This window comes from Labrus mixtus, chromosome 13 (genome assembly GCF_963584025.1).
Source record: "Labrus mixtus chromosome 13, fLabMix1.1, whole genome shotgun sequence".
In the NCBI taxonomy this organism is placed as follows: domain Eukaryota; kingdom Metazoa; phylum Chordata; class Actinopteri; order Labriformes; family Labridae; genus Labrus; species Labrus mixtus.
The window spans coordinates 25,151,752-25,295,930 of record NC_083624.1 but is presented as its reverse complement, the minus strand read 5'-3'; the positions used below and the strand labels follow the sequence as shown (position 1 = coordinate 25,295,930).

The 144,179-nt window shown below is 39.8% G+C and overlaps 6 protein-coding genes across 12 annotated transcripts; 4 read left to right on the top strand and 2 right to left on the bottom strand.

Annotated features, from left to right (window-relative positions):
- The first annotated feature begins 27,607 nt into the window (after positions 1-27,607).
- LOC132987356 (potassium voltage-gated channel subfamily H member 7) lies at positions 27,608-70,425 on the top strand. The gene is made up of 16 exons (XM_061054373.1): positions 27,608-28,021; positions 28,329-28,559; positions 40,293-40,448; positions 45,050-45,490; positions 47,484-47,695; positions 50,270-50,695; positions 54,301-54,700; positions 54,897-55,096; positions 55,244-55,246; positions 56,555-56,807; positions 59,483-59,688; positions 59,779-59,866; positions 60,015-60,176; positions 61,645-61,801; positions 64,417-64,597; positions 67,881-70,425. The coding sequence occupies exons 1-16, from the start codon at positions 27,946-27,948 to the stop codon at positions 68,175-68,177; spliced, it is 3,489 nt and encodes a 1,162-aa protein (XP_060910356.1). The 5' UTR covers positions 27,608-27,945; the 3' UTR covers positions 68,178-70,425.
- Positions 70,426-71,471: 1,046 nt separating this feature from the next.
- On the top strand, positions 71,472-84,508 carry ifih1 (interferon induced with helicase C domain 1). Of its 3 annotated transcripts, none has more exons than XM_061054365.1 (16): positions 71,472-71,981; positions 72,217-72,388; positions 72,536-72,676; positions 73,690-73,755; positions 75,688-75,914; positions 76,594-76,804; positions 77,680-77,897; positions 78,860-78,961; positions 79,089-79,212; positions 79,328-79,540; positions 80,767-81,023; positions 81,128-81,277; positions 81,372-81,533; positions 81,635-81,828; positions 81,934-82,027; positions 83,773-84,508. In XM_061054365.1, exons 1-16 carry the CDS (start codon positions 71,550-71,552, stop codon positions 83,965-83,967), a joined length of 2,958 nt encoding a protein of 985 aa, XP_060910348.1. In that variant the 5' UTR covers positions 71,472-71,549; the 3' UTR covers positions 83,968-84,508. The 3 variants fall into 3 exon arrangements, with proteins under 3 accessions (XP_060910348.1, XP_060910347.1, XP_060910349.1); XM_061054364.1 differs by having other exon boundaries at positions 72,217-72,400; XM_061054366.1 differs by lacking the exon at positions 72,217-72,388 and having other exon boundaries at positions 71,802-71,981.
- A 306-nt stretch (positions 84,509-84,814) lies between these two features.
- Positions 84,815-93,948, top strand: fap (fibroblast activation protein, alpha). 3 transcript variants are annotated; one of them, XM_061054369.1, is made up of 26 exons: positions 84,815-85,121; positions 85,303-85,384; positions 85,704-85,829; positions 85,939-86,033; positions 86,132-86,206; positions 86,352-86,404; positions 86,605-86,677; positions 86,952-87,072; positions 87,166-87,320; positions 88,018-88,115; positions 88,212-88,341; positions 88,430-88,468; positions 88,564-88,662; positions 88,758-88,828; positions 88,935-88,988; positions 89,118-89,242; positions 89,394-89,444; positions 89,882-89,980; positions 90,516-90,585; positions 90,674-90,868; positions 91,019-91,073; positions 91,171-91,270; positions 92,898-92,956; positions 93,050-93,122; positions 93,301-93,374; positions 93,581-93,948. In XM_061054369.1, exons 1-26 carry the CDS (start codon positions 85,119-85,121, stop codon positions 93,680-93,682), a joined length of 2,277 nt encoding a protein of 758 aa, XP_060910352.1. In that variant the 5' UTR covers positions 84,815-85,118; the 3' UTR covers positions 93,683-93,948. The 3 variants fall into 3 exon arrangements, with proteins under 3 accessions (XP_060910352.1, XP_060910351.1, XP_060910353.1); XM_061054368.1 differs by having other exon boundaries at positions 85,689-85,829; XM_061054370.1 differs by having other exon boundaries at positions 84,816-85,121; positions 85,740-85,829.
- Positions 93,949-94,335: 387 nt separating this feature from the next.
- gcgb (glucagon b) lies at positions 94,336-95,876 on the top strand. Of its 2 annotated transcripts, none has more exons than XM_061054371.1 (4): positions 94,336-94,486; positions 94,595-94,700; positions 95,275-95,430; positions 95,637-95,876. In XM_061054371.1, the coding sequence occupies exons 2-4, from the start codon at positions 94,606-94,608 to the stop codon at positions 95,755-95,757; spliced, it is 372 nt and encodes a 123-aa protein (XP_060910354.1). In that variant the 5' UTR covers positions 94,336-94,486; positions 94,595-94,605; the 3' UTR covers positions 95,758-95,876. The 2 variants fall into 2 exon arrangements, with proteins under 2 accessions (XP_060910354.1, XP_060910355.1); XM_061054372.1 differs by having other exon boundaries at positions 94,344-94,486; positions 94,598-94,700.
- Positions 95,877-101,594: 5,718 nt separating this feature from the next.
- slc4a10b (solute carrier family 4 member 10b) lies at positions 101,595-126,973 on the bottom strand. 2 transcript variants are annotated; one of them, XM_061054361.1, is made up of 26 exons: positions 126,593-126,973; positions 125,521-125,562; positions 118,100-118,181; positions 115,943-116,095; positions 115,715-115,853; positions 115,084-115,244; positions 113,729-113,914; positions 112,514-112,593; positions 110,505-110,662; positions 110,313-110,400; positions 109,567-109,713; positions 109,354-109,457; positions 108,219-108,393; positions 107,924-108,057; positions 107,408-107,653; positions 107,150-107,255; positions 106,561-106,722; positions 106,196-106,309; positions 105,939-106,100; positions 105,578-105,829; positions 104,566-104,634; positions 103,212-103,385; positions 102,938-103,057; positions 102,768-102,832; positions 102,557-102,658; positions 101,595-102,125 (listed from the first exon to the last, which is right to left on the bottom strand). In XM_061054361.1, the coding sequence occupies exons 1-25, from the start codon at positions 126,680-126,682 to the stop codon at positions 102,583-102,585; spliced, it is 3,285 nt and encodes a 1,094-aa protein (XP_060910344.1). In that variant the 5' UTR covers positions 126,683-126,973; the 3' UTR covers positions 101,595-102,125; positions 102,557-102,582. The 2 variants fall into 2 exon arrangements, with proteins under 2 accessions (XP_060910344.1, XP_060910345.1); XM_061054362.1 differs by lacking the exons at positions 125,521-125,562; positions 126,593-126,973 and adding an exon at positions 124,994-125,175.
- A 2,632-nt stretch (positions 126,974-129,605) lies between these two features.
- On the bottom strand, positions 129,606-133,372 carry tbr1b (T-box brain transcription factor 1b). Its single transcript, XM_061054363.1, has 6 exons — positions 132,566-133,372; positions 132,270-132,424; positions 131,952-132,073; positions 131,475-131,633; positions 131,109-131,170; positions 129,606-130,525 (listed from the first exon to the last, which is right to left on the bottom strand). The coding sequence occupies exons 1-6, from the start codon at positions 133,249-133,251 to the stop codon at positions 129,682-129,684; spliced, it is 2,028 nt and encodes a 675-aa protein (XP_060910346.1). The 5' UTR covers positions 133,252-133,372; the 3' UTR covers positions 129,606-129,681.
- Between the last annotated feature and the right edge of the window lie 10,807 nt (positions 133,373-144,179).

Here is a 144,179-nt window from a genome sequence, read left to right as displayed (position 1 = left end):
TGTACCACAGGAGATCAACCAGAGGTCTGCTATTGCAGGTCATTTGATTTAACTGCTAATCAAGTTGTATTGCAGGTGCTTTCCTTATTTAAGTGACTTCCCACCTCTGTGCTCCTAAAGAAATTTCATCTAAGAGTGGGAAAGAAAACAATTTCACTTTGGGTTGTGTGTGTATTCTCTCTGCATTTAAAGGAATGTGCTCCGATAGGCGCACGAGTAGACGTAACAAAAGGATTAAAAGAAAATCACATTGCATGAAGCAGGGGACAATAAGGACAACATCGCTCATGTGGAAGAACTTAATTACCTCAAAGGGAAACAAATTAATGCATCCTCTTTAATTGTCTGCTGATAGCGGAGGGAGGGGGATCAGTGTACATCTTGTTCGACAGCAGCAGCATGATACAGCATGTGTAGGAGGACTGAGGCATTATGCACAGAGCACACAGTGTTGTGTATCTTTAGCGTGCTTTCATTAAAAGCTCAACATCCCACCTATGAGCAGACATATTCTGACATTCACTCACAATACAGGCACCTTCACCTATAAAAGCTGCTGCAGCTAGCTTTTGTGCCCTTATTATATATTTAACATCACCAGTTATTCTAGTGTCAAGTGAAGATCTTTCAGTAGAAGCATCCTGCATTATGTGCAGTATTCTCTGGGGGGAGGGGCACATTCTCATGGACCGGGATGTACATCTTCCTTCACTTTGTTAGCTTGATGCTAATGTATAATGGTAATTGCCTTTAACGGGTCAAACAGAATTAGCATTATGATTGCGTTAATTTTAACTTGAGAAGCTCTGTTTCACTAAAGTAAAATAGTTTCTCAGCATCTTTAAACGGTCTATAACGCTACATTTGTGTCATTGCTCATTCAGTTGGCTAAACGGCGGGAGTGTTGTGCATCTGTAGTCATAGTAACGGCAGTGTTAATAGAGTTAAAAGTTTATTGGGAAAAAAAATGTGAATATGACAGACAGCCTCAGTTGTCCAATCACATTAAAGGAAAAAACATAAGAATGCCAATTCGCTGCAAATGAAAGCGAGAGAGTCAGGGGCGCCCTTTGAGAAATTTGAGACTAACCAATGAGAGAGCAGCCTCAGGTCACATGTTTGGAAAAAGTTGGATGATACCTATATGCCTCTATTTGGCCGGCGACTCTCAACCAGGAAGTAAATATTCACACAGAGATTAACCAGTATGATTTCTAACCTATTTTTTTAATGAATGCTAACAGGAGCTGACAGATTACCAGGTGCAGGTACACATTACATATTTTAATTTATGTTGAAGATGTTTCGGTAGATGTTTGGAGGGGGCAGGCCCCCTTATTAACAACAAACCACCCCTCATTTACTGCCCGGTATAGATTGTGATACCTCACCTTCAGCTGACCGAGTACCTCTCCTATACAAGAAAAAAAGAAAAACAAATATTGTTGGAGTAAGAAATATTGATTCCTAACATGTTATGTTTGATCCAACACTAAAAGTAACTACACGATACTATGAGGTTTTTTATTATTAAAAGTTTAATCAAGTATAAATAAAAATATGTCACCGACAGTAAGAAACAAAGATGTTTTCTTAAACAATTAGGGGAAGAGCCAGCTGTCATTGAGTCTAATACATGACGTTACATTATCCTCTGTGTGTCTTTACACTGACTGTGTGGCTTATTAGGCTCTCTAGTTCAGCAAACAGTGCACACTCCGCACAGCAGCGTGGCGAAGATGGATGAGCAACACTCCTCGGTTACTACAGACACATTTATTTAGAAAACAGTGGGGAGAGTTTTTGGAGGTGAGGAATAATTCCAGCCAGCGGTTGGTGCCCAGTTTGAGAAAGAGGAGGAGGACCACCACGGGGCACCTGACAGTGATGAAGAGCACGGGCACATGCTGGCAGATTCATCTTGAGCCACAGAGAGAGCGAGAGAAAGAGGGAGAGAGATAGAGCTCAGGAGGAGGGAGGGCAGACAATGGCAGAACACAGGTTTAACAATAAAAACAGCACAGTGTTGTTTTTAAGGTTTTTCCTGCTGCAGCAACTCTTTTTTCAAAACTGAAAAAAAAAAGTAGAAAAAAGAAAAAGATTTAATGTGACTTTAAAATTACACAGCGTATTCAGAACATTACCTGCGACTTTGGCTTGCTGTTGTCAATTACCTGTCACTCCAGTATTCTTTTATTCCCCATACTTCCTGCACCGTGCCCCCTGGGTTTTATTGTGAAAGGGATGATGTTGATCACACACAGTCCCTGGCTCTCTGTGGTCCAGCCGGCTGTCAGACAGGATCTGAGCGCTGAGCCGGGTGGGAGACACGGAGATGTAAAACGAGTGGCGGGGCCTTTGATGACAGAGAAATGCAAACCCTGTCTGGTTTGTATTTATGCATTCAAGCTGCCCTCTGCTGTTCGCATTCCCAATGACAGGACACTCAAGTTTAACATCAAATCAAAACCACTGCACCCCAAAGTCCAATTTATTCATTCATGGTCATTTTTCTTTAAAAATCCTCGTTGGAATCCAATTCTGCTGTTAAGCTTCTTTCTTTATGTTTTAATGGTAACCTGGGTATTTATAGAGCCATCAAAGGACACAAGTGAAGGGTTATTATCACTTATTTTTCTTACACACAAGCGACACCAAGGATGTAGATACAATAGGAGTGATAATGGGGGGTGGGCAGAGAGTTGAAGATAGTAGTATATATTTAGACTGATTAGAAACATGTGGATAAAGCAGATGGATGTGTAACGAGATACTAGCTTCTTCTTTGACACATGCAGAGGTGTTTAAAAACATTAAGACTTTAACGTGTTTATTGCACATTCAAGCAAAAGATGATTCAGAAGTTTGTATTTCAAGTCTGTCTTTTTCTCCTCATTCACATGTTTTCAATTTATAAATAATTCCATCTTCCATTATTTCTTTTTTGACCAAATTGTCTTTGACCTCAATCTCTATAAATGTGTTTTTTTTAACCAACCTGAAAAATTAGATTATCACTGTAATTTTCACAAACGTGCAGGATGAGTGATAATGCAGTGGGAAATGCAAGTGGCCCATATGCTAACTAGGGCAACATATTTCCCCTCCACATTAACATATCATCTGAATTCAGTTACCTGACACAATTGCAAAGATCAACACAGTTGATGTGTCAGCTGCATGTATGTGTTGGCTTGTAAAATCAGGCTGCACTCAAAGTCAAGTGGATGTTAATGCCCCACGGACCCGTCCGCCTGATTTCCCTCATAAAGCTGCAGCGCATTTGTGCAATAGCTCTCCTTACATCTTTTAAGAGAAAATTGTGGAGTTTAACCTCCCAATATTATCTCTCCTTTTCTCTTTGTGCAGGGAACAGGCGGATATCCACAAGGAATTTGGCACAGTCCACACAGTCAAGACGCTGATAATCCCAAGTCTTTGACTGCTGATAAGACGGCCAATTTAACATAATTATAAACCAGTAGTATGAATAGTGACGATTCATTAATTCAGCACATAGAGGGAGATGATAATTCCAAATCGAGCATTTACTCACAATTATCACACATGATAATGATTTCATTAAATCCTGCTCGGTTTTCTGACATTATAAACATAATTGTCACACAGTAAAAAACAGTTTAACATAATAAAATTGTGGTGTGTAAATTCAAGGATGTGTGAGCTGTATTAGAGGGGTGAGCCTGACAACCCCCCCTCTCTCAAATCAAACGCTGTTGACCAACACTATTATTACCTCCACACTTAATTACTTTTTGCTTTTTGGTTTAATTGCCTCAATAAAAATAATCTATAACGCTTTTTTAATTACACTTTCCAAGTGACCTATGTAAAGAGAATTTTATTATGTTTGTGCAGTAATTACCCTGTCACAGTCCAGTTAGGGGCTATTGTCTGGCTCTCCTTTGCTTTGCTGCTACTGGCATGACCAGCATGCCTAACTACCTCTTCACTGAGAACACAACTTTTCTAAACAATATGAACAATGTGCAATACAACTAACACAGCCAAAGACATGTTTGAATGAATTATAAGAATAAAACCAATAATGTGATAGTATATGTTAGTGTGGGGGAGGTGTATCTGAAATATAAAGCTGCTTTAATTAAAAGGCAGAGACTATTGTGCAAATGTATGTTGCTAATGAGTTGCTAACACACATACACAATCATTGAGATGTTTCGTCAATCTAAGAAATGGCATGCTTACCTAAATGTTATTGTGGTTCATAATTGCTTTTAGTTCCATGTGGTTGATCATGCAGTGAGAAAGCAGCACACACGCTGGAACAGATTTCCAACATCTTTTGACTACTGCCTCGTCAGGTTCAGTGCCACACAACGCTCAGCTCCATGCTGAAAATATTAATACATTATGTATTTAGTGCATGATGCACTAAGATGAACACCTCATGAGAAGTGAAGCTGCATAGATAATGTTAAATTATAAGTAACAAGGTCACATAAATTTAGATAATATAAAAGGAAACATATTGACAGAATAAAAAAAACAAGTGGCCAAGTATTAAGTGTTATTATTGTTTTGGCTGTACTTGTTCAATCGCCTTCCCTCCCCCCATTGATGCTCACCCTTTCTTTGTATGGGTGGCCTTGTCAGTCCTCATCCAGCTCCCAGCAGCCAAGGCCTCACTAATATACCTCAAGCTCTCGCTCAACAGCCGCTCCTCTTCCAACAAGCAACTAAAAGACATTTATGAAATATTCACTGTCTGTCTTTTCCTCTTCTGTACATCATTTAAAGAAGGATTGCTAACTAATATGATGCAACAACAAGACAACTTCTAGATTCATCATCTTCTGAACAAGGATCTGTCTCCTGCCTGTTACACTGTACACATAGAGGCCACTATGGGAAAATGTGTTATACTACAATCCAGGTCAGCCATAGTTTCATCCTTGATTAGTTGGTTGTAATTTGTTAAAGATCAGTTGTGTCTTATCCATCTTATGATAAATCTATTTTCTACTCTTTTTAATGATGAATTATTTCTTGGAAATCAAAGATCACACAGGCTAAAATATATTTGTGAAACAATTAAAATATACATCTACTATTTGTATCTGTTAAAAAAAACAAGATTATTATCAGGCTGACTTACCTGTCAAGCCATAATGTACATTTAGCTGAGGCCTGTGACCCCACAGGTTAACAGCATGAGGTGTGAGACAGAAAGACTGAACTAAACTCAGAACACATTCAACCTTTTATCATATGAGCAGTTCAGAGTATGACCCTGCAACACAAGCACTGACCATGTTGAAAGGAATTTCTTATTTCCAGCTTCACTATAGAATACGTGGAGCCTCAAAGCAGATATATATCGTCCTCAGTATCTGTGAGTGAGGGGCTGAGTGGGGAGCAGTGGGACAGCAGCCTTGGGACCGGGGGCCTTCTTCATGCTGGCTTGCCAGAGAGCTGCCCAAAGCATGGACAATTAGAGGGGGTCCCTGGTGCCTCTTTGCTCTCTGTGCGCCTGGTGGGCTGCTCTGTAAGGCACCGGGGGGGGCTTGAGGAGAAACTGACTGGGCCGGCCTGAGCTGCCTGGGCCAGAGGCATAGAGCTGGGGGAGGCCTGATCTCAATAATCCCTTTGCCCCCAAGAGGCTGTCACAGCACTCACACTGCTGGAAGCTAGAATGGAAATGGACCGAGGGCTTTCTGAAGCTTTTACCTGCTGGAGGAGCTCATCATTGAGAGACAGAGACGGACCGGGGTCTCACCGGGGTTCAAACACAGAGACAAGTTCTCTTTATACAACTGAACTTAAGACTTTGATCTGACAGACACTACAAAAACACCAGTTTCTTTGTATGTTATGTAAATAGATTTCCTGCTTAAGTAGTAGTAACTGAATACCAAATACATCAGTAGTATATTACACTCTCATAAATCTTCACCTCTCATGAGATCTGAGGCTTTTTTAGTTAAAAGGCGAAAAAGGAAAAGAGCAATAACCCTGTCGCATTTCTCCTCCGCAGCCATTCTCTGTTTTTTATTAATGCACAATTTTGTGTAGAAATTCCCCAGACTGCGGCATAATCTATTGGCCTGGTGGAGTATATAGGATGTAGAATCACCCTGTTGTACGACTTAAAGTGAGCCGTCCCATATGAATACGGCCGCAGTCAAAACCATTGGCCCTAATTAGACCGACATGCCTCCGAATGTGAGGGGAAACTTAGCGCAAATGGATAAAGGTCTTCCAGCACTCCGTCTCAGTCCCTTAATGTATTACCACCTGCACCCAGCAAATCAGCGCAGGAACATTTAAATGACCACGATTCAGAGGAGACCGAGCTGCAAACTGGCGGCAAAACGCACGAGAGGTGATTTAAGATATTGGCTGTAATGAAGCTGACCGTTGGCAGGTCTGCTCTGAATGTGATGGTGGAAATTAGGGGCGGGAAACAGGTCAGAGACGGACGTATACCGGGGGGGGGGGAACGGGCGGGCGAAATGAAATGCAGAGTAGAAGTCTTCAGACGGAAAACACTGTTTACTTTGGTGTCAGGTAAACATGAAACGGCGGTGAGCTTCGGGTTGTCTGTAAAGATGATATAATCAATGTTTTGTGTTTGTTTTCCAGATGCTAGAGTATATTGCGGTGATCTTTCCTTCACCTCTGACTGCGCACTTCCAAGACATCAGCCTTCTTTTTCGACAGACAATCAGACACAAACAGCCTCCCTAGAGGTAAAAAAAAAACACATTTTCTTTAAAGTTTTTAAAGCTGATGGAATATATTTTAAAGCATTTAATTGAGACAGAATAAAACAATAAAAAGCTTGTGAACTTTGGAGTGTAAAAAGGTAGAAATCTCAGACACAAAGTGATAGATAGAAAAAGAAAAAAAAGGTAGCCTATGGGGGTAAAAGATGAGGATTGGAAGACAGGCAACATCTGGGTATGGCTCCTCCGACTGATGGCTGCTAACTGATCCTTGTGATTGTGATTGACAGGTGCTGACCACCACTCCACTGGCCCCGGCTTCTCCACACTGCTGAGCACAGCAGGTAGTGTGAAGGCTCGCTGAGATTCCCAATAAAATGGACATTACAGGGAAAAACAACAGCCGGCTTTCTCTGAGGTGAATGTTGGGCACGTAGCACTCCTCCATCACACAATGTACCAGGGTTCACTGCCTCTGCACCGTTTCCACAATTGCAGATATATAGAGGTACACTCAGGCAAACATCTTATTGAAAAAGCTCAAATGGCCGGCAGTTTCTCGAGATGTACTCTCAGGTCGAACAAGAGGAGTTAGACTAAGAGACTGCAGCAGAAGTGGTTAATAATGCTAAAGATGATGGAGAAATACGGCTAAATAAAGCAGAGAAGGCCTACCTGTTTCTCTTTTTTTTTTGACAGAATCAGCCATTAAAAGCACACTTTAAATAAGTCTTTAGTGTTTGTCCTTGAAAATACTCAAGCATTATTCATGCTAAAATTAAAGTGTACATATAATGTAGGTTACATAAGTGTCATCTTTATCCACTAAATATTCCCACGAGCAATGAAAATAACGGCTCAAATCCATTTACATTCCTAATTTTCACATCCATTAAAGAGATGGATGCTTTGATAACGCTGCGGTGTTTATCTGCTCTCTCTGGGGATTCATTAAAGTGAACACTCCTTTTCAAAATATAATCTATTGCTTAATTAAACTTCCCAAATATGAGATTTGAACCCACATATCAGCAGTGAGAAGTTACTGCTTTTGTTGTGTCCCTCATTTACTCTGTATTTTAATGAACAAGTTGCTAAGATGTATCGCCATTTGCATGTAAATAAACCTTTTTTTTTTCTCAAGCACTTAACAGCTTTGATTTGTGTAATATGTGTGCGGTGTATTTTTTTTATTTTTGCGCTCCCAAGAATAAGGATTCAAGCCTGCTCACTGCTTAGTAAATTTCACAGCTTCTGACTCTGAAGCACATCATTACAATGTGTGAAATTTTAATCAGAGATGTTGTGAAGAAACAGCGATCGGCCGACGAACATAATTAATGTCCTCTGTCATAGAGATTATGATGGCAAATTTGAATGTGCAAGTGTTTTAAAGAGCAAGAGGGAAATGCATTAACCAAATTACATAGCATGACGTGAATGAGCCATCATTGCCTTTCTGTCACTTGATGTATGCACAGATCTCCTTTTATTATATAGGATGCCATTACTTCCCTCTTAATTGAACAGCGTTTTGTTTAGCACGGGCCTACTGAACTTTGCATCAGCCATGCATAAATTTCATGCATGACGTCCTCATATGTGTCAGAATCAAAGCAGATTTGTAAAGTGTGGGATGCGACACATGACTTGGCATGTATTGAATACACAGTAAACAAGATGAAACAGCCCCCTTTTCATCCACTATCTAGAAACATTTTAAATAAACCTTAAATGCATCCTTGGTGTTAACAATGGAGTTGTTATGATAACTACGCTACAAATGTGTTTATTCAATATTTAATTGCTGTATCCAACCCGCAGCTTTATTTTTAAAGAGGCTAGTTTTGCCGGGACAATTTGTTTTATAACACTCACTCGCTCATTAAAATGCAAATTGTGCATATGCTTTCATTTTCCACTACAGTAATCCACACTCTCAGACTGTTTATCCAATCATCAACTTCACTATAAAGACAAGCCGGGGGTTTACAGGGTGCTGCTGCTGCTGAGACCAGGCGTATGCACGGACACATGCACCCACTTACCCTTACACACACACGCACAAACGCAGTCAATATAACCATGCTCACACATATAGAGAGATTAATATCGTTTGAACATGAGGCCAAAAGAACTCAAAGTACTTCAGAACTATGCTTGACTGAAGTATAATTCACGACTCATTGTCAAGGACCAAGTTTAATGCAAATCAAGGAATATTTCAGCAACATCTAAAAAAAATAAGTTTTTTTTTTTTTTTTTTTTTTTTTAAATAAAAGGTTTTAAATTTGGAGAACCCTGGTTAGAGGATTCTAAAGGAAAGCAGGAAAGCTGGTTCAATCACATGCATAGAGATAATAATGCTGCTAAGTTATCCCAGTGGTCACACTGTGGGTGTCGTTAATGTGTCGCTAATGTGTGTATGAGACAGAGAAAAGAGAGAGAGAGAGAGAGAGAGAGAGATGCTGCAGGGAGAGACTGTACACCTGGCAGTGTGCCAGCAGTTCCCAGGGCCGCACTCGTTTCTGTCACCAGAGTTTGTTTCACAAGCCTCCTAATCAATTGGAATGCGTCCCCCCTGAAATAGAAACTTGGCACCGTGCTAGACTCCTTCTATTGTGCCTGCTGGTCAACACTCGGAGAATACCGCCCGTCACTCATGTCACTTTCCAAGTTTCCCCTGTTAACAGGATAAGCAGGGCGGACATTAAACAAATCCTACATTAGTGGCCTGCCAGCTTGTAAGAGGATGATTCCTACTGTACAATACTTTACTCAGGAGTTTGTTTCTACGCGAGCACTGCCAGGTGTGTGTTCTCCTCTGTGTGCCGTTTGACAAGCGATCCTAATGAAATCAGAGCCGATGGCAGAGAGAATAAAGAGGAGCGTTTACATTCATTCTAATTTACTTAAGACAGCACTGAGTGGGATCAGCGGTCATTAGTTCATTTGCTACACTGTCAGGTGTTGACTTCTCCAACAAACAGCTGATAAACAACGCCCCCAGCAGGAAACCTGAAAGACAAATAGCCACTGCCTCTGTGACATGCCATCGCATCAGCCTCTGCATGTCGCCGTGTGTTCCCCGACTAATCAAGGGAGGCTCGCTTTCTCTCCATCTCCCTCTTGGCCTGCCAACAGATTCATCACCGGCTGGGTTAAACTGGAATAAAAACACATTAGTGTCATGGTGGACTGATAGAGAGAAGTGCCTGTTCCAGTGCTCCACAATGGTATAAGTCGGACTGCGTATTGATTTGTGCTACATAAATCTTGTTTTCTGTCTGCGCTGTAGTGAATCAGTCGTGACCCCCGAGGTTAACAAACATTGTCGAGGCTTTTCAGCTGCCGCGTGAGCCAACAACGCCCATGCATCGCAATAGCTGTGCCCCATCTTGTCATTTCTCAGCCTTCCCTGGCTTTTTTACTAATTGCTGGCAATCAACAGACAATATGACGGGGCTGGAAGAGGTGGTGGGTTTCTTGCGGGGTTTTTTTGGCTCTAACAAGGAGGGGTTTCCGAGGCTCCTGCAGCCAAAAGCTATCAACAATGGATGTGAATCGGTCAGCAGGAGTCTGTGAGTTACAACCTGGATTAATTGGCATAAGGGGATCCAGCATGGCCAGCGCCAGATCACATTAAGCTGATGAGATTTGACTCAGTAAACTTTCACAAAGGCAAATCCCTCGTTACAGGGGATGAATGACACTATAGCATACTTTATCTGTAAATCCAGCAGTGAAAAGGCTCTTAAATACAAATGTTATTGCTTCTAAACTGTTTACATCTCCCGTGAAAACTTGGACAAAACAGTTGCCACCATTAGCCGTAGCTGTGGAGAATATATGAAGGCAACAAGTACACAATATGTAGGTTGAACAAGATAATGACCGCAATATTTTTGCAGGTCCCCGATGGCCACTTTTTGTTTTGTTTTAATAAGTCATGGAGACATCAGGTGTTAAATTGTTTAATGTTTCAGTAGTATATGAAATCCATTTGTTTGTGGGCTTCTAGGACGATTACCATCGAGAAAGTAATTACATTATTACAGGTGCCATCATCATCATTTATCTTTGTGACATTTAAAGACGCACTAAATGCCAAACTGATCCTCAGAGACGGAGGCTTGATCCGGTGTGATGATCAAACACTTTTAATTGCAGGATCTTTAAATTCTAATAGTGTCCATCTGAAAATCTCCAGTCAGACCAGAGGATTGTGAAATCACATGTGAATAGTCTTGCGTACATATTTAATATGCTGCAAATCAGAAAAGTGTTTGTCTGAAGAAGTGATCAAGTTTATTCCGTGATTCTGGACACAAATGGGTCCTTTTGCAAGTGCTTATAAAGCCATGAATGTTCATGAGTGTGACTGGCTAACATGTATCAGAGCGCCTGCTGAGAGGGGTCTGTGTGTGTGTGTGTGTGTGTGTGTGTGTGTGTGTGTTTGTGTGTCAGTGAAAGAGGAGGGAGAATAGAGTAAGTTAAAGAGAGAGAGAGAGAGAGAGAGAGGATAACAGAATTAAGCAGCTAGATATAGAAAAAGGGGAGGAGGGGGGTGTCTCTGGAGGCCTCCACACCAATGCTCACCCTGCTGCCAGGCACGCTACGCACACCAGAGACCTTATTTACCCAGCAGCCCCCGAAGAGGCCTGGGCCCCCAGATCTTATTTACTCTGAGCCTAGGCAACCATCAGGTGCTGAGGGGGATCTGGCCAGCAGCAAAAGCAAATACCCCAGATCAAAACCAAGCATGGAGGAAGAAAGGGGCGCTCAGCCAAAGTCCTGGTCAAGCGCTAATGTTTACTCTTTGGTTTGAAGGGCTGTGGATGGAGTCCATTTGAAGAAATTGACACCCCCACCCTATATCCTTATAAAGAGGGGAAAAAAGAAGAAAATGCATCTGATGGCTACCAATGTCTCATATCCATATGTCTGGAGTACCTGCGGTAATGTGGATTTCTTCTCTCTCCGTCTTTTAAAACAGCACTGCCACCGGTCTTCAGGATCAGACACGGTGTCGGGGGGAAAGAGAGATGAAGACAGGAAAAAAAAAAGCCCAGCTAATGACTAGCTCTTATGCATCAGTGCACTTACTAATGAGCTTCCAGGGAGAGGCTGGCAAGAGCCGGAGCGAAGGCTGAGCCGGGGATGTGAGAGGCCTGGGCCATCACTTCCCCGCTGTGATCCCTGCCTTCCCACTCACAAGGAGCCCCGGCTCCCAGCCACTAATGAGTGTTAGAGGGAGAGTCCAAGCTCGCGTCCACCTGCCAGCCTTCAGAGCCCAGCCTGCTGCAAGACAGTAGGGGTCAGACGCATTCCTGAGCTCTTAATAATTTACATCATATTGATTTCCTCACTGTTAGACACTCTCACCTGCACGGGGCTCCTGCTCGCTCTCCCCTCTCTGTGAAATAAGCACATTCCACCAGAGAGAGGAGAAAGAATGATACAAAAGAGTGTAACTTTGCCCTGGCTCCAAACCAGTTAAATACAACATTCAATTTAATAGACCATGGACAAATGTCTGTGTCAGTAGGGACAGTAGAGGCACTCTGAGGATGTCAACCTGCTGCAGAAAATGGAAAACTAATATTTCTTAAAAAATAAAACAAAATAAAAAAGATCTGCTGCATGTAAAACATTCTGCGCAAAGAAATTACATCTTTAACTTTCTTCTGCAAGCTTAAAACAAATGACACCAATTATCCCTCATTTGCATGCCGCAACTACCTTACCATGTTTCAGTTTTAAAAAAGGGAAAAGACCTTTGCACAAAGAAGTTATCCAAAAAAATAAATAAAGAAGTGGAGTAAAATCAAAAGGTACAAAAATGCAAGAATGGAAATAAATTATGCAGTTTGCATTCTGCTTAACCTCTAATCAGACTCAGAGAAGAGGACATTAGTATTCTCCCTTTGTCAATATGATGATCTGTATACTCAACGCCTTAAATATTCATCAGCTCTGAACATAGACTTCTCCTTACTCTGATTCATAATTCAAATGATATGAATGTTACATAGGTATGGCACCGTTTCCCCTCGTCGCTAGAACAACTTTCTATCATCAGAGCGGCACTTAAGAATGACTTTTAACACCGTCCACCTTTCTTCATTGGAGAGGCAACTTCAAAGTATACTTAGTCTGTGCTTGAATAAAGATTTCCTACCAAGAATTCACCCAACTATGAAGGTTTTACATGACATTAACACATTTATTCACAAGGTTTTGCACAGGAAGACGCATATTCAAAGTTTCTCCTTTTAGTATGTATCTTTCCATTTATCCATCTATATGCACCTATTTAACATCTTATGTCTCTTGCCATCTCTGTACTTCTCACCCTCCCTCTGGCATGCCCAGACAGCTGTATAACCTGCCTGTGTTGATTCCCAGTGTGGAAATCCAGCTCATACTGTGCTATGTGTTTGGTCCTTCCAGTCAGGTCAGTCTGAGAGCATCGGTCCAAGGCTTTAACAACCTAAAGTTATAGAAGACTGCATACCTGTGTCATGATCTACTGCCTATTTTTATGAGTAAGTTATGTGGGCAACAATAAAGAAACATATACATCTTTGTAAGAAATCACACATCTAAAATATTATCTCCAGCTTTTCCAAAACAGATCCATGTAGAATGTCAAACAATCAAGCATTTCAACCACAATAAAACAAAAAGTGTTTGACCAGTTTAAGTCATTTTCTTTGACTTATTCTACCTTGATCAACACTGCCCTCTACTGTTCACAATGAGATGGTACTATTTGTATGTAACAGATGTGCTGTTCTTTTTAAAGCAACCAAAATTTCCTCCAGAGGAGTTTTTTGCAGTGACATGCAAACCCAGATATTATAGTTGACTACCACAAAAAGATTCAACAACAACACAACTCAATACAGCAGAAAGAATTGTTCTTTAGTTAAATGTACTTTTTTAGTAAGTAACACAGTTGTATGTTTTATTGCCTTATTTGTCTACTTTGCTTCCTCCCCTCTTTATATTTGAGTGTCTTAACAATCAGCAGTTGAGATGTGCACTGATATAGTTACAGTTACAGTGGGCATATTTATAATATAATTTCACTGTTTGGTTATTCATTCATTATATTCAATATGTATTTCTTCTGTTATGGGGGTAGTTATATGCACATCACACAGGTGCAGGGCACAAACAGCCGACAGAGGAGCCTGTTCACTTGCTCAAATTCCACAAATATTTTTTTTCTAGGCTATACAAATCACAATTCTGGAGGTCTTCTTCATGAGATCATTTTCTTCTATTATAAACAGTCTTTTAAATTACTTCCTAACAATACTGAATATTGAGTATGGAAGTAAAAAATCATTTTTTAGTGTTTACATTCAGTGTCGTTTTGTTAAAATAAAACATTCATTTCAATTCATTTCTACATTCTGATACATCAGTGTCAATCATCCCTGCTTCTTGATTCTGATTGGCTCGAGTGGTGTGTGGTTTTTATTTTTTATGAATCTGAAATAAACACAGAATTGTGTCCTAATGGAAGGATGAACATTAAGTAAAGACAACACCTCCACCTAAAAATGCTCATATGCCCTACTAATAAGTTACATAACAACCCAAACAGAAATGCCACCTTCAACAGACCCATGCTCCGTATGCCGATAACTACATATGTCACGGGTCATCCACAAAGTAGGTACCACCCCAAGGACGGCAGCCTTGTTACAGTCTGTGGTACAGTTGTGCACGCTCCTAGCAGCTTAAACTGCCACCCCTCACTCATGTTAAATATTAGAGTTAATTGACAGCCAAAATACTGTCTCTAGCTGTGCATTAAGATTTGTGGGTATGCACAGTATGCAGACACAGGTAGTTATGATTGAGGTCACTTACAAATACATCTTTGAATTGTGTGTGTATGTGTTTTTTAGGTGAATAAGAGGGAAAATTCATGTCACATAGAGCTTGTAGTTTTTCTGGCCCATGCAGCAGGCATACGCCAAAGGAGGTAAGGGTGAGCCAGCATGTCCTGTTCTTCACCCAACCAGAGTGTCACACAATTCTGAAAGTATTATAATATTCAGAGGAAGAGCAAGGATAAGCTAGGTGTCATCAAGAACACCTCCATTTGAACAAATGCCCTCCAAACAACAAGACCAAAGCACCATTGACTTTAACACCAGGCCTTATAGTATGGAGAATGGTCCATACGCTTACTGCTGCCTTAAGATAGAAAATGTGCCAACATTGTGCTCAACCACATCTCTTTGTAGGACACTGCACAAATGGGCTCAAAGTATGGAAACCATGCAAAAGCGGCTCCCATAGCCATACACGGTAATCAATAGTAAGCCTATAGGCTACATAATTTAAGAGGGACATTGAAGATGTTAAAGCAAGCATATGATGTTTAAAACACAGCATCAGCTTAATGCACTGAATAACACAAAGCTGAAGTTTACCATATGAAAAATAATTATTTTGCAATAGTGATGGCATTGCAATCCCAATCCTCAAAGATGTGCAACATAACAGGTGAAGACATAGTCTACATTAATGCAGCTGACACAGCAGAGTTGGTGACGGCGCACCTTGACACAAAAGAAAACCCCACCTTGACCAGTCTGAAAACAACTAATGATAAGACAATGATCAAACATTATCGGTGACGGCACTCCCGCACATTAACAACATGTTTAGTCTGCGCATGTCAGAGACTTTTATAAACACAAAAGGCGAAGTGTGTACATGTTGACATTGGTCGAAAAGATAATTAATTAAATACAACTTACATGGCAGGCGCACTTTTCGGGCTTTTCGCTGAGAATGAATCTTCTTTTGCTCCTTGAACCAGCATGTTTGTATGTTGTAGTCCAGTCACTGTTTACAAACTCCACGTTCATTCTCCCGTGTGGATTTTGCGTCATTGTAGTAGTCCTACGCATGTCCGAGCCACTTTTTTCCACTTCTTTGGTGTGTTTACTTATGGAGCTATACTAGCTAAATAAGCAGAGAATCACCTCATATTGTCACATATTTGGGGTAAGTTGTATGAATTGTTCTTTTGAGCAAATGACTGTCTTGATTGGTGATTTTTAACTATTTGAAACTGGGGTATAGGTAACTTTGGAGACAGAACAACAAAGCAGGATTAATTGGGCTAGTTACCCAATTTAGTCTGTTTAGCCTAAAGCCAGAGTTTAAAAGCTGACACTGAAGTGTCAGGAAGCTGGCTATCTTCTAACCTGGTTGGAAAAATGTTGTTTATTAACTTTCCTTGAAAATGTGTTGTGCAAAGGTTAAAGTAGGCTATAGGCTAAAGGGACTGTTGATAAAATACAGGGCTAGTGTATCATCATGTTGCTTTGAAAACATGTCAGACTGGGATATCTGCCCAATAGAGATTAGCTTTGATGCTTTATGGATTTGCCTGATGCTGACTATAAGCATTTCTTGAAGATTAATTTTTGTGGCTTTTTGTGCCTCTATTGTAGAGATAGGACAGTGGACAGAGCTGGAAATCAGGGAGAGAGAGAGAGAGAGAGAGTAGGGAACGACATGCGGGAAAGGAGCCACAGGCCGGACTCGACTGAAGTTAACAATTTGATAACAAAGGGTGCAGATGAAGAGGAACAAGAGGTTTGCAAACCCAAAGTTATCAGTGCAGTCTAACCACGTATAGTTCATTACCTGAGAAATGAGCTCGTTGATCATCATATTTCCCACATAATAAGTTTGTATATGTGGTGGCTTCAGCTCAGTGGTAAAATGACAGGTCTCTCAGTCTCAATCCAAAGGTTGGCAGTTTGATCTGGGCCTCCTGTTGTGTTGACCTCTATGCTTGTTGACAAAGTGTCCTTGGACATTGCCAAATAGCCTCCTGCATAGCCATCAGTGTATGAATATATGTTATCGTGATTTATTAATACTGATTGGGACTTTGCAAAGCAGCCTATACCATCAGTGTGTGACTGTGAATGAAAGGGTAACAGTAACATGCAGAGTAAAAGTGCTTTGATCTAAGTGCAGCCCATACATTTATCAGACCAGAGAAGCTAAGAGAGTTTGGAAAACAGAGCAGATTCCTCACTCAGATGGTCGGTGGGAGAATGAGAAGCAATTAAAAAACTCAACAAAGCAAATGTGTCCTCACTGGATATCGTCATTTAAGTCAATGGAGCTGATTTAAAAAGTTAAACCCTTTTGTCTAAAGAACTTGGCTTTCAATATGTACTTTAATTAACACAATTCATTATGCACCTATCGTTTAAAAATACAAATATCATACAGTGTTTCTTCCAACTTTCTTATTATCTATGTGGTGAGTCTTTTACTTTCAGTGTTACTAATGGCAGTGATTTTCTCCTCTCAACGCAAATGCATGCCCTCTGATTGATTTTCACTACTAAGTATGCCTTACAAAAATATTACAGAATATGCATTACATAATTTTAGATCATTTTAAAATCAGTCTCTTTAATGTACCTTCTTCCACCCTTTACACTTTAATGAGAGATCACAGATGGTTGTGTCTCGTGTTGTTGATTGTTTTTAGGGTTAGAACAGATCAATGTAAAAGAAGTAAGATTTCAAACATCAGATGTAACTTGCAGAAGCAACCACAAGATGTCAGCACATTTCCATTTATTCTTCTTACACAAGCTTTGAGTTTTATAGTTATTTATTTATTTAGAATGAAAGCACAAATATGACTTTGATTTCCATTTGACAAAAACATAAAATGTCACAGGTGTATTATGTGAAACTAAGAATGTGATTGACAATATTATCATATTGATAATAAATCCAGTTTATCATGTAAAGAGTTTATTTGGGAAGGTAGTCTCATAATCCAAAGGTCTTATTCTAAAGGGAGACCTGATCAAGACGACGACAACAAAATAAGACAGACAGACTGAGACTGCACATTCCATTTCGTCCTCAGTTGTATTCAACTCATTCCTTCTTCAAGTAAAACTGCAAGTAAAAGGTTCCACAGCAATTTATTTGTTGTTATTCCTTGTGATATTTTGCATTCATGGGATGAAGAAGGGGCCCCAAACCAGGACAGGTTCTCATCAGGCCCCCAGCATATTCAACCTTCAGCCTTTATGTTAACAGTATGTCAACTCGATACCTCTGTGACAGTTGTGGTTAGATTTAAACTATAACTACTACTATATTTAAACTTGTACCATTCAAATACTGCAGTATAAAACCTGCTTCACAACTGAATCCTCTGATTTACTGGTGCAATTTGGAATACAATACCAAATGAAAAGAACTATTATTTGGATTTGCTGCTAATTGTCCTCTTCAGGCTGCAATTGAAGATAGAGAATTTACAGGCAAGACGGAAGATATAACAAAAGAAGAAGACAAACCTGGATCAGTAGATGGTCCATTTATGTGGAATTCATATGTTAGCAGAATTGAAAGGAATCATTTTTCCCATGAACACTTCTTTTCATTGCATCGTACTGAACACGTGCTCTTTTAATCATTAAAAGATATTCTGCTGTGCAACTAATGCAATGAGAACAATGAAAACATGTGCACCATGCCTCTTCTAAAGCATTTATGCTGAGGTCGACATAAGCATGACTTCATATTTTCTTTCGACATCAAAAATAACAAAACTCTGTTTTATCTTTAGTCTTTACAGATAATTGCATGTGCATCACGGATACCACAGTATGGTAGTGAAGATCAGAGAGAGGTACAGTATAACACATGGGAGTACTCATTAAAAAAAATCTAAAATAGGCTGTAATGCTATTTAAAAACAAACCTTTTTCCTTTGAGGAAATAAAAAAAAAAGCTTTAAAGACGCATGCCCACTTTTTTCATCCTCAATGGGTTTTTACTGTATCATGTGAAACGTATTTCTAGTGTGGTAGCTGCATGTAACTGTAGCTGAAAAGCAGGATCTGTATGCAGCTGTGGATCTTAATTATTTATAGTTGAAAATTCACTTGAAGTATCTCTGAAATGTGTAGATGATTGCACAGTGGTGCAGTGGTTGTTGTTACAGCACTGTGCCTCACAGCATGAAGGTTCAAATCTCAAGTTGGACAGAAGCCGTAATCTTGGGGCGTTTAATGACTTTATGTAGAGATGTAGTGGATAGTCAGAAATCGGAGAGAGAGTAGGGACTGATATACAGGAAATGAGCCACAAGTTGGGCCGCCCACCTGGAGACCTCAAGCCTCAATACATGGGAAGCACAAACTGACCACCAGGCTATGGTGCCCCCTGTATAAAGTTGGTATGTTATCCCCGTGTATGCATGGTGTTTTCCGGGTACTCCAGCTTCATCCCACAGTCCATGCATATTTTGCTGATTTGTGACTTGGTGTGGGTGTATCCTGCAACCTGCCTCTCGCCCAGTGAGAGTGCAGATTGCCTCCAAAATGTTTGCATCAACTTTTACCAGGATGTCTATGGTTGGTGGCTAAATAGCTACATTGGAGAGGCTAATTTATTTCATGCTCATTGCGATAGGTGTCTAAATATTCCAAACTTGTAAAGCTCATTTGAAGAGACAACTTTTAGCACAAGATGGATTCATTTATATTTTTGTATGCAGACCTGAGACAACTTGAGTAAGATGACTTTTTACTCCCAGTAAAGCTGCTAACCATGAGATATCTCTTATGAATAACGTCTGCAGTGATTTATACTCTGCCGTCAGATTGTTGCTTTCCCATTTTTGCCGTAAGAGAGATCATAATAATGTTTGCTGGGCAACACTGTCACCAGTTTGCAACGGTAAGAAAGACACATAGCCAGCTTGGTGTCCACTTGCAGCCTACTTTTTCACAAAGCTCTCACTAACATGTAAAAGCCTGTACAGTATTTGCCCTGGTCCGGCTCTTTGCTCTTTTCTCTTCTTAGCTTCCTCCTTCACCATCCTCTTCCGTGTCAGTCATTGTTTCAAACGGAACCAAGATGGACTAACTGGCTGCTTTTTAGCTTAAGGCTGCTGTGTGAACTTGTGTAATCTAGTCCCGCTGCGTAAGTTACGGGGCGCCCTGTGGATTCAGCGCTGTTCTCCCTGATGAAAGTTATTGTACCATTAATTCGACCTTTGAACTGATATATTCAGGTGGAAAAGTTACAGTTGTTTTTTTTTAATAATATGGAGCAGATTAATGCCGCCAAATTACATCCAAAATTTGCTGTTGGAATGAATTTTACACATTTTCAGAACCAATTGGGAATCATCATCTTGACTGATCCACGATATACAGATGTGCGTTTCTCAGGAATTCCGGTGAAGCCAGCAGTTAGTGTTAAACGACTTCCAGGCAAGACTTGTTTTTCCGTGCAGCGTTATCTGCACCGTAAACACTGTCAATTTTTGGTCCATAACATCCCGGAGTAATACCCGTTCATCTGTTGAGTCTCAGTGCAACAATAGACTTGCAACAATAATAATAATTACCCAGCAGCTTCAATGGGGCTCACCTCGGCAGTATAAGCCCCAAAAAGAAACCACATTACTGTCAATTAACTGGAAATACATTTGTCTAAATTATAACATCACTATGCAGTTTTGTGAAGAGTCAAATGTGAAGTGTTCTGTCCCCGAGAGGAGAAGAACACTGTTTAATGAGCTTGTTTGTTGAATGAAAGTTGAAATCGATAACTTCTGATGCATTTCAGTCAGGGAATCTGCCTGTTTGTTTTTTCTTTTGCTGTCCACCTGGACCTTTATTTCCTGCATTTACCAAAGCTTGCCAATACATAATTGGTCAATACAGCTTGGACTACACAGAAACAGATTCTACATGTCCACTTAAGTAAATTATTATTTAAGTATCTGCTCTTTTACTTGAGTCGAATGTTTGTGTACTCTTTCCACCCCTGGAGTAAAACTGAACATTTAAAGCTCTGAAGCAGCTCAACCTGTTGCTGAAATATTAACTTCATTCACAAGCAGGGCTCAGTTAGGAAGAGGTGATTAATATCGTATAAAAAGAAGACTAGGCTGCTGGGGGGCAAATGGGCACATGCAACTCTACAGGGGCACATCCGTTTCTATGGAAACCTGTGATCGCAGAAGGGGGGTGAGTGAAGTGAGGTAATCACTCCATTGAGCCCTGACAGCAGTTTGACAACAGTGTTAAGATGCCTCCACCTGAAACCTTCCAAGAGGACAGCAACAGCTTTGTTTACAATAGTCTCATTAAATCACAACGCAAGTCACTTTGTCCTCTAGTGATTTAGTACTTGTAAGAATGTATGAAGTTTTGAGAGCTGTCATTTTCTGATCAGAGACCAGTTTGTCTTTTTTAATGAACGCATTGCAGGAAACAAAATGAGAGGAGACATGCACTGTTTTTCAACAAGCTGCTGAGTTGGTGTCGTTGCTGTATCTTCTGCCAAGACAAGTGCCGTTAATATCAGCGTATCTGTGCAGCTAGATTTTCTGAAATATTGATGGTTGTAGACTCTTCATGTTCACTCAGAAGGAGCTGTTTCTGTAGTTGTGCTGCTGTAGCAGAAGTATTGTAACAGTTGCTGGTGCTTTCCTCTATCTGCAGTGGGATCAGCAGGTCATCAAAGGAATCTTCGATAATATTCTTTCAGCCAGCGCCTGATTTTAAATGGGGGCATTTTAATCATCCATAAAGGTAAATTGATACTTGGTGAGTTCAGTGATGGTGCCCTTGACATGCAATCAGCTATTACACTGCCCCTGAATAAATGATGTTTAATGATGTTTCGCTGTTGTGTTGAAGAACCTTTTCTGCTAGAGACAAAAGGATACTGATGATCTCAGTGGGAAAATCCTATACTGTTAGGTCATTGACAGAATGACTGTTACCTCTGTTGTTTACATGCAATCTAATCACTCCAAAGTGTGAGAAATGAGTATTGATTCAATCTGAGAGACATTATCCAACTAATTCCTTTTTGTTTATTGACTTTTCACTCCAATCCCAAATCTATATAATCTGTAAGTATATGTTTCCTTTAGCAGGATTTGTGTAAGCTTCATTTATCAGGACTAATTCTCCATGCTCTGACAGTCTGATAAACAACAATGGATGGCTGACCTGCAGAAGACTCCAGGCTTTGTGATGAATCAGCAGTAGTCAAAGCCTGGACAAAGTGAGCTAACACAGACGGGGCCGTTTCACCGTCGGATGACTCTGTAGCCTATTTGTGGGTGGCAACATATGGTGCCTGTGCCTGGAGTCTGCAGCTGCATTCACACAGGGGCCTCGCACTAGCTACAGTCACGATGGTGACACAGGGGACAGATGCTGCAGTGTCTCTGACCCTTTCTGCAAAACTCATGGAAACGTGATACGGGCTGGTTCTGAATAATCTCTCAGCCCCCCCAAGGCATCACGAGGGAATGACCTTAAATGCTTTAATTTAACGTTTTCTTTTCCATATTTACATGTGATTTTTGAGTAAGCCTCTCTCAGAGTCCACCCTGTGTGATAGGTCTAACATTTTCAATAGGGCCTAAAGGCACAAAGCACTGACCTCTGGTAGATTAAATGATATTGTGAAGTCACTTGCTCCATTTTTTTCCCCCATTCAGGGCAGATGGCTGAGAATGTGTGCAGTGGCATATGGGGTAAGGCACAGCAGCAAAAGCAGCAATAGCACTCTGGTGTTTTGCTGTAGTGGATTATTATCTCAGAGACAGAGACATAATGGTTTATATGGACAATGAATAAACCCTGCATGGCTGTATGTGTATGAAGGGAGAGAGAGAGAGACAGAGAGAGGGCTGTACTGCCGTGAGACCTGGATTAGGCCCTGGACGTTGAATGCTGCGGAGGGTTGCAGCTGTTTTTCAAATTGCTCTAAACTCTCAGAGATTATGCCGAATGAATGAATGACCAAATAAATGAATGGCCGCGTGATTTATAAAATCACCACAAAGTGTCCTGAAGGCTTTAGTGCTGGAATCCTTTGAAGCTTTACATCTCACTGTAGAAAAAAAACAACAACAACAACAGATATCCCGTGTAGTGTAATGGAGCCAAATGTATTTCTAACACTTTGGCAACCAGACTTCATTCACTACTAGAACGGCCCTTACAGTCATTCTGACTACGTATAACTTATTTTTAATATAATTTCAGTGACCAACATAAACTCTCAGAATACCCTAAATGGACGTGTTAAATTAGGATTGCATTACTCTGAGGATATATAAGGAATGCCCTTTCAGTGTAAAAGCCTCTGAAAAGCATTTTACAAACACAAACAATATTATTAAATCAGAAACCATGAAAAAAGATGCTAAACTTAAGAAAAACTAACTGATTAAGACATAAATATTTGTTTTTGTAAGCATAAGCATACTTAACAAACATTGTGAAAATATGGTACTGATATGTTACATAACAGTTACTGTATTATTCTCAAAGTGGGCTTTCTTTAAAAGGCATCAGGTTTCACAAATAAAAACAATGCTATGTTTTCAGCTCTGCACATGCATAAAAAAAAATCTCTGTCTTTCTTCTCGCATGGAATCACATACAGCTGAAACTATTATTACTGGGCAGACCGATCTCCAGTCCTGCAGGGATATGAATGACTTCATCTTATTCAGTTACAGACAATACATTTGTGGATCTTATTTGACATGAACCATTTGACGGTAAAATATCCGGAACCACAGCATTAGAGTTAATGCTCTTTTTTTTTTACATGAGACCTGTGAGATAAGGGTTTGAGGTTTCACTCACTTGATTTCATTACTTTTGGTTGAGTGGAGTCTGTTTCCATATCAGACTGCTGATTCCAACTCCTATCTTTTTGTATGTCCATTTCACAACTTCCTGTTTAAATGTAGCATTTATATGTGTGTCAGTGGAGGACTAATCAAATTATGCAGAATACTGGGCTCACAACTACTCGTAAATTCAGCACTTTGAATGCTTACTTTAAAGTAACAGCTTACTTAAAGTAGTTAAGGAATTAAGTCAAACCAATACTCTTTGTAAACCTTTCTGGCAGAATCAGAATCGTTTTTATTGCCGAGTACATTTACACATACAAAAATAATTTGTCTTGGTTTATTGGTGCAATAACAGTTAACAAAGGAAATAAAGCAAAATATCAAGAACTTAAATAAAATAAAATATAAGAATTAATTACAAATATATAAAATAGAGTATAGGATATATAAAAATACAAAACATGACACAAATGTCAAGTGTAATCCTCGTGGTGCAGATGCATTGTGAGATAATTATGCATGCACTACAGTTTGCCTTTACCCAGAGGCACACAGCTCTCTGTGGGATACTGTTTCCCCATGTGTGCAGCTCTCACTTTGCATCCTCCCTCACCGACCCACTCATATACCCTTTGCTTTTACCAGTCAGCGTATATGCTCGTATTAATTAAGTGTGTTGACCAGAAGTGAGGTGCATACAAAAACGATATTTCTCACATTAGTTACTATCTAACTGTAAGAAAATTAAAAGCTAAACAAACAACAGACAAAACAAGTCGTGGTTTTCTAACTTCATTTTCGGTGAGTAATGGCTGTCCTCTGCATGGTTCAACTGTACTGTATACTAGCTGTGTTGTGAGTAATGGATATGCTCTGCAAATTGGTCTAATGCTGCAGTGATCTGATCAAATACAACACACAAAGCACTGTGGCCTGGGGAGTTCTGTGTTTATGGATGCACAGGTACAGGAAGAACAACTCTCCAAGTTTATATTGACTTTCAGTTTGAAAAGTCAGAATCGCTACAAACGCTGACTACAGAAAACAATTTACCAAGAGCTGTGCAAAACAAGAACAACACTACAAGTTACACATTTTTTTTGTGCCCTGGTCCAAATGTAGGCAGATAAAATTAAAGAAATACAAGGGGAACCGCCAACGTATTTCTTTTCATCCCAAGACACAAACTTGAGCGTGGTTCTGATTAAGTACAAGTTTTATATTTTCCACCAAAACAGCTTATTATTGCAGCCTTCTAAGCTGTGTCTGTCTTTTTTTGCAACCAAATAAAAAATAAAAAAATCACATAACAGTATAAAAATATTTGAAAAGAAAGTTTGGTGTGTTTCTCTAAGCAGGGAATTGAATATCAGCTTTTTCCCAGATCTCGTAGGAATCAGTGGTACTGAATATGCAGGACCATGGACAGCGCCCAATTCAACTTACCTCATGCTGACTTCACAGGAAAATTGTTCAAAACCTTAACACCAACAGATTGGATTCCCAAGGTAAAAAAAAAAAAAAACTGTCAAAGTAATACGATTAACGTCATGTAGAAGTGTGAATACATCTATGATATAAACATTTTACTCAGGAACAAATCCTTAGTGTCTCCTGAGTGGATGCTTTTTATATGTTCAAATGCAGTGTGCTTGAGTTGTGGAAAACTTGAATGATATTTCACATTTAAAATATTCTGTTACTGTATTCTTTACACACCCTATTCACAGGGAATAAACAGAGATCCCAAAACTTGGTTTCCTGCAGTGTGCTGCTTACAGCTGAGCAAATCATCCAGTAAAATGACTAAGTGAATGTCTAAAAACCAGTGTTACAATAAAACTGTCAGTGTCCTACACTTATAATTGTTACAAAGCACCTACAATACAAAATAAAAAATGTATCTAGCACCGATGATAAGCTGTAGTTTAGAAGTTCTGCTAGCCCTAATGCTGTCACTGTCTTGAGAGAAGTCTGCCTAGACTCATCATCCCCTTCAGCACCGTGGACAGCTACTTTAAGGAGCCTTCTGCTGTCACTTGTCTGAACAGAGGCTTTTAAAGACCAAGCAGACTGAAACAAGTTATATTGGCAGTATGAACCTCTGCTTGGGGGACAGCTGGGTTAAACTATACTTAGAACAATATGAGATCATCAGATAGTCTGATTGTCAAGGTGTGATTTTGTTATTTCTGAGCCACCTCACAGGTGTGACAAAAATGTTGGAAGGGTCAAGGAGATGACAATCAAGTACAGTCAGCATGCATCCACACAGTCCTGATAAAAGGCTCTCTGTTAAATCAATAGTTACACTGGCTGAATGTATATATCATATATCGGTTGTATAAGTACATGTTGGGTTTTCAATTGAGTTGCTTTATTTTTTGTAACAAATGGAATCAGAATCAGCTTTATTGGCCTTACACACACATGAGAAATTTGACTTCCAGAAACTGTGCTCTCTACTGTCTGTACTGGAAGTATGACATTAAATATCAACAATAAACCCAAAAGAAGCAAAGACTAATATGTACAAGACTGAATAAGACAATAGTGCAGTGGTGAGTAGTGCAAACATGCTGAGATAACATGATATTACAATATGTAATTATGTAACAGATGGGTTAATATATGTACATGATGTAGAGAGGGTTTTTTTTACAGTATACATTAAGAGTGTCCATATATTGATATCAGAGGAGGATTATAATAATACAGTATTTACATGATTAAGTTATTGACCCTAAAATGAGTTTAAATAATTGTATGTACATTCACAGTGTGTGTGTGTGTGTGTGTGTGTGTGTGTGTGTGTGTGTGTGTGTGTGTGTGTGTGTGTATGTGTGTGTGTGTGTGTGTGTGTGTGTGTGTGTGATTCAGGGTTATCTGTATCTCACAGTGGTTACAGTTCTGACTTTCTGTGACTGTTTAGCGTTCATCAGAGTGACAGCCTGGGGGGGAGAAACTGTTCTTGTGTCTGGAAAACAGATGTTTTCTTGACCACCATTAAATGTTAATTTACGAAACTTAAACTGATATATTTTACATCAACCAACAAACTGAAGGAATGTTTAAAATAATGATTAAATCTTTGATGATCAAATGATTAATTCACGAGTTCAACCTGATGGTAGAGTCATTATTTCAACAGTGGAAGTCTGACACAAGCATCAAGGGGCAATAGCATTTGGATAACCTACTAGTGCCTTCAAAATAAAATACAATATTGCTATTTCCCATCACTAAAGCTCTATCAATATCATGTGTATAACATGAATATATAACTTGATGGATATTGTGTCTTCATTAAATGAGGTTATTGCTTGGACGTTGTTGGGAATATTGTTTGAGCTTTTGTTGAGAGCTGATGCAAAGCTAACACAAAAGATAGCTTGGCTTAGCATAAGAGATAAGAAGCCAGCCTTGCTCTGCCTATGTGAAACAACATCTGCATGCCAACCCCTCTACAGCAGTTATAACAATGAAAAGAAATCCCCAAACCCGTCCAAGAAATAGCCCACATAAACAATATATATACTGTACATAACTGCCACTTACATTTTGAATAAAAGGTGAATTAGTCAATGAATGAGCAAGAGAACAAATAAGCATATCACCTTAACTGTAACACGATTACTTAACGAATAACCTGCTTGTTAATTCATTGTTTACTAAGAGGCATAGGAATATTCTTACGTTTATCAGTGTAGTGCTTGAGCACATACTTCTCAAAGCACTAACTATGCTAAATATAGAAATTAGGCAGCAGAACAAGTCACTGCATAGTTCCAGTAATATAGTATAGCTATTTATAGACGCAAGTTAAAATGCGTGAAAATATCAGGTACAAACTGGTGATACATGAAATTACTGTCTTTTTTTATTAAAATGCAAAAGTCAGTTTTATGATAGGCTATACAATTTCGATCATTTGCAACTTGACATTATCAGTGAGCTTACTCTAGTCTAGCCTTTTTTTTATCACTCCTCACTTACTGGCTGACAATAGCGGGGAATTAACAAAATGTTTTTTAAAACAATTCAGCATATTTTTGTGCTTACAATTCAAAATGAGAGAATATTCCGGTAATGTCCGTCTTTGTGAGCATGAGGCTTGGACTGATCCTTACCGGAGGTGGAGGGAGCTAAGCCCCCTGGGAGCAACGTCACTCCCCTTGGCATATCAACCACTGCCCGCTGCACGCTCCCCACACAGCGCCACAGAGGACGTCAGGATCGAGCCCATCATCAACGCGAAATGCTTTGCGAACTGAACCTATCTCAAGCAATCCTCCCCGATTCCCTGCGTTTCGGCGAGGAGGCATTCACACGTTCAGGCATACAAGCGGGCTAAAAGAAGTGGGAAGTGGGAAGTGGGGAAGGTCATCGAAAGTGGAAAGACTGCTCGCGTCGTCGACTATGGTCTGTGGTACAGGAACCAGCACAACGAGCCAACATCTGTAACTTCGGGATTTACTTGTTAAAGGAGCTTTCCGTGGATATCGTGGGGATAGTCCGTGTCCAAACATGCCTGTCAGAAGAGGTCACGTTGCGCCACAAAACACATTCCTTGGAATTATCATACGGAAATTCGAGGGTCAGAGTAAGTATGTTCTTGATGTACTCTATAGCTTCTGACAGACAGAGAAGAGTGCACAGTAAACGTGGTGACACATTTACTTTAAAATAGAAATTATACATTTTCAAGTTGAGAAAAATGTTTGTTTCCATGAAAATACTTTCTTTGATTAAAAAGTCTGATTTTCTTGAAATGACAATAACATTGTTAGATTTCACAGTTTGTTTGTTTTTTCTGATTGTTTTTATTGGATGTTTTTGTGGTGAAGGCTGTGAGGTCAGATGTACCACAGTATGCAGTACACAGTTCATACTCTTACTTTTCTTTACAGATCGGAAATTTGTCATAGCAAATGCCAGGGTAGAGAACTGTGCAATCATATATTGCAACGACGGCTTCTGTGAGATGACCGGTTTCTCCAGACCGGACATCATGCAGAAGCCGTGCACCTGCGACTTCCTCTACGGCGAGCTGACGGACAAAGAGGCCATCAGCCAGGTGTCCCAGGCCGTGCTCGGTTCTGAGGAGCGCAAGGTGGAGATCACCTACCACCGCAAGGATGGTAAGTCAGTGACCTGGCATGAGAGTGAGGCTGTCATGGTATGCCTGTAAGCTGAGAGGGCTCTTTTTGTGATGCGATGCTCCTTGAGAAAGCACCTACTGAAAGTCCTTATACTGTGTCCACTCTGTGATGTGTGGCCTGTCAGTCTGTTTCTACCCACCCGGCATCAGTTACAAGATACACAGTCAGAAACAATAAGGGCAGTCAGCTCTGAAACAAGTCCTTTGTGTAAGTTTGTGCTTGAAATATTCCAGCATCTAGTGAGAGTGAGGTAGAAGCAGATAACCTTGATCATATTCATTTCTCGGGGCTAAGGGAGAGAAATCTCAATATAGTCCTTGAACGACACATACTATATATTCAATAAAGCCTTTTAATGTTATCCTTGTAAATAATGTTTTTCAAAATAAACCCTTACAGGAAAAAAAAAGTGAATTGCCGGTAAGATTTCAACATGTTATCTCATGTGCAAAACATGGAGAAAATAGAAATTCAAACTGGCAACAGACATACTGAAAATGTCAACAAACGACATTGTTTGTGTGCAAAGTGCCTGTATCACATTTGAGAGCAGGTGTTCCACATTACTACAGTACATGTGGATGTGCGTGAACACTTTTGAGGTTTTCCACGTCTCACAATAACACTTTAAGATGATTCATGGTGGTGTGAATTGAAAAAGTATTACATTGATGTTATTGTTATTATTGTAACATTCAGTGTGCAAAGAACGGTCAAAAGCTCTGTGTGAGAACATATTTCTCCACACATTCCTCAATTCAAAGAATTGTGTCCTGGGTGACAAAGATGTGTATTAAAAGAAGCTTAATAAATAGATCTAATGAGGAAATAGAAACTGCTTGTGAAAGTAGGGGCTAAATGGTTGCATGATAAATGCTGTGTGTGTTTTCATATGCTTTTACACTTCAAATATTTCCCACAATGTGTATTTGTAGATCTGAGAATGATCTTTGCCATGTTGTAAGGTCCAGTAAAGGTGTACAGCAGATTTGATAATCAGTGGATCAATTTAGTTTTCTGTATACAGAAAATCTCCATTGCAGCTCCCACCCTCTGGAACTCACTCCCAAAAAACATCCGAGACTCCCTCACACCCACCTCCTTCAAGAAATCCCTCAAAACTCACCTCTTCATCACTGCCTACAAACACTAACCCCCCCCCCCCCCCCCCCCACATTACTTCTTCGTTGTACTGTCCTCGTCGTTTTTTTGTTTTGTTTTATTGTTTTATGTTTTTGTCAAAGCGTCTTTGAGTTTTCAGAAAAGCGCTATATAAAACTAATGCATTATTATTATTATTATTATTATTATTATTATTATTATTATTATTATAACATTTCTGTACATGTTGAAGGCGACAGCTCTCCACCAACATGCTCTCCTTTTTAATGCTACACTTTGGTTTGTCATTCATTTTTTGTCTGCTCCCAGTCCTGGTATGAATGATTCATTGCAGGGACAGCAATCCTGAGTCAGAGGGAATTAATATGATGTTACCGCTCAGTGGTATAAATCCCCCAGATTGACGGACTCCTGCCATGCTCTCACATGAGCTTTTTTATGGTCAACATGACATAGCTGTACAGGATCAGACCAAAAGTGCTCCTCTTATAGCGCATGCTTTTATTTTGTGAAAGAGATTGCTCAAACGAGGCCAACACTTTGTGATGTTGTTGCTTTGAGCTCATTCTATATTCTCAGATAACTTCAGATTCCATGCAAACAGCAACATATGATGAGGAGGGAACGCTGGGATATATGAAATCTAATATTTTATTAATGATAGGGAGCCGCAGCTTTAATTTTTAACTGTGAGTTTGATTAGATTCTAGGTCATGGATACATTTTTAATCTTCCATCAGCAACCATCAGAGACGGCTTCATGTTTTGTTTAGTTTTTTTTAACTAATCAAGAAGAAATCAAGAGGCAGCTGCTACAACACTTAAACAGATTGCTGCAGAAATTCAAAGACAATTACACGAAACACTCTAGGGTCTTTTTCTGTGGGAGTGAGTGCAGCTTGGGTTTTTTTTGACATGTGAGATTTACAAAGCAACTTCTTTCAGCTCGTCATCCTCCTAGTTATGCACGTGTGTGCCTGTAATTTTCTTTTTTTAAAGAAGCCTTCCAACCATCACCGCGGCTCTCAGTCTCTTCACAATCCTCCCCTGGTGTGAATCGCGGCTCCAAGACACAACTCCTAATACTTCTCAGAGGAATTTTACAGTGAGCGTGTGTGCTCATGAATAAAGATGTCAAGGCTGACAGTGCAGTGACTGGGAATGAGCAGCTTACAGAGTAAATGCATTAAACTAGTATGGAGGACACTATCTCCACACATTCCCTCTCTGCTATGGGGGGGGGGGGGGGGATGAAAGATTCATGGCGTCCTTGAGAGTGATGACTGTATTGATTTGAGTTGCTCTGCAAATTGAAGCTGATGGGTGGAAAGTGAATGTATTCCATGTGTCCTCTGCTAACTGTATTTCAAGTTATCAGCCTTCATGCAAATCAGTTAATCCTTTGTATTACACCCCCCCCCTTCTGATTATCCTAACCCCTTATGATTTCTCCTTGTTTTTCCACACAAGAGATGCAGTCAATCAAACTTGTGCTTGACTCATGATCTTGAGTAATTGCAACGTGACATAATGCAGTTTCTATTTCCTTTCTCATCTTCAGTGTAACATCTTTTTAAAAAAAAAGGAACGTCAGGATTTGAGGAAGCCGTTGTGACATCGGGAGCAACAAAGCTAGGGCTCTTTTCACTGCAAAGGCAGAAAGTTAAGCTGCTTACGAGTGTGCTTAGATATTAAAAGTGGTGGAACAATGGCGACCATGGGAGCACAGCAAAAAGACCTTAACCACCACAGGGCATTATTCAGATACATTTTTTGTGAACAAGACTGGTTTGTGAGAGACGATACCACACGCACAAGTCCTCCTCTGGCAGTGATACATAACCAATGAGGTAAATGCTTTCCCTTGAAGGCTTTGTAGAGCTATCCTATTCCACGGGGTGTAATAATACTTTGTACCTGAATGAGTCTCGACAAAAGGAAGCTGACACCGTGCCAAGAGAAGTTAAATGGATAATGGCTACATAACAGCAAGCAGCTTAGCTAACCGTGCTGAATGAGCCGGGGAGACATGTGGAATATGCGTGGGTGCAGGGTTTCATGGGTGACTCCCCACAGAGGGGACTGACAGGCCGTGCACCCCCCCCTCCCAGCTGTGGGGTTTTTGTGGCAGGGGGGAAGGGAGTCGACACAGGGGGGGCTGCAGTGCACAAGGTGTGCTGTGGGGCACTTGGGATGACCACCCTGCAAAAGAGCACATCCATTTTTCATAACGCTCGGGCCTCTCGCAGTATGAGGTGGAACACAAACAGAGCCCTCCATCATCAGGTTTCATATGTTTGATACCAATCAGCTGGTCCAAGTAGAGGTTACAAATGAAAAGCAGCACAGCGCTAGCTGCATGCATCAAGAAGAATTTGCATTTTTATTTAGGTAATGGATGCTTTGCTTTCACTGCTTCCCAAAACAGCCACTTGAGACTGTTCCACATGATTACTGTGTTGAAACCTGAAATTCCAAACAGTAATATATTGATGTTTTTATTGTAGGTGTAAGAGTCAGTGTGCAAAGAACAGTCAGAGATCTTTAAGATGCACTACACAACGTGCGGATAAAATAAAGTTAGATGAGATAAGGGGCAATTACAGAAGCTGACAATAATGAGTAAAAACAATAATCAAGTGATAAAAACAGAAAAAAACGAGGTGATTTAAACAATAATCTATTGAATCTGCATTATGTAAATCAATGATGATCGCATGTGGTGTTGTTGAGGCAAAACAAAGACAACAAACCAAATGTACAGTTATGGCAGGGGACAGAGACAGAGATAGACTAAAGCCAGCTTTAATAGCCCAGAGTCTGACCTACCCAGGTGCAAGACATCAAATTAATTGGTTCCGCCCCTCTCCACCTGAAGGCACCCTCGATGGTTAGAAAGACTGGACAGCAGGAGGAGCCCTGACACAGTCAGGGGTTGTCACATATTTCACAGGATACCAAGATAATCTATTGCAGGGTGATGTTGCACTGTATGGAAGAAATGGTTGCACCGATTGTGCAGCTTTATTGTGTGAATATACAAATATGAAGACTTAAGATTATTAAAAAAAATATAGAGGGTCAAGTGGTCGTGCTTGAAAGCAGTAATCGGGTTTCCACAGCAAAACTCTCAAAGCTTCTCATATTCTAATTATTTTGAATACGATGTAATATTTCCCCATCCCGCTTCATATTATAGCTTAGTTTTGTTGGAGAATTATTAAGACATTCAAATCCTTTTTAAACTTACAGTTGTAGATGGTAACATATGGAGTAGGTCAAGCCTTGTGCAAGGAACAGTAAGTACAACTTGATATAAGATAATTAATTGGAGCTTTGAACACCACAACAACACTCTTCTCACTTTGTGTTGGATATGAATGCTCATCCAAAGGCTATTTTTATCCCACAGGATACTTGTACTGGAGGTGGTGATCTAAAATTCCTCTCCATACCATCTGTGTCTTTCTCTTAATCACTCACTGTATTCTAACTTCCATTGTTCACCATCCATTGCATCCGTTCTGCTGGCATTTGTGCAAACTAAACGGAATAAAAGATCACACAGAGCAGAAATATCATGAATTGATAAACATAAACACAAATGAGATGTAGAGGTTGGAGCCAGAGCTGGCTAGTTATCCCTGATGGCTCCGAAGACGCTGATTGAAGATGAAATTAGGCCAGGCTGCGTGGCCTCACAGCAGCCGCACTTAGGCGAGATACTGCCACAAGGGCCAAGGACTGGAAACAAAGGGTTAGCTTTGCATGGCCTCTCCATACATGCCCTAGTCCCGATTGGCTACGCCCCAGTAACGTTGCGTATTGACTTTAGCAGAATAGCCCTGAACGAAAAACATGTCAGATTCCATTATACAAGACTTATTACCAGGCAGCAGTCTGGGGCTGTGCTGTTTAAAGCTTGGGTTGTGTGATAGCCCCACTGGTAGGAATATATAAAAATAAAAATCAGTGCTCAACAATATTACTCATGTTTCCCCCCTAAAGTAGATCAGCTTATGCAGATTAATACGAGGCTTCAATACATCAAAATCGAACAGCAGGGTTGAAATGAGGAATAGCTTCTCTTTTTGAAATAAGATTAAAAATACAAATTTAGCCCCGCATTGCGACAAAAAAATAAGCAGAAGCTACTCTAATATTGATTTATCTTTAGAACATCTTACAGTTTCAGCGCGACTCTGTTTGACCCATACAGTAAGCCATCTATGTGAGAGTGTCCAAAGCAGCACTTGATTAAGCAGCAATCTTTTAATTATTGATGATGGAAATAGAATCTGCAGTTAATGAAATTTCCATCATGAAAAGGGAGCTAGTCTTAATACACTGTCCATTCATTCAGGTAGGTGTAAATAACATTTCTTGGCTCACAGGGGAACACTCTATGTTAAGGACACTCGGTGCTACAAACTGCTCAGCTGTCAATAATTCTCACTATGTTGTGCAGCATGATTGGACAGTGATATGTTGTGACGACATGGTTTTTGCAGAAGAATAGGGAGGTTGCAGAGTGTAAAACCCAATGATCAGCCGTCTTTAACGGCACTGATACTGTATGCTAATTTCCTTATTTGTATTCATATTTAAGAAACCAGTAAAATAAAGCATTAAAAGTGTGAAGGAGAGAAAAGAATCCAAGTATCTTTCTAGATGTATAATGAGATTTTAAGCACAAAGTTTTAAGTCAGCACATACAAATAGATAAAACATGAAAAAAGATTAACTAACCCGTGCCATGAAAACAAATGTCACATTAAAGGCTTTATATGTGATTTTTTGATCCAGCAGATGTCGCCCTTGAGCACCAGCATGAAACCAAAACAACTCGCGCTGCATTGTTGTGTTAGCATGCTAATCCTAGCGATCTTTATTATGCTCGTATCTTCACACTGCATGTAAATTTACCTGAAATGAGCGTGATCTAGAAACACAGTTAAGCAGTGAGTACAGTATGTTATTCTTCTTTTCTCTAGTCCCTCAATTAAACAACTTTTATACGTGAAGGGAGGAGTCAACCGGCCGTCCTGGCGATGTAAACAAACTGAAGATAGGACTCTGAAAACTCTGAAAACATCACAGACAGTGGGACTCGGGTGTTACACCCATTGTAGACAGTCATGACTCACAGAGTTATTTTCAGAGGATATACTTGATTTATATTATATTTAAGTGTTGCATATTAAGCCTTTAAAGCAATTGAATACATTTCCCACTTTTAAAATATAGAGCACTGATTAAACAGACAGGCAGAATTTCAGCAAAGTGACAACATGAAATCCTTTTTTAATATCAGATTGTGAGTCAACATTTTGATTGAATGATTTCCATATTGCTATAGATTTTGGCCATGGTCATCAGTGGTGTCCTTTAGTGTTATAAGTCACTTTGTATTGTTATTGTAAATGTTTATTTATTGATTCATAAAAAATATATTGTACATTTACATATATTGACCACAGGCTAGTGCTGGCCATTATCAATGCCAAAACAGTATCATCCAGTGTGCAGAAATGTCATCCAGCCTTGGTTCCTCTGTGCACAATAATTTACATGAATAGCCTAAATTTAGTCTAATATGAATGTTTACTTCAAAACAATAGAAAAACAATAACTGATGCATAGCATAAATCTGAACAGGTATGTGTTTTGGATGTCTGGGGTCACCAGTCAAAGCAGGGTCAAAAGCCAAAAAAGTTTGGGAACCACTGATAACCTCTGCAACCATGCGTTTGAATTGTTTGTGTATTTGCAGTGTATTAACTGGTATTTAAATTTTTAGACGTTATGCATGTTTTTTATTTTTGCAGTGTTTTTAGGTCCATTTCAACAGTTTTGGACGTTTGTACGTTTATAATTTGCAGCCTCTTTCTCCCACTTAATGTCATATGAACCTTTTCTGCACATTTGCACTATTTGGCCACCGTAGTAGTCTGTTCATGATAAAGTTCTAAAGTTTTCATTGTTAAATTTGGGGCAAAAAGCCTGCCATCATATTAGGAGGCGAGATATATTAAATCGTACCACTGGAGCTGACACAAACCTCTAGATAGTCTTACCTTCGGAGGTGCTGTTTAGCACCCTTTTCTGAAGCATACTTTATTATGTAAACTGTGTTTAAATAAACCTTTAGATGGGTACAGAGCAGCAGGATGCACTTTTATATGAAAGTCAAGTTTTTATATTGGAGATAATGGTAGAGAGAGAGAAAAAAAAAGATGTAATATCAGCATTCATGACATTTGATTTGACACTATTTATATGCCAGTTTTTTATTTTAAACGATAAAATCCCGTGCATTTTCCTTTGTGAAGTTATTACCATCACCGTGTGTTGCACTGTGGTACCAACACAACTTGTAAAAATGTCCTGTGACAAATCCAATATTATTTCCCAGTGGATCCGAAAAAGATCCAAGCCTTTACTTGACCTGTCTTACAGTTTTTATCAGGATAAAACTTGAGCTGAGACATCCTTTCTGCCAAGGCAGTATGTCAGTCCACACGATCATCCTTCAATTGGTATGACTTTTTGAGTTTAAAACTCCAAAGCTTTGTTATTTTTGGATGAGGTTCATTATAAACCTTAGTAAACATGTCAGGAACTCTTTTTGAATATGCTGAACTCTTCAGGCTTTTTAATAGATCTAAGACCCCTGATGTGATCAAAGTGTAGTTACAGAGGTATTAAAGAAATGCTGTGGATCTTAACTAGTATTCATTATGGCTAAAACAAATTAGGTTTAGAAAACATGTACAAAAGGGCAAGAAACTCAAGGGTTCACTGCTGGGTTGGCTCTTGGCCTTAGTTTGAGATACAAAAGCAGATGAATATCAGCAATGTTTACAAATGTCTTCCTTCAGATCATACACAACTATTCTCATCACTACATCCACTGTTTTAAAGTATTGGGGAAAAAGGTGCTCCCTGTTAAGTTCCTTATGTACTTTGTTCTTTAAATGTGTTTTAATGTAAGTTGTGTTTATGGTTTGAATTTCTGTCACTGTTGGGACAAACAAAGTTTATCTGTGGTTCTAGGAGCTTTGCGGGCACATACACAAGTCAACAAAGTAATGAAGGAAAGCGTGATACAAACATTTTATCAGATCGAGTTTAAACCAGCACAGTATGTGCTATTCTAACAAAGCCGTTTGTGAAGAAGCCTCCCTTTCATCCTTTTCAGTAGAGGTGACATTCAGCAGGAGACTGGATGAGAGGGGACCCCCATGGTTTAGCCTTTAAGCATGACTATTGTTTCCCCATCTGCTGAGGGAAACTCCAGCCCAGAAATGGATCTGCTGAATTGGCTGTACATGGAAAAAAAATAACTAAATAATTTACCCTAGATCTCTTTTGTTTGAACTATAGGACTATTCAGTATTTAATTCCTATTTTTTCTTTTTCAGATGGTTGTCCTTAGAGCTTATAACATGTATATTTCATAGCTTTTCTGCTGCTTACATTGTCTGAATACTATGTACAGGAATGAACATGCAAGCTTGAAACCATGTTCAATGCTGATAGCAAAAACATGTTTTTTTTATCTATAGGCTGGAGGATGCATTAATTGATAAAAGGCAATACATATTTAATGCACTAGTTATGCTATACTCAGAAATATTAAGAAAATCCCAGAGAAATGGGATCTCTGTATCTGTTTCTCTTTATATTCAGAACAAATGCTGCAACTTTAAACTCTCATTTCTTGACGAGAATATAGAAGGCTAAACATTTCCTCAAACAGCATGGCATTTGCAGATCTATAATAATAAATACTACAGCATACTACGGGTAACTTGTTCAGGTCCTTATTGGAGTGGATGAGTTGAAATGATGAGATACGTCTATATTAAATAGAAGAATTCATATTCAGAATAAATCAACAAAAATTGTTGGGAAAAAGTTGTACGCCTTAATTAGTTACAAAAATGAGGTAAGAAATCTTTGGGGGCCCTAAGGGCACATGCATCCATGCATTTCATATTCTTTATTTTCCTGTGATAGCGAATAATTTCCAGATGTTTTCTTGAGATCTTCACTTATTTATCTTGCATCCTCAGAGTTAAATGTGGGGCGGCAAGTAGCTCAGTCTGTAGGGACTTGGGTTGGGAACCGGAGGGTCGCCGGCTCAAGTCCTGGCGCGGACCAAATATGGAAGTTGGTCTGGTAGCTGGAGAGGTGCCAGATCACTTCCTCTTCATCTTAAATCTTAAAGAAATAGGCTTACTTCATTAGTGTGGGCAATGTCGGCATAGCATGTCGTAGTGTGGTGTATCACAGTGACCAGGCTGTTGTTTTGTTTTTCAGATCGCCAGATAATAATCCCATAATCACGTGAAAACCAGTTTAGTTATCTTGAGATAATGAAATTAATCGATCCATCATAATGGGAAAACCAGCTTTTTACGGTGGAAAAACCTTAAATTAACTTGGTGTCGCAAATAAACTGTTATTATCTAAAGGTAGCAAGAAAAATAAACCAACATCTAAATAAAACAACCCGAAATAACATGTTATCATGGGAAAATGGAGTAAATAAAACTGTATGGATGCATGTCCTATTAAGACTTCAGTGAAAATCAAAACACATTAGACATGTGTATTTAGTCAAAGTGTATTCAAAAGTTTAATTGCAGGGGGCACCGGTAGCCAAGCGGTTAGTGTGCGCACCCCATGTACGAAGGCTGTAGTCCTTCAAGCAGGCGGCCTGGGTTTGAATTTGACCTCTGGCTCCTTTCCCACATGTCATTCCCCACTCTCTCTCCCTCCCCGATTTCTGACTCTATCCACTATCCTATCTCTATAATAAAGTCAATAATAGCCCAAAATGATCCTTAAAAAAAGTTTGATTCCAGTTATGGAACTTTGTTGGAAATCATTCCACAATTATCACTTCTCCAGTATCCACTGTTAAACAAGGCAAAAATATCCTTAAATAGCTTCAAACGGGACATTTTGGAGATCGATTTGAATCACTAGTCAAGAACTAGACTAATTCCTGCAGGATTTGACAGATAATTAAAAAGTCGCCACTAAATAACATTTACTCAGTTTTTGGTCCACTCTGAAAAACTGAGCAAACAGTTAAATCAAACAGATCAAAGACAGAACACAAACGTTTTCCTTTCAGAGAAAGCACAATGTCGAATTAAGTGAAGGATTTCTGGGAAATGCACGAAAGTGCTTTTTATGAAAAGGGGATTTTCTGTGTAAGGACGCACTCAAAGTCCCCTCGCTCTCCAAGCACAGCTCTTTTCCTCTCAACACAACATATCCAGGCACCAATGACACCAGAAAAGATGAGTGTGGAATCGTGTTATTATCCACAAACAGCAGCATATACACAAGCGTATATTCTGCAGCTCATTTCCAGTTAATTCTAGCGTCACTCTCCAACGCTGTACATTTTTTAAGTCACCTCTCAGATTAAAAGCACATTATCATATTCCCAGTGGTGACAATGCTGCAATCCTTCTGGGAAATTTTTTGCAGAAATCATTCCAACAGAACTCTGGCATGTTGAGGCAGAGCGAGTTTGTTATATTTAGTCAGACAGCGAGTCTACTGCTAATGAATGCTGCTGGCAGGGTGTCTGTGAGCCCTGCAGAGATTACAGCCACGCTGGTAATATGTGTCCTCTGTGAGGAGGAGCAGCACAGCGAGCCAGACAGAAAGACAGACAGGCCTGAGAGTGACAAAGGGACAGCTCCATTTGCATATTTGCATTTTGATTCAGCCAGATGACAAATTAAACTTCATCTAGTATATCCTATAAGTAACTTTATTTTAAATATGCTGCGTTATATCGGATTATGTGCGGATAATCGGAATAATTTCCGAGTTAAATCACCCCATGCTGTATACAGTAGAGAACCTAATGTGTTGTTGTTGTTAGGGGAAAGTGAGTACAAACTTTTACTGCTGGGCACTTGTGCCTCCAGGCATCAATAATAGCTTTCACTAACACAGCTATAACCAGCGAGGGCAGTTGAGAAATCAGGATACTCGGGGGCTCCGGACTAAGTTTAGATCAAGGATTGTTTCCTGCTCCACTGCCTCACTGGGTTCTCAGCTCCAGTAATTATTCCTATGAGCGCGTTGCAATCCTCTAAATTGGCTGTAATCTGCCCTGCCTGTTTGATCTGTTCTGCTAAACCCTGCTGTCTGCACCATACTGAGGCTCTTGCATCACATTTGTCCAACCTCTGCAAGCACACTCATTTTAATGCTATGTATTGCTCATTAAATCGCATGTGGTATATGTATATAGGCGCATAGGCATATTTAACCCCTGGGCTTACTTATTTTTATCTCGACCACCTCATTTGTACTGACATGCAGGCGTTGACCTTTAAATCGGATCAACTTCTCTGCGTTTTCCCGACATTCATGAGAAACCAGAGGGAGATGTTTTTGTTGGATAAATGTTTAAATGACTTTTCCGATTGTTGTTAGATATACTCTTTTTTTATTTTTTTCCACCAACAGGTTTAGGACAAAGGACGTGAGAGAAGGCTGATGGCATCATTTATAATGCAGGTTTTTGGCATTGACACTTTGTCTGTCTTTCAGGTTCTGACTTTCAGTGCAACACCCACGTCATCCCGGTGAAAAACGAGGAGGGAATGGTGATGATGTTTATCTTGAATTTCGATTACGTTGTGGATGAGGAGAGTGACAACTCCACCGAGAAGATAAGCCCCACGTCCCCGACAAAGTCAGATCAAAGTGAGTGTTTGACATAGAGGTCTCTGCGCACTATGTTAAAAAAAGGAGATTAAACGGTATGTCAGTGAAGTAGAAATACAAAATGTACATCTTTTAAATCACTTACCGTACACCAGCATTTATTAGTACAAAGAATGATGCATGATGTTGTCTTTGAAATGCGTTTATAATTAATTAGAAATCAAATGTCCATGCTGATTTAGATGGCACTGTTTCCTAAAACAACATATTTTACCCTCTTTTTAACAAAGGGCAGTTGAATGAAGTGGACAGCTGAAATTGAGATAATTCATTAAATTAGCCCTCTACATCTGTTAGTCACTAATTAAGCACTAGAGATAATGATTCACTTCCCTGGCCTTCTTTGTGTAGCATCCAATCATGTTGCAAGCTATTAATCTCTCCCCACCACCACCACACAAAAAATACAGCATTGTTTAGTTTTTTTACATGTACATGGTGATGCATGCTGGGAGTGCGTGTTTACATAACCCTTAGATTAGTTCCTGTTTGTGCATCATTTTTCTATGTGTTTACCTCACTTTTTATTTGGATGTGTGTCAGTAGGTGTAAATGTCAATCAGGCTCCTCCCTCATTGGAGGCTCTCAGCGCCTCTTCTATGACCGGAACTCAGCTATCCACTTCACTCAGCATGAATCCCTCCAAGGCACTGGCATTCAGCTTGTGCTCTACTGTGTGTGTATGTGTGTGTGTGTGTGTGTATGAGTGTGTGCGCGTGTGCATGCATGTGTGTATCCGCTCATGTGCGAGCGAGCGCCTGTGTCCGTTGCTTACATCGCTAATCAGAATTGATTGCTTTTGACAGTGCTTCAGAGAGGGGGACCTGTGGGTAGATGGGGGAGTTAAACATATGATGTGACTTTAGATTAGAAACGGTCTTGACTACTTGCACACATCACACTTAAAACATGACCTTTCCATTGTCTTTGTCTTCCACAGCCCTCAGATAACACCAGGGCATACGAGTCATTTAATGCTTTGACATGCTTTGACTTAAAGTGGACTTTAGAAAGTGATGCAAATGATTTGTGAGAATCACTGTTTTCAAAACATTACTTTCTTTTTTTTGCATTGTACCTGAAATGTACTGAGAGAACAATTTTCTCAACCGTACATACCAGTGTAGAAGCATGGGAAAAGTGATTTTTGGACATTGGGGGGGGGGGGGGGGGGGGGGGGTGCTAATTATGATCCACTGTTGACAGCAGACAATAAACCTGCAGGTGTCAGCGAGCACAATATTGAGCCTGGAAGAGAGTAATCCCTCATTCCCTGAGCTTCCATCTAAAACACACTATTCAGCACCTTCCACCTGCCTTAAAGGCCCCAAACCAGAAACAATAGGTACAAATTACTCAGCAGAAGGGAACACTATTTGTTCCTTAGAGATGTATTTGTTTTACTGTTAGGACCACAACTGTATGGATATCGTACATTATCTTACAGAATCACAACTTCCACTGAGAACCTCAATTTAATTGAATGTCTCCATCACTATTAAATTGTTCCCTTTCAAACCTTACTACTTGCTTTCTTACTTAAATCACGTTTCCACCAAAAGAAACCAGAACTTTTAGTCACACAAGGTACTATTCACATGAATACAGTTTCTTGCAGCCTGTTGTTGCTGTGCTTCCTTCTCAGTCCGGACCCCCTTCAAGATTACACAAAATAGTCTGCTGACATGTTCAAGAGTCTCCCTAAAGAATGCACCACCAGGAATTTATTTTTGAAAGCATGGTGAATAGAAAATGCACCAAGTACTCCTCGGCCTTCTAGTCCCTGGTGAAAGTTCTTGCGCTATAAATGCAACTCATGATATTATCAACCAGCTAGATTCTGATATGATAGAAACATATTTAAGTATAGAAATCTGACATTTACAATTTTGTCAGAGGTTTCTGGAGACTCCACATTTAAATGGAGATAGCTACTGGCTTCAATATAAAGGATAGGCAGGCAGACTCCCAGCTCTTTGTACCTGCTTAAGCTCCTGATCCAAACTTTCAGGGTGAGTCCAAATACCCTTAAAGGAAAGTCATGTTGATCGCTTGCTTTCGCATATCCGCGCTTTGGTCCATACTTAAAACGACAAATGTCCCTGACAGACTGCGCAACTATCTGCCCCCCTATTCTGAAAAGAACTATCCTTTCCTTTCAAACTTTCATTCCCCAACCAAAGGAAGGTAGGCTGCAACACCACACACCAACGCCCCATCTTGATGTTCCTTGCTGCTGTACACTGACTCACTGTAACTACAATAATTCCCACATGACTGTCATGTGACCCTCCACACTCTTTTGTGACTGGGAGGTGTGAAAACCATGAATCGATAGAGCTGAAGAAGGGACATATCTTTTAAGACTAAGACGGGTTGCTGGGTCAATAAGTTAAAATTCCCAATGACTTTAAGCTTCTTCCTTCAAACACATCAAGACATGCTCCAGTGTTTCCCCTACCATTATATTATGGTATTATATAATAATATATGGCCCCAACGCTGTAAACCTAGGGAAAACACTGTGCTCCTTCAAATTTGCAGGCGAGACATTTTCCTCCATCACTACAGCTGGAAAATCGATTTAAACTGCAATTGAAACGGCACACCTTGTCATATAAATTGAAACCTGGAAGCTAGATCCCTTGAAATTGCTTGAAATTGCTCCTTCAAACAAGGGACTCTGATAACATGGGAAATACCCCCAACCCAACAACGGCTCAGCTTTGTCCGATTTTGTAGCTATTTTGTCATTTAACTACGAATCTGAATTATTTAAATTTAATACAATTCTTAATATAAAACCAGTTCATAACTATATGTCCAAATTTCAGAGGTAATTTTTTCAAAGACTTTCTGAGTCATCTTACTCCGTCACTACCTACAAAGTAACTGACTGTTGTTGCCACCATTTGTGCCATAAATGTCAGAAAAAAACGATTTTGGGAAACACATGCATTCTAAAATGTGATGTTTAGTAAAAAAGTGAAATAAAAAATGGTGTGAAAAAATCAGGGATTAATGCGCAAATGTATCCAGTAATATTTCTAAGACTTGCTCTACATTCTTATCATCTACCTTTCCATACCAAATTATGCTAAACAGGTGTTATATAAGCATTCAGCTTGTGTAGTGATGACAGAGTCCGCCTGCAGAGCAGAGACAGGAAGGTTATCCATATCTCCTGCCTGCTAAGGATGTCATTAGGTTCCTCTCCAGGAAACTTGTTGAGTGTCACGGCTCTATTGTAAGCTGCTATAGTTGTAACATCAGCACATTTGGACAGGGGATGGAAACAGATGGCAATGGTGTTATGTAAGGAGGGTGCTGAGGGATGGGTGCCCCATGAGTGAGGCAGGGTTCACTTTCACCCTCTTTCTATACTTAATGAGGCAGAACTGTCCCAAGAGGTCATCAACATTTTGTACTGTGTCTACGAGGAAAACGTGGCTTATGTGCATATGTTGTGTTCTTTTTGCAAATCAATGAGGCTTAAGGATTCAACTGTGCAACCTGCTCTGTCTCATGCGCAGCACTGAAACAGGATGCTTTGTTGTAATCTGGCTAAGGCTGTGTATTGGCACTATGTATCACAGTACAGTGGGTAAATATAACAAATGTTATGCAAGGTATCATGTAATTGCAGAAATATTGCAGACATTATGACTCTGCCTGTAGGCCTGTATTCATTTGTTTTCATGCTTTCAAAAAAACTCCTTCCCATGCTAAATAAACGTTGCTGTGTCGGAGTTGAAGAGTCAAATATTTGCAGATAGATTCAACACTGCTACCTCGCTGTGACAACTGTCAGGATTCCGTGCGTGTGAAGCATTAACACAAATAATATAAAATTATACATTTGTTGAGACTTTAATGTTGCAAATCATAAAAAAGTGATACCTTAGTGCATCAACTCTACCCTTAAATCTGGCACAACCAAATCTCTTCTGATATGACTACACGTTTTGATAGTTAAGAGAACTAATTTCCCCAAATTAAAAATGTTTTCCAATATAGCACAGACTGTTTCGCTGACCTCTATTCTTTACACTAAAAGATTTTAAGCTTCAGAAGTAAAAATTCTGTGCTTCTTTACGTTCATCTGGAGAAAAGCACTGTATTGAATCTTTTAAAAAAAGGGTGCAGTAACCTACACACTTGAGAGATATGAGCTAAAATATGTCCACTTTGGATTCATTATTTTAATTATTTTAATTATCAGCCAGGGCCATTAGTAACATTCTGCCTCAGTGTCCTTTTTAGTCAACTAGTATTGTTTCTGAAAGGGAAACTCTACTCAAATAACTTCGACAAAACAGACATTAAAAACTGATATATCATGATAAAGTGTCGTTTCAACTTGTTCAGTGATCATGTCATACAGAATTGCTTCAAAGTGGGCTCTGATTTTCAGAGTATTATGGGTTCTCTCTTACAGACCTTTTGTTTCTAGACATGTTTATTTCATTTTCCCTCATTTGTTTTAGTAACATAAATCCTCTTATCCATGAATTTCATTGTAGAAAAAAATAAATAGATCTGCTAACAAGCATTTCTCCTGTTTTTCTCTAAATTGTTAGGGAGGAGTCGATTCTTCCGCTTCCGTCAGGCAGCTTTTAGCCTAATGAATACCAACAAGCAATCTCTTCCACAAGAGGACCCTGATGCTGTGATGGTGGACTCGCCTAAAGACAACGAGGATTCAGTGGCCCTGCAGAACTTCCCCTCACCCACAAAGAGCATTTTTAGTCCCATTGAGACCAATGACACACATGGCCTCATAGGCTCCAGCCACCACTCATCCCAGGCCAGCATCGGTCCTGAACCACTTGACCATTCGTCCCCTAAACCCCCCTGGGAGAAGCTGTACCAGACAGAGCCCCACCAGTCCTCTACCACCCTGTCCAACACCTTCCCCAGAGGCAGCATCAACAGCATGAGGCGGGCCTCATCCGTCCATGAAATTGAAGCCTATAGCTCCAATTCCAAAAGTATATTCAGGGATCGTCATACAAGTGAAGGTATTTATGGATTCTTACAGCTTCATTACTGAGTGTGATTAAGAATGTATCGTGGACACTGTATAAAAGAAGTGGGCAATGTAATATCACCCTTTTTTGTGAATCCCCTTTTGAAGCCTTATGTACTCCATTTTGGTCGTTGCCATTTTCTTTTATTTATCAATGACAGGTTGCTATGCCCAAAAGTATAACCTCCTTTTTCCTCAAACTAACTCTAAATAGGACCATAGCTTACACAATGGACATCATGCTGTATTAAAAAGACTGTAAATTTTCAATTGAGACCATGAACTCATAAAAAGTAGTTACTTGATGGAATAATTCAACTGTAAAGCAGAGTCATTCTTCCATCATGTCTGATGCTATCAAACTTCTTCTTAACTTATAGTCCCACACCCCTGGCTATTAGAATGAATTCAGGTTTAAGGTGTTACCACTGCCATGTCCACTTAGTGTTTTTTTTTCAATTGTTTTCAATGAGGTGAAAGTGTTTGCAGCAGCAACAATACCCATAGTAAACGTCCAGCGGCCATTTTTTTTTTGACCGCTTCGCCTTTTTTGTGAAACCACTCCAAGCGCTAGTTAAAAGAAAAAAAACAGTAAAAAGCAAGGGAGCGGTGTTGGTCATAGAGTGGCCATTTTTAAAAGACTTGTCATGAAGACAACACGCACATGCAGCGCTTTTATTTTCAGTGCACAAGCGATTCATCCAGCGCTTTTCTGCCCGAAAAAAACACTAAGTGGCCTAACTAGGGGCTACATCCACCTCTTATATACAGTCCATGATGCATACTAATTTTATCTCAACCTTCAGAGAGCAAATCTTTTTTCTAATTTGCGTTGTGTGTCGAGTTTTTTTCAAAATGTGTTTCCTGATTTTCTGTCCTTAAATGCTGTCTGTAGACAGTGGTAGCCGTGTCAGAGGTAATCATGTATTTCATTGCTCAGTGCTGTTTTCCAGCATGATTTTCAACCAAGGCAATCAGCAAAAATGCACTTCACAGATCCACGTTTGAATGACAGCTTGAGTGTGCTTACTGCACCTACTCATGAGAAAAACATGACATGCTTGTGTTTATTAGACAGATGTAGAGATTTTTTTTCCATTGCAGCAGTCTATACAATCATATCATGTTATTATATAAGTTTAATTTCTGCTCTCGTATAAATCATAGCATTTATTTTTAATTGACATGCATGATCAATGCTTGTATCTCATTGTATTGTAGTAGCTCTGCAAACAAGCTGTTCATGCTATTCTAGCCATCAAGCATGCAGTATATGTGTGAAAATCCTTCATTGTTGCAAAGCTTGCCAATTATATAATCTATGAAAAGATGCATTGGCACCCATGGTCTACCATTAAAGTTGAACAAATAAAACCATGCAGTATGTAAGTTAGTAGGTATATATTGGTGATAAAAACAATCTCAGAGTAGATCAAAACTTGCTTTAGGAATCTCTTAAATTTAACAGATTATTTTTTCAAATGAAACATAATTTAGGAAATAAAAAAATGAACTGTAGGGTCTCGTTTTCAAAAGGATTACCTAATCATTTCCTTAAGCTCCTTAGTATTCACTGTACTTTAAGTATTATAGGCTCCCACTGTACTATTGGAAACATTGATTGCTACGTATACAAAGTCCTATGTATCATAGAAATGAGGGTTGAAGGTAGTGAGGCATTCCTTCAATTCATTAGTCCATGTACGAAAATTGAAAAAAACTTGATTGTTTCTTTGTAAAACTAGTTGAAATTACAGTGAAATCCGCAAATGAAGTGAGCTGACAGACAGACTTTTCATTGTAAAGCTATCAGACAGTGCCTTCTTGGTGGTCTATAATATCAAATCATTAACATGAATTTGAATGCAGATATATATTTGAAATATTGCGCTTCATCAGCAATCTTACGGACTATTTTTAAGTCAACCATGGTAATAAAGGGTATCAAGGGTGCTAATATGACTTATCATTGTCTCAATCACCAGGCCCTTTTAATCACATGAAGTCCAGCCTGCTCGGCTCTACCTCTGACTCCAACATCAACAGGTACAGCACCCTCAACAAGATCCCTCTGATAGCGCTCCACTTCTCTGAGGCGACTGACAAGAAGCCCCATTCCCCGCCTACATCTGAGACGGCGATCATCGCACCGAAAGTCAAAGACAGAACTCACAATGTCACAGAAAAAGTCACGCAGGTGAGTCGGGAAGATCTACTGCATTTTTTGCAACCTTATTTTTGTTTGTAGCCCATTGTCCTTTAATGTCGCAATGTGTAATTTGTGCACACCATCAGCTAATTTGTGGATGGGAAGCTGGCAGATGCACTAATCTGTCACTGCAGTGGTGATTCCTACTGAAGTCACTGGTACAGTCTATCAGGACCTCACAGCAGGGATAGCTCAGAGTTTTTACAGGATTACAGCAGCTAGAGATAATGGCTCTTTTACAGTTATTTGTCAGAAATCATCATTTATTGAATGCTGCGGACATGTAAAGATTGTTTTCGCGAATATATCAAATATTGTATCCTGGATTAAATGACCAACCCTACCTTTAAGCAGGGTTGTTGGATAGAGTGAAACATGTTCATGTTGTCAGAGATAACAAACAACTGGTGATGCGAGGTCTACACATCAATCTCTGATGCAGTACGGACAAGTGTGACGGGTTACCAAGCAGATTTTAGATGCAGAGAAAGTGAGGATGATAACTTCATTCTCATCAGCATTCACTGAGGGCAGTTGTTTTGAAAAGGGAGGGAAAGGACATTCCACTGATCCCTCATGAAAGTTACTTTTTTTTTTACTTGCACGCCCTAATACAGGTTGATGACACCTCTGCAGAACTTCAGTAGGGATTCAATTTCTTGTTCAAGGACAACCCACAGGATCGAAACTTCTTTATATAAGGCTGGAAAAAAAGCTATTTGTGGAGGCAGGAGTCCCTGTTGACAGGACCAGAATGCCAACTTCTCCAAGGACAATAGGGCAAGAATCATTACAAAATTGAAAGAAAGAAAACCTGCTTCAATTCATAATATTTAACTTAAAGTCAAAATACACTGGCCTTTATATTTGGGCTAACATGAATCATTCTGACAAATACATTTTGAATTCTCTGGGTGGAAAAAGCCATGCACAGCTAATATGAAAACGTTTTTCACACTGCAGAATTAAAAACAACAGTCCAAGTTCTTGTGTGTAGCGTTTTTCAACAACCGAGTACGACAGAGACTCAGAAACCTTATATCCTAACGCCTGTCAACAAAGCTTTCTCATTCATAAATGAACACGAACCATCATCAGGATTAAATGCTCTCCCTCCCTGCTGGCTTTAGCTGGGGGTTTTAGAAAACACGGCAGAGATGTGACAACTGCATCCCCTTCCTGACTGCTAGGACATCTATAATTCATGTGTTGGAGATATGGGGATGTGCTGAAATGAACAGCGAGACCTGCTGCCCTTTTCCTTACTCCTGCACTGTTTTCTGCCATAAGCAAAGCCCCTTTCCTTTGTGTACCAATGCTTATAGAGCCCAGAACAATAGGCGATCTGCCCTTACCTGGCCCTCTTTATAATTTATTACCCAGTCAGGGTTTATTGATATGGGGAAGCTAAAAAGAACTGTTTGCTCACAATAATATGTGTGTGAAAATATGTCAGCACTTTTTTTTAACAGATTTTCTTCCATTTTATCATCTATACAGTGAAGTGTCTACAGTTTTTGCCAAGAGTACAAAATGTACCTCTGGTAAATGCGGAACAAGTGAGAGGCAGGTCACATTTTACACGCTGCTAGGACATTGGCAATCCAGCTGTCACACTAGAGTGGATGTCTTTGCCTAATACTATTTGACTGCAGAGCACTTATGCAGGTGTGTCTCAGTTGCTGTCAGATCAGTCCTCCAAGTCTGTGAGCTGGTTGGATTACCTGGTGAGCCTCAGCAATCATTTCCATGAGAATGAAGTAGGTGAAGCTTTCCCTGATTAAACTGTCAAAAGGAAGATCAACAAACAGATTGTTCTATTATTCTCAATTTTGATTTTAAGTTTGAATATGTTTTTATAGTGTCTGTTGTCCTTAAGGGTTTTAACCCCCCCCCCCCCCCCCCCCCCCCCCCCCCCGGCATCAGCTGTTTTTTTTTTGTTTTTTTTGCAGGGCTCAAATCACTCTCAGTGGAAAACTTATGGAACACCCCATGCCCGTCAATGTCACTTCTCACTCGCCAACTAATCAAAATCAAGAATGGGCGGGACTTGTGATATCAGCTTTGTCAACAATGGTTGAGGAGAACTAATTACCAGTTCTAGAGCTGCTGTGAGATAATGACATAATGCTGTGTAGACCAAAGTACTGGTGAAGAAGAAGCATGTGTTTGTATTGTTTTTTTGATGTGGAGCGGTTTACATTTTTGGACTATTAAATGTGGTTAGTTTAAAAAAGAATACTGTAATTGAATATGTAAATATGAAAATATTGCTTGCTCACTTTTTGGATGCTAGCAAGTTTGCCAACATCACATGATCATTTTCAGGAAACCAGTTCTTCTTTGCCGCTATCAAATACAAAGTAGTGAAATAGTTTGTAGTGGAAGCCATAATATAAAATCATTATGTAGGCTGATGTCGAGGAGGAGAAGAAACAAGTATTCAAAAAGTTTGTATTGAATTTGTTTTGTGATTTGCAAACTCTGTCTGATATCTGATACGATCTGCATCGAAACCACTCTGTCCCTGACTGCTCTGAACCTCTCTTACCACTCCCCCAGGTCCTGTCCCTCGGAGCTGATGTGCTGCCAGAGTATAAACTCCAGACAACCCGCATTGACAAGTTCACCATCCTCCACTACAGCCCCTTCAAAGCTGTGTGGGACTGGCTAATCCTGCTGCTGGTCATCTACACGGCAATCCTCACTCCTTACTCAGCTGCTTTTCTTCTCAACGACCAGGGAGAGCAGAAGAGGCGGGAATGTGGATACTCTTGCAGCCCGCTTAATGTGGTGGATTTAATGGTGGACATCATGTTCATCATTGACATCCTCATAAACTTCAGGACCACTTACGTAAACCAGAACGAGGAGGTGGTCAGCGATCCGGCCAAGATAGCAATCCATTACTTTAAAGGCTGGTTCCTTATAGACATGGTGGCTGCAATCCCCTTTGACCTTCTTATCTTTGGCTCAGGATCAGATGAGGTACGTTATCTCTATAATGCATATATTTTTTCATACCTGTTTTTTCTTCCATGGAGCTTTACTGAACATTAAACCCTCCCCATGACCAGACTTGTGCCCCTGGGTCACTGCTTAAAGCCTGAATGTTTCTGTCTCGTATCTGAAAGGATTACTTTAAATTGTGTGTGTGTGTTTTTCTTTCTTTTTTTTTTTTCCTCTCTTTTTTTTTTTTGAATGGTCCTCATTCTAGAATCCATTTACACGGATTAATGGCTTACCAAATGGCAATCAATGATGCATTTATGTGAGGAGCAGGGCAACAGGGCTGTGTGCAAGAGCTTACATGCAGCTGTGAGAGGCCATTGGTAGGCTGGCTGCCAGGGCCTGTCGGCTTGTTTGTTGGTAGGATATGTCCCCTCAGGCTCTGGATCCACTTCAGTGCTTTATCGTGCTTTGTAGGCACTCCATTACACCAGAAAAGCTCCTGATTATAAACCATAATCATCTTTTCCACTGCTGCTGCTTCTGCTGAGTCAGATCAGTGAATGACAGCAAATCAAAAAGAAAATGGATGTTACAGTGTGAGGAAAGCAACGCAAACAATGACCATTTGATGATTTTTTTTCTGCTTTTCATTTAAAAACGACTGAAGGGAAAACTTAAATGTGACCTTTTCAGACCCCCTACACTATGGCAGCACGTTTTATACCTTGATAACTCAGACGGAGCACACTAAGTCCTCCTCAGCTGAATATTCATTCAGAAAATAATAGCACTTGAGACATGGGCAGATGGTTTTCAGAAGTCTCATTTATTTCAGCAGCTAAATAAAATGGTTTTGACTTCCTATTAGTGCTAAAGTGAATCTTTTGATCTGATCAGAAAACAACAATTAAATGAAAACAGATTTTCTTGCTGCTTCCTAAACAAATTAGTCTCGCAGAAGAACAAATTGTGAGAGCCATTATAGGCACAGTGCAAAGTTTTGTTAATAATAATAATTATTATTACAGCAATAGAACATGAAAAGATTCATTTCAAGCTGTTTCACTGAAAAAGCAATGGGAAAGAAACCTGAGTGCTGTGTCCCAACTTGAACCACCTAAATGTTGTTCCCATTAGAGCAGAACAGACAGAGAAGGGGAGGAAGAGGGAGGGGGGGAGGGGGTGTAGTGCTGCGTGCAGCTGTGTTACATAATTGCCTGTGCAGGTACACTTTAAGACTGTAATGAACTTGCACTAGATTGCAGAGTTCAGGTTTCATATAATGCTTTTTTAATTAGTTTTTATTTTGTTGTTGTAAGAAGACTGATATGGCAAACCAGGAACACAAGAGGAAGATATAATTAAAAGATACATGAATATATGAAATGTAAACCTCAAACATATGTTGTTTCCTTGAAATTGAAAGAAAAGGCTAAATTACCAACAGGCAGAGGTACTCACACTGATGGGCATGTAGGGTTTACCAATATGCTAATTCCACAGAAAGTCTCATGTGTGGTTACGGATCATAAAGGAAAGACTTTTGACCACATAGTGACGTCATTGTGTAAACAACAACACGAGATCTGACTCGTGATCATGCAGTAATACTGGAGGAATAGTAAAACCAATCTAGTCAGTTTTGAGTTTTGTAAGTAATGTTTATTTTTATTTTTTTATTAGCCAATACTGCCAATACATGTAAACAAATAGTGTTCAAACCCAAGGCGGCCAGCTCATAGTAGATACAGGCCTATAGATCAAAGCAATAGGAAGTTTTTTCAGACTGTTTTCTGACAATAGCAGCTGAAGGGGGAAACTGTTATGAAACAGCGCAATATATTTCAGAGAAAAACTTACATTAGGTACATCTGCACATAGCTGAAGCTTAACTGTTTTAGGGAGAAAGAAGTGCTGGAAGTTGTGGGGATTTAAAACACATGCTTAAGAAAATAGTTTGTGATCATGGTTTAAATAACATCAAATCCTAATATATTAAGAATGCGAGATCGGTTTCAAATGCTTGACTTGACATGGCAAAGATGATCCAACATCTGGTCTTAGGTTAGAGCCATTCAAAGTGTCAGAAGGCTTGTTGTTCAGTCAGATATGTTTAATGTTATAGTGTTATTCTAAAAGTACTTCAGAGTGGTCTGCCTGTGTTTATTGACTCTGTTTAGCGATATATCAGACGTTGTGTTATTAGTGCAATGCAAAAAAAAAAAGTCTTGATTCAGATAAAAGAAACGATCATTAAAACAGATGTAACTCAATTCCTCTGAGGAACGGGACAAGACAATGACACATCTGTTTGTTTTTCAGAAAATCCAGATCGAACACTATTCTGAGTGTTTAGGAATGAGAGTCATTTACTTCCACTGTCAAAGGTCATTCAGTAATTGTCAGGTAGATTAATGACAATGCTAATGGAAATGGTTGTTTGTGTTGCTAAATCCTTTTTTGATGACATGGAGGCAGCGAGAAACTCCCCGAGAGGGACCTGCTGAGACTGAGAGACTCACGGCCTGTTCAGGGCTGAACAAATGAGGATTTATGTGCAGGCTGCTGCTGTCTTCACTTCTGTGTTTGTTTGCTTTTGACCAAAGTGCTGTGCAGAGCAGCCGCAAGAGAAAACTCATTGTCTCGGTTTGTGAAGTGACTATTGTTATTTGTTACAACTTTAGAGTTGTTGTAAAGAAAGAGAACATGTAAGGTAATGTTAACAGAGTTTCTTTATTTGATTTTGATTTTGATTTAATTTATTTTCGTGTCATGCACACAAAGTGCCCAACACTCATGGGCTTATAAGACACCAAAGAATTCAGTTGCAGTGGTTCACATTTACATATCATAGCATTACAAAGTTGCCGGCTCCCGTCACAGTTCAGTCTTAAACAACGTGTTGTGTCTTTTTTCCCAGGCTATACAAACAAAATCTGCTATAACAAAGGTTCCTTTTTTAAAAACACAACTCAAGTTTTTCATAATCGTCTAGCCAAAAGAAATCAACATAAATTGAAGACATTCTTTTAAAAAGAACATCCCTGATGTCAGCACACATCGGGCAGTAAAACAAAAAGTGAATCTCGTTTTCAGTTTCTCCTAACTCACACAACAAACAAACTCGATCTTCCTCTGGAATGGAATTAAACCTGCCGGTCTCTACAGCTAAAGGCAATGTTCCTGAACGTAGCTGAGCGCAGAGGGATCTTTGTCTTTTGGTTAAATTAAACTTAGCATAGGCTTCTACACTGTAGCAATCCTTTATGAGACAATACGTTCTTAGTTTTGGTTTGCACCATATAGCTACAGACCATTTCTCTTTGTACATTAGAAACATATTATTCTTTATCTCCTGAATATCACAAGTTAACTTATTTAGAAAAATAAAAGACATATTATTCACATGGATTACAGATTTCATCTCCTTTGCCCATGGGTGACAATGGCAGGTATCCCAAATACAAGTCTTTTTAGTGAGTCTCTGATCCGACATCTTTACAAGTCTATTCCAAATAGAATTACATGACACATGAAATGATGAATTTACATAAATACAAATTGTCACAGTTTGGTTAATCTGATGAATTCACTTTTGAACCATTGCTGCTATAACTGCCCTTACTTTACATTTCGTTTAGACCACCACTCTGATTGGCCTGTTGAAGACAGCTCGGCTTTTGCGATTGGTCCGTGTAGCCAGGAAGTTGGACCGCTACTCGGAGTACGGCGCCGCAGTCCTCATGTTGCTCATGTGCATCTTTGCCCTCATCGCCCACTGGCTGGCCTGCATTTGGTACGCCATTGGCAACGTGGAGAAGCCCTACTTGGAGCACAAGATTGGCTGGCTGGACAATCTGGGCGTGTCCATTGGAAAGAGATACAACTACAGCGATCCTAGCTCTGGTCCCTCCATCAAGGACAAGTACGTCACAGCACTATACTTCACCTTCAGCAGTCTGACCAGCGTGGGCTTTGGAAATGTTTCCCCAAACACCAACTCAGAGAAGATCTTTTCCATCTGTGTCATGCTGATTGGCTGTGAGTATATTATGTTTTTCTTTTCTTTTACTTTATTCTGGCACAGTCTTTGAAATGATGTACTTATTTTTATCAGATCCTAGACAACAGATTGTTTGTGTTAATAGCAGCATTTGAAGTTAGCAGTGACTCTCTGAGGATGATATCATGACAATCAGTCTGCGTTTTGTCTGCTTCATCATCGTCTGCGTTTCAGCCCTCATGTACGCCAGTATTTTTGGAAACGTCTCGGCCATCATCCAAAGGCTGTACTCAGGTACGGCCCGCTACCATGCTCAGATGTTACGGGTCAAGGAGTTCATACGCTTCCACCAGATCCCAAACCCACTGAGGCAGAGGCTGGAGGAGTACTTCCAACACTCTTGGACCTACACCAACGGCATCGACATGAACACGGTAAATAAAAACACACATGGGATACACATCACTACTGCCTGACAGCTGAAATGCTCATAGGAATACTGTGTATGCAACATTCTAAAAAGAGCTTTCTCTTTCTTGTCTGCTTTCATCTGGATTAATTCTCCACACTGGTAAGAGCAGGAGGTACATATTTTTATCTCTCGTATGATGTCAGTATTAGAAACTGTCCTGCTCGTCGGCATGATGTCTGTATGGATTGGTGTTGTTGTTTTAGCAAAGTTTTACACTTAAAAGTAAAGAAGGACGTGGATGTTAAACTACAACCATTGCATGCACTGATACTGCTAAATTTTGTCTTGGGTTTTATCACATTTTAAATTTGATTAAAAATAATCATTTCATCAATAACTTCCTCTTGCAGCCAGCAAACTTTTATTTCTTGTTAAAAATGGTTTAGTTCAAGTACAAGATGCTTCACTGGCAAGAATGGAAGAAACAGTTGTTGCCAAAGCAAAATGATCAAAACAAGCAACAAAAATGTAACATACAAAACATTTAACAATGATGTTGTATCTTAATAAATATATAGATAAATACATCAATACATAGACAAAGATACCTAAAATTAAATTCAATTAAATTCAATTAAATTATTACAGAAATAACAAAATTAAGCACAAACAAATGAAGGTGGCAGTCAGTTACAGATCGTGCGGCTAAGTGTATGAATTCTACTAGACATAGTCTCATTAGTTCCTCGTGTGTATTAACATTCTCCCTTTTTTTAAGGTAATGAATTGTAATTACACATTTTCCGTCAAACAAAGATGTAAGCATTTGACTCCTTATCCATTGTTGAGATTTTTGGGTCCACCTACTTGACTAAAGTAGTGGGACAAAGCATACAAATATGATTATCTAATATGGCAATGTGTCTATTATTGAACTCATACAATGGCTGATAGAGTCAGAGAACATTAAAGAACATTATATTACTGGCTCCCACAAATGAATGGACTTTGGATATTTAAAAGAAATCACACAATACACTTAGTCTCCCCTTTAATATTATTTTTAACCAGTTCAGAAAAGAAAGAGACTGAGCCAAATGAATAATCAATCTTCTTTTGTGTATTTAGCTCAGAGAGTGGTGACATAAAGCTAGGAGGCAGTTAGTTTTACATTCAGTCGTTGTTTCGATATCAAACCAATTCAGCCATTATTTAAATGTAATTGTTTAAATAAGAAACATCATAGTGCCACATTACATGTTAACTCATTTGACTATCATTAATGTGTGAATATACGTCTGCTCTTTCTTACCTCACTGCTTAATTACAACTTCTCCTAATAAAAAAAGTACATTTACTTGAGCACATATTCTGCTCACATCCTCTACTGGGGTCGCACAGCGGTAAGCTTATGCATATCTTCTGAGGATATAAAAGCAGCATTTTGTGCATTCCCTCATGGATTTTGTCTGCATCACAGGTGTTAAAAGGTTTTCCTGAGTGCCTGCAGGCGGATATCTGCCTTCACCTCAACAAAAGTCTTCTTGAAGACTGCAAAGCGTTCCAAGGAGCCACCAAAGGCTGCCTGCGGGCATTAGCCATGCACTTCAAAACCACTCATGCCCCTCCTGGAGACACTCTGGTCCACAGCGGGGATGTGCTCACTGCTCTCTACTTCCTGTCCCGTGGCTCAATTGAGATCCTGAAAGACGACATTGTGGTGGCCATTCTTGGTAAATACAATGTCTTTTGAGTTCAAACGGATTGTTCTTTCTCTTTGACCTTTTGCCAGTGTCCATCATCAGTATTATGGATGTCTTGACAGTCTCTAGTTCTGAAATATCTCCACCCTCCATATAAAGGTGTGAAAAATATTAAAAGTCACCTCCCTGTTGTATAGAGGAGCTGAGTGTGTGTTAAATGTCAGCGTCAAATCTGATGAGAGAGAAAACTTATTTTGCTTCTTCTGGAGAAATCTGATCCCAAAAAGACGAAAGGCTTGTTAAAAGTGAAGTTACTCTGACATCAGTGTTAGTTTGAGTTCAAATGTGTCGTTAGTCCTGTAGGTTTTGCTTTTTTTTAGTGGTCCGAGTGGAATAACTCACATTAAGGTCAACGGCATTGAAGGCATATGATGAGTTGGCCAATTTGCAGATCTCCATTTACATGTTTTTGCATAAAGATGTGCACGCTAAGCTTGTTTTCTGCTAACAAAATGAGGGTGTTCCTTCAAACTGGTTTTCAAGTGTTGACTGTTTGAGAAGGTTTTTAATAATGTAGTTTGCTCTGATTTATTGTGATATTTGAATTATTGATTGAGCTAACCTCCTTATCTGCTAAGGATACTTGATTTTTTAATTTTAAATAAGAGGAAATGCTGGTGTCAGGAGCTTAGTAAAGGGTAGACATTGCCATTTCCCATTGGACACACATTACTTTAACATGTAAAAACAGACAAAGAGACTCAGCATGACTTGTGTGCACATCAAAGTATTAACTGTTATAATGTGAGTACAATTTTCAAGTCATTACAGCAGCTAAACCACATCATGTTCACACATTTTGACAAGAACGGCGAGTTGTGCCTGCCTTCTCCCAGTCCTGTCCTCTGGGCATATGCGCTGTTCATGTGGCAGGTTTGAGACGATGACATTTCTATTAAGTGGCTCCATGAAATGTTGTTTGGCAATTTCAAAGAGCAAGGTGAAATAGCTGCCACTTTTTTGACAGCACAGGGAAATTAGTGAAAGCTGCAAAATAAGGCTCATGAAAAAGGAGAGTATAAGACTAAAACAATCACCACAGCTACACAAGATATCATATTTTGCCGTCATAGCGTAGCAATACTGAATATCTCACAAATGTTATGCTTAATATAATTTTCTTCATGGGTGAACCACAACCAGGTGCTACAGGCCAAGCCTGGATTAAACTTGCCATGAGATGAATGTTCTCCAAAGCTGCACCTGACAGAATGGGGTTTAAGCTTAGCAAAAGCTGCTGCATCACACAAAACCCATTATTAACAAACATACTAGAAAGTCACACATCTCATAGATAAGCTTATTTTTTAATGCAGTACCAGCGAAATGCTCAGTCAGCACCATTTCTTCAATTTGTGTGTGAAACTAGCATGTTGATTTAGTGTGTTACCATTTTAGCACACTGCGCTAGCCTCTAACAAGGAAGCAGTTTGTCAGTGTAGTGATAACGCATTCTGTACTGACGTAATTTGAGGTCTTCATCATAGTATCTAAACATATTAAGATTAGTTTCAACCCATATTTAGCGTACTGTCATTATTAGAGAAATTACAAAATTTTCGCTAACCAATCTTTGGAATAGTTACTCAGCAGTTTGTCTGTTTACAGGGTTAGCCACTTCAGCGAGGACCACAGGGTTATTGGTAGCAGCTGGTGGAGTGTTCAACCCTGTTTGAAATGCAAAATAATAACATTTCAAACATGTGATTAAAAATGTGATTAAGCCTGATTAAATATGGAATTCCAACGATAGATCACAATTTAAAAAAATAAAAAACAAGAGCCCTATCATGAACCTTTATTTTGACTTAGATTTTTGTGAATTCCGAATGAGACTCTCATTTATTTTTACTAATTCAAGCCAGATTTCTATAGGCTTTAAACCACCAACCAGGCCACTGAGTATGAAATCCTTATGCTGGAAGCTGTATGTGGGGGAAAGATTCTCGTCTCTGTGTGAGGCTGTCCTCAGTGGCAGAAAGGTGTCAGGTTCACGCTGTTACAGGCACACTGGCTGCCAACATATCATACCCCTGTCTCCTGAGCCCTGCTTACAGTGTTGGCATTTATTGAACCCAACAGCCAACAAAGAGATTTTTTTTCTTCACGTTTTCTAAGCCAGACCTCTAGTCTCTATTCCTGCAGAGGGAACTCTTCAAATCCCCCAGTCTGTAAACCATGCCTGGAGTAGATTTCCCAGATGTTGTTCCATTGAAGATCTGGCTTCATTATGTGATAGCAATTATCAACGCAAACTTCTGGCTTTGAAGCACACAACGAGTGGTGTCAATCACAGTCAAACCCTCCTTTTCCCTCCACATCAAAGTCGCTTTGCGTTAGAAGTTATTCCTTGGTGTAAATAATGGATCAAAAAAGGGAAAGACAAACTGATGCACAGGCCTTGGGAAAACATCTACACAGGGAGGAGATGCTGCTTGATTTGAACTCTCCACATAATCAAACACATCTGGGGCCCTTTACTGTGAGCCTGAGGAACAGCAAGTCAGGTCCCCATGGAAAACATGACACACATTCTTCAGTTACACGCAGGATTGCTTGTGCAAGTCATGGGAAGAAAAGTCTGACATTTTTTGTCTATCCCAGTGCATGAAGATGTACTATCCTTTGTGTGTGTTGATAACCAGGAAAGAACGATATCTTTGGAGAGATGATCCATGTGTTGGCCAAGCCGGGAAAGTCCAACGCTGACGTGCGAGCGCTGAGTTACTGCGACCTGAGCACCATTCAGAGAGAAGACCTGCTGGAGGTGCTGGACATGTACCCGGAGTTTGCCGACTGCTTCTTCAACAACCTGGAGCTCACCTTCAACCTCAGAGATGAGTCTGCTAAGGTAGACGAGATTTAATGAATCATCCAGCAACTCAAAATGAAATACATTCGGACCTTTAATTAATACAGTCTGTTGCTTTTAATGTTGCAGCCCTCGAGTTCCCAGGACTGTGACTCAGACGATGAGGGCACCAAAAGCATGAAAAGAAGGATCTCTTTTACACCAGATCCAACTAAAGGTGAGAAGAAACCAATCCACACAGCCTCCTTTGCGTGCTTTGTGATTGTAACTGTTTTTTTTTTTTTTTATCCTTGAGAGAACATCTATTCCCTAAGGACTACACTACACTGTTATTCTTCTGACTGCTGTTGATTGCCTTCCTGCAGGGGAAAACAAGGAAGTGGTTGAGGACTTGGGAGGGAGGAGGGAGTCTAACTCATGTCTGAAGAGATCTACGGAGGCCTTGGGTTCCTCTTCACCCAGTCCTGTAGTACTGGACTCAAATCTCGTTGTCACAGACAGCTTGGAGAGGAGACCGTCGTTTGAAGGTGATATATATCTTCTGTACTTTTTCTGTTTGGACAAGGACTCTACAGAGGTGTTGTGAGGGGGCTGGTAGTTGCTTCAGGGTATTGGAAAGCCACTGAGGGATCATAGCAGAGCAATTTGAGATCTTCCAATAGTTTAAGATCCATGAGTCAAATGGTCAAACTTAATTAAAAAACTTCACCTGTTTTATTTGTTTCTTTAACTGGGACACATGCAACAAACATTGCTTCATATGTAAATACAAAGTAGGTGCCGTGCGTAAAAGGTTTCTAGCCATGGCTAATTTGTAGCACGTGTCCCTGGCTAGGCTTTTAGCATTAAAACAGAATCATTAGACTTCATGTGTTTCCATATAAAGATTTCTCAACTCTTGATAGTTCAGTCAGTTAAGACTTAAAAAAACGCTATACAAGCTCAAGTCCACTTACCGTATAACAGCAAGAGCAAGAATCCACTGATCTATTTTATCTACCACAGAGACTACAATTGAAGAATTCATGTACGAGAGAGATGTGTAAAACAGAATACAGACGGAGGAAATTCCACCTTGATATTCTCCTTTTCTTATTCTCTCAGGATTCTGGCTCGGAGATCTAAAACAGACTACAATAAGTGTCTATGATAATCTCAGATAAAAATCACAGGATTTTGTAAAGGCACATCATGTTCCACTGACAAGACTCTGAGGCCTAGTCATACAAAACAGACAGCTGGGGAAATGAGAAAAAGGGATTGACAGACTGAATCAGTTTTTCTCTTGTGCTGAAAGGAAACAGATTTAAACTCTTTAGAATGACAAATATTTAAGAATCTAAATGTATTATTTTTTGTTTTTTTTATAATTGATCCAAACCTGAATTACATAAAGCTGGCTCTCATTTGTTTTGTTCACAATTGGTTGAGCATAGAGAACTATGTTCATAGCCTTAAGAATAAAATCAAATATAACATGAAGGAGCAGAGAAAGATTTGTTGTTGTAAACTGCAAGGTTAGATCAATAATAAAGATCCCATTTTAGCTTCTTTTTTATTTTATTTCTATGGTCATTTACAACAGACAACAAGGTCATATAAGAGCAAAGATAATTCCCATGCATGCTAAGGGAACACACAACATCCAAAGCGTCCTCACATCTTTACTGCTCATCGTGGTTGCGGAGAGCAATCTGCTTCACCAGATAGTGTAATCACAGAACTACTGACCAGCTCTGTGTTTAAATCACAAGAGGGGCTCAAAAGGTATCAGAGGAGTGAAAGCAGCACACTAACAGGTGCTCAGGAGAGATAACGCCACGGTTAGTTTGCTACTGGGAAACATTGCATTAACAATTCTCCCAGCACAAGGGCTTGATAAATGATAACAAAGGAGCTACACAGTGCTCTCCTGCAGAGATAAATTACATTCTATTTTGCCTGTAAAGTGATGACGTTGTTCTGACCCACATGCATGTCGTTTTGGCCTTCCAGATCTTTGCTGTGATAAATGGGCCTGTAAGAAACCTGCGGACTTCTTGGATGAGTCAGCACACTTTCAGGACCTGAGAGAGGACGATAACTCTGCCAGCGAGTTCATGTATGGAGAGGTGGAACAACGCTTAGGTCAGCTTCAGGAGCACCTCAACAGGTACGTATCTTAACTGTGCGCTTACAGACAGCAGGTGATTCTCATTCACTTTAAGCAGAATGTGAATTCTACAGGATGCCTCTCCTAATTCTCCATGGTTTCTTTGTGTTTTATTTATTGTATCTCTGCAGTATCGTTTGAGCCTCATAACTTGTGTCAGACAGGCACATCAGTTGATTTTCCAGCAAATACCAGGATGTTCTAAGATGCCCACTCACAACACTTTCTGTTAGGACACGGTGTTAAGGTTTAGCAGACCTAGATATCACCTGCCCACTGCTGACACATAAATACATTTATCATAATAAAAATAGAATAAAATAATCAGCATTTCAAATCAAGGGTAATTTTTTTGCAAGTACTTCTACCTTGGAAATTTAAATACATTTCCAAAATAAAATTACAGCATAAAAAAGAGTTTCATCATTGCAGTTTGGGTAAATTTTAGTATTATTTTTTCTAGTTTATCAATATATTAACTTAATATGGGGCGCCATATGGTCTAGCGTTCGATTCCAACCTCGGTCCTTTGCTGCATGTCATTCTCTGCATGTTTCCCTCCTGACATTTCCTGTCTCTTCTCAGCTGTCCTATCCAGTAAAGGCAAAAAATAACAATAATATAACTTAAAAAAAATTATGTAAACTTTTCGTCCACAGCACAATTTAGCATACTGGCATGAAATCTCTGGGGGAAAAATAGTAAATGTACAGTCCAGTCTTTAAACTCTGCTCATAACAATCATTGTCTGCACTTAAAATAAAGATGGAAGATTGATGAACCGTAAAGGTGGTACAAAAAAATTTGTACAAAGCCGATGTGAGGCTGAATCTTGGCTATACATATAAAGAAAAGATGATATAAAGATAATCCTGTCAGGCAATATTTCTAGCCTCGATGCTACCTAAGAGGGTAATAAACAAAGTTGAACTGCATGTAAAGGGTTAATATAGTGACATGGTGCCTCCATTACTCACTAACTTTCTCCAAAATGGCAATCACAAGTCTGCATTAGATGTGACAAGAAAAACACTACTGATGTGAGGCCTGACACAACAGAAGTGTGCAGTAGAATTTGGGGAGACATAGTCAAATTTTTTTGTATATGACTCACAGCAGCCCAGTGAGACTGACTTTGACGTTTATGTTTTTGTTAAACTGGATTGAAGATTAGCATTTTTTTGGACACATAAAGAAGTTGTAGGGGCCGTGTTTATGACTTTTTAGTGAAAGTAACAAAAAATATTACACAGAAACAGAAGCACACATTTTGGCCATTCTAGCTTATCATTATAAAATACTAAAGTTAGCTCATTAAAAGCAAGGGAATGGCATTTTTATAGTTTAGCCACATTCTAAAGAAGTACCCAATTAGGTTCATTATTTTAAAATATGATCCTAAATTGCTTCTTAGATGCCATCATTATTGAGTGCTTCATTTTTTAAGTTGTCACCTCCCACACTGCTTAAAGTAAGCTACAGTCCCACAGCTATCACTGGAAATATGTATTTCAGTTGCCAACATAATGAGTGGGTGGAGGAAGGAACTATCTGGCAGAAGCGTTTGTTGGAATCAGTGTGGAAACAAAAGCAGCTCTCCAGTGAAACACACTGTAATTTAAACAATGTATAGGGACGTGGATCAAAATGATCCTCTCGCTCTCATTATTTTCCTGAGCAGAGATCCGTATTTGCCATTTTTAACGACACACCTGCGGCCATTAGGCCACCTGAAATAGACCCACAAATGAACAGCAGGTGGTATTTTTAGCTGGAATTATCACAGAGGAGGACAGAGAGCATCAGTGTGCCTGAAATACTGGGCTAGCTTCTTTTTTTACACAAATAATATATTTTATCCTCTGCACTCTACCTGACCTTGCTTTTTCCCCCTTATGCTAGCTGGCTGCAGAATGAGCAGCACTTCTCTGGTTTTATTTTTTTTCCTTTTTTGTGGATTTGACAAATTTGGCAGGATATGATGGGGAAACAAGCTGGTGTAGGATTCTTGCAATATCTCCAATATCTGTATATATATAGCCAGGAGCAAAATCTGTGTGCTGAAACTGGAATGATGTCGACTGACTGGCTGCTTTTTTTTTTTCAGCATCAATCATCAGTCATACCCTGGTAAACACACACAGCCTCATTACAATAGAGCAGCTCAGTAAACCGGTGGCATAATAATTCTGACAGGATAATAGGACTTCAGGTAATTAAAAGGTTACTCAGCATCACCCCATTTCGCCTGTGGCCCTAAAAATAGAGCTTTGATGAAATCCAGTCATTATTAGATTGACCAAACGAGTGTGATATAGTCATTTCCACAGTAAATGCTGATTTCACACCTCCCATACAAAGCTCATTATCACTCCCTGCCAGGGATGTATCTTCCGTCTACTACTCCGGCAAAATGTGTTTCCACGTCTTTGCTGCCTCTTAATTTATCCACTGAGGAACACAAGCTCCATCTAGTGCTCAGTGAAGTGTTTTTTTTTCATTCTTTCTTTCAGAAATCACATGATTAGACTTGTCAGAATGATGCATTCATTGTCTCTCCTCTGTGTTCATCCCCCTGTCTGTCTTTCTTACTCTGATATTTTTTATGTTTTGAGGCTGGAGTCTCAACTGGTGTCAGACATGCAGACCATCCTGCAGCTGTTGCAAAGACAGCCCACGCTGGGACCTCCGGCGTACAGCACTGTGACAGCCAGTCCGGACTATCACAAACCTGCAGTGAAGGTTCAGCCAGTTGCACTGACTGCAAGCCATTTCTTCAGCCATACAGGAGCTCAAGTAAGGAGGTGTAGTTTGTGTTTTCCCTCACAAAACATGTCATTTCTGCACATACTGTATGTAAATGAAGCATTGCATATTTTTTTCTTTTTTTTCTGCCTGAGCACTGCAGTCGTGCATCAGCTGGGTTTTACAACAACCAATCAAATTCTCATCAAGTCATCAGTGATGCTCAAAGGAGCAGTGGGGCAGTCTATAATTTAACCTGCACTCACTGTTTAACTATGCCTCACTCCCACCTGCTCACACCGCTCCAGCTGGATGTTTTGATGGATTTGTTTGTCTACCACATAGGTAGGCAGAGGGTCTGGACAATCACAGACACATGTCACATGTTTTAAAGTGACTGACATCTCACCTGTCAAAAATAAGGTGGTTTTGCTTGACATTATCCTACTTTACATTTTGAAGGTTTAAAGATGGGTTTTTTTTGCTTTTATAACTATCATGTTATAAATATTCTTGGAGTATAATCATCATGCTTTCTCGCTATTTTGATGTGGTCAGATAAAGCTACCCTCAGATTGATTGGTGCTTCTTCAATGATGGGAAAAAAAAAGATTTATTTTGGGACATCAGTATTGTTTAAAAGACAAATAATAGCAAATAGATATAAAACCTGTGTGTTTTGTTGGACATGCTAACATACTCGTTAATGAAATAAAATCACAGCATGTTTTTTGCTTATTACCATATTGAACAATGCTACCACACAATATTTCTCTCTACTACACACTGTAAATTAGCTTTGACATTATGTGTTCAGGTTGTCTTTCAGGTTACTATTTTTGTGAACATAGTCCTGGAATTTAATCAAACTAAGCACAAATGGTCCCCTCGTTTAAGATAGATAAAGATTAGAAGTTCAATTCCCTATAGTATAATAATATGAAGAGTTTCTGCCATAGTTCAGTACCACAACAGAAGAGGAGATTGTTACCACAATAAGCATTCGGTTGGATATTGAATTTGTGACATTAAAGTTCACATACTATCCTCCGTTTCAACCAGTTTAAATAAGCTTCCCCAATACATGTCTGTGAAATTGTTTGCCAGAGATCCCCTCTGATCCTGTATTTTATCATGCCTATTAACCCCTCAGGCTACACCGTGGAGTTTGCATGTTCGTCCTGTGCATGTGTGGGTTCTCTTCTGGTACTCTGGCTTCCTCCCACAGTCCAAAGACATGCTCGTGAGGTTAACTGGTGACTCTAAATTTGACCGTAGGTGTTAACGTGAGCGTGGCTGGTTATCTGTCCCAATAGTCAGCGCTGTGATTGACTACCGAACAGTCCAGGGTGTACTCTGCCTGTTGCCAAAAGACAGAACTGAACGGGAAAAGCAGAATAGATAATGGATGGTTGGATAAACCCCTCTATTTCGGCCCTGCTCAGATGAGGCACTTTTTTTATGTCTCTATCTTTAAATGTAAATGAGCTATGTTCGACCACGCCCCTCTGGAAGGGCTTGGGTGACTTGTGCTTTTTTGCAGCATGTCCAATTGCTTACGACTCAGAGGGCAGAACAAACACCTAGCTGTGGGAGGGTCACCCACCTGGGAGACAGGTTTTTACCCTTTGTGAGGTCATGAAGGGAAAATCTCCAACGGCCTCTTTGAGCACACATTTTCTGAAAGGTGGAGCAAAACACGGAGAGGCTGGACTTTTCTCATATTTAGGAGGTTTGTAGACAGACTAGGGACACATACTAGTGTTAGAACCACATGGAGAACTGTATTTTGAATAATATGTGACCTTTAATCTTTTGTGCCAAATAAACGTGTGGCTTGCAATTTGTTACTTATACGTCATCAACCATTTTTTAATGATGTTCGAAGTTATCAACTTCAACTTTATTATTATCCCGGAGGACATTAAATCTGTACCAGGCAACAGGACAGGTACACAAAAGACAACATCAGAAATACAGACGTACAGAAAATCCACAGCTCAAGTGAAGAACAGGTACTTCAACCACACTGAGCCAGAGGCTGAAACAGTTCAGACACACACACACACACACACACACACACAGCACAGAAAAGTGTATAAAGTCAAATGAAGTGCTGTGCAGTTGGTAAAATAAATAGTTTTAATGAATAATAATCTAAAATAGGTAAGAGAAGAATAAAAACAATCAGCCCATGAACAGCCCAGTGATAATAAATTCTAATGAAACAAAAGCACACCGTCTTGACCCATCGTGACTTACACAACACTTCAGTGTGTGCAGCTGCTGAAAGTAAACAAACAGCCGCACATCTGCTCCGTTACATGTGGTCCACAGCGTTAACGAGCTCATGCCGCTGATAGCGGGGAATACACTCGTTTTAAATCCCCATTGCGTAAATGAGCATCTGCCTCCAGCATCATGACCGGGTGTGTGACAGCAGAAGGGTCTCCTGTGTGTAAAGATTTTTAACATGCAGCGGGGAAACACCGACTCTGCATGCACACTGGTCAGTTCTGTTACCACTTAAGGTGATCTCAGACAGACTTTAACGGAAAGTAGACATGGAAAATAAGATAATTGACAGTCTATGAATGAAACAATGGAAAGGTGGCAGCATGACGTGCTTCAGGTCACATGATTGGCATTGAATGTCATGTGATGTGACTATTGTACATGTGCACATCGCAATTACCATGGTAAAATAATAAGCTGTTCAGCCCTGTTGTTGTTGTTTCTGCTGTCACGACTACAAGTTTTTGTTTCATCAATATCAGGCACACATCATATACAATATATTTTACTTTTTTTTTTTACTTTTAATTGACTTACCGTTAGACTACTGAATCTTGCCTGGTTATCAGGGACATAAAACTGCAGCCATGGTTATTCCTGTTACTAGACGTTGGTAAATAAATTTATATTAAATATTGGATTAATACAAAATATTGGATGGATAAAGCTGATGTAGTTTTCAAGTACAGACTACAGTACATACAGGTCCCATTTTCCCCCAGTCTTTCCCAATCTAAGCCACTAACTCTGGCTGCTGTGGCTCAGTTGGTAGAGTCGGTTGTTTCTCAACCCAGGGGTCGGGGGTTCTTTACCCAGCTCCTGCAGCCACATTTTCAATGTGTCCTTGGGCAAGACGTTTAACCCCAAGTTGCTACCGCTGAGTATGGATTAGTTACTTCTGATGATCATTTTGCATAGCAGTAGGTGTGATCTGCGGGGTAAAAAGCGCTTGGAGTAGTCAGAAGACTAGAAAAGCACTATGTAAGCTGAAGTCCATTTACCATTTAACTTAAACATATTCTGTAACTCTTCCTCTCAGGGCCCCAACCTCAGTCTGGAGAGAGCCGTTCAGGAATCCAAAGACTCTGTGTCGAGCTTGGCCAACGTGAATGCACCCATGGAGGACAGCCTTACAGCATTGCTTGTACAAAGACATACAGAGCCACAGCAGCAGCAGCAGCAGCAGCAGCAGTCGGTCACAGGACATCAATCGTCTGCGCTGCTCCTTCTTCCAACCGACTCCTCCTTCTCTTCCACTCGCTCTCCTTCTGACTCCCACCTCAACGCATCTGGACTCTGTAGACCGGTCTTAGACCCAGAGTGTCCGAGGCCATAGACCTTCCAGCAGCACATTGTTCTAATATCTGGGTTGTAATGCTGTAATTACTTAGTAGCAGCTTTTTTTTATCAGCATGCTGGCACAGACACCTGTATTGTTCATTTGCATTGTCTTTGCAATAGAAGTAAGATGTTTTTGTTTTTTTCATTATGCATGTGGATAAAATACTGTTCGCTGCAGTTAACAGTGTGCTGACAGACTGTTTTCTACAGTTACCAGTGTAATGACAATGGTTACATATTGTAACAGTAGTTCAACTCAGAGGCCGTCTGGTGGACTAAATCGCCTCTTTAACTGAATTCTACCCTGTCTGTAGGGATGCTGGGTTAAGAGATCCATCTGGTTGGGATATAATTAGCACAACGTCACCTAAATAAGACGCTGTTTCACCCGGGTTTCGGACTCTGATGGGCTCCAATGGAGCTTGGCATCTTTTCTTGTGAACCTGTTGCAACAATGTCCCAGAAGGCCTGACAAATATCATCAATCCATCATATTTAATTTATTTAGCAAAAAAAAGCATCACAACAAAAGTTACCTCACAAAGAGAAGTCTTGCCTGAGCTGTTTTTTTTTATTTTTTATGTTGACCGAAAATAATTCCCCATTAGTGAGCAGATGCCGACAGTGGCAAGGAAAACATCTTTTAACAGGCAGAAAACCTCGAGCAAAACCAGACTCATTGGTACAAAGCTATCTGCTCCAACCTTGCCTATCAGAGAGATGTGCCCCCCTCTGTCCCTCAATTATTATTTGCTTAGCAAGAGGATCTGGCCAACCGACCTCACTCTGGACAGGTTCCAATGTCCTGTGCTAAGGGAATAAGTACAACACATCAGCTGCAGAGGTATGAGAACACTTGCCTGACAGAGGATGTTAATTCAAACTTTGAGTATCAAAACAGGCAGGAGAATAAAAACTGTAAAATGCCTTTTTCATATTGAACAGCAGTCATTACTTTGTACAGAAACCCTGTCAAGAAGGGATGCTCAAAAAGCAATACCAGTATGGGAAATGTCTCTATTATGGCCTTAAATGCAACACCTGGTAGCAGCAAGTACGTCATAAATACACCTGAGTCAAACATTTATTTGCATCCCCAGAAATTCTTCTTCTCCAAAACCCTACATAGAAATGATAGATATATATATATACCACTCTACGTGATCAATCCTTTTTCCCCACCCTTTACCCATGTAGTAACAAAGGAGGAAAGAATAATGATGACACAGCCATTCTTCCTCCAGTTGCTGAAATATTTGAATAGCTCCTGACTCTGAGACACTGCCTCGAATACGGGTCGAAACACATTCACTGAACCTCCTCCAGTTTTCTCTGTAAGAGCCTGTTAGAGTCCAAAGCCTGAGCAATAAATACACAGACTCTACCACTATTAGAGGCCTGAATATGAACACCATGTACTACTTTTTTTTCTGCAGCTGTTATTGGAATACAGCATTATTACGAAGGTGTGAGAACAGTTTTCTTATCCTTAATTGTATGCCTGTCTTCTCTGATGTGTAACTCAGGGGTTATGGACAATTGCACTGCAATATATAGTACAGTATTATGTATACTGTTTTTTTTTTGTTTTTTTTTGTTTTTTTTAACAATGTGCATTATTACTGCGGTCACTGATGTGCACCTACTGTACTAAGTTAGGCCAACAGAACACACCATACATGCTTGTCCGGGCAGATAGCAAATCCCTGAGCTACACCTCTGACAAACAAGTATGATGTAGGTATTTCTAAAAGGCAGTGCATGTGTTTTATATCTATATATTTACTGTTTTGCACTGCTTATGAGCCCAAAGTAGCACACAACAAAATAAAATGATGTCAGCAAACTTGTCTCTGTTTTAGGATGCACTTAGAGATTGTGTTGGGGGAGGGGGGGGGAGTTAGTACTCGTGCATAAACAGGCCACCAAGGGGGTGTCGTGCCTATACAAACAATCCAAATGCTAAGTCAGCATCTTTCATGTAATACTAACCATATCATAAAGAAATTCTATTGTTTCCCTGTACTCTTTTTGTTGGCAAAGTACATTAAAAATGAAGTGTTGTTAGACAGTTGTTAGAAAATAAATACTGTACATGGTAACGCCAGATGTAAAAAAAAAAAAAAAAAAAAAAAATGTATTTTTTTTAACTGAGTAAATTATATGAGGAACTCTTTAGCAACAGTAGTACATATGTTTGTTTTAAAGCTGTGGGAGCAATAAATGAAACAAAAACACTTGAAGTTGCTTAATTAATCTTTCCTTTTTTTTTTTAAATCAACATTATGATTATTCTGCACTGTGTACACAGTAAGAGAAGAAGATGTTATTGGATTGCACTGATTTATTATGCTGGTCCTATAGTTGCTACCAAATGGATTGAGATGGAAAGCAAGCCTATGGAGAATGATTGAATTGACAGAATCATGAGGAAAGGTCATTATTCTCATGAAGGAAAGGGAACATACATTTAGCTATGTGAAGTATCAGTAAGAAGCCATAAGGTGAGTATGCTCAATATATTCTTGATTTTTGCCTTTGAAAATCCATGTCCATGTCTCAGTAGAATTGTCCTGTGATTTATATTCTGAGGCAATGTTACAGTATCTAAGGAAGCCCTAAGTGGACACATCCATACATTTGACTTACTGCACTTTCTCTTGAAAACAGGTTCATTTATCTAATTATCTAGCAACGCTCGTTTTCTCGTGATACCAACAGAATATTCTGGCGATCTAGAAAACAAAACAACAAGCTGGTCACTGTGATAGGCCAGACCTTGACATGCTTTTGTTGCCAATGCCCACCCCCCATGATTGTTTTGTGCTTTTGAAATTGTGGGGATGCAAGATAAATAGTTTTTAAAATAGCAGAGGAATTACTCGTTCTAATGGGAAAACTGAGTTGATAACATTTTGGAGGCTGGTCTGCTTCAGGCTTATTAAATATCAATGATGAAGGTCTAAATTATCGTTCTTGCTCCCCTTACTGTGTGGTGTTTAATGCCTCAAACTTAATATACTTATTATACAGTAACTTTGAAATAAAGTCCCAAAAGGAATGTTATATTATTATATTAAGAGCTGGGTACTAACAAAGTCCTGATAGGTCACAGTGTGAATGTTAGAAACTTTGTCCTTAGTTTGTAACAGTAGTAGAAACTTGTTTAGGGTCCTGGATGTGCATAAAGTATTTTCTACTGTGGTCCTATACTGACACCTAGTGGCCACTTCAATATTTGTGAATTCTAGAGAAACGAAACTGAAAGAGTTTCTCTTTCCTAAACACAATGAATCATCATTTTCTCTCCCTCGGAGCCAGCCTACTGTGCACAGCATTGTGAACTGTGCTCTCGGTCTGGGGGGTTATGATGGCATCTGATCCGGATTATGAGGTGGGTCTCATTGAAGAACTTATGCCGAGTTTGCGTAAACTGATTGTGGTGGAGAGAGTCCTGGATCATGTACATTCAATCGAATCCGACGAAAAGGAACGGATCAGTCAGGAGGCGAAAAACAAGGGTGACCCAGCGGCTGTGGATCTCCTCATTAAGGCTATCACCAAGGAACCTCACAGCCCCGGATGGTTCAGGGCGTTTGTTGACGCGCTGGAAAATTCGGGGTTAAAGTCCGCGGCGGACCACATACTGGAGAAAATAAAACCTGAAGACGAGACAGCGAATGAATACGGGGTCAAGCTGATTCAAATATTGTTCCCAAGTCTGGTGGAGATGAAGACTGACGATGTGTGCATGCATTGTTTCTCATGTGGACTGCTGAGCCAGGACGACAAGGAGCAGGTGAGTAGGCTACTCGTCACAATAATGCATTTATAGAAGCCCTACACATATTTACACTTCCACGACTTTGCAGGGTGTTTACTATTTCCTGGTGCAACTTTTGTATTTGTATTGTACAACAGTTGTACTTGCAGACATTGACCACAAGATGGCAGACAAATGCACACCAGTGTTATTGCAGCGCGCTGTACTTCACTCTGATTGCATCACTCAAAATCATTTTTTTTTTAAATAGATTGAAGCTACAATAAAGAATCAAGGGAACAGGGGTGGAGCCCGAGACCTCCTTAAAGCAATCGTGAGAAGTCAACCGAATTGGTATTCTACATTTCTCAGTGTTCTGCAACAAACTGGACACCGTGACCTGTATGAGCTGATTGGAGGATCACCTGACTGTGACAAGCTAGGTGACAAGCTAGGTGACTAACTTTATTAGAGCACACACCCATAACAGGGAATGTTGTTTGGCTGCAGCTGTAGAGTGCTTACAGCGTCTGTATTCCAACTGTTAGGAGAGAAAGTTACAGTGTGTGATTTATTTTATTTCTCACCAGGCTCGATGGAGAACCTGTGCTCATTTAAGGATGAACCTGCAGGATGTGACGTCTCTATGGAGGACAGTCAGACAGCAGCTGGAGGAGGCGAGAGCATGGAGTGTATGGAATACAGTGAAGCAGGGGACTCTCAGGATGGAGGTCGAACAGAGCTTGTTTTTTTTTTACCTCAGATAGAAGAATATATATTTATTCTGTGTCACATGCAGAGGTTTTATAGGGACAAAGTTATGTCAATGGAAGGTGGATAAAAGAAGCCCATGACTCACTTCACTGAAACATGCGTGTGGGTAATCATGAGTAACCGGGACAATGCTTTTATAAATGTAATTTGTGGAGACATTTGAGCTCCTGTCAGGAGTTTTGGGTCAGTTCTGGAACATGAAATGAATATTGCTCCCTCAATATGATCTACAAAAACAAACGAGACTATCAGCGTTAAGATAGATCTTTGAAGTTATTTTCTGCTGCTGGAGGGTAGGTGTGAGACAAAGTGAGAGAGCCTATGGCTGTCAAAAGAAACCATGGCTTTGGTTTTGTGTTTCTTTTAAAAAAAAACACTACTTACAAATGTACCAGACACTATCAGCAAAGAAATGAGAGGCGGCGCTCCGTCCACAAGGGGGCGCCAAAATTGACACACTGAAAGTTCACCACATGAGCTTCAAAGATGACATATAACAAAAACACATCTTCAACTTTCTGTTTCCTGGAGAGGCAGAGTCAGATATAGGAAAGCCTGAGAAAGTCTTTCTAACAGAATCTGCATGAAAATACCAAAAAGGATGAGTTGTGAATTTAGCTTGTTGGTCATTTGGGTGAACTGACCCTTTATCAGCTGATACTCCAAATAGAGTGCACAAGGTTAAAGCTCCTCTGAGGAGTTTTTAACTGGTTTTCAAAATAAAATAAATACTGATGCCCCTTTACTTGTTTCAAAAACGAAACCATGCCATCAGTGAGAATACTGACTTTTTCTGTTTAGTCATTTTTAATGCAGTGATTCTTATGCATGTGCAGGAGAGGATCAGCAATGAGACAGCATGTACCGTTTGCCCACAGTGGTTGCCAAGACCATCAAAAAGGACATTTCCAAGTTTTATCTCCTGTCTTTCTTTACTGTGATTCTTATACTTGGGTTCATATCTTTTCAGACTTGTGCCAAGGAGCAAGCGTTGATTCCAGACCACAGCCAAACAGCATGGAGCTCTCACAAACAGGTGGGACGAATATGTCCATGATACGTTTGAATAACATTTAAATTATGTCTGTAATCTAGAACCCCGATTCTTGTCCTAATTTCAGTAGACCACCCACCAAAAAAGCAAACTCGAGTCATAGCAAGAAAAAACGATGCCCTGTAGCATCATAAAGGCGGAAAGAGCATATTTGGAACAAATGGAACATTTCTCCTGCCAAAAGAACTTGTTCCATGTGTGTGTATCATGATGAACCACAAAGAGGTCAAAGTGGAGAGAGAGCCTATCCAGAGATTTAAATGTAAAACACATGTTGGCTCTTTTCAACATATTGTAACAGAATGAAAAGTTTAGCGCTTTATGTGAAGTGACTGAATCAGCTTCATCTATGTGACTGTTTGAAAATGTGTTCATATAATGATCAATGACTTTAGGGAGAATAAACCCAGAGTACAGGGCAGTTTTCACGTTCTACTGTAAGTAATGCTGTGGTATTATAAGTTTGAAATAGAATGGATGACATGGCAGATTATTCCACCGGCATGTGAAAATGTGTTGCATGTGCAGAATTTCACTGTGCTGAATCAAAATAACCCCACTCGTTTCCTTTTGCTTACTGGAATGATGTTTGTGTTTGTTGACTTTCCTTTTCTAATAACTTAAGCAGCTAGGAATCCAGGGGGCCACACAAGCCAGCGTGTCCCTCTACTTGTTGTTAAAGCTCTACCTCCAGACGTTTATTTACGACTGTAAAGTTGCTTAGAAAGAGCACTTTAACCTCTGACATACAAAGTCTGAGAAGCAAAATTAAAAGCTGTCTGCGCAAGGGAAAGAGTACCTTTTGGGGGGTGGGTTGAACTCATAACTGGGGGGGGGGGGGGGGGGTTGTAGAAGTTAAAGTTGGGGAAATGAGGCAGAGAGAGGGAGAAGAGGAGGTTCACATTATGATTGTTGACTAAGTCATGTTTTATCCCCAGCCCAGACAGAGCGCTGCCTTTTAGCCTTCTAGCGTCATTAAGTCTGTCTGAAGTAGATCACAGTAAATCTGCTGAATTTGCAAAACAGGAAAATAAGACAGAATGCCGCAACAAAAGAATGGATTGGCATGTGATGAAATGATTTAATTCTCCTAAGTGATTAAGAAGTACAAGCAGATGTTAGCTTGTGGATGGAAATATGAGGCCTAATGTTTGTGTTTTGTTTTTTTACTGTCTGTTTGGAAGCTTGAGGCTGATTTTAAATGTGATTTTCTGTTTAAAGCTACCATGAGGAGATTTAAGCTGGTCATGAAACAGACCGAGATGAATTCTGATGCCTCTATAGGACCAACAGAATCAAAGGGGACCATCAGCAAAGACATTCATTATTTATACATGGTTATGTTTAATGATTAATAATTTTTGAAGTAAAGTCTCACAGTTGAGTGACATGTTTGACAGTAAAACAAGTTTTTGTGTGTGTGAAAACATATTAACACAAAAATCAAATGTAGCACTTTATCCACAGGGTACAAAAATCAACACAAACAAACAATTCTCCACAGGTGCTTTAAGATCGAGTTAATAGAAAAACTTGAACAATTACATCTAGTGCATATATTGGCCCGTTGTTGTGCAGGTTTAAAACCCTTGAGCTGTATTGATTAAGCTAATATGGTACAGTATTACCTCTCAGTGATTCATAGTGCACAGGGCTCATGGTGGTTTATGTGCTTCTCTTTGTGTTGTAAAATGAAAGATTGAATATTTAAGTTTTGATGTTTTCAGTATAAAACCCTGTACATGTGCAGGCAGTATGTTTTTATCCCTTTTAATAGCAGCATTAAAAATAAACAGACCACTACAGAACCAAAACAACAATGACGAGCCCAGTGCTTTCCTGCTGGAGATGCCTGTAATTGTGGTTTTGCTGACATATACAGAAGTCCGTCTGAACCTCTGCTCTGCTTTACAGACGGGACTGACTTACAGGCAGCACCCAGAGGCCCAGAGAGAGCGCATATTGTTCTTCGAAATTATCAGATGGACGTCGCCAGACCCGCCCTGGAGGGGAAAAACATCATCATATGTCTCCCGACAGGAAGTGGTAAAACCAGAGTTGCAGTTTATATTACCAAAACACATCTGGACGGCAGGAGGGCCGAAGGGCGAGCGGGGAAAGTTGTCGTACTGGTGAACAAGGTACAGCAACCCCTGGTCTGATACATTCCTCAATCGCCATATGGCTTTGTGCTATTATGGTAACCTACTTATATCCCATTCAAACCCAAAGAAAACATTCTATCTTCCAGTCAATTTGCACATGTGGGTCAGCTCGCCACAAATGACATGCCATGAGGTTTAGATATTCCCCTGCAGTTTGTTACCATTTGGCCCTGCACCGATGAGCTCTGCACTGGAAAGAATCACTCCTTACTTCATTTTGGATTAAAGGTTTTCCATCCACAAAAACTATTTAGTTGAGTTTTTAAAAAAAACTTGAGAAATAGTGATGGTATGTCCCTGAAAGAGATCCCAGTGCTGAGTTTTTTTTTGTTTTTTTTTTCCAAAACTGAAAAGAGCATTCATTTGGTTGGTTAGTGTTTCTGCAGAAGAAGGAGTGTCTCATCTGTTAATCCTTAAATAATGAACAGCAGAGTCTAAATCATTGCACAAGTCATTTTAAACTTGGATATGTTATATTGATATGTGTCGACACTGTAGTCATTGGGATCATAAACAGTTAATCAGGAGCTCTGTAGTAATGGAAACAATGAAGGCTTTTCTTTATTTGTAATGAAAGCTTTTTCTGTCTGTTGAATTGCTTGACTTTGAAGCAACAACATTAAAAAAAACTTGTTATATTCTGGTGTCCCTGCAGGTTCCCCTGGTGGAGCAGCATTATTCGGCAGAGTTCTTGCCTTTTCTGAAGCACACATACAAAGTGGAGAGAGTCAGCGGAGACAGCCAGCAAAAGATCTCCTTCACACAGATCGTGAAGAGGAATGACGTCATCATCTGCACAGCCCAGATTCTTGAGAATTACTTGGAGAGGTCCAACAGTGGGGAGGACGAAGGGGTGAACTTAAGCGGTATATACACACAACCTTTATTCATTACTTTAAAAAAAAATCATTTGGTTTTAGCGAAATTGAAAATGTGATTGTCACAATGTCTCAACCAATACAATGCTTCATATAACCTCGAGTTAAAGTCTGTCCAGGCTCAGACACTGACAGCTATTGGAGTAGAAAAGCAACCCGGAGGACTCATAACATCTCCCCTGATAATACCTGACAGGATCTTGTCAAAGTCTTCCGGCTCTGCTGTTACTTGTTGTTGGCACTCACCAGTCCAAGGTGGAATAGCCATCTCAGTGGAACATATGCTGTCTGTTGAAACGCCTGAAAGCGTTTTTTTTTTTTTTTCCAATCTCCTGCTTTCCAGGCCACACGTCTGTTCAAGCCATCAGCGTGTGGCTGATCAAATTCACATGAGAGCTTCTATCAGCCACTGTACATCAAGCTGCCACTCTCCATACTCCCCTCCTCCGGGGATTAAGTCCTTCCACTCTGGTTTAACTTGTTAATATCGTAATGAATCGTTGTATTTCACCTCCTATTCACTTTTGTAAAGAACAAAATGTAGCTCAGTTTCCACTGTATGTCATTGTGTGGGCTGAAACTGCTGCGTCAGGTTCCTAGAAAAGACCTGTTTTTATTTATTTAAGTTACGTAAATAATCGAGACAAATGAGGCGCTGCCTGGTTGAGAAGATTGTGAAGTTGCCTAAAATGTATTCAATTCAGACGATAATGTCATAGAGAGAAATGTAAATGTTATTGTTTCAACAAAGCAAGCTGTTATCTTACTTGTCAAAACTCAACATTTATATTTCTTGTTCTGTAATTAACTGCATCGTTTCATTTCTCCATGCTGCTGTTATGTCCTCTGCTTTTGTGCAATAGATCTGACATTGATGGTAATTGATGAGTGTCACCACACTCAAAAAGGAGGGGTCTACAACCACATCATGATGCGCTACCTGAAGCAGAAGCACAAGAACCTAAGGCTGAAGAAGGAGCAGAAGCAGCTGGTGCCCCTCCCTCAGATTCTGGGCCTGACTGCCTCGCCAGGGGTTGGGGAAGCCACGAGAATGAAGCAAGCAGAGGAGCACATACTACGAGTAAAAAAAAATCATCTTTCTATGTAGGACTAAAGGACTAACCTGGTAGACTAAAGGTTGGAATATGTTAGCCCATTTTCCACAATATACTGTACTAGGTCCAAACATTCTGGGCAATACACATCCATTGTAAAAACTTAAAGCATCTGAATTTTACATTTAAATGGTTATTAAACGGACTGAAATTTAAAATGAAGGCTCTATATGACCTACGCTGGCATATGACACCATCAGGAACAACATTGTAATCGTTTATGCCTCTAACAGTCTCTATTGGATTAGTGTCCGACAACGCTAATTACAGTAATTGATGTGTGGGTCCAAGATCTGTTTTTTGCCAATTTTATGAAAACCAAGAGGTGAAAGTCAAAGCATCCCATTTCTTATCAATACACAATGTATTTTCCACATATGCTAGCGCAATGCAAAATTCAATGCTCAAAAAGAAGAAGAGATATGGCGGGACATTAACAGGTTGTCTGCCTTGATTTGCAAACTAGTCACTGTAGGAGCACTAGAGACTAGAGAATCCCTGAAGAGATCAACTTCTTTCATTTCAATACCAGCATTACAAAAGTAGAAGTTATTCCATTTGATGCATTACATTTTACAACTGTGGATTTTACAAAGTTGTCCACAAATAAACCAACAATTCATCAATCAAACGTCAAAGTTCTCTTCAACTTTTCTTTTTTGTAACTTCTTTTTTTTAAAAACCTCCCTCGTTTCTCTGCCTCACTTCGGTGGAGGATCATGTTTTAATCTTGCAAAGCTGTTTCCACTGCTGGTGCACTCAGGGCGGCAATAAAGTTTCCCACTGCTACAGTTGTTCATAAATTGAAAACATTCTCTTGGCTTCAACTCTGTGTCACAGATACAGATATTCAGTCCAGACAGTGTGTGAATCACTGAGCTGGATACATATTTGAAGTTCTTACACTGCTAATCTGTGTCTGTCATAGATTTGTGCAAACTTGGACGCCTCCAGTATCATGACTAGTAGCCTCGCTAATTACAGAAAAGACCCAAGGACAAAACTTGTAACCATTGAAGACAGAAAACAGGTAAATGTTTAACAAGAGATGGTTTCACAATTGTTTTTTTTAATTCATTTTATTAAGTCATGTACTCTTTTTTTTATTTATTATACATCTTGAAGTTTCATTCACATTATTTGATGTTTCATTTCAGGACCCTTTTGGTGATGTAATCAAGAAAATCATGAATGCCATTCATAACCATGCTGAGCTCAGTCCCACCTGTGAACTTGGCTCTCAGAATTATGAACAGTGGGTTGTTCAAAAAGAGCGAACAGGTGAGCCCAACTCTTGATGCTTTACTCCTGACTCTTACCATTGGTCCAGTTTTTGTTTTCTTTTTTTTAGCTACCTGGCTTGTTGGGATCTAAAAAGTGTCCTTATTTATTTTAGCGACAACAGAGGAAGATCATAAAGTCCGGGTTTGTGCAGAGCACCTTCGACGGTACAACGAGGGCCTTAACCTCAGTAACACTATCCGCATGCGGGATTCCTTCACCTTCCTGAACAAAAACCACGAGGAGGATTTGAAGAAGAAGTCACCGGAGGAGGAGCATGTCATACAAATGACAAAGACTGAGAGATTCCTCTTCTTGTTGTTTGATGGTAAAGTAGTTTGTCACTGTGTAAAGTCAAGAAAACTAGTTATCTTAGTTTAGATAAGGAACGCATGATGTGAAATGCTTGTATTGATTAGAGTTGTACTGTAGGAAAATATCTACAACACTGTCAATATCTGTTTTTTTTAAATGTTTGGCTAGCTGCTGGTTAGCTTAGCTAAGCACCAAGACAGGAAAAAGAGAAAAAAGTGCTTTTGGTTATCTGCGAGAATGTTTCTTGGTTAGGAGCAAAAAGAAGGTAGAGCAAATCATTTAAATGTTGTGGCCGCAAGGAATTGTGGGACGGCATTATCTCATCTCCTTTGGTAAAGGATGGTCCAGTGTACCCTATGCTAAAGGAGGTTATAAAGGGAGCATTGACCCACCTTTCCTTAGCTTTTAGAGAATTCTAACGGCTCTTTTCATGGTCTGAATAGGGTTTAAGGGCACGGTCACACTGGCCATCCGTACCGTGCCCAAGCACGCTTCAACCCTAAAGTCCAGTTCGTTTGACCAGTGTGACCGCTCCGTGCCATGTTCAGGCACGGTACACTTCCTTGGCTTTGGCACACTTCGGAGAGGTGTGCTTCAGCACGGTACACTTCATGCACGAGCACAAGCACGCGGGTAAACAACGCTGACAGCCTTCATTATGGAGAAATCCAGAGTTTCATGTCTGTATCTGACTAAAATGATACAATATAAGACACAAAGTAGCTGTCATGTTCTCTGTGTTGTTCTCCGATGTGTGAACCTCTCTCTCTCTCTCTCTCTTTTCTCTCTCTCTCTCTGTCTCTCCCTCTCTCTTCTCTCTCTCTCCTCTCTCTCTCTCTCTCTCTCGTCCGCCTGTTTGTAAACTGAGCACGCTTCATAATAACATAAAGCGTGCATGTGTTGTATTACGACGTTATGTACAAGAGGTAATCGTCTTTAGGCACGGATAGTCCTGTGTAGTGTGACCGCGGGCTGTGCCGGTCAGTGTGAGAATGGCGCAGCGGGGGGCCAATCGTGCTTGAGTACGGTACGGATGTCCAGTGTGACCGCTGTCACACTGGACCCTAAGCTAAGCAGCTTTCTTTAGCTGTTCATTTACCAGACTTTATAGAAATATAGAACATCGAAAAAATAATCCTTGGCAAGATATCTAATAAGTGAATCTCAAAGTTCAAATGATTTATGAAACCTTCAAAATGAAAGAGACTTTATCGCTGTGTTTTCCCATCTGTCTTACAGAGAACAAGCAAGAGTTGCAGGGGCTTTCAGATATGCCACAGTATGAAAATGACAGCCTGACAAAACTAAGAATTAATATTCTGCAAGAGTTCAGCAGACGCGACAAGGCTAGAGGGATCATTTTCACCAAAACACGTCTGAGCGCAATTGCTCTCACTCAGTGGACCCAGGAAAACCCCAAATTCGCTGACATTGGGGTGAAAGCCTCGTATGTCATTGGAGGAGGAGACCAGAGTGTTGTCAAACCAATGACCGCTGTGAGTGCATGTTTTAGTTCTTACTAAAGTATGTTAGCGTATAGAATTCCGGGATCTTCAATTAGTATAACTTAACCTTCTTAATGTTACAATATGGTATTCAGGCAGAGCAAAAGGACGTGTTGAAAAAGTTTGGCAGCGGCGACGTCAACTTGCTGATCGCTACCTCAGTGGCTGAAGAAGGTTTGGACATTCCAGCATGCAATATTGTGATCCAATATGGCCACCTGACCAATGAGATTGGTATGATTCAGGTAGGTGGAGTCGATCACATGTTTGTGCAGTATAAAACTTGTATTTTTATTTTATTTTGGTAATTTACAAATGAGTCCTTCATTCCCTTTCCAGGCTAGAGGCAGAGGAAGAGCTGAGGACAGCAGTTTCATTTTGATCGAGGTAAAGAACGCCTGGGTGGCTGAAAAGGAGTGCGTCAATGACTACCGCATTGACATGATGAACAAAGCCATTGACAAAATCAGAACCTTACCTCAAGCAGACTATAACAGAAAGGTATGGTCACTTCAAACTTTTTTTTTTTTTGCTTAATTAAACTGAAACCCACACCGCTGTAAGACCATATATGGTCAGTTACGTTTATTTCTTCCTATCAGATGGAGGAGTTACAGTATCAGTCTATCATGGAGGAGAGGGTGAGAATGTCAAAGAAGAAGAAGAAAGACATAAAGGATGCGGACCCTTCTGACGTGAAGTTCACCTGCCGTGGCTGCAGCAAGCCGGTCTGCACCGGTGAAGACATCCAGGTCATCGAAGATGTGCACAGAGTCAATGTAACGCCGGAGTTTAGGTATGAATCACAACTCAGAGATGTGTTAATGCTACAACTGCAATTACAATCTAACGATGAATTTATGCACAGCAAAAGATCAATGAAATATGTTTTTTCTTTTAGTGAACTTTACCATCAGACAGAAAACACCAGCCTTCGAGAGCGATGTCTGGATTATGAGACCAATGGCTTCATATCATGCAAACAGTGCGGCCAGGTAAACATATTTTTGTTTTTTTCCAGTTACGATTTTCTCCTTCTGGGCCGCCAGTTGCTTAGTGGTTAGTGCGTGCGCCCCATATAGGGAGGCTGTAGTCCTCCAAGTCGGCCGCCCGAGATTGAATCTGACCTGTGACTCCTTCGCTCCATGTCATTCCCCACTCACTCTCTCTCTCTCTCTCTCTCTCTCTCTCTCTCTCTCTCCCCCCGATTTCTGTCCTATCTCTAAAATAAAGTCACATAAAGCCCAAAAAAAACGTTTTTCTCTTGCTTGGATTGTAAATAGAAAAGATTAATCCCAGACTCAATCCCAGAACCCTTTGGCTATAGTCTGCAACGCCTGTGGGAGCGATGGCCAACTTTTGTGTGTTTTCAGTGTAGCCATGCTATTAGCTTTAAATGACTTCCAGGCACATTGAGGTGTTTATGAGAGGTTTACATGTGAATCCAAAATAACCATAGACTTAGTGATCATCCTGTTAAGACAGAGCAGCAGAGAGACAAACAGAACATTTCAATCTCCTGAAATCACATCACTTTCCTGTGAATAGAAACTAGAGAAAAGTACACTTAATGGAATGGTTAGACTTTTTGGTTTATTTTCTTTCTGGTGGGAAATTAGATGAAAGGATAGATACGGCTTTTATGTAGGGTGCTGTATGTTCAAAGTGAGTAAAGACCTGCCATCAGCACTAAAATAAGTAGTTCCAAATGCGAGAAACAATGAGTCAAAGAATCACACGAGATACCAGATGATTCCATTTAATATTTCTTTGAAACAATGACTCATCCTTACTTCATGATAACTGTATATATATGTAATAACTTAACTGTATTGAAGCTGAGGGAACCTTAAGGGTGTCAACATTTTAGTTACTTCACTTTTCCATTCCACATGTTTTAAAATGATACAGTCTCGTTATTTAAATTACCCGTAGTATCAAAACGGTATAGATTTTATTTCCATGAATATCATATCAGAGTTTCTGACTTTTCTTCATATCTAGTATCTTAAAGGTCCCATATTATGCTTTTTCTGGTTTTATATGCTCTTTAGTGTGTTTTCCAAGTGTCCTGTGCATGTTTAGTCACATCTATGTGCAAAAATTCAAAGTCCGTGTAAACGCAGCTTCTCCTACCTCCTCCTGTTAGCTGTAGCATTCACTGCATGTAACGCTCGGTTCTAGCCCCCCTCGAAAAAAATTTGCCAGTGTGACGTCTTGTCAGTGTGAGATCACTGATCTAAGCCCATTGGCTCGTTGTGGCCCAGCAGCTCATGTTGCACGCCCGTTAACTTCTGTGGCACGCCCACGATATGCCGTAGCCTGTGGTAGCACAGTAGTGCTAAGGTGCTAATGTTTGTGCTCCCCTCGGAGCCAAAGTGGCTGCATTCCCAATATGGTAAAAGGGGCGTGACATTTCCGAGAACCGTGCTGAGCAACTGACCAATTACGGCAGAGCCGACAGGCCGACCAATCAGATCAGACTTGGCACACGTGGGGACTCTGAACGTGGGCACTTCAGAGCCTTAGAGAGAGAGTCAGAAGCGAGCCGGTGCATGGAGCAGCAGTACATGAAAACAGACACTTTTTTAAAACTTTAGCTATTGTGAACATACTTTAGTAGGTACATAGATTAAATATATGAACCCCTCTTTAACAACCCGGGTTACATAAAGCATGAATGGAGTTATTCTTACTGTACATACTTGTATGTCTTCAATCTTTTTTTTTTACATTGCAGCGATGGGGTTCCATGATGTATTTCAAAGGGATCGATTGCCCCTCTCTCCACGTGAAAAACTTTGTTGTGACTGTTGGCGAGAAAAAGATCAGCAAATGCAACAGGTGGAAGGACCTCGCTGTCAAGTTTTCTCCCTTTGATTACGCTGAACATGCGAGGCGCATGGCAGACAGCTCAGACGACGACGATATCTAAATAAAAACAGCCACGTGCAGTAGACTTACATTGAATCATGTTGTATTCTCCACTGGGAGGCTTACATACATCAAAATTCACTGTAACCAGTACACTGAGACATGCAATGCTTAGTGGCATGAACACTGGCGTCAGATATGGTGGTGGGTTTAAGCATGCGCTGCAAATAACTACAGTGTTTTTGAAAAGTTTTTGTGAACGAGCTTACAGTATGTCATAAATATCCAGCAAATTTTGAGGTTGCGGTGTAGCTTTTGTGGTGATAAAAATTCACAGCTGATGTACATTTACATACATTTACAAAAAATGAACTGGAAAAAACAATAATTACAATAAAATAATGAGAATGAAAATCCTCTAGAAGCCCTGAGGTCTCATGGGATGGGAGCCACTGAGCATGTTATGGCTCCTCAGAGCCTACCTGTCAACTCAAAAGCAGATAAACAGGTGCTGGTTATTTTCCATTAAATCCAACTGTTAGTGAGTCACTCCTGTTGAGCCAGTCAGAGATGTTATTTTTAGATCTACTTTTTAAAGAATCGCTTCCTCAAAAAGACAAGTCACCTGTGTCATCTGACTATCTTTTGACATAAACAAACATGCAAGTTGTACGGATGCTGGAGCCATAAAAGTGTGACCATGATCTGTGTTTACATGAATCAATGACATAATAAAATGTATTTGTTATGAATTCCCTGACTTTGTAGTATTTTTTTCTTTTATTATTTCACGGGTGGGAAAAAGGGAACGCTGCGGTTGTTCGAGCAGGGGGGTAGAGAGCTGATGAGAAAAATGTGCACCCTCGGTTAAAAAAAGAAAAAGCCACTTCCTAAATACCAGCAAGCAAGTTGTGCGCTCTTGGAAAAGTTGTGCAAGCTGCTGACTTCAGGGAGGCATCTCTGTCTGGTCTGCTGTCGGACTTCTTTTCAGGAATGCAGCGGGAAGTGTGAGAAGCTAAAGCAGGAAAGAGCTCAGTTTTTGTTTTTTATGGTAACGTTTATAGTTTATAGTTTACAGCCATTGTTATGGGGTTTATTGTTGAGAGAGTATGTTAACCAGGCTGCGCCTCCAAGAAGTGACTTTGAGCGCCTCACCACAGACTTTGGAGGATTTTTAAGACTGACAAGAAGCTTCACGGCGACTTCTGCGTCATGGTCAGTAATCGATTTACCATCAGTTTTAGTATTAGGGGAAAACATACAGTAAATGCAGAGATATCTTTCTTTTGGTACAGACTGGAGTGACTCAATGAATGACAACCTAAACGCAGCGTGTTCTTGTGTTTCTTGTGATTCAGACTTGTTTTTTTTGCAACTTTTGTGTCACCTTTCGCAGGGCTGCAACAAGGTGCTGTGGGGGGTGGTGGGGGCGGCTGTCGTCATCACGTTAATAACGATCACATCCGTTTATTTAAGCAGTAAGTTACAGCTGCTTGTGTGTGTGTGTGTGTGTGTGTGTGTGTGTGTGTGTGTGTGTCAAGTTTTATTTTTTAGTAATCAAAAACAGCTCCTTTGAAACTAAAGCTGAAACAAGGAAAACAAAGGAAATCTGCCCCTTGTGTTGTGAGCATGTTGAGTTATGTGTTTGAACTGTTGAAAGACAATGACGATATGATTGGGAAAAGGTGCCCTTTCTGCATGCAGTGTTAAAGCATGCTGCCCGAAATAGCGCCACCCTGTGTGCATGTTTAGTTAGCAGCAATATTTTAGCTCTACAAAAAGCTCTTCTGCTTCCAAAAAAAACAACAAAACACCAAATGTGCATCATTTCAGAACCTAATGGGACCAAAAGGCCTTTCACCCTTCAAGATTACTTCAATGACACCATCAAGTGGAGATCCTACAACTTGTACTGGATATCAGGTACAGCTCTCTTATACAGGTTGCTCTTTTTTTGTGTGCAAGATAATACAAGTTTTCATTTTGCATTATAGAAGATCTCTTATTTGTATACTGTTATCCGTTTCATCAGACAAGGAGTATCTGCATAAAACAAGAGATGGAAATGTCTTCCTCCACAACGCTGAAACAAAAGAGGAGTCACTTTATTTGAGCAACTCAACCTTTGTAATGTTCTTCTATTTCCATTTGTAGATATTTTTACAACAGTGAATATATTTCTCTTTCTCTATGCTGAAGTCAAATTCATTTTTTCCCCCCTGCAGGATCAAGTGGATGCCACGGATTACTTATTGTCAGGAGATTACAAATTCATTGCTTTTGAAAGCAATTTCACAAAGGTGAGAGACTGCTCTACAGATAGGTTTGTGTATCTGTTTGTATGCTATGTTTACTGTCAAATGTAATGTGTGATTTAAGCTTGGTTATAAAAAAATATTTAAATCAAAAGTACAGTAAAAGAGTTTGGTTTTTGAAATCCAACAGAAATGGAGACATTCATTCACAGCCTCGTACTCCATCTATGACAGAAAGAGTTCGTAAGTTGCCATCTTTTATTGCTGACAACATGCATGATTTCATAGAAACAAACATAAGAAAACAGGCATAGCTTTGTAAAGTGATCATCTATTAAATCAAGTGATAAAGTACAAAATTGAGTGTTACATGGACTGACACATCAGACTGAAGCGCCCTGATTTACTCGGGATCACACTAATTCTTTTCATTTTCTTTCCAGAACATTTGTTATGACTGGGAGTCTTCCAACTGTAGTGCAGTACTTTGCGTGGGCCCCGACAGGAAACAAATATGTAAGTATACACCCTGAGAACATGCAGCTTTGTCTTCACATTAAGTAAATGTTAAAGAAGAATTGTTTCTACTTCCAACAGCACTGACTTTTACGTACTGCCTTGGTCCCTAAAGGCAACATGTCTTGACATTTGCGATACAATATCACGTCCTGTGCGATAAGACTAGTGTATAAAATGTTTTTTATAAAGCAAACATAAGAATCTGATGTCTAGATTTGTACTGTATTTATCATTAAAACACCAAAAACAGTATCAACATTTTGTTTTGCAGGTTTATGTGGTAGACTACAACATTTTTGTCAGATCTGACTTCACTGCTGAAGCCGTGCAATTGACCCACAATGGCAAAGAGAATGAGATCCTTAATGGTATCCCTGACTGGGTATATGAAGGTAAGGAAGGTTCTACTTTTCAGAAAATGTGTGACTCTTTCTCTACGCAGAGGATGGTAACATGTTTTTTTTTTTTTCATTCTGCTTTTTCAGAGGAAGTGTTTGCATCGAACGGGGCAATATGGTGGTCCACAACTGGCAATCTTTTGGCTTATGCAGAGTTTAACGATACAGACGTTCACAAAGTGGAGTTCACCTGGTATGGATCGGAGCAATATCCAGAAACAGTGGCTGTCCCATACCCAAAGGTAAGATGTGGAGATTACATGAAACATCCAGGGTCCAGTTCAAAGTCATCTGAATGGATTTCAAATCCCAAATCTGGAGAATGGGTCATTTAAAAGAATATAAAGTATTTGAAATCGGTTGTCCAATCACGTTACCAATCTTGTTTTCATCTACAGTAGTTATTAGAACCTCCAGTTTGTGATGTCAAAATGTTTGAGTAGGATTGGAATCTTTTTGATGGAACAATCTGGATTATTTTCGGGAATAGAGGGATGGATTCAAGTTTGAGGTTTGAGGAACATATTTAATAAATGCTGTATTGGCAAAGTGACATAGTACACTAAGTAAACATAACAGTTGTTAATATAATAAAGAATTTTGTCCTATATGAAAAAAATCATGGAGTAATTGTGAATATCTAACATTAAATATTTACTTCATCTGTAAGAATCTTATTGGTTGTTGTGTATTTTGGCGCCCCCTGTGGACAAAGTAGGCAATACGAATGTCCTCACTTAAAGTAAAAAAAATATTTAAAAAAATAAGATGGATTAACTGATCGTATGCAGATTTTAACAACCGGTGCTGTGCATTTATAATGAATTATGATTTATACACATTATATGGACAGTTCTCTGATCAGTACTTTACGATCTGTCGTCCTCGCTATCTTATGATGTATAATTAGTTTTAGGAATGTTTTTGTGTTTGTTGTAGGCCGGGTCGACCCTCACCAAGGTGAAACTGTTTGTGGTTGATATCACCAATCCATCCCGTCGCACACGGGTGACCCCCCCTGCTTCTGTTGCTTCTGGGTCTGTATACTCTTTAGTTAAAATCATCCCAAAATAAAACATCCCCGTGTTCTGTCTGATGTGAAAATCTTGTCACCTTCTGTCGCCTTTGCTCAGTGATCACATTTTGTGCTCAGTGAACTGGATTACAGATGAACGGGTCGCTGTGCAGTGGCTCTCAAGAAAACAGAATTACGTGGTTGTACAGATCTATGACTTTGATGGAGCCAACTGGAGGGAAAAACAGGTAGCTGTCTGGTCAAACATCACAAGTGGTTTCAGAATAGATCATCCAAAGGATTTCTAACTGAAATACATGTCTCTACTTTCTTTAGAATTTTGAGCAAACAAGCAAGACAGGCTGGGTCGGCCATGTAAGTGACCAAAGAGTAACCACACACTGACTCTTATTTGTCATTATATTTGTGATTTAGAGAAGAGCTGTTAAAAATATCTTCTTTTTCTCCAGTACGTTCCATTGCCTCTGTTCTTTGCTGAAGATAAACTCAGTTTCTACAAAGTTATGAGTGACACTCAAGGCTACAAACACATTCATTATGTGAAAGATGTAAGTATTATTTTTTATGCCACTGATGCAAAATAAACTGCGCTGTACCTACCTTTGGTGTCGAGCGTTATATTTAATATGGGCCTTCCATTAAGGGCAAAGCAACACCTATCACCTCAGGGAAGTGGGAAGTCATCTACATATCCAAATTAACAAAAGATGCCATGTGAGTGATGATAAAACACATTTCTTGGGAAAAAAAATATGAACCTTTAAGATACATTTGAAGTACAAATCTTGTCAATCTGATCAATTTATATTGTCTTGAACAGATATTTTGTGAGTAACGAGTACAAAGGAATACCCGTAAAGAGAAATATTTACAAGTAAGGACTTCTTGTTTCTTTGGATATTTGCATTTCTCATATGGTTTTGTTTTTCCTTCGGTACATTACAATGAACTCGCTGACCTCAGTGCCATAAGTGACGTAGGTTGCTGCTTGTTTTCTTGTCAGGGTTATGATTGGAAGCAGCCCCTTGGCTCCTCAGTGCCTCACCTGTGGCCTGTATGAGGACAGGTGTCAGTACAACTCTGCTTACTTCAGCTATGATGCCTCCTACTACCGAATGGACTGCTACGGTCAGTTAGCCTTACACATTTCTTGTTGAGCAATAAATCATCCACGGAGATGTGTTGGAGAACATCTGTGAACAATACTTACTTCTTAAGTCATACAGAGGACCTGATGTGTAAACATCTCTGTGTGCATTTTCTATTTGTGTCTTATTAGGACCTGGATTTCCCCTCTACACACTCATGGACAACACAGGGCCAGGAGAAGGTCTGTACACATTTATGAAATCAAGCAGGTTTTATATTCAAACTCCAACCAAACTACAGGCCCACTGACGAATATCAACAACAATTTTGATAATTTTTAAGAAAAAGTCATGATATTGAGTTTATTCTTGTCTTTTACAAACCTCCGTTATCTTTTTTCCTGTGCATTTTTATTTAGATTGACTTAATATTAAGCCCAAAACAAAAGTAGGCCAAAGGAGACAAAAAAGGCCTGGTTCAAATGGGTCCCAAGGGAAGCAGATTAAACCAAGCTGTTAACTTCCTTGTCTTTGCCACAGGCCTGCTGGTGATGATAATGCTAGAGTAGTACATTCTTATTGGTTTTAATGGAAAGAAATGTTTCAGCAGTATTTATTATTTTTAGTTCATCATTTCTAGTTTCACAGTATTTTTATTCTGTTGTCTTTTTTTTGTCAGAGCTCTCCATTCTTGAAGACAACAAGGATCTGGAAAATGTTCTGTCAGAATTCCAAATACCAACAATGCAGTATGGCACATTTAAGATCGCAGGATTTGGTAAGACATTTCATGTCATGTGTTGTTTTTGTTACACAGGAAAAATAAAAAAACTAACGTCACTTAGTTGATGAATAAGCAAATACAGGTACTTTTTAAACATTGTATTACCTGCACAGAAGATGTCTTTCACTTCACTGAAAAGTCCATTCTCAGTGTGTGTCTTTAAAACCAGCTGTGATGTCACAAAACATACACATGTTGAAGTTGAGCATGGAGACATATTCTTCCATTCACAGATAAATGAGTAAACATACATTTAGTTCTCCAACATTCAGGTTCCAATGAAATAGTTCAGAGTTTATGTAAAGGTAAACTTTAAAATGACATTCATGTTTATAAGATAGAAAGCTTTTAATAAGGTCAATGGTGTAATTATGTTTAGACTTTATTTGTCAGAAATCTCAAAAACAAACACAATAATAGTCATATTTAATGCATAAATGTGATTACAATAGAGAATTTAATCTTCATGAACAAACTATAATTGTGTTGCTTTTCTGTTTTTTTTTTTTTTTTTTTTTACCTCCAACAGATCTCTGGTATCAAATGATGTTACCACCAAATTTCAAGAAGTCTAAAAAATACCCACTTCTTATCGATGTGTGAGTAAACAAAGCCTCTTAGCACTACATACCGGCACAAGTCAAAGGACCGGCGTAAACATTTGATGATTTTTACTGACCTGCACAGGTATGGTGGCCCCTGCAGTCAGAGGGTGGACTATAGGTTCAAACTGAACTGGGGAACGTACCTTTCCAGTACACATGGGATCATCTTCGCCAGCTTCGATGGAAGAGGGAGCGGTTACCAAGGTGATGAAATATTGCACTCAATCTACAAGCGCCTTGGGACGTTTGAAGTTGAAGACCAGATAACAGCTGTGAGGTAAAGTGTTTCTTTTTAATCACCTCTGTGACCTCACTTGCACCCTCCTGAATGAAAAGTGGAGTTAATGTCATGGTATTGATAAAGCAGTCATACTAAAGTACAAATACTTTTGGATTGTTTTGAGTAAAATTGGTTTCTGTGTTGCAGGAAATTCATTGACATGGGTTTTATCGACAAAGACAGAATAGCTATATGGGGCTGGGTATGGTTTTTTTTTACCAACTTGATGCTCTTTGTATTTGTACAACAAGTTGTTTACACTCTCTAAACACTCTACACTCTCTATTTCTGATCCCAAGTCATACGGCGGTTACGTTACCTCGATGGCCCTCGGTGCTGGAACTGGACTCTTCAAGTGTGGGATCGCAGTTGCCCCAGTAGCAAAGTGGGATTATTATGGTTAGTGAAAACACAGCATCTCTATATAACTATAACTGAGAGCTCTTATTCATTGGTTACTAAAGCTTTGAATGTTTTTTAAATATTTACCAACTGCTATAGTCAGTTTAACTTAAAAGCTTACGTGAGGAGGTCTGAGCTGGTTATGAAATCTTAAGTTGGAACTGATGCCTCTGTATGAATAAACGAAAGCAAACCAGACCATCAGTGAAAAAAACGATACGTTATAGTCATTTTCAATGCCTATATTCACTGCAATGGGGTGGGTGTCAAGACGAACTGAATTCAAGCAGATAAACAGCCTTTGTTGACATTTTCCACAGCTAAGATTCACATGAGTCATGTTGTGGGCTTTTGATGTCAATAGTGGATATTCAGATAACACAGATCTCATTTAAGAATTCCTCTTTCTGCACTGGACATTGTTCACTGTTGCTGCAAACTGGAAAATGAAGCCAGTGTGGAAGTACCAAAAAAGTGCAGTACCTTGAGGCTGCAGAAGCCCCAAAGGTCACATACACACCCATGTTGAAAGGCCCATTTTTATAGCAGAAATAAACATGTTTACAGCCTGCTTCAAACATCTATTCTGGTCTGAATAGTTGAAGTCTTTATCGGCCCACAGGGGATGAAGTTCTTTATATCTCATCCGCTTCGATTCAACAAATGATAAGAGTTATGCATAATAAGGAGTGTGACTGATATGACTGCATGTGGGTGCATTGTAGCTGGAGGCTTAAGACTCATCCTGTTGGGGCGCTGGTGGCGCAGTGGTTAGTGCGCACGTCCCGTGTATGGAGGCTGTAGTCTTCCTAGTGGGCGGCCCAGGTTTGAATCCCACCTGTGGCTCCTTTCCCGCATGTCATTCCCCTCTCTCTCTCCCTGATTTTCCGACTCTATCCACTGTCCAAAAAATAAATCTTAAAAAAAAAAAAAAGACTCTTCCTGTTACTAGGTTGACCAAATCTAAGGTTGTGTCCGCATTTTCAATATGGTGACCGCCATCATTCGGCTTCAGAACTCCTACTGTTAACCAATGGTTGACATCACTAAAACTACGTCCATATTTTATACAGTCTGTGTGTGAGACGCATAAATGGAGGTGGAGTTAGGGGTTTCATCTTCTATTAGAAGATTTCTTCATTGAGATTTTAAAAAATTGTGTTTGAAAGCAACATTTCCTTCAGACAATCGATCAAAAATGGAAAAATAAATAGGAAAGGTTAATAATAGATTATGCTTAAGGTGACTCATGTAACGCGATATGTCTTAAAAGGTTTTATATATATATATATATATTTTATTTTTTTTTATTTCTAAATGAAGAATTCCAGGTTTATTTATTTTTTTAAACTTGAATTCTTCAACCATCTGTAGTGAATCAGACTTTGTGCAGCTTCTTCTTTAAACACAAAATGTTTTTATTTAAACTTGACATGCAGTACTCGCCAGGACCTTGACACAGACCACCATGTGTTAAACAGAAGAGGTCCCCCATAAAGATACCCATCTCTATCTAAACATGATTAACTCTCCTAAAAATCTTTTCTTTCTTCTAACAATATATTTCAGTTTTTGCATTGTATCTTCTGTAATATCATGTTATTTACCAGTTTTTCTATTGCAGACGCAGTGTACACTGAACGCTACATGGGCAAGCCGTCGGAGAACGCAGACTCTTACAAAGTACATTTTTCACAAGTCCACTAAAACTGATTGCACACTTACGACATTAGAAATGCAGTATGTTTAGTAAAGTGGAAATCTTTTATTTAACAGAATTCTACAGTGACGGCCAGAGCAAAGAACTTCAAGACAGTCGACTATCTGTTGGTTCACGGCACAGCAGATGGTACGTTCAGTTATATGTTATTCCTTTCACTTTTTGAGCATGTATTTCTGAGCCTTGTTTCTCAACAGTGTATCAGCTAACACAGTAAAACCATGCACGAATGCACTCCATTTGCCTTAATGGAAACTGGAGCTTTAATGTTTAGTCACGTTGTGAAAACGCCGTCTTTCCTGTGCAGACAACGTCCACTTCCAGCAGGCAGCACAGATCTCCAAAGCTCTGGTGGACATGCAAGTTGACTTTGAGGCGATGGTAAATATTGGCTCAGAGAAGTGGGGCAAATATTGGCCTTGAACATGTGGATTGAATGAAAGTATTACATGGAAAAAAACTGGCATGTATTATCTATCTAAGTCCAAAATATCTTTGATTTGAAATGTGACTGATTTGGTAAATATTTCTTGATGTTAAACCTGTTAGACTTGCTCACTTATATTATTTAATGTGTTTTATTTCAGTGGTACACAGACAGGGACCACACACTCAGAGGAACAGCCTCCCATCACGTATACACCCTCATGAGCCACTTCCTGCAGAAATGCCTCGTTAATCCCAAATAGATGTGAAAACTGTGACAGCATTTGTTATGGAAAATTATCCGCAGGTTTTTTTTATTTTCTTTTTAAATAATGTGTGTATTTTTGTGTCAATTGTTTTTAAGTGCAATGATTGCTTGTACAAATGAGTATATATCTGACATTTTAAACATACTAAAAGCCACTGCATGCATTTAGGATTTTTAGGAAGCTGCATTGAACTGCACTGATTTGTTGTGGACTGTGTTGCAGTCATGTCCTTAAGTGGAAATAAACGGTTTTTAAAAAGATATATGTCATTTGGTTTACTAAATTATTAAGTTGTAGTTATCAAGTCAGGGCGAACCTTTGGAGAAAGAAATTCCATATTTTCCAAGTTTAACTTCACATGCACAAAAGTATAAAGAACACTTTTAAATCTATTCTAGGAATATAGATCATACAAAAATAGATGATAAACTGATGATCGTTGATCTTTGTTAAATGACACAGATATGTCTTTATTTCTATTTGTCAGGAAAGTGGTCATGTTAAATTCTAGCAGCTTTCACTTGTAGCCTCTTTCCTCTTTTTTTTTATACAAAGTCAAACACATTCAGTGGACTGTGACGGAAGCTGACTAATGGGTTGAGAGTAACAGAGGATACGCTGAGGTGTCAGTGACGGGGGAGTCACCTGGGAGAATGCTCTACGCGGCTCCACCTTATAAGAGTGATTTGATGAAGAGGGGGAACTTGAAACGGCTTCAGAAGCCAAGAGAGAGAAGACGGTCACCTATCAACCCAATTTCTTATCTCTCTCTTTGAAGCTCAACAGACCGCAGTACAGGTGAGACATTTCATATTTTTTATCATTCCAAACATCCACAATGTGTACCGAAGATTTGATTCTTTTGTACATTTATATTCTCACCATCCCACTCTGCTCCTCTTTCAGAAGCTCCAACAATGACGGGCGCTCACTCTTTGGCTGGACTCCTGCTCCTCATCATCGTCCAAAGCAGCTGGCAGGCGCCTGATCAGGTCACAGATCGAAACTCTATGTAAGACCAACTCTCAGCTTTTACAATACTCAGAAGGCTCCATTATGATCAATTCTTTGAGTTTTTGGTGTCAACATCCTGATGTGCACTTCATTTCTGTTTTCTGTTGATTTTGTGTTTTTTGAAAGAAATTACAAGGCTGCAACAAGGTGTTTCAAATATTCTCCTGAGTTTTTAACCTAAAAGCAACTTACTTGTTTTGAAATATATTTTTTTTATCTTATCTCTGTGTGGTTTTGGTTGAGAGGGATACATTTGTCAAACATGAAAGAAGAGAGAGGAAAGGAGCATGGTAACTTGCAGACTGCACAGTAAATGACAGGTTACAGAGTTGTGCTCAAAAGAGCAGCTGTTTTTAATCACATTAAATGATTCTCTTATTTAAATGATATGTTTTTAAAGGGTATAATATTTAATGTAATTTTACAACTTCCTTATATTGTCTGTTGTATGTGTTGACCTTTTAAATGTCTTCCTTTTTAGTGATATTGTGCTGTCATCTGCCGCCTGTCAGGACCTGTTGTTGAAATCTTGATGAAAAACTTTATCCTAAACATCTTCATCATTTTTTTAGGCTCATGTCTGACAGCTCTGTGCTGAATGAACCCATCGAGCTCCGAAACATGAAGAGACATTCAGAGGGAACTTTTTCCAACGACTACAGCAAATACCTGGAAACAAGGAGAGCACAAGACTTTGTCCAGTGGCTAAAGAACTCAAAAAGGAACGGGTGAGTTTTGTCTTGTTCTTACTGAATCAACCAAGTATCATTCTGTGAGTTACATCATAATTAAGGGCAGTTTACTTCAATTGTAGTTTAAAGATTTCAAGATCATGCTTTATTAAATATTGTGAAAGTGCTGCAAAATAACGTGTGTGTGTGTGTGTGTGTGTGTGTGTGTGTGTGTGTGTGTGTGTGTGTGTGTGTGTCTACAGGAGTCTATTCAGACGCCATGCAGACGGCACCTACACCAGTGACGTGAGCTCCTACCTGCAGGACAAGGCAGCCAAAGAGTTTGTGACCTGGCTGAAGACTGGCAGAGGCAGAAGAGACTAAACTCAACCAGAGCTCTCCCTCAAGAAAACTCAACAATTCACACCAACTCTGTGCTGTTCTGTTTCACAATCTGTACTAGCCCTTTTCTTGCTCATGCTATTAAACACCCCTCATAAGAAGCTCTGTCGGCCTTCAGTGGTTGAAGGAAAAAGTTACACCATGTTTGAAATGTGTCTCAATCCAAAATGCTGTGTACATTTTTGTCAGGCATTTTCATCCTTCCTCATGTTTTCAAACTCCATACATTTCCATTAGTCTTTTCAAATGAATTTGTAAGACACTGTTATAATCATATCATTGAAATGATTGAAACTTGGATTATTACAAATCTTAGGCTTAATTTTCTGATTTTTTTAGATAAAAGTCATATTTAGTTTTCAATAAAGAAATGTGTAAAAACTACGAGTTCACTTTTTAAAAGTCAATCATTTTGAAATATTGGTTAGACATCATCAATCTTGGAAAGGATCTACATACATAAACCTTTATTTCAGAGAATACACACAATTAATTTCCAAAAGGATAGAAATGAACATGGTCATTTTAATCAGGAGCTGTTTTAAAGAGAAGTTGAGTTGTATGTGAAGATTCAAAAGCTGAAGTTAATCTTTATCCATTATCAATGTTAGCATTAGTGTTACAACATACATTTTGGCAAAGAGCACAGTGTGCAACTTATGTCATGTTCCCTTCTGTTTATGCAGGCAGAAAAAAATATCAATAAACACTTATCTCTCCTGGGAAAAATGTTCATTGGGATTTAACCAGGTAACACGATATTGTGTGGCACCTGTCAGCTGTTCAATGCAGAGGGATTCCCTAGTGATGTTCAGGGATGGCTGCGCAAAATGAAAGAGAAGGAAATCATGTCAATCAAGTCAGACTCGTCTGAAATAATGACTGGGTCGCCACTCTTGGGTTCCTGCTGGCAATGAGACAAAACTGTAATTCACATGAGCCAACAGCCTGACATGCTTTGGGATGTGGAAACCTCTCTAAGCTGTCATCTGTCACAACATCTGTGGATTAGAGAAAACCTCTGCCCACTGTAGTCTGCCATATTTAAAATGGCTAGACGTTGGATTTTTTTTTAAGTATTCACTGGCGTCCTGCATTTTGACAGAGAATGTAATTTGTGATTAGAGCCTAAATACTCTTTTTTTCAGCCTAATACGATGGAAAAATGTGTTTTCTTTAACATCTTTAGAAACACTTCATGTAGAAACAAACATTTCCTGCTGAAAACGCATGTTACTGATAAAAGCTAAATACATTTTACATCACATGTGGAGATGCAGAGATAGGAAATGGCCTGCCTGAAAATCCTACAGCTTTAACGATTGCACTGCACTACAGAAACACTTAGAAGTTGAATGTTACATTTCAGAGATGGCTAGGGGATGAGGGGATTAACAATGAAAATTGAAAGCCAGGAATTAAGAAAAAATACAGGGAATTTTTACTTCATTTAAACACTAAAACAAAATCACAATAAACAAAAAAAAATATGGCACCACGTCAGCCAATACCCTCCAGCCACTGGAGCGAGCACTGCTCTTGCTTCCACACATGATAGCCAATGACCCACTCGCAACTGCTCTCTCCTTCCTCCTGCTTTTTAAGCTGTGCCTTGATTGCTAGTTGGTGTCTGGTGAGCTCAATCACCAGCTGCAGTGCATGGAGAGTATGGAGAACGTTCCACCCACAGCTCAAGTCATGAGTCGCTGACATTGGAATGTGTGATATGAAGCCTAGTGGCTGTGTGTTTGTGTGTGTGTATTTGTGTTTTGGGGGACTGGGGGGCTGGGGGGGACTGGATGATAGTCTTGGACACACACCATAAGGACTGGCTGCTTTCCGCAGGTTGCAGCCTCTGAAGCTCTGACCTTCACCTCATCTACTGTGAAGAGTAGGGGAGGGGTCCCAGGTGTGGGGAAGTTGCAGCTGAAGTGAGGAGTGCAGCTGTGTGGAGGAGATGAGTGGGGTTTTCTGCAGCTAAAATGGTAGGAGAGAGAATGGGTGAGGCTATACCAGCTGGGACTGGACAGACACTAGCCGCCATATCAAACCTGTTGAAACAATGGTTGAGACATTGGCCTTGTCAACATCATCATCATTAGTGATCATCTGGCATGGTCCTCGTTCCCCTCCACACCTCATTGATTTTGTTATGCTTATGAAGTCTTTTCTTGCCTGCTTTAATGCCCTCTTCAGCTCATGTTGCACACTCTTGAGCTTCACCCTGTCTCCATCCCTGAGGTCCTCCTTTTTCTTGCTAAAGCGTGTCTTAATGTCACTGGTGATCCAGGGTTTGTAATTGGGAAAGCCATTTCCCAGCAAAAGTTAAAATAGTCTGTGGTGCATTCTACTATTCTGTCAATGTCAATGTCCAAGTTGTTCCCCTGTGACTCAACAACAGTACACTCAAATCTGTGCGCTCAAAACAGGCCCCTAAAGACGCACAAGCCTCTGGTGTCAACTTCCTGAATGAGCAGATGGATGAAGGCTGTCTTAGTACACAGGGTTTATAGGAAGGCTGAAGAAAGACCAGGTTGAGACTGATCTTCAGAGTGGTGGGAATATCTGAAGCACTATAAGCCCCCTTGATGTTGACGTACAACAGATCGACATTGATGCTTATTCCAAGCGCTGGAACTTAAACTTCTAGGAGGTTCCTGAGTGTGAAGGGGAAAATGTTAAAATTAGTGTGATTGAACTTTTTTCCTGGTTTATCCAGGTATGGTGGACTCTCTCTTTAAAGAATGCTGGATATAGCCCATAGACTGGGACCACAGACGAGGACGGAAGGACAACATCCACTGCGTCGCAATCACAGTTCGGTTGTCTTACCGAGCATACCAAGACCAAATCAGGGCGAATGCCAAAAACTCGGAGGTCCTTAAACAGAAGAAAACAAAGCTGTCAGAGGTCTAAACACAAGAAGGATGTCAGAACCAAGCTGTGGTCGCTGGTGGAGGAGGCAAGCACGAAGAACATCAGAGCAGGCTTCAGCAGTCTGTTTGTCATTGTTGCTGGCATAGAGGACCTGACATGAAGTGACTTTAGGAGAAACTTTTTGACTTACTGAAACAATTATTGAGGGAATTTATGTTCATAATCTTTGTTCAATATTGTTCATATTGTTCTCTCTGGTGTTTAAGTTAGATGTAAAATGTTCATGTTTTCTCTTCATGACTAACTAAAAGAAAGGCACAAAATTTGTCTATTTTTCCTTACTTTGTTTAAAACAGATCTCTCACAAAACACATGTATAGATGTATGGCTCATATCTGATCATTTGGGCTCATCAACCAGGCCGGTATAGAGAATATTTTATCATATTGAAACTCTACGTGTCACAAAAATTCTGGATATTGGAAATTGAACTCTTCTTTTACAACATTTAGCTTATTGCTAGGGTATTACGCAAATTATTACTAAATTCCAGTCAATTAATTAAATTAGGCCTAATTACATTTTTAATTTTTTGGGCCTTCAGCTTCAGGGGCTCTGTACTTTTCTTATATCTTTAATCTAATTTATTCATGTATGAATGATCCTTTCTGCACCGTTAGTTGAATGTCTCCCTGTACTGTGTTGTATGAAATCATTGTAAATGTGTTTTGTGTTAATACATTTTTTTTTACGTCCTGAAACAAAAATGGCGGCAATTTGAAAGAACCGGTAGTCGGTAGGCTACACGCATACACTCTTGATACGGTCTGAGACTAGACCACCTGCCAAAAGTTTGATAACAGATGTGCTGTTAGGATATCTACAGCTTGTCTTTAAAGGTGATATGACCGGGGTACACCACCTGTTGTTCACAAACAGATTACAGACCCCCACCTTTTCTCCACAGCGAAACAGTACAAGTGTCCCGGATGTTGTTCAGCTCGGTCTCAGCCTCCGCCTCACACTTGTTGGACAGGGAGTTGACATTCCCCATGAGGATTCAAGGTAGGAAAGGCTTTAATCGTGGCTAAGCTGTATGAACTGAAAGATAAAATTACTGATAGAAGAAATGCTCTGAATAATGTCAGAAAGATTACCTGCATTTCTAAACACTGTAAACTGAGAGCTGCAAAGGTTTGTCTAAAATGAAAAGTCAAATTTGCCTTGACTTAGAAAACCTGAAACACTTTAAGTCCTGAAGTTGGAGTGTAAGCTTTACATGTAGTGGGAAAAAAACATAATTTACTACCAACATTGTGTTACAGATAGGCCTATACTTGCAAAGAGCTAAAACTCAAGTAAACTCAATCAAAGCATCAGACTGTCAAGTGTCGCTATTTAAGTGACCCTAAGAGTTGAGATGTGTAGGCCTTTATGCTGAATAACAGTGAAACAGCAATAAAAGAGTGAAAGGATGTCAAGTATGGCTATCAGATGAAGAGTTGGAGGGTTATTGATTTATTTATTTTGAAGTCTTTGGTCAGGCCTCAAGCTCCTGTTATATTTTTGGGGCTCCGATATAGATTAAAGCCAAATCCACGGACAGTGAAAAAAATTGGAGGATAATAAAGACAGAGAGGAGGATAAAATGGACTGCCTTGCCGAGCTGCTGTACTGTAAGTTAGTGTCATTAGCTCAAAGTAAGCTAAAAGTGAAATACTTCTATTATGTATGCAGCTAACATAGCCAACAGGTGGGTGATAGCTAACGTGAGTTAGGTGTCGATATTCTTTGAAATTGATGAGGAATCTGTGCTTAAGTGTCTTTGCGGTGACTGATATTAATATTGATTGTTAGTGGTTGTATACTTTCTATATCTTTTTTTTATATTTATGCATTCCCTGCTAGAAAGAATATCCCCACATTGGTCACTTCATCATAATTCCCGGGGGCGTCCATCCCGTCACCAAGCATTAGTAAATGCATTGAATACAAAACTGGTTAACTACGAGGGCAGCACATGCAGGACAGCTTTTTCATGACCCCACGAGACGAACCGTCATCCTCACCAGTTGATGTGCAGACTGGGAGGACACACAGGCATGTTGGCTGAGCTCTGGGAGAAGAATAGTTTTGTTGCACTTGATTGGGCAGTACATATGTTTTTATTAATGGTTTGAAATGTATTGAGTAATAAATCTCAGAGCAAACAACGCCCACTTAACACCCAACGTCTGAAATGCATGGATGACAAAACCTCAGAAATATTTGGGAGGTAACTTTTTATTCTAGAGAGTTGATATTATGAACACAAGATCATAAATTACACAGTTAGAAACTTTTCCTGCATATGGGCGTCCAGGAGCTTACAGTTGAACCCTTTGTTTTCTTGATACTTTGTCTACTATTAGAATTGTGTTGTGACAATAACAAGAGTTCAAATAACATTGACAAGCTATACATGTTGAATTAGTCTCTTTAAAAATACAACCATCACCAGGCCTTTCTAAACTCAAGTGCAAAAGGGATTTTTCTTGTAAAATGCCCTCATGAATAAGCTTTTTTAAAACATGATTCACCTAACCTACATAAACATAAAACATTTATATTCTTTATATTTCAATGAACAATATGATACATATACTGACATCAGGAGACAACATTCTTAAAGTGTCTGTATTTCATAGCAAACATTTTCTTTACAAAATAAATAGCTGAACAACTTTTCTTCTAGAGTATTTACATTATGGCTAAAAGTACTATTGCATTTTGTTCGTAGGATATCTACATTTATTGCCACTTTTTAGTCTTAAAGCCCCTTTACCATCAGTCAAAATCAGAATATTAGTCTCATCAAAATCATCCTGTACCTTAAACCAATACTACAAGCTTTGTATTTTAGGACTTTTCACTTTAAAGAAGTGTTGATATGTGGCCTCCAAGAAGGCTTTCTTAATCTTAACCAGATGTTCATAAAACATTTCACATTAATCTAGTCTATAAATAAGTTACACAATCGAGAGCTATAAGGAATCAGTGAATACATAGACATGAATCCAGGGATGTGATTTTCAGGTATTTCAGAATAAAAAGTATAATAAATACAAATAGACCCTAAACAAAAACCTTGAAAACAATCTCTCAGTAAGTACGACCTTACATTATTGTAGTTTACAGTCATTGAATATATAAAGTTTAGATATTATGAAGTACAAATCGACATTAACAACACAAGAGAAAAAAGTGGGTTCACTGGTTCATGAAGAGACAAGAGAATATTTGTGACACATTAGATAACATACTAGTTATTAGAAAAGCCAGAGAAGCTTTACATGACTGAAGGGGGAGGATGAGATCGATTTATGACCACACAGAAGGGACAGTGACAAAGACGCACAACACTCAGTCCTCTTCATCCCACATTTCTCATCTTCAACACCAGTGTTGTGAAATACTGGGAACTTGGTGGCAAACTGTTAGCATCAAGAAAAGAAAACGTATTATATAACACACATATACACACACAGAGGAGAACTCAGATTTTCTTAATTTAAATTTATTTTTTGTCAAGTGTGTTGACTTCTTCGATTTGCAAATTCCCTTTCTCATGTTTAGATTTAGGTAGTCAAAAGTTTTGAGGGGTTAAAAAAGTTGGGACATTTTGTCAAATCATCTCACTCTGAAGTTAATCATAACCCATGTGATGTTTTAAAGCCTTACTGAAAGCGACAGGCAGCTTAGCTTAGCTTAGCACTACCAAAGGATGTAGTAGGACAGAGTAAGATCTTTTTGAGTTACTGTTCTTGGTATTTCAGTGGACAATGTGCTGCTGGGAGCTTTTTTTGTTTAGTTTTAATCTCTGTTAACGCACAACTGGCCATACATGCTTTGCAAATATTCTTACCGTAATTTTTTGGGACTCAAAATGTCCTAGCTGTTTTCATTCCACGTATTTCCAAAAGAACCTTTTGACATTTCATCAGTTATATTGATGACGGGTATTCCTCTGTGGAAAGACAAGCCAGGTAACATTTTATTCTCGCATCTGTATGCAAAATCAAAATATGCAGCTACTAATTTCACTTCTACAACTTTGCAAGAAAAATGTGACTTACTTGTACCCTTCTAATGGCACTTGCACTACTGCTTCATCCTCCGCCAGTATACTCTGCTCCTCTTCCTGAAAGTGAAATAAAGTTAAGTGTGAAATGCATTAGAATTTGAATCAAATGAAGCTGAGGCAACATAAATGTTGTTCTTAAACAGTTTCTAACAGCAACAGCACCTCATCGGCATCCTCAAGCTTCTTCTTCTTGCTCTCTGGCATGAGGTCGTCCAGCCAGCTTAACTCTCTCTTGGTGAAGAAACAGTCCATCAGCTTCCTGATAAACACCAGAGCCAACACCTGCAAACAAGATCAAAACATTCAAGTCCAAAACATTCTCTCCTAATTAATCAGAATACTGTGCAGGTTAAAAGTGAAAGGTAAATGGATTCATATAAACAAACATACACTATTGAAAGCATGAAGACACAATCAGTTTAAATGGACTGTTTACCATCATTGGGAACACAATGGCCGCCTTTGAGGTCTTGATGACCCAGAGCAGGATCAAGCAGGTGAGCTGGATGATGGTGAAGAGGTGCACCTTCCTCAGGGGAACGTGTCGCAGGTAGACAAAGTCTGGCTGGTGCTTACCAGGCATCCCAAACAGCGTCAGACGGTCAAAGAACTGGTGAAGACAAGAGACATCTCACAACAACTGATTTCATTTTGGCCACTTGGTGGCAGCAGAGACAAATTGTGAACATTTCAATGACAAGGATCATTGGTAAGCAAGACATTCAGCAATTACAGGGTTAAATTATCATTCAATGTGTTTGTTTTTTTAAAAGGAAATTTAAGTCTTTTTAGCAGTTACATGCTCCACTATACTCACCAGCCAGATGCTAACTGTGGAGTCCTGCTTTTTGGTGCTGAACAGGTTTTATACAGTACTTTTTTTCACTAAACATTAGCTTTAAAGTTTAAACTGTAGCTAAAAACAAAGGTATGAATAATCATAGCAGTCACTGACACATATTGTTCAGAGTGCACCAAAACAGTAAACCTGCCACCTTAATATTATCCTGTTAACTCTGCAGCACGTATATTGAAGCTTTTTTCCCTTTTTTTATTTTTACAAAAAAAGCTTTATTATCCAATGATCTATACCTTAAGTTAGACAGGAAAACAGACCCCTCTGCTGATTGGCTGGTTGACAAACTCCAACATCTATGCAGCTAACAATTGCTCCATGTTTGCTGGATGTGAAACTACAGCAGACTAACCCAGACTATTATTTTCTCTCCAAACAGCATGTATCTTTATTTCAACCGTTTTCAAACCCAATAATAGTCAGTACATCAAAGTGAAGAAGATAAGAAGTAAACAGGGCAATTAAATAATAGTCAGGTGTTCTGTAAATGCAGGGAACACACTAGAGGCCAATTAACACTTTTTATCTGGGCAGCCAGACAATATGGAGGCGAGCCCCCATCATGGTTTGGTGAGAATTAGCTGTCTACTCAGATTATCCCATAGCAGATTTACAAACTGAGTCTGTTATATCTCAGTCATGCAGGTTTAAAATGTACACCACTGTTAAAGAGTCTTTTACGGTTTACTCAGGGTTTACCTCAGTTGGTAGAGCAGGCGCCCCATGTGCAGAGACTACAGTCCTCATCTCACTAGTCCCACGTTTAAAGAAGACCTGGGACTAGTAAGGATGAAGATCTGAGACTGTGCTGTAATTGTAGTTAGTCATACAAATGCTCAAGACAAGTTTCCAATCCTTTTTTTTTTCACTTAGTGATACACAATAATTTAAGCAAAAACATGCATTGTATACAGTCAATTTGAAAGATTTTTACCTGAATGCCTCTGAGAGAAGATGCTCCCATGTAAAGGAATACTCCATACAACACAGGCATAGGAATAAACTGAGGAAATATAACAAAAGGATGTCAGGACATAGAAAGTGAGCTGATGCGACACAATACAGCATCTATAGCATTAGATCATTTGCAACTGCTATTCTTTGATGGGCATTTTTTATTCATACAAAATCAAAGACCAATACCCAAGACACAGTGGGAAAACAGTGTACAAAATGAGAACAATAACATCGTTCAATATGAGGAGGAGAAGAAGATATGAAGTGAGTTAAATAAAGAAATAGGAGTGCATATTAGATATAACACACATTTGTTTCATGTCTATCTGCTGTTCTTCGTGTTTTTACAAAATACATTTTTTGCAACATTTTTCTCATGAATCCAAAATAAATCCAAAAGTATTTTGCTTTCACTTAATTGGAACCTATTAATGTTTAATCTGAAGGCAGCTCATGGCTACCTTTGGCTTTTAACTTTATCTGACTGCATCCAAATTGGAGTTCAAAGCATGGCCATTATTCTCATGCCTCCATCAAACAGATAAGAAACGCATGCTGAGTGAGAAAGTATTGCTTGTTTACAAATGTTCAGACTTTTGCAAATGCGTTCATTGTGAATGATCATTTCTGCATTAGCAATGAAATTGGGATAAATTGTGTCACCCTACAACAGACTCAACAACACAAACAGAACACTAAAAGATAAAAGCTACCTTACATAAAACATAGAAACACAGAACAGATCATGCAAGACTAACTGACTGAGCCTGTCTTAAATAACAGTTTGAGTTTGAATCTATTCCACACAGAGATCCCCTGAACAATCAATATGTGTGTCAGACCAAAGAATATGAAACAGCTTCAGACAGAAACACTGATAGATCTAGAGAGGTATCTATCGATAGATCTATGAATGAGGTATAATTGAGGTAACACTCTATAATACCAGGAGCAATCTGCCCACAAATAACAAAGAGACAGAGTCTGACCTTAAGCATGGATGTCATGAAGACAGAGCAGCCCATCAGCATGAAGATCATGAGGCCGGTGAAGCGTTGCTCCCTGATGCCGAGGAACTTTGGCTGCTCCCCGGGAGCCGAGCACTCGGATTCCAGCTTCAGACTGTTGACGTGTGAGATGGAGAGGACAGTGGCCGCTACGAACCAGGGCAAGCCCATCAAGGAACACACACCCAGCATCACCCCCACCATGAACAGATCCAGGTGGTACCCACAGCCTTTCTGAAGAGGGGAAAGCACCCGTGAACAACCCAAATTTGAAGAACTTTCAAGAGTGCACACGATATCTTGCTGATATAGTATGTTCAAGCCGGCTAGGATGTGAGGACACCTTCAGTTTGTGCTCCTTCCTGTTGATGATGACCGCTGTGATCTGCTGGTCCATGAAGATGAGGATGGTGCAAAGCAGAGCAGGGAACACCGTAATGACTGCAGTCCACCAGGGGTTAGGCCCCAGTGGGTTAATGAACCAACCTCGATCATCTCTGGTTGGCTGATTTAAAAACAGTTCATGTGTAGTTAGATAACAGTTACTTGTTAAGAAAAGTGATCATATTGCTGAGATATGCGTTTTATAGACCAGCTTACTTTAAACACACTGGGAACCTGGAGTTTTGGAGAAGGAATTCCTAAGGCATAGTCGACTAAGACCATGGTGAGGATGGTGAAGAAAACAGCAAAGTCGCTAATGATGGACCTCACCTGATGGAGAGGAAGAATGTCAAAACTATTTAAATGTGTATTAACTGTTTGAACTCATCCAATTTTACTGAGTTACAGAAAAAAAAGACCTATGGTTTGATATGTTTCAGTTATGCAGTATCTGTACTTGACCACAAGAGTGCACCACTGCATTGTGCCATATAACCAAGAGACAATGTTAAGACTATTTTGACTTTGGCAAAGTGACAGGAATGAACTCAGATGTTATCATGATGTATAAAGACGAATACCTTTGTGGGGAAGTAGTTGCTGAATTTAAACTCCTTGAGGAAGGCGGACATGAAGACGGTGGAAAAGAAAAGAATGACACACCAGAAAAGGACATCAGGAACGTAGGGTCCATGAGGGCCGCAGGCACTGCCCACAAACTCCCCTCGCTTTTCAATACAATCCTACAACAACAAGAAGAACAAGAAGAAGAGCACAGAGTTATCAAAACATGTCACGCTATGAGGAGGACAAGCAAGGTCAGCAGGCTCTAGGTTTCCTATTATAGGGTTTATGAGAACAAAAAAAAACTTAAGTGAGTACAACAAAATGTGCTTTTATAGTGATTTGCAACAAGTAATCCAATATAATCCCGCCTACATGCCCTTAATCTCTGATGTTCAGTTTCCTCCATCTGGGAGAGCATGCCACTTTAAGGTGGAAATCCAAATGTATTCTTTTCAATCTCTCTTTGTCTGACACTACTGTTCCTGCTGTTGTTTAGGTATATAAACATATATAATTGGCAGATCAATTCTGGGTTTCCTTTGGGGTGTTTTTTTCTTACTTGTATTGCCTTTTTTTTATTTATCAAATCGACTATAGTAGTACCTTGACCTCCAGGGCTTCCCAGTAGATTTCTGACGCAGTGACGTTATTGATTTCCCAATACTTCAGGGTACCATTGCCAGGATCAGAGGGCTCAACACATGAACATCTGTGGAAGCATATGAACAGCTGGGTCACTTAATAATCCCTCATTTGTCGGGGATTTACTGTAGCTCAAAGAAAATTTATGTAGCAATTATTCTTTTCCCACAACTTTAAAAACACAGCATATTGTGTGAGAACAAGAGTGTCCATATATACGAGTAGGTGGTGAGCTTGTCCAGGTTGTTGTTCTTGTTGAAGGGATAGTGCTCGCCCAGGTGCATGAGTTTCTCCAAGGCCTCGTAGATGAAAATGATGCAGATTAGTGAGGCGAACGCTTCCTCTGTGAAACGCGTGATGTAGCAAACAAGGGAACTTGCGTCCGTAGCCACCAGTAGGATACAGAGGAAAGCTGTCCACAGACCAATGCAGCTTCTCAGGGACAAATAGGACAAGCCATACTCCCTGTGTGGAGAAACAGTGAGGGTTAAAAGGATTTGTGGAGATGAAAACCACAACATTTATTGATTATTGGCTGTAATATTTTAAATCGCACAACATAATCCAGTCAAATGAAATGCTCTTTTGTACATTTATCCAGAACATATAATGGTCTATAGGAGGCCAGATGTTTGAGAGAAAGGTTAACAGAACTTATATCCAGGCAAGCCGATATACAATATAATGAGAAATGATGCAATGTGTAGATTAAATGAACCAAAAAAGGAAACCTACTTGCAGAATTTGAACAATATCTTTTCAAACACGAGCACCGGCCCTGTGCTGCCCAGAATGGTGAGGGGCTGCCCGGCAAACAGAGAGTAGGCGATTCCAGTCAGCGAGGCTCCAAACAGTGACTCAATTGCACTCTAGGGAGTGGGAAAAGGAAAAAGAGATTATTGAGGGATTGTAACCTTATCAGACCCAGCTACAGCAGTTGTCTGGTTTAATGTACTGAGCGGCATGGGCAGTGTACAGCAAGTCTTGGCAGAACATTGTGAACATATAGAAGGAGGAGTGTGTGATTTACTATGCGTCCTTCTGTTGCCTCGCCCAGTAGTCCTCCAAAGGTGATGACAGGGGACATGCAGGCACAGTAGAGGAACAGGAAAGAGGCCACACACTGTAAACTAAAAGCATCAGTGTAGTCAGACAGGTAGTGGGGTGTCTTGCGCTTGATATCCAGAAAAAGGCCACCAAACCACCTGCAAAATATAAAAAAGAATTCACATGTGACATTTTGATTTTCACTTTGACAGCTTTATAATATGCTAGATATTTGTGTTCCGTTGCCCTCCCAGTATTGGTTTCTATCAGGAGTGAAACTCTGGAGCATGGATGAGTGTGATATGAGCCAATGATAGAAAAGTTTGGTTGTTAACAGATATCTCGAGGCAGGATGTTTCTATGGAAACCACTCTATCACTATCAACTATAGAGCAACTTTACCCAGATATAGCCCAATGTCACAATGTTCATATTTTTATCTGTGTAAATTTCAGAAAACAATATCAACCTGAATATACTGTTATCTGTTCTGTTCATGCTACTTGTAAAATTGACACACTATCCTTACATTTAAGTTAACGTCATTGTCTGACTGCTAATCATTATAGTGAATAGTTTCAACTGATAACGTATCTACACTCCTGCACTTTAACATATCTTTGATTGCACAGCCATGAATTTGCAGAGCTCTGGATAACCCTCTATATCCTTATTGCACATTTACCTCTGTCATCACTGTTTTTGGCAAACTTACATCTCTTACTTCTCTTACCTCCAGCAAGTATTTTTACATTCAGTTGACAAGCCTGAATAAATGTTGTATTTCATTTTATTTTATTTTTTTAAACCAGTAGGAATGTTAAGTTAAATCCTTGATGTATAAATCTCTTCCAATTCTTGTTTTTTATATTTTAAGTGCTTATTTATGTATCTATTCTTATATTGTTTTATTTGCTTCGATAACATGCTGCTGTAACACCACAACTTCCCAGTTTGAGATCAATAAAGTAATTCTATTCTATTCTATATATATCAACCATCTGAGGTCAAAAAATAAATCTCAATGAATACTTGCTTGAGGTCAGCCTCAGTATACTTTCCCTTAGTTACAAGAAATATAAGGAATGTAGTGACACTCTTTATCTTTGATTTCCTACCTTCCAGTACGCTGCAGCTCTGGACCCCCATGGCCACTGTCCTCATCTTCCTCTTCACCCTCTACCATTCCGTTTGGTAAGATGTTACTTTTCTTCCTCTTCTCCTGTTCACCAACCAATACAAAGCAGCCAAGTTCTTTCTAGGGTAGAGATTCTCATCGAGATCTAAAAGAGAAGTAAAGCAGCCACGCGGCCAACGACATTTCTACATACCTGAGAAGGTACATTTTTCGGGGGCTCTATCCGTATGGATGGATCCCACTCTCCTGGAGGCAGGACTGTCACTTGGTCGAGGAATTCGTCAATCCCAGCGATTAGATCATTACGGTCTTTAGCTTTATAGGCGACATCATGGAAAACCTGCGTACAAATATATTTCTAAAGTTGAGTACGGCTGTAGTGCCATGCTCATGCTGTACTCTGTGAGCAAGCCTCACCAACACAGGCACACTCATGTGGTTTGACTTACTTAAGCCATGATAAACGTGCTAACAACCTACCATACAAACACATTAAATAATGAAGGATATTCAAAGAAACTATATGAAACAACTGCTGACTCACAAACTCACTTGTTGAATATCCAGTTTTATGAAATTAAACATTCTAAAAAAGAGTAAAACAAAGTTTGGACTCTGTCAAAGCACATTTTTTCCCACAGTGATGGTGGTTGGCAGCCTAAATCCAAAACAAAAAAGAGGACATGAGGGATGACTAATCGCCAAAAACATGATTTTCGTTAAAAAGCTCTGTGCTGTGTTTCATGCTGAGAAATGTTCCATCACTTCAGGAATTTGTTGAGTTCTGCTTGGACTGTGAATTTATGCATAGAGCCTGCAGAAAATCTGAGTATGACATCTGGTTGACTTTCAAAAAGAATCCAAATGAATGAATGAACGAATAAATGAACCCTATCAGATAGTATCACTTTTACACACATTTCTGGGGTGACTCTTTACCTCATCAGTCATAAGGGTTGCAATGGATCTTCCAATCTCATGATACTGAAGCCCTCTACCCAATGGCCCTAAGAGAATGAACAGAAACCTAAAGGAAAAACAGATGTTTATTAAATGGATCATAGTTTTGCATAGCTAGCAGCATAAATAATGTCAAATCAAAATGGCTTAGTTGAATCAGCGTGCAGTAACCTTGTGGTGATGGGGACTTCAGCCACCCCACTGAGCAAGACGGCAGGTGAAAGACGGACAAAAGCCACCACCGGCTTGGTAAGAAACTCCAGCTCTCCCACTAACACGTTACACGCCTCGGCCCCTGGTGGGATCTTCTTCATGAAGTGAAGGTCTATCTGAGTAAACACAGAAATTCCAGTGTATAATACATAGAATTATCATCACATACAGTTGACACTCAATCCTGATGGTCTAAGCTGCTTTTGTTTGACATTCGTGTTTGAAAGTGCATTCTATTTATATATATATATATATATATATGTCATTATTTCCAGCGTTCTGTCTTCCATTAAGTTCCAGATGACATGATTTTATTGGATGCGAGCTCAGCTGTCCAAGCTTTGTCTTTAGTTATCATAACAATTCATTAAGTCACAGATGTGTTTCTATACACATATTTAAAAGATTATTGAAATAGAGTTGTTGAGTTGTTGGAAGGCTGTGTTGCATAATAATGAGTATATGATGTGGTATCTCTAATATACCACATAGAGGATGTATAGAGGCCGACCCTGCCTATGAAAAGGATCCTCTTACTGTAAAGATCTGTCTTATTGAAGAGAAAAAAATGCAATATTGAAGGTGTTGATTTTTCAGTGATAATTATGTGGAGTTGACAAGTGTTGACTGGAGTGTTGTTTTTTCCGTCATAGGGTTCATATGGCTCTGGATCGGCTGATCATAAGCATCCAAAAGAATATTTTGATGTATTGATGCCTTATGTATGTTCATGAATTATAATGAGAAAAAATTAAAGGCAGATTTTTTTTTATAACATGCATGTTCTACAGTGGTATTCATTATGTTATGTCAAAAATATTTTGTTGTATGTCTAAGAAATGGCCACTGTGGATGATTTGGTCGATTCAATTCAACGACTCTAAAAATAAAGCCCATAAAACAGAGCATATTTGTTTTTATTAATGATTCCATTGAAAGTACAAAGCACATTAAAATAAAAAAAAAGTTCAACATTGACCTGTACAAAAGGTTCCAGACATCTTTTTTTTTTCATTATCCCTGTCTTTCGAGCATGTGGTTATCATCAATGCTGAACGGTTTTTATAATACTTAACATGGCTATAATCCTAATCTCTTACTAGTTGACCTTTCCATTGAAGAGACCAACAATAACCTTCTGTTCAGTGTTCACAAATAACTCTTCTCATATCAAACAAGTCATGACCTTACTGAGAATCAGATTTGGATTCCATTATGTACAAGTACAGTACCATATCAGGACAGTGCCCCACTATCTAAAGCCACTCGGATAAAAATGTAACAACACCTGTTGATATTAAAGCCAGCTTCTTTACATCAACATAGTGAAAAATACTTATTTAGACTTATTTATTTTTAAAATAGCATTATTCAGTGAACTTTAGCTATATCATGGTCAGCTAATAATACTTAATAACGTGAACCCTTACCATCATTGCATTTGACTTTCTACTTCTTAGTTTAGAACTTAATATTGAGTTGAGAATACTGGCCTTAACAATCATTACATTTTCTTTGAACTTTAAGACCTATTTTGCTTAATAATGACTAAATATGGCAAAAGTACAATATTTCCCTCTGAATGTGGTGAGTTTACTGTGGCTCAGTTGGTAGAGTCGGATCATCTCTCAATCAAAAGGTTGGGGGTTCAATCCCCTGCTTCAGCAGCAACATGTCCGATGTGTCCTTGGACACTTAACCCAAGTTGCTCCCGTTGCTTTGTCGGCGTGTGAATGTGTATGAATCTGATTAGTTACTTCTGATGGTCACTTTACATAGCAGCCTCTACCATCAGTGTGTGAATGGGTAGGTGTGACATGTGGTGTAAAAGCGCTATAAAACTCCAACTCCATTTACCATTAGAGTGCTATAAAATGGTTTTACCCAAGTAAAGTACATGACTTCTGATATAATACAAATACATAGAGAAATACAGTCCTGTATGTTTTGCAGTGTTTGTACCATACCTTGCTGAAGTCAACAGAGCTGTTCTCTCTACTGATGTCCCCTTTCCCATCTAAGTGAGACTGGGAGGATGTCAGCTGACCTGGATCAGGAGAACGAACAATCAATGAAAAGCATTTCTCAACATTTCAGAATCTCAATAACTTATAATTTCATAATGAGAATGATCAAAAAAAGCAGAAATACTTAAAATATGGAGAAAAACAAGAGCTCAAAACGTATATTAACATGATAACTGCCAAGCCGTCTGGCAGGTTCAAACTAATTGCAGATTTGAATATTCTCACAAAGCATGACAAGAGAGGTTGTCAGAGATTTCTTGCTTTGAAATCAGCAATCAAATGAAGCACGAGTGAAATTAAATAGTTCATGATGAGCCTCAAAGACTTCTGGCAAACTAGCAGATTATTTAAAGTGTCTGATGTGTTGTGCGTAACTCATTTTGTCATGACGACTGTTGGCCAACTTGAGGCTAAATCGTATTTTAATTATACTGGATAATACAGTTGGCAGTAACTCAAGAAAGTAATGCTCCAATTACAAGCCAGTCGGCAGCTAAATTTAGCCCAGAAATTCAACCAAGTAGTTAAAGTCATGTGAAATCAACAGCAGAAAATAAATAGTATATTCATAGAATGAACTATTGAGTATCAGTATTCACTATACTAAACAACTTCTAACCAACAAAAGCTGTCAGCTTTAACACAAATCATGTGAATAATTCCCTCGGCAATATGTTATTTAAGTAAAAGCTGGTAAAGGGGTATGGGTGTGCTGCATAAAGCAGCACCTGTTGACTTCAGAGGGGCTGTGGCAGGTGGGTGGGCAGATGGTTGGTGGTGGATGGAATCAGGATGAAGAAAAGATGGGAATATACTTAACTTAAGACCATATGCTTATAAGACAAACACACATATTGCATATATCCACACTAAAATAAACTGCTGTATATTCATCACAGCCGTGGTTTTCAACCTTTTTGACTTGCTAGTTATAAAACCTTAGACCCCACTTTGACCTTACGTTAACATATTATGACCAGTTCACAGGAGGACCAATCCATGCTTCTCAGATTGTTAAACTATAAATGCCTTGAGGGGAAAAAATGCCCAAAATATATCACAAATAAAATCAGTCATCATTTAATGACCCTTCAGATTTACCTTGCAATTCTTACAGCAGTTAAAGACAGGATCACAGCTTTCTGGTTTTCTCACCGTTCTTGTCGAGGTGGAGGTCGGATGACCGTCGACCCATGTCAGCAAAGGAGCGTACAATCGGTAGGCGATTGGCCAGCTTCTTCTGGTTCTGGTGATGGTGCCGCTTCAGCAGTGTTTCACGCACTTTCTTTCTGAGCTCCTCTCCCAGCGGTGAGTACAACTCCTGCTGGTCCAAAACCATGTCTGAGGCAAAAAGACACAAGCTAGTTCTTCTTTCAGGATTGGACTCTGGTTCAGTGAAACATGTGAGAAATAGCTTTTGCTTCAATACGTATTATACTATTACATATACCAGTGCTATACTATTCTTCATCCAATGACCATAACGTAAAAGTAAGCAACCAGTTGAGACAAATGCAACCAACACATCTTCACACATTACGACATGAATACAGTTTGAGAGTTTTAAATTCAACTGAAAACCTGAATTACAATTATTTTTTAACCATACAAAACTGTACCCTAAAGGTTTTTTGGTAGGTTTAAAAAAAATCACAAATCTGCCTGCTCCTACTTACAAAAACGTTTTGGGGACACTTCTCCTTCTTTATTTCAACGTCATAGAGAAAATATCAATTTTTTCTTTTAGTGTTGCACATAAGCATGTTGCACAGCAACTTTTAACTTTTTACACTTTTAGTTTTTAGAGAAAATGTACTTGCTAGTGTCATAAACTGACCATTCTCTTGACAACGTAATTAACCAAAATGAATGCCCTCCTGTTTACATTAGAAGATTCATGATTCAGATTTTAAAAGGATTGGATGTGGGGCGCTGGTGGCGCAGTGGTTAGTGCGCGCGCCCCATGTATGAAGGCTGTAGTCCTACAAGCGGGCAGCCCAGGTTCAAATCCCTGGGCCACCTGTGGCTCCTTTCCCACATGTCATTCCCTACTCTCTCTCTCTTCCTGATTTCCAACTCTATCCACTTTCCTATCTCTCCATTAAAGGCTCAAAAAAGCCCAAAAATAAATCTTTTAAAAAAAAAATTAAAAGGATTGGATGCAGATCCTCTTCACTGAAGCAATTTAAATCCTTCTTGGTATTGTCTTTTGGGTATTAGTCCTCAACAATGCACTGTTTCCTAATGCATCTTCAATTAATGCACATAATAAGGAGGCTGTTAATCCTAGTAAACACCAAATCAAATAAATGTAAGGAGCACAAAGTCACAATGTTCAGAATGGAGTTTCTGAGGTGAGAAAAAAAGCAAAAAGCATTCAAGCTAATTCAACGAGTGAGGAGCCTTGCTAAATATAGCTGTCTTGACACACTATTTTCTGAGTTTAGTGGACAAGTCCAGTCCTTTTCACACTTCCTGCAGTAGTTTTTTTATGTACGGGCAGTGGTTACCTGCGATCTCTTCAATGCAATTAGCCCTCATGTCGAGCAGCACGGTGCTGTTGATGATGCAGCTTCGCAGCTCAAACAGGCTGTGTAGAGACAGAGTGGCTACGTAGGGTTTACTCCATCGCTCTCCCCCGTCCTCCACATCCTCCTCAAACTTCAGCCACCTGTAACAGGAGTGCCGTGAGTACCACTCAGAAGAGAGACCAGCAGACGGCAAACTGTACCAGCCATCTGTTCTAGCTGCAATAAAAAGCATTCATTCATCCTCATTTAGCTCTAATATCTGTCAGTGGTTGTTCCCGTCCACTCTTTTTACTCACTGCCTCTCACCAGGGTATCACTATAAGTAATACATGTACTGTTTTTACAGACAAAAAAATCATATCAAATAAATAAAATAAAACATCTTGATCAAAGAGGGAAAGTCACAGAAGTTAATTCCCTTCGAGCAGGTACAACGATGACAAGCAATTACCTAATGCGATGGAAACGCAAAAATCAGACACACAGCTACATCTCTCATCAGTGTAAGTGGGATCATGGGCACAGTCGGTCCATTCAATCAGAGCTTTCAGTTACAACATGTAGGTCATGTGTAGATGCTAATGTTAATGACTTTGAAGGCTAACAGTACCGGGCACTTTCCCTCCACTCGGAGTCCTCTCCATCCCTCGCACAGATCTCGTCCATCTCTGTGAAGAGGTCGTGAGGAATGTGCTCCTCGTCGTCATCCTCAGTGCCCAGAAGGAACTGCACTCTCTGGGAAGGAGTGTCTGTAAACACAAGGAGTAAGACTGTGTTGTAAAAGAATATCATCATTTAGTAAAATATGACAGTTAAAGTCTGTGATTGTGGCCGCTACCATAAACAGGAGACTCTCTGCCCTCCACTAAGGTGAGGGCCCGGTCCCTGCTCCTCTTCTTGAGTTTGTTTCCATGGTGACGATGCCTGCGATGGCTGCGGTGCCTGGTACTGCCCAGAGGGACGTGGACCCCTATGTAGAGAGTCCGGTGGCCTGGGGACACAACGTGACAATGTGTTTCTATCTGTGTCCAGAGCTTAACAGATCATCATTATGATTTCACCAGTAATGGATAAGCACTACTTCTTTGTGTTACTCTCAAGCTTTATATTATTTATTGATGGTTTGAGCTCCATCCTGAGTGTTGCATCACAGATAATAAGTGAGGTATAGTAATGCATAATGATGCTATAGTGAATAATGTACAATACCAGCACATATATATCATCAAGTTAATACCACCTGTTAATGCTGTACAGTGATACATTATCAGATTTATAGCTAACGTAAGAATAATGTTAATGAAGGGTTTCCTGCTGATCTGTTAAAGAGGAAACAACAATAACTGATGAAGCCATGCGGGCGAAACGCGTTGTTTGTTTGAGTGTTTAAAAAAATAAAAATAAGTAATTCTGCCTTCTTGTGTGCGGTGAATCTTCTCATTTGCTGTCAAGTTTATGTTTCCTGTCATCACCTGCAGCAAGATATAAAGACCGACAGTGCTGTGCACAGGGCATCCATGTTTGTATTTAAGAATAATATAATTGAGGGGTTTCCTGGTGATCTTTGGTTTTGTTAAAGAGGAAATAACAATAGCTGTTTTTGGAAAAGGTTGCTCTTGGGGCACAGTACAGTATCGCTGTGTGTGGCTTTTTACCTCCTTTTACTGGTAATATTTTAAGCCCTAAGAATCTACCATACAACCAAACAAAATGTACAATTCTGTTTGTAATAATAAAGAGAAATATCATCTCTCTCTTTATGATCTATTTCAGGTCAATGCAAGTTACTAGTATGTTTTTGTATGAACTTATTTTCTATAAACCAAACTTGAAGAGACAGTTATGTGTTGAACAGAGCACTAATCTAAACTTCTGGAAAATAAGTTATCTGTTATACAAATATATAAATCTTTAGAGATTTAGTCAACATATCAGAATATCCTATATTCACTAAAATATAGTCTCTCTAGCAAATCCAATGATATGAGTGCATGTGGTTTTAGCAATAACAAGGAAAGTGTGAAGCATTAAAAAAAAAGGTGTAGAATGATGCAATACTAAAATCGTGACTTGTGTATTTATTTTTGTATATACTGTTACTTTAGTGTTGTAACTTGCTATGCATGCACTCGAGGCTTGTGGCTGTGTGAATTTAACTAGTACAACACGTGGATCAATGTTTGTTGTGTTTATGCAGGTATGAGACAGCATGAGCGAGGGATAGAGAGAGAGAGAGAGAGAGCATGGCTGTGTTTGCACTCGTAAGTCAGCCCACTCGGCTCACTGCAGTATTAAATAAATGTTCAGACATCTAGGTACAGTACATACAGTGCTCTGCAGAGAGCTACTTCCTCAACGCAGGGTATATACATAACAGAAGTATACAATGATGTTATTGTAAATATACTGTATATATCAGTTATAAAGAAAGACATTGCCTTTTTATTGCATTTAAAGTTAAGTGCAAGGTGAATAAAACTTGGTTTTAAAATAGTTCAATGCAAGGCAGTCACCTCAAAAGAGTTTTTTTTGTTGATGTTGCTGTTATGCTTTATTTGCCTGTGAGCTCTGGAAAGACTGATGAGTACTTTAAAGAGCCATGAAACCTTTTAGTGAACAAATACTCTAAGTGAAGCTCAGGTCCTTACATGTACTTGAAAAAGCTAATGCCCTTGAAAAAATTCTGTGTTGCTGCCTGTGTCTGCATTATACAGATCTGAAAAGCTACTGGCCTTTATAAACCTATAATTTAGTAAATCGTGCTGTTTATGTCCATGTTTTGATTGTCCAATGTTTTTCAGTGACTGTGAAATCACAGATGCAAACTCAGCTCACCCACTGTCCTCCCACTCTGCTCTCGTCGTTTTCACTTGCTGTCAAGAGCAAAGCAGCAGTTGTAGGGACAGAGTAGGCGGACTCAGCTGCAGCAGCTATTCACTGCTGGGAGCTGTTTTGTGTTGCAGATGCAATCAGTGTCTTCAGTGTTCAGTGTTACCTTCTACATCTTCCTGCTCCAGGTTGGTTCCCTGTTGGGATCGCGTTCCTCCTCTGTCCACCACTGCCTCATCATCATTCCTCTGTCGGACACAAACAAGACACACACCCGCAGAACATTTGAATATTGTTCAATTTCTCATCAACAACACAGCTAAAGCATGATGCAACACATATTCCCTTTAACCAATGTTTCCTAAACATAGCAGGAAATATACTTGTTGACTCGGGGATGCCTCACAGTTGAGGGCGTTATGAACAAACACATTATCAAACCAAATGCCGCGGTTGCCGTGGAGACTAATTGCTTGTGTCATCTTGAATAGGAAAGACTACCATCTTATTGCAAACAAAAAGCAGGAACAATAAATCATCCACCTACAATCAAAGCTTCACCTCTGTTTCCCTGCGATGACGCATGCTGTTTTGATAATGGAATCTGAGTTCAAAAGGTGAATCACTGCTTGAATTAATATACTGAAAGTAAGGTATTCTCCTTGACTAATTGTTGTTGTTTTTAAAGCTAACGTGTATTTATTCAGCTTATTCTATCACCTAAAAGTATCCAGTTATATCATCACACGTGCATCACACTAGCTCTTAATTGGAAGAGAGAGAAACAACATTTCAACCTGCTTCATTTAAAATAAATGATACATTTTCCCGACTGAGCTTTGATATGATGTTACCAATTCTCAGCGCGCACCAGGCATTTAAGACCGGTCAACCTGAAGGTTATCCAAACTGGATTTCTCTGGCCACACAGACAAACACATAGTGACAGAAAACAGGCACTGCAAAAAAAACAACAACATAATCCTCTGTTCAGAGCTTTTGTCAGATTACATGAGAGAATGCTGAATGGCCCAAACAAATGCAGAGACATCGGCAGATAGATTTACTGAGCAACTGTTCCATATATGACAGAAGTGAATAGACAGATAATTACAACCGGTTATATTTCTTTCTAAAAAAAAAAAGCTGCCTCAGGACATGCTGCCACTGCCATTACACGAGTCGGCTTAGGCGCATGGATCTACTTGGTTAGAGTGTGATCACTGAGAGGAGTCTGTAGTGTGTGAATGTTAGCCTGCTTATGTAACACTTGTGGAACGAGATGAAAGAGAGTAGGTGGTAGGAGTGAAACCAAAGGAAATCATTATGTTCCATTTAATAATGCACACAGAGCACAAACACAACACTTCCTGTGTTTTCCTGTCATATGAAATCTCTTTGGGATTCACTGAAGTTGCAGCTTTTCAGCATTACTCAGACGAACTCTGACACCAACACACTGTCACAAGTTGGCATGAACATTCACAGCTCAAATGTACAGCTTCAAGCGGGGTCTGATGAAGGACGCTAACAAGGGTACCAGACATTGCAAAAGTGTAATAATGAGCGTGGAGATGAACATGAAGGGGCAGCATTTGGTCAGGGAGAGGTCACTGGTCACCACCTACTTCCTCAGTCTGCACTGGAACACAACTAACAGCCCACTCACAACCTGTGAACGGCACATCACAGTGCAGACGGGGATAGGCAGCAAATTCTCAAGCAAAGCTGGGAAGATGTTTGAAATGAGAAATACCATTCTTTTGTCCACTTTTGAACATAACTAGATATTTTATCCCAAAAACATTGCAAGGTTGAACATCATTACAACCCAGGTTAGACGCTGTGCAACATATCCATTATTTGTCCAATGTAAGTAATTTATACTGCCTCCTTTAAAGGCTTTATATGTGATTTTTTTCATCCAGCAGATGTGGCCCTTGAGCACCAGTATGAAACCAAAACAACTTGCGCTGCGTTGTTATGTTAGCATGCTAATGCTAGCGATCTTTATTCTGCTCGTATCTTCACACTGCATGTAAATTTACCTGAAATGAGCGTGATCTAGAAACACAGTTAATCAGTGAGTACAGTATGTTATTCTTCTTTTCTCTAGTCCCTCAATTAAACAACTTTTATACACGAGGGGAGGAGTCAGCCGGCCGTCTTGGCGATGTAAACAAACTGAAGATAGGAAGAGTCTTCTCTTGAATTAACATACATTAATATTACAGTTCTAAATTAACACTAGGCTTCACCAACAGATAATGAACCAGTTGTTTTTTTCCCCCTCATTTAGACGGTTAACTTCTTGCCTTTGTTTGTTTCCCACATGTGTAATTATCTGCTCTGACATGTTGATTTCACCTATATCTTAAGAGTGTCACCTGCCTTGTGTGCTTAGTAGGGATGCAACCAATGCATCGGTTCAACATCGGTATCGGCCGGTATCGGCCCTGTTGACAAACATCGGCACATCAGCAAGTAATGTGGAATGAACCGACGTCGTTAGCTGATGTTTATTGGTCGTACCAAATCAGTTTAATGCTGACATCAAGTACACCTAACGACTGATTTAGAGAAAAGGTTTTCTATGGGGCAGATAAAGTCAACCTGTTGAACAATCTCTGACTTGTACCCGAAGTTACCTCATCAGTTCCTGTTCTTCCTCTCTACACAGGAGTAGTCTTCAGTTGTCAGTATTACAAGGTACAGTGTTAAGCCTTACTTGTAGGTGACTTTTGTTCTTGCGCAATCCTGCAAACTTTAAGCAAAACGTTTGCAACAGTTGTAACTCTCATCCCTCCTCTTTCTGCTGCCTTCAGATTTCGGCTTCTCTTAAGACAAGTGAGCATTTTAAGAGCTCCCCTCTGACCTCTCTTTCATTGCTCCTACATTAAAGATTGACCATCCAGCCAGAGAGGACAGCTCACAACAACATGACCAGCTCCCTGGTGTTCCATGCCTAGCCCTACTACATCTACAGACTCCTCAGCGCCCTCTAGTTTCCTGAAGAAACCCATGCAGCTGGGAACAGGGCTGTCTTCAGAAGGGTGGGTGTTTTTTTACTTTACCCCAAGTTTAGTTATTTCTTGTCTTTTTGCTGAGTAAAAGACAAGGCTGGTGAACTATGCTACTTCCTATTTTCCTATTTATCATGTTTTGGTGGACTTAATGAGTTTTGCTAAGGGACTAAGACTAGAGCTGTTTGTGGCCAAAGCCTAAGGCCGGAGATATGATTGGCTTTAACTGCAATGTACACTTGAGCATGAAGGCTGCGTCCCCATATCATGCATCTGTTTGGCTCGTCAGCCGTGCATGTTGGGTTGTGACGAAATCAACACACCAGCAGTTTTGGAGACAAGCAGAAAAACCGAGTCTGAAATGATCCACGTCTGTATAATGTGTACACTGCACAGCTGCAAGCATGCCTGTCAATAGAGCTGGCATCCATTATTTTTCTCCTGGATCCCCAGCAGTTGTTCAGTGTGAAGGTGGATGGTTTGGGCATCTGGGCTGTCGTCTCCCAAAATGTTCTGGATCCTTGGATGAGTGGAGGCGTCGGTTGGAGCGAGCATAGAAACTAATTTTGGTTCGGATCAGCCTCAAAGACTTTAAGAGAAAGCAGCTCAACACAGGACAAGCCAACCGGGGCCTTGTCTTCTGTTGTTCCCATATTTGATCCAGGCTTAGCTCCTCTTGTAAACTAGGAGGGGTACGGTTCAAAGGTGTGATCAAAGGTCTTAATCAACAACATTGTTGACCCTGATCTCATCTGGGATTTTCATCTTCATCATCTTGACCAGCCGTGGACAGCAGTTGTCCTATTTTATATTGTGTTACTTGCTACTCCTACCTGTCTAGCATCTTTTCTGCCTTACTTTGTTTCCCTGCCTGTGGTATTGTCTGCCTTACCTTGGTGGGTTACAGCGACCTCAGATTAGCTTCACATGGCCCAGTTTGTCATTGTCCTTTGATCAAGACTTCCAGCACTTATCTAGTGTTTGTAATACCAGTTTTTCTAACTTTTACTTTTTGCCTGCTTCTTTTTGATGTGTTTGCCGTTACCTGGTCGATTCTGTAAAGGCTGTTTTCTGCACTAAGGCCATCTTGTATTGGAGTAGCACACAGGTGAGAGTACCCTTAACCTGAAGTGTTGCTAAGGGAAACATTTCAGTTTCTCATTTGCATGTTGTTCATCTCTGCCATTGTAGACAGTCATAAAATACTGTACAATAAAAACAAATGCCTTCTGCTGGGAAATGTGAGAGATGATATTAGCACAGGGATGATTGGTCATCTAGTGATGATGACCAATTTGAAATTATTTGTTGTATACATTTTTCTCTTAATCCAAGCATCAACTGCTGGGGTTTAAAAGCAACACAGACATAATGCTGTCTTCTGTGGAGAATGCTTCTGGATTAACCCTTTATCCTGGAAATTGCTGTCTGGTTCAGAGCTTTTATTGAAGTAGGTGTTTTAATCCAGAGGGCTTGCTTGGTATCAGCTTTACCCTTTGCCTTTTTGACCATCGGTTGACTATCGAGGCATTTTGATAATTAAGGGCATCGCTGTTCACAGCTGCAGTGCCACATGGACTATCCAGGTCATGAGGCTGATGTTGATAATCTGGGACAAATACAGAGGGCATGGATAGGGCTCAGATTAAACCAGTGGTAACTGAAACACAACCACATTAGTCCATATTAAATGTGCGTTGTGCTTACACACCATGGTGACTTGATTTGCACATATTCAAATAAACATAAGGGAAATACCGTCAAGAACAACACAAAACCAATAGATGCTGCCATGACACCTTTGAAAGACGTTTGTAAAGTTACAAAGAAAAGGGCAAGTGATGCAAGATCCTAAAGGTTAAGTGATGTCATAGGACTAAGTTTCACACTTCTTTTCATGTCAATATTCTTACAGCCCAACTAAGGGCAGTGTCAGATTTTTCCTTTTCCAATCCCAAAGGGAAGAGGGAGAAAGTTGATTTGCACAATCCAAATGTTCTGATTTTGGATGCAATGAAGGCTGTATGTCTATAGACACATATGAAGAATTTCAGGGGTGGAATAAGCACGCAAAATAATGCTTTCACTGGGGAATTTCCAGAGAATATGTAAGCTGTGATGGGCGCTTAAATTTATTAATACTTTATTGATCCTGCGAGGGGAAATTCGTTTTTACACTCTGTCTAGTTAACATGCTACACAAACAGGCTGAAATACACACACATGCACAAACAGGATCCTATGGACATGCACTGATGGAGGGGTCTCGGGGTGGGGGTGGCTGCCCATGGTGGGTGCTCCTGGGCTGGTGGGTGCCTTGCTCGGGGGCACCTCGGCGGTGCTCGGGGGGTGGTCTGGCGCCTCTCCAGCTACCAGACCAATTTCCGGGCTTGGTCCGTGCTGGGACTTGAGCCGGCGACCCTCCGATTCCCAACCCAAGTCCCTACAGACTGAGCTACTGCAGTCCATGCCAAAGGCAGAAGAAAAGGTTCACTTCCACATGCTTAGATGTTTACATATAACCATTACAGATCAATCTACTTATTGAGCTTATTGATTGGACCAAGATAAAATAATAAATGTGATGCTCAATTACATTAGGTTGAGAAGAAAACAGAAACAGTATGATGGTTCAGCTCATCCCCAAATCAGACAACACACCAGCTACTGCTTTTAGACATTAATAATCTACTTACCAGGGGGGGAAAAAATTAAACTAGCAAACTACACAGCTGAAGTGATATCACAGGATGTGGCACATATTTGGATCTGATCCCTACAGATGGCTGTGGCAGTTTTGGAACCATCAGTGGCAGCAATATCATTAACTGCACAGGCTTTCATGTGGCACAAAATGTAATCCTAAAATGTTGATGCTATAAACTTCAACATCCTGTAAAAGGACACATTAGTAAAAAAAAAATCAAAAAAAATCAGAGGTGTTTTTATAGCTTTGAGCCCTCATTTTGGTAAATGTAAGAGGCATCTACCTTCCATCTGCAAAAGGGATCAGTGGTGTTCAGCAGGAAAAAGCGCCTTTCCAATGTTGCTGTTATCCCAGAATTGGAGATATGTTTAGTCACTTAGAGAGACGGGTCCATGTCAATCAAACATTAAAAAGATGTCTATGAAAAACACTTACATCTCTTTGAACCACTTGTCAGTTTCATAAAGGTCGAGCCTGCATATAGCAGGAAGTCAAAGTTCTGGCCCTGTTGGGCAGTCAGAACATCTTGAGCTTCAGTTAGTTAAGTTTAGTTTGTTGTTTAGTTTGTCAGGGACCATGTAAAACATACACATTAATCTCCATGAGAGGGCATGCATTGCACCAGAATTAGCTGATTAGCTACATTCCATCTGCAGTCCCTGGACACACACAAACAATACAAAACACAATGCACACTTCATTATTTAAAAATATGATTAAGAAAGAATAAAACCAGATAATATCATAGCCACACTCCCTAACCTAAAACATACCGCCCTCCAAAGTTTTCCTCCACACCCACAAAGGGCATACTACCATATGTACCCGCGCACACACCCGAAAATTGTCTTCAGAAGTCATGACAATGAGAGGATACCAAAACAACTACCAATCAAGATTAATGCACACATGATTGGTTTTTCAGGATCCATTTTTTCACTCCAAAGAAAAGCTCAGCTTGTTTCACTCCTTTATAGTAGATAAAGCAGATTGTGCAAATGCAGTACCTTGTTTTGGAATGCAGCTCTTACTTCAAACCCACTAATGACTGAATAAATGACATTGGACTGAAGAAAACACCCCTCAACATTGTCCCCAGGCAAACCATGCCAAACCACAATACGGGTGTCTATAGTGGACCTGAAGGATTCATCCAACATAGAGTTCATCAAAACAGCTCTGCACTTCCAACACTCAGCACAGGAATTTCAACCTACCTTAGAAGGTACTGACCTAGTTCTATTCCTCCCCAACCAGAGGGGTTCATCACTAAAAAGGACATCTGCATGTATTTTCCAACAGTCAAGCTGAAGACAAAGTCTTGTCCTACCTTATATCTGGAGATCCAGGGCGCCTCCACATTATCAGAATGCATGAGCTTAACCTCTGTGTCCTCTGCTAAAATAATCACTTCAAACTGACTGAGCCTCACTGTGAAAGCTGAGCTCTGTGAACTCCAGCTTCACCGCTTCACATCATGCCCGACAGAGGCTCATCTCCTTCTGGTGTGTCAAACAACTGTAATTTGTGATCGAGCATCTATTGGCAGAGTCACCAGTCACTCATCACCAGATTAAAGCAGTGACATCATTGTTGAGCCTATGCAGCCACATTAAAGACAAAGCTTCGTTTATACTGTGCCTCCTCTCTTATTCTACTTTATGTGTAAAGTTCAGCTATCGATCAGTTCATCATGTTGCATCAACTTGGTCCCTCCCAAAACTCTTCTAATTCTTTAGCTTGGATTATTAAGCAAATGTTATACATGATTGATTTTTTTTTTTTTACAATAATACATTTGACACGTTAGTTTTTCATTTCCTCCTCAAGTCATAAAATCATTGTCATGTTACTCACCAAACTTCCACGCCCAGAAGATGAGCCAAAGGGGGAGTTGACCTGAAACAAAATATCCTCACTTTAACTTAAAAGTGTAAAGTTTCTCATGTAATGGATGTTTCAGTACCTATTATCGAAATTTTACATTTTTGCTCCAAATCAGATTAAAATCCACCCTGATGTGTTATTTTTAGATTCTTAAATGCTCAGACTCCTCAGGTCAGGTTGTGACCTTACATTTTGAAACCAAAGCCATGTGGCTCTAAAACAAGCACTAGAGCAGCAAAGACACTCTCGAGCCAAAAGCTTGTCAGTCTAAAACCTTTGGCTAAATGGAAAAATCTGTTTTTTTTGTGTGTGTGAGTGTGTGTGTGTGTGTGTGTGTGTGTGTGTGTGAGAGAGAGAGAGTGAGTAAACAGCAAATGGATAATAACAAATCTCCTCCCAAATGATCAGCAATGACCAGCGGGGACTACCCACGTGTGTCTGAAAATGTTGCCTGGGGGACTTACTTTTGCTTTTTCATCCACAGGACTAAAGTCTCCCAAAACACTTGTAGACATTTTGCAGCTTTTTTTTTTGTAAGGATGTCATGTGTGTGGGAGCTAGCTGCCTGAGCATCTTTTTGTACAGCCTGTAGCTAAAGTATGTAGCGTGTGTCACCAATCTTGTCATACAATAACTGATGACACAAAGGTCACCTTTGTCTGATTTCACTGTAAGGAGGACCTCTGTCATGTGTCAAAAGCACAAACACAGCCTTTAAAACAGTATGATAATGAAACATAGAAGAAGAACCTGTGGCTGTGCCTGTTTCAATTAGAATGACTACAATTATCTCAAGTTTTGTAGTATCACACTGCTAAAGTAGTGATGCCTCTATAGACACGGTTCCTGTAAGTGAGTGAAGCTCTACAGGTTGTACATTTACTCCCCTGGGGACTTAGTGACTTTAGCATTTATGTATTTAAAAAAAGATGCATGCATTTTAAAACCTTTTTTTTTTTTTAGAATGTTACCAAAAGCGTTATGATAGACTGTAGATAAAGACTGGCAGCCCGTGTAAAAATGCGTTTAAAAAATCATCTACTTGAATAAATCTTTGTCCCTGGAGAGCAGGACTCGTTACCGTTGGCAGCAGCAGCGGCTTTATCTGAGCACTTTGGTCCGTGGTGTCCATCCTCCTCTCCCGGCAGCAGCTCCTCACCGTCACATAAAGATACGAGGAGAGACCTCCGCTGTGTGTGAATCCCGGCAGGTGTAGTAGCTGAAAGTGAGCGACAGCACAGCGGTCACATGTTTATATCATCGGTCGGTGCTGATTTGCGCCCCGCATGCTGTTCCTCTGCGTTCATCCAAAACGTGTATCCCTCAGCGAGCTGACGTGGACGTTTTTTAAATAGCTTTTGATTCAGACTCAGATGTGAGGAGGCTGACATCTACATAAGCAACAACTGCTGCAGCGACCATGTTTTCAGAGTGGCCCATTAGGTGTAATATTGCAAGTTATATAACAATTTCTTCAGAGTTTTTTTTTTGGGGGGGGGGGCTCAGTGGGCTGAGCAAAAAATGCTGCATTCAAGCTCTGCTGTGCAATCTGTACGTTTTAGACTTCACATAGCCTATCCTTTACAATACCTCACACCCATTATTAATATGCATGGTGCATCGACAAACATCACTGTGAAAAATTAAGTAGGCCTAAGTTGAAATTCTAATTTACAGCTATTTCTCTGTGACTAATGATTTAGTGTTTTCTGCGTCTTTGGATAGCCTATATGTTACCTTTAAATGAATGGAGCATTTACAAAAGTACAGCTGGATCAAGCTATAGCCCACAAACTGTGGATAAAGTTTAGAAAAAAAGGCATGTTAGAGATCAACCTCACATGTTCAGATGAGTGATTAAATGGAATATATAAAGCCAGAGATAAAATTCGATCAAATTTATTGTTTTGTGACGTCATTGCGGAGCACTAAAAGATATGATGCACAACAAAGCCATAGCCTACTAAAAGATTGCTTTAAATCTCCCTTCAGGCGACGTTGCTGCTCCATGTTTAACCCCCTATTGACACCTGTATCCCTACTGTCACTGTGGTCTTGCAGTTTATTGACAACATGATAATGATAATGAAGCAATCTAACAGCAACGGGTTTTTTGGTCTTTCGAAAGTAGTTCTCTTAACCATAAGAGGCTAAAATACAGTGTGGCCATATGGGCCTACATCTGAATCAAAGTGCAGTTGAATCCAGAGTCAAACTGAGGAAGTCAATCTAAAATCCCTTATTAAAGGCTTAATAGTCATTTTCAAACATCCATGCGTTTCATATTTGTACCTCTGGACAGGAACGACCTCCAGAGAGCGCTTTAAAAACACGACCTGCATTCAGTTATCGCCATCTGCTGTTTGTCAGTGAGAAAGCCTGACTGCCACAGTGAGCGCACACACACACACACACACACACACACACACACACACACACACACGCGTACAAATACACGGCTAAATCCCACACGTTATTGACAGCTGTGAGCTTCCAATTAAGTGCGAGTTAATTACGCATCTGTTTTTAGAAGATTTGTACAAGTTAATTATTCTTTAATAGTGTTTAGGCCTAATCATGTTTTTAAATATCCAATTAAAGATCTGATGATTAAGAGTCTAGATATGATATGTCTGAATCGTCTAAAAAGCAATCAACCAATCAACTCTGAAATAAAAGATTCATTTTCACCACATTGGCCTACACTTTATTAAAAAAAAGCGTGCTGTGAGATTTATCCTTACCCACGGCCACGTCGTCTTGTTTTTTTCTTCTTTGAGCAGTCTCACACTGACAATACTTTTTTTTGTAATGTGTCACTTTCCTTTGGTTGCCCAACAGAAAACTTCTCAGCTTCACAGTTTTTTTTTTTATCGTAGTCTAACTATGACAAAGAAAAAAAACACTCTCTAAAATTGGCTGCAAACTCATTTTTGAGAAATGTGAAATTTCTAATGTCAATTTCAATAAGTAAGATAGCCTTCTTTTTTTATAATTGTCAATAAGCAGATGGATCCATTTTAGTTATGACGTGGGCTATATTATTTGAAGAGGAGACTTTAACTCTGTTCATAGATTTCCATATGTTCGCGCCCCAATTTATTGTGCCGTTTTTTTTTTTAAACCTTATTTTGATTTTTTACCTTTTTTTTTTTTTTATCTTCCCTCTTCTTCTTTATCCAGCTCCATAGTCTTGACCAATCAGCAGGCACACGGAGGCCCGGCCTTTTTTGTAGTTTTTAATTTGTCTTGGAGACTCATATGCAGTCGCGCAACAGGAGTGTCTCTTTTCCTCTTTATTGAACTGGAATAATTATTTAGTCTACTCATCGAGATTGAAGCATTCTTCTTTTTGTGCACCTCCACGCTGTCCTGATACAAAAGGAAAGATGGTCCTCATGATGCGTTCACGAAAGTCAGACAAATCAACACTAAACAGGAGCATTATACTAGCCTGCCTGATTCTAAGAAAGTACAACGTTTCTTTTCCTGACGTCATTTATTATATTTCAGTCACATTACAGCAGATACAGAGATTTTCACAATAGCATATAGCATACAGGCTATAAAAATTAACCGGCCAAATGAAAACATAAAAAAGACTCTAAAACTACATTAACCCACATTTAAACAATTTGAACCACAGGTATCATAGCAGTGATCGGTAACGTCATAAACATCTCGTAACCTACAGCTTTGATAAAGTACAAAATACATTAGGTTTTTTTTTTCACTGACAGGGAGTATTATGCCAGTTTATGCTACACAAGAAAATGTCCATGTACAGAGTTTTAATATCTTTCTTTACTAACAGCTTTAGGCTACTGAACAGAGGAGGGCTCGCTCTTTGAAACACTAAGAAGTCTTCTAGTATGTGTACATCCAATCACTATCACCAAATGTTCAATAGTATTATGTACATTATATTTATATTTTTTACAAGTGTATATTGACTCAACAGCTGGCGCCCAACTCAAGATACAACAGATCAGGAGGAAGTGGAAGAATTTACACTTTGGCCATTAACTTTTCATCTTTTTTATGATAGATAGATAGATAGATAGATAGATAGATAGATAGATAGATAGATAGATAGATAGATAGATAGATAGATAGATAGATAGATAGAGTTTAACTGTGAGGATAGAAACTGTAGTAACCAATGTCCTTCGTGCAGTTTTTCTCGCACTCTCTGGGTGCCAGCAGCTCAGATTTGAGCGGGGACACAGTCTCAGAAACAGGTGTTGCTGAAGGTGAGATTCTCCTCCTTTTCGCCTGTTCAAAGATCCCAGAATCGCTCGAATCAATTGACTTTATTGAGGACGGCGTTTCTATCCAGCTCGACTCTGACGTCATGTCTTTGGGTTTGGTCTCCTCTGAGCCGCCGATCGGTGACCTCTCCGTGGGGATGGACTCTCCCTCCTCCACCAGGTAGTTGGCACCAGCTCTCCCACCGAGAGAATTGGCGGGCCAGCAGGAAAAGACCGAGCTAGACTTGCTGTTGACGCCACAGTACTGCGGCGGCGTGCGTCCTCCCCAGCCCGACGGGTCTGCGTAATAGCCAAGAGGCCGGTTGGAGCAGCCCGCAGTCGGCAGAGGAAGAGCCTTCACTCCGGCCGCCGCATAGGACAGCAAGGTGGCCGCGTTACCGGCGAAATCCGCGGCGTCGTATGCCGAGGCAGCAAAGTCCAGTCGGTTGTTGGCAGGGGTGACAAACCATCGCTGCGGGGGGGTGGCAACAGTGGGCTCCTCGCTCTGCTGCGGGGAGAGCAAGCTGTTGCCGAGTGGGACGCTGCGCTCCGTGCCAGGCCCAGTCCCCACGCCAGGGTGAAAGCGAGATTTGGCATAAGTGGTGACAAATTGGTCCTGCAGGAAAGAGCTAGGCATGGCATATCTCGCACCCGGCACGATCTGTGAACGCGGAGAGTCACCCGGTGATGGAGTTAGGCGGTCAATGTCGCAGCCTGTGTAGACACTGAAAAGATGGAGGGAAAAACAGAGAAACAATTCAGCAACTAGACAGGCTGTTTGTCTAAAAATCAAAAGCTTTTAGGTCAATATCCGTTTCACCAAAAACTTCATTTGTAGACCCTCAAATTGCGTAAGTGGGGCGAGTGTTTGAAAACATCGATCTCATTTCTACGCAGGAGAAATGTTTTTAGAAAAGGCCCCTTCCCTCTACAAGGAAAACGAACTGCCCAGTTGCATTCACAAACTTGTCGCCCTTTTCTGTTGTTTTACAAACTGAATTTTACGCAGTAAAATAAAAACACCTAAACATGCACCTGGTGTCAGTGCAAGCCCTCAAATAAATTAGGAATAATGTCGTGTAAAGGATGTAACAAAGATTCTTAAAGAATGAATGTTACACATTAACATGACTTGTATGTGTTTGGTAAATGGATGAAAATATTGTTCCAAATACAGTAATTTAAAAAATACAGATTTTTAAGGCCATTATAAATCAACATTTTTTTAAATAAACCGTCTACAATAACAATTCACCAGGATTAAACAACAATATTATGTTTCAACAAAACTAAACAAATAATCCTTACGTATCATAGTTGTCCCGGAACCCTTTGGCGAAAGGATTGTGGTCAATTTTGAGTTGCGTAATCTGTAGAAAAATAATGTATTTGATTAAGAAAAATATGTGCACCACATCATCAATCTAAAAAATATTTCTCACATTGAGCCTCAAGATGTGTGAGAATTTAGAGCCTGGGTCTGAATTTGAGGGTTTTTTTTAAAATCAAAACTGTAAGTTCTACTTTATTTTACAAAAATAAAGTAAAGTAATTCTAAATGTAAAAAAAAAAAAAAACAGACTCTTTTTATTAACTTAAATATTGCTTAATAGATAAGTGGCTTGGTTTGACGCATTTTTTTTCCTCGTTGTGTGAAATGAGAAGCGGCCTTACGTCGGTATTCTGGTAGGCTGTGACTGCGATGAATTGCGTCTCTGTGAAGGTGAAAGTCTGGACTCTTCCTGGTTGGCTCGTGTCCTCTGTCCCATCCTCGTTTACTTCCACCACATGGAGCCTGGGCTGGTACTTGTGGAGAGACTGGAGGACCACCATCTGGAGATGCAATCAGAGACGCGCGTCAGGAATTCGCATTTCAACTTTGCATAGATGGTTAAAGCTGAGTACTCAACAAGAGAGCCTCATTTGAGCATTCTCATTTTGATTAAATCAAATGATTATGTGCATCTGTTGTTGAGCTGTAAACTGTGCAGCCAGTGAGATAGAAAACCAGTACACATTTCCAAATAATATTTAGCTGCGCAATAAAGAAGAAAAGGGGAGGATGAACTAAATGCATTTCCTTTGCGGTGTAACATTAATGATCACAAAAATAGAAAATCAAATGAAGCATTGGACATGATGTTGCATTACCTGCCCGGTGTTGTTGGAGGCACCTTTGTTGTTTGTGAGCTTTAGCTTTCCAAATGATATTTCTTGACGCATCCAGTGCGCACCAGTATTTGGTGAGTCCGGGTGCATATAAACCCTATTTCCTAGAAATGCAGAAATAAAGATAAATCAAACATTTTATATGGATTGTTGTAAAATAATAAATTCGTTTTCTATAGGTTTAAAAAAATGTAATTTAACTACCCTATATAAGATGGTCAAAATAAATGAAAAAAACGTTTTAATGTTGAAAGGAAAATATTATTATTATTTTTTTTTTTTTTAAGAAAATAATAATACCTATCACATTCGTGTCTGCTTTTCCACATGGCACCCACTTGCCTCCTTGAAATCGCCAGTGATTTGGATCAGCGAGTATTACATCCACAAATATATTGTAGTGAGCAGTTGGGTCGAGGCCAGAGATGTTGAAGCTTAAAAATGGAAACATTCGTCTGCGGGGAATAATGGAACACAGATTTAGAAAACTCCAAAAATATCTTAAGTTTTTAGTCTTTTTTTAATTTTGGGGAAATCATGATTGAAAAATCGTTTGAGTGTGAAAGTTTGTAAGCCATATGTGTGCGCTCACTTACCGCCCTTGCTTTGTGATGATCATCTCCGTTTGGTGCCTGTGGAACTTGAGCCACAGGGCCCTGTTGCACAGGTACACCTGCGCTTTCCCCGGAACCAGTCCTGCCTGCGCGGAGGAGAACTGGTAAAAAGCCCCCCCTTGGTACGTGTGTCCATACTGTTGCGCGTAAGGGTAGCCGGCCGCAGCGTAGCCTTGAGGAGAAGTGTTGGTCAGAAGGCTGTTATAAGCTCCATTAGTTATGACCGGATGATGGGCCATGTAGCGACTGGGACTTCCAATAGAGAAAGCCGGGTGCGCGGGTCCATGCTGACTCGGATACGGGAACATGGTGGCTGCTGAGACTGACTGAGGCTGTGCGGATGGAGAAAAGATGCACCTTTCTCCTGCAGATCCATCGAAATTATGACGGATGTCAGAGACTCCGTGAAGATCAGGAGAGAGTTTGCCCCTCTGGACGTCCCCTGATGCGTCCTTGGAGTCGGGAAAATTGTCTGCCTCTGACTGATTCGTCATCTCCCTAGAGTTTTTTTTCAGAGGTGAACTTCTCTCCAGGTTGTCACTCGCAGATATAATAGGATGGTCCTGCGACGAAAGCTCTGATCTATCGGAGCTCGAGAAGCCACTGCCCACATTCATAAATTTCTTGGAGAGTTCACTCGCCGGCGAGATGCAATTCTCGACCTGCATGGCTCAATAGGAAGCCACTGTCAGCTCAACCTATATCACAAGCCTGTGCACACGCCTTTTCCAAATCTAACACGGAGGAAAACGCCTTTTGCGATGACTTGAAGCACCGAAGGCAGCAAATTAGCCAATTGACACCATCCTGCAATCAGGAAGGATTTTCTTTCCATCACTCTGCCTTCTCTGCTAATGAAACAAGTACCGCCATTGGTTAACTCAGGGCTGTAATTTAATTAGACAGCTCTTAATTAGGACAATCTGTGGAGCGCTGTGAGCAAAGTGATTTGTTTGCAGGGTGACATAGGCCTTTATTTGATTTAAACATATGGACTTAGACAGTTTCTTCTTATATGTGAACAAGAAAAACACAAATATTAAAGATAAGGAAGAAGCACTATGAAAAGAAAATGTTGTTTTCTGCTCGCGTCAGCTGCGTTATTTACCTATTTATCTGCGTTATTTACCTATTTATGCGCCATGAGTGCCAAAGTATGTCTGCGGGAGAAACCAGGATATATTATTAACACACCAAAAATGACAGTCCATGACAGGCAGCGCATCTGATGCCTTAAAATGTTTGTGATATAGCGTGAAATCATGGCGTCCCACTGAAGATGTGTTTATGAGTCCCACTGCTCGTTAATATTTTATCAGCTGTAAAGTTATGAACCGGAGGACTGATAGCACGGCTGCTGTGGCAAATACATGTCACAGGAAGGAGAGGAGAACTCTGTGCAGACTGCTGATTTAAAATGAATTGGATTAGAATGAATACATGTTTCTTTAGTGGAAAAGTTATTGCAGAGTTACAGACTTCTAAAACTTCTATACGTCTGGCATAATAAGGTCTTCTTAGGAAGAATACTCTTTTAAAGTTGTTCCTACATTATATGACATAAAGATACAATTTGATGCCAGAAAATCTCTGCTGGAGCTTTCATTTAAGATGTTTACGTTTATTGTTAGCTGCTAGATGGTATCACATATGAATAACAATTATAAAAAAAACACTTCTATCATTGATTTGACCTCTCAAAGTGCAATATATTGAAACTTTGTCAGAATGATTCCGAAGATGAAATGAAGTTTCAGAATGGCTGCAGGTTAAAATGTTCCAGCCCTAAATGCACATTCTGCCACTACTTCTGCAAACTGCTTGAATACAGTCCATTCTATGATTTTAAAGCATTTGTTTGAAAACTGCATTTATAAACGTCCAGTTCAGTGGGTGCACTCTGTATAGTAATGAGATTCAATACCACCTTTATGATGCCTGTGAGGTGTTGATATAACACTATTTTTTTTTAAACAATGAGATGTGTTCAATGTTCAGTGTTGAATTGTATGACAGGCGTCTTTCTTGTGAAATATCACACTTTTCAATATGAAGCAGTATACAGCCATTAAAATGCATATTTTCAACTCCTTTTTTAAAAAATGTTTGCTTTAGTTCTTCTGCACTGTCATAAACCAGCAAGTGTGTCTGGAACAGTCTTAACCAAGCAGGGTTAAGTGCAGAGCGACGGAGGCCTGCCTCACTGTCGGGTACATCCACATCAAGTCTGTATCTCTAATGAACAGCCATGAATCTCTTGAAGCTAACAGGAGGGGTCATTACTGCATGAGGCTATAGGGTCCAGCAATCTATTCCTGTGAAACATGCAAGCACGGGCTTGTCTGCACCGAAGCAAGAAAAGAGAGGTCGCTCTTTTGCTCTCCTCATTACAGGATTATGGTTCACTTCCATCACTAATCTTTAATAAGCAAAGTAGTTTGTTTTTTTTCCCCAACCAATTGTTGAACACCCATGCAGTGACTCGGTTTGTTTCCCTTAGGTGCTCCTGGTGCCTATTTATCAGCCTAAATCCTGCCTCTCTATTGGCCCAGCTACTGGACATAACCAAAGAGGAGGAGGGGGGGTAGAGGGGGGGGGGGGGGGGGGGGGGGGGGGGGGGGGTGATATGTTATGCTCGTGGCCAGCCTGGTCCCTCAAGGGGGATTATATAGTGCAGGTTGGGATCTGTGCCTGATGCCTTGTACAAACACTGAATTGACCAGATTAGCTGAATGCACTGTGTCCCATTGACCTGCGTTTACACCAGTATTAACCCTCCAGAAATGATGATGAAGCTGTTGTAAATGCATCAATAAATGAGTATTTCAGTGCAGGTTCAGTATAAGATTAGATACGGACCTGAATTTGAACAAATCCATGAGAAATATACTTCAAACTTCAGTTAGAATACAAAAATGTACATGTATTTTAAACATTAAAAAAATACAAATAAGGGGTTATCTGTTTATCTTAAACAATCTGTTTTTTTTCCTATACCTGTATCACCATCTCTTTATTTTTGAGCCAAAGAAATCTGCTGCCCACCTGGGTCTAATCTAATCAATGTGAATGACAAGGAGAGAAAAAGCCTGAAAGTGAGCACCAGCTTAGGGATTTTACCTAATGCCCAGCACTGTCACTTCGATGATATGATCACAGCACACAAAATGACAACAAAATTATAGCCAGCAAGGATATGGGGGACATCGTGTGCTCCTCCAGTCAGGTGAAATTGCTTTTCCCGACTATGAAATGGCTTGTCTCTTGTCGGATGGGTAAACATTTCCTTGTCAGGCCAGTAATAAGGAATGAGGCGCACTAGGGCTCAACTAAGAGGATAGAGCCAAGGTTATTTGGGATTCATGACAGGTAGTGGCTTATATTACAGCGGCACTAAAAATTTCATGGGAATGCATTTAAGATGGCCTTTAACTTATTTATATGTTGTTTGCCAGACGTCACATTGCAATTTCCATCAATAAATCAAAGTGAAGTATTTCTTCTCTTTCTTTCCTGGCTCTTTGATTTAAAAAAAACAAACAAAACAAGAACACAAAACCTGTGTTTAGCTTAAGTCTTTAATTAGCTAGCATGGCTAATCTGATTAAGTGAGGAGGTGCTTTGTGCTATGCTAACATAACTATCGCCCCCTGTGGTTTGCTGCCATCAGTGATCCGCTCTGTCACAGGGAATCAGGGTGCTCTCTGACAGAAAAAAAAGGACAGCTGGAGGCCTGCTAAGGGGCGGAGTGGACAGTTGTGGCTTTTAAACCCTTATTAGTCGTCCTCCCTGGACACACAGCGACACGCGTCTATACGCAGCAGTGCACTCCTACACCTGCTCATTATTGATGGCCAGAGCACAGCCCAACCGGGGTTCTTTACCACAAAGCTCACAACAAATTAACCTCAGGACAGGTGAGTGGGATGTTCAGAGGAAATGCAAAGGGAAATGGTTCCTGTGCTTATTCCAAACCTGAGCATCCACTACAGAGATGCTACATCCACAAATAACACATAGACATGAAAGTCATTATATTTTCTTTCACAATTCTTTTTTTTTTGTCACACAATTAAATAAATCATCAAATCATTTTCCTAGTTATTGGCAAGCATTTCACTTGATATATTACATAAAAAAAAGATAAATAAGAGAGCTGTATTATTTGAATTCCTTTTTTACTCATTCCTTTTTTCCCTTATACTATTTGCTTCTCAGTGAATATGTTGTCTTTTTAAATTTGCTATTACTTCCCAAATTAACTTCAAAATTATAATTTTTTCTATTGTTGAATATACAGTTTTCTGCATGGTAACCAAAGTCCTGTGAAAATACCCCAAACATGTTGTTTGATAAACCTTGTTTTCAGTTGTTTTTATCTTCTGTCTTTCTATCCCTATCCTTCACATGTTACTATGCCTTGCAGGAAAGTGCCATTATGATCATTTTCCAAATCCAATGGTAAAAGTAGTTTAAGTCACTGGGAGAATATTCTTAAGCTACCCACCCCTCCCCCCCATTAAAGAAGTAGTATGAATACAGATAATGGTATGTAAAATGAATGCATAATTATAGATGTGTGACTTTCGCCTCGTACAGATTTCGGTGGCAGAGTAACACTTGTGAAAGACTGTATTCCTCTGGGTACGACGATCCCTGAGAGTACAACCTGAAACTGCTTCATGCTCTCTGATGTGTGTGATGTTACTAAACAAATTGTGAGGCTATAATGTCAGGGATCCCAAAGTTAGCAGAAAGGCTAATGCCCCGACCAAAACTTCTTTTATCACCTGCTTCTGACCCGTTATCAACTGTTTGGTTTGTTGCTAGTCTCTCTTTAATATTTAAAGAGCTTGTGTGACCCGGGGAGTGCAGCTGGGGTTTGTGACCATTTTGTTATTTCTGCTGCCATGCACTGTCAGACGTCTGCGAGTGAAGAACACGGCCACTGTCCCCAGTAAGCCCACAGCATAAAAAATTCAGACTAACTCCGGTTTTTAAGCCATTTCTGATGAAAAGCACGCCAAAATGAAACTGACTTATGCCAAATGAATATCATTGAATGGCTGTGATTGTGAGGGCTGATGTTTGTTACTTTGAAATTATTTATAAAACATCAGTTCCATTTTAAGAGTGGCCATGCCATCAAGTGTGCACTTACTCCTCTGAGGATCCTCAGAGGTTTACAGAGCAATGTCCGCCTTAACCTGAACAATAGAGATCAGGCCGATCCAATCCAGTAACTGCTTTTTTTTTTCCTTTGATAGGGTTAAAACATGAAATAATTGTCTAATTAAAGCTGTGCATTGATGATAATAAAACAAGGTTGAAGCTAATTAAAAGCTTTCATCTTTAAAAAACAACAACACAGAAAACCTGTTCTCAAAGGATCAGCATTCACAATTTGGCACCTCGATATCTTTTGATTATATCCCAAGATTTATCTGTGACTGACCTGCCACAGAAAAATATTTCTAAAAATGAAATACAAATGCTGCACGGATCACGTAAAAAAATGGAAAAAAAAATCTCTGTTAAAAGAGAAAATATTTGGGGAGAATAGGAGCAAACAGGCGACTGTCGTGTTACAAGAATAATCTTCATTAAAATCACAGGCAACAACACCAGGCCAACACGCAGCTCATTGGGAATGCAGTGTGAAAAGAGAGGCCCACAGATTATCACTCTACGTAACTCATGTTTAATTTATCCAGGAGCAATATTGTCAAGAGCCCTCGCAGTCCAAAGAACGAGACGCTGATAAAAGCTGGAAAAAAAAGATGAAGGTGGAGCCCAAAAATAACACACACAGGCTTTGAGTAAAATGTCGCAAAATGGAGAGAGAGAAAACACAACGTAGAGTGGAAGCATTAAAGACGTCTTTGGCATGTTTAGCACAACTTCACAGCAGTGAAATATACCTGCTTTAGCATTGTTAATATCTCAAAAGAGGATGTATAAATAGTAACGTGTTCACACAACAAACAGGCATGATACACAACACTTAACCTTTGCTCTTATTCAGAACTCTTGTGCAATAACACCAGCATCATGCTTTGTAAAATGCTTAAATCCTTGAATCAAGAACATAGTCTCACATCCGACTACATAAAGTAACCCTCGACCAATTTCTGAGTGCTCTATGGTGTGCATTTTTTTTTCTTCCTCCTCCTCCTCCTCCCCATGGCTGAGTGAAATGGAATTGCCTCTCACATTCAAAGACAGCTCTAGGAAGGTGATAATAGAGCTACTCCCTGCTGTCTGCAGGCAGGAAATAAGAAAGTGGCATATGGGGCCAGGAACCAAATAGAGAGGAAATGTGACCAGGCAAGGGAAGGAACCAAAGGAAAGGTTAATGATCAGTTCTGAATTCTACTGGGAAGAGAAGTTGAGAGGAAAAATAAATGTGACATGATTTATGTCTCCAGCGCTCACATCCAGGCTGTCACAAACAAACATGTGGCTTTTCTTACAAACTTTTGCCAATTATGAGATTTGGAAAGACATAAATGTACAGATTATTTTCTTTACGCTCTAAATGTTAATCCATGCAGTACATGGCACCCAGAATGTGTCACACTGTGCCACTGCTTCACACAGATTTGAAAGGATGACAAATGCAAACGTTACCGTAAAAATCAAGACAGAATTCATCTTCACAGCCTCACCAGGATGCTCCAAGTGTGAACGTCTGGCTGGTGTCCTACTACTGCCTTGATAGCAACCTAACACTCTCTCCGGCCCTCAGCGTCTCCAACAGGACATGATGCGGTCTTTTAAATGACCGGGAAGCTTACAGGCGCTACGCTGAGGAACCAAATTAGACATTGGACACCATACAATGATTCATCTATGAAAAAAAAAGGAAAAGATAAATCATGGAAGGTTTAAAAACGTAAGTGAAAACATGAGAATTAATGTAGAGAGTGTTGTCATTAGCGGGCAGTGAATCAGCTTGCAAATTTTCACCCTGTTACCACACCTTGCAGCTAAAAGAGTTTATGCCCCATCACCACAAAGCTGGATCCCGACCCCTTTAGTTATCAGTTATGTCTGCCATAAAAGAGGAATCAATGTTGAGGCAATTTGCACTTAGTTTGAGCTGCTACTGGGCTTCTGATAACATTGACCGTGGTGTCTTTTTAATTATACAAGAGTCAGGGCGACAATGAAGACAGAATACAATAAGAACTGACTGACATTGCAGATTTAATAATCAAATGTCATGCATATTACAACTACGAAAAAGTATGTTGAAAATCTCATCAAACGCATGAAACTCAGTCTAATCACTGGATTTAGGTATGGCGTAATCAGTTGTAGCAGCAGCTGTACATTAGAGACAAAGCAACATCACCCAGGCCGGCTTTTTCCAGATCTGACAGCTAGATCATTTGAAGCTGACAAGATAACACTTAAATGCAAAGGTGACATGACAGTGTCTTTGGAGCCAGATGGATCGATAGTCAGCTTGGCTCGTCAGGATCTGAGCAGTGGTTCTGCAGCCATGTTGTTTTTTTTTTTTTTACGCTGTCGTTGAAAATAGGCTATCACTGTCTGGCACAATGTTTGGGTACGTTATCAATGAGCAGATTTGCTTTCTTATGTTGCAACTGAAATATTGATGCGTTTGGTTTAACAAACAGCTCAGGAGTCCAGAGGGGATTCAGAATACCTTTTTTCTTATATGTCTAATATTAGTTAAGCCTAAAGAGCATTGTGTTGATGTTACCTGTGGACTTGTGTGTTTTGGTGATTATGGATGGGGATGCCAGAAAACTAGCATCTCTTTATGGTTGACCACTGATGATTTTCATAAACACATGTAAAAAAAAAATCCTCAGAGTTAATTCAACTTCCAGCTCCAGCTCCCACACTGACTAAAACACATACAACACAAATGGAGTTAGCTTAGTTAGCTGTAACTTTAAGCTAGCAGCAATCCTTCCTAAAACTACATTTTTTTCTGCCCCAGTTCAGCAAAATAATAATATTGACATGTTAAGATGGGCATGATAACACTGTGAGAAATATATAAACATATAGTGAAACAGAATCCCCATACTGCCTGCTCCAGATACTACACTAAATACAAAAAGGCCTTAACAACATATGTTAGCTTAGCAGGCTGTAACCTCAAGCTAGCAGCAATTACGCTCACAACAACTATTGTTCTGCCCCAGTTTAAAGAGACATACTAACTGGTTAAGACAGATATTATAACTATGTGGGAAATGAAAATATACACAAAAGAAAATTATACATAAGAGGATTTATGAGGATTCAAAACATGACTTGAATAAATTACATCCACCACACCTTCAAGGGATTGTAGCTATAAGAGGGCAGGCTGCAATAGGGATGAATTACCACAGAAGAAGAAATGAAGGAAGATGAAGTCTCTTAACTTTAACACTTGTACATCCCTCAAACATTCACAGCTACCAGGCAGATTTTGTGTAGACTACTTACAACAACATGGCAGTAAAAGATAAATGTACACTAACCCTGTTTACTTACAATATGAGTTAAAATGTGCAATGTGTAAAGAAAGTAGCAACCAGCAGAGCTGTACGAAGAGAGATATGCAGGTGACTTAAAAGCTCTATGTTCGACTGTTTGGTCCAATTTCAAACTAATTAATGGCTGTAAATATGAGACTGAAATGATCAATGATCCATCAACTAGGAGTCACAGTCAAAAGGCGCTCAAAGAAGCCCACTTTTCCAAACCGTCCCCCAGTGAGACGGCCAAGAAGTCCCGTAGATCAGTTTTGAAAAACTCGGCAAGTTGCCTTGGTGACCGTCCAGGCTGCACTGACTGGCACTATCTGTATTTTTCCCCCCATCTCCCATCCACATCTATACACTTAAATAAAAAAATCAAATGCTCTCTTTCAAATATTCAACAGTCCCTTCTTTTCCCTGGGAGAGGTAGGGAGTATTGTTGAATAATGCAGCCAGACAGGGATCTCCCTGAGATGATCTCTACAGGCATCACTGAGCAGGTCTGATCCCACTTGAGTAGCATCTATCATGGTGACATCATCATTCACACAAGGAGATCTGATCAGACAGTAGTACACTACTCTACTACTTGAGCCAACTCTAAAGCAGGCAGTGGTGTTACTCATTTAAACCAATCTACTGGCCATCTGTTGATGCTAAAATCATGGTCAGACTGCCATTTCTAAATCAAACACCATCAGTTTGCCTTTATTGCTTTCTGCTCAACACTAACACGTTTTCCAGGAGGGAAAAAAAATGGTAGCTTGCAAAGACACATATTCTCTTTTACCTTGTGTGATTCTAGTGGGTGTGTGAATGTAAAAAACCACAGGGACAAGCAGCAGAGGAACGAGAAAACAACATCTACATGCAGCAGCAGCAGCAGCAGCAGCAGGTCTCTAGCTCGCAGATTAGGGCGCTGGGAGCACTTTGCAGGTTGTTGTCACAGGTATGACGAGGGAGACTGCGCTTGCTATCCCCAGGTTACAAAAGGTGTGAACAAAAATATGCAGCCAATTTGTTTTGTGCAGAATTAGAAGTGGAACAACACTATCCTCCTGTGCACTTCAGGTTTTTTTTTTTTCCTGCTTTTTAATCACTGCTTTAACTATCTTTGACTGATTCTAACAAATACGCTCCGAGGTATAAATGAACACGTATGCTTTGGTTCAAATGGTTATTTTAACTGGACAGAGAGCGACATCAAATCGACAGATTTAACACAAAACACAGCGTCAAAAAAAAAAAAAAAAAAAAGAAAGAAACTGGTCCAATCCAACAAGCTCAATCAAATCACAAGGACAAAGAGAGAGTGAGAGGGTTGGCACAGGAATCACTGATCTTGGGGGAATTGGCAAGACCAACAGCAAGCAAGTGTATTACATATGGCGTGCCATTTTCACAGCTTCCACAAAGAGAACACAAAAAGTGTTACATCTCACTATCTAAGATTAATAAACAAAATCCAGATATGCTTAATCTTTTTGTAGGACAAACGGAGGTAAACCAAGCCAGTGGGAGATTTTTTTTTTAAGTTCACGTCTGAGCTTAAGAGTGCAAGCAAGATGACGAGACGTGCAGTCTGAGCCGAGCAAAAGGAAGCAAAATGAAGCCGTCCTCCCACTAAATCTATGAGGTGTCAGTCAGGAATGTGGCCTGCCAGGGATGACTTTCAGCTCCTAATCAAGCCAGATGGTTTCTTAACACTGAATAAATGAATTGATTTTCTGTGTCGCGTCTCTAACTGGGTTCATATTCTTCTCCGCATGACAAAAAAAAAAGGTGGCCGGGCATGAGAACACGAGAGCAATGATCTGATGGCGAATCTCCTCAGTCCTCGCTAACATGACTAACATGTTCGCAGTGTTTGTATCTGTTATGTTGATGAAGTGTTAGGATGAGGCCTTTGTCGTCACAGTTGTAAACTGCTCACACCTTAAAGTGTTAACTTCTGCGTCCTAACCCACTCCACTTTATTACTATCATTAGATGGATCGGTGCACTTTCCCTATGGTGTGAACTGCTATCAATTATGCAGCTATCTCTCAATTATTGTATATTGTTAAAGCGGCTGCTAATGAATTGTGAAACCACTGTGTTATGGTGTAATTGTACTGGGCAATAACCAGCTACTGTACACCTGAAGCCTTTTTCAATTACATCTGGGTGGCAGTTTTTTTCAGTCATTAAGCACATTTGGTGTAAAAAGGATGTCCACCTTACACTTAGCCAAAGGTGTTTCTGCAGTTGCCTTTAGCTAGTAGCATCTCTGCCCCCTCTGCAAAAAGCCACTGCTGCATGTGAGAGGACTCCCAGGACAACACAAGAGTACCCACTGTGATTTTCACTGGGGGATTTCGATATTCACACCTGCACAAGGTGTTGTTTGGGAGTCTGATAAGCATGTGCGAAACCGAAGGGGTGATTAGAACGGGGGATCTTATTTTAAAAGGGATCTTTTTCCAATCTTTCGTTTCGAGGGACGGCGCTGTTTGTTTAGTGCTTTCACGGATGACAATAAGAAAGGAGAGACAAAAGGAATCAGGCACGGTGTATCTTAGATACCAGCCATGTGTCTAATTGAAGCTGCACACAGCCATATGGGCATGTGCGAAAAATAGAATATCCAATAACTGCATAAGGATTCGAGCAGCAGCATGTAGATGAATAAAATATTTCCAACGTCATTGCCAGTCTTATGATCAGTGAGGCTTAATCTCACAGCTATTGCAATGATTCATTCTCATTTTCTAAGTGTTCTAAGTGTATATGTGCAAAATCATTTCCAAACCCCATCATTACAGGATCAGAGGCTGAAAAACAAAGTGCATGGAGAGTTGCTCCTCCTCTCCCTACATTGGTGATGTTCAGAGGCAGCCTGTTATTGGAGGTGTTAATTGGCAAATTCAGTACAAGTCAAGAGCATGTTCCCTGATGTCCTCGCCCAGCAAGGGCTAGGTCATTAAACCGAGAATGGATTCTTTCATGCTGCCTTAACCCTTCAATTGCAAGTTGCCATTCGGCAAACATTCCCCATGTTCCGACCCACTCCCGTGTGTCGAGGAGAAAAACAACGTTCACTGACAATA

Excerpts from the sequence above, each read along its gene's own strand:
- slc4a10b (XM_061054361.1), bottom strand. The coding sequence starts at position 126,682 with ATGGACACCACGGACCAAAGTGCTCAGATAAAGCCGCTGCTGCTGCCA. Across the intron at positions 106,723-107,149 it reads GGGAAGCCCTGGAGGTCAAG|GATTGTATTGAAAAGCGAGG; the intron begins GTACTACTATAG and ends TTGTTGTTGTAG. Across the intron at positions 105,830-105,938 it reads GGAAGGAGCACAAACTGAAG|AAAGGCTGTGGGTACCACCT; the intron begins GTGTCCTCACAT and ends TCCCCTCTTCAG.
- gcgb (XM_061054371.1), top strand. The coding sequence starts at position 94,606 with ATGACGGGCGCTCACTCTTTGGCTGGACTCCTGCTCCTCATCATCGTC. Across the intron at positions 94,701-95,274 it reads GTCACAGATCGAAACTCTAT|GCTCATGTCTGACAGCTCTG; the intron begins GTAAGACCAACT and ends TCATTTTTTTAG. Across the intron at positions 95,431-95,636 it reads AAGAACTCAAAAAGGAACGG|GAGTCTATTCAGACGCCATG; the intron begins GTGAGTTTTGTC and ends GTGTGTCTACAG.
- tbr1b (XM_061054363.1), bottom strand. The coding sequence starts at position 133,251 with ATGCAGGTCGAGAATTGCATCTCGCCGGCGAGTGAACTCTCCAAGAAA. Across the intron at positions 132,425-132,565 it reads ATCATCACAAAGCAAGGGCG|ACGAATGTTTCCATTTTTAA; the intron begins GTAAGTGAGCGC and ends TATTCCCCGCAG. Across the intron at positions 132,074-132,269 it reads AGCAGACACGAATGTGATAG|GAAATAGGGTTTATATGCAC; the intron begins GTATTATTATTT and ends CTGCATTTCTAG.
- fap (XM_061054368.1), top strand. Across the intron at positions 89,243-89,393 it reads CTACCGAATGGACTGCTACG|GACCTGGATTTCCCCTCTAC; the intron begins GTCAGTTAGCCT and ends GTGTCTTATTAG. Across the intron at positions 90,869-91,018 it reads GACCAGATAACAGCTGTGAG|GAAATTCATTGACATGGGTT; the intron begins GTAAAGTGTTTC and ends TCTGTGTTGCAG.
- ifih1 (XM_061054364.1), top strand. The coding sequence starts at position 71,550 with ATGATGGCATCTGATCCGGATTATGAGGTGGGTCTCATTGAAGAACTT. Across the intron at positions 73,756-75,687 it reads CATGGAGCTCTCACAAACAG|ACGGGACTGACTTACAGGCA; the intron begins GTGGGACGAATA and ends TCTGCTTTACAG. Across the intron at positions 75,915-76,593 it reads TTGTCGTACTGGTGAACAAG|GTTCCCCTGGTGGAGCAGCA; the intron begins GTACAGCAACCC and ends GTGTCCCTGCAG.
- LOC132987356 (XM_061054373.1), top strand. The coding sequence starts at position 27,946 with ATGCCTGTCAGAAGAGGTCACGTTGCGCCACAAAACACATTCCTTGGA. Across the intron at positions 47,696-50,269 it reads TCACAGAAAAAGTCACGCAG|GTCCTGTCCCTCGGAGCTGA; the intron begins GTGAGTCGGGAA and ends CCACTCCCCCAG. Across the intron at positions 59,867-60,014 it reads TACACCAGATCCAACTAAAG|GGGAAAACAAGGAAGTGGTT; the intron begins GTGAGAAGAAAC and ends GCCTTCCTGCAG.